Source organism: Podarcis cretensis, assembly GCF_951804945.1.
Source record: "Podarcis cretensis genome assembly, chromosome: 9".
NCBI classification, from domain to species: domain Eukaryota; kingdom Metazoa; phylum Chordata; class Lepidosauria; order Squamata; family Lacertidae; genus Podarcis; species Podarcis cretensis.
Window position 1 is genome coordinate 36935012 of NC_137178.1, and position 133689 is coordinate 37068700.

Here is a 133689-nt window from a genome sequence, read left to right on the forward strand (position 1 = left end):
GAGCTGATTATGATCACACAGTCCATTTGGGAGGGCTTTAGTTATGAAGGAAACTGGGTTGCTTTGCGTCACTGCATCTCTTACATCAAAGGGCTGCTGTGAAGATAAAGTTAAAGAATTCCAGTTCCGTTACCTGAGCAACTGGTTAGGGAAAAATGGGATCAAATAAATAAAGATTAAAAAAAACCCCTGCTGTAATAGGACTTTAAAGGTATGTAGTTTTGGCAATACAACTATGTTTTTTTTTTGTTTTTTTTTAAAAAGGTGTATTGGTAATCTACTGTACAATAAATTAACATGTGGTATTTACAGTGCAATCCTATGGGTTTTTATACCCTAGAATGTGCGGACAGGACTGCATCCTTATTTGTTTAAGCTATTGAAAGTATTTTTATTTACAAAGGGTCTGTTGGTAATATATTATCAGTATTTCCAAAAAAATAAGATTTAATGAGATTTAAAGTAACATTATCCCCTCTCCTACTACACTGTATTAGGAAGGAGATTACATTTTATAGTTGACAGTTTTGCTGCTGCCACTAGATGGCCTTGTTTCCATGTAGCATTCAAGATTTCCATATTTTCAAAGAAGTGTTTCTTTCTTATTCTCTTCCCACTGCATCTTTATGAATATCTACATAAAAAGAAATGAGAATTTGTCAACATTTATGGAATACTGAAAACATTTATCTTGGTTTGTTTGCTTATAATATCTTTACATAATTCGCAGTTGTTTCCTCCAAATCTCTCAGTAAGATATTCTGTAGGTAGGAAAATGTCAAATTTTACAGACTAATCAGTATTAACTATTCTGTCTGAAGATGTTGCCAAAAAAAAAAAAAGAACACCACCAGAAGAATTAACAGTAAAGACAAAGCTTTGGAAGTGCTTTGGAAGTCGTTTTCCAGCTATATGGCATATGGAATTTTTTTAAATGGAAAGCACACAAGCATCTCCCTTTTATGAAATCTTCCATTTACAAATTCAGAATGTTACTGAATGGGAAAACAGGAAAATTCTAAAATGTCTCCACACTTCTAAACTCATTAATTGCAAAGGCTCTTCCCCTACACGACATAAAAGGCCTTCTTGCAAACCATTGCGCTTGGACTTACATATGAGAGTGCTTAAAGAGCAATTCTAAGTAGGGTAGATGGGAGGGAACTGAACTGGCAGATGTTATGCTATTTCCAAAGCTGTGATGGCTTATGCTGTTTAGAGAAACTGGTGGTGATGTTTTTTCTTTTTTTCATACGACTTTTTAATTTGCTAAATTCACCCCATTGGTTTTGATTGGTGCAGGTGGGGGGAATGAACTATGTTCAATTAGGAAGAGATGGCTGCATGGGCGTAGCCAGGATTTGGGGGGGCAGGCCTTTTGTTAGGGGGCACAGAACCTCAGTTTGCTATGTATTTTTATTGATTTAGGGGGGTAAGCTTCCTCTCCATGCCCCCCCCCTTGGCTATACCCATGGATGGCTGCTGTGATGGCTTCAGACTCTTTCAGTTGCTGTCAATGGGCTGCCCTGTGCAGTTGCTTGCTGAATAGTTGGGTTTTCAAGGCCTTCAGCAGGTGGGGTGATGCAACCTACCTGCAGAGTCCCAGCTGCTCCTCCCCTCTATGTACCCAGCAACAGGGACTTTACTTTCGTCTCTTCAATCCCTGCTCAATATGAGCAGTTCAAAGAAACCTATGCCACCTCCATGTTTGCACAGTTAATGGGCGCAATCCTGGGTTTCTTGGGGGAATTGAGGGTCTTTGGATCTCATGATCCCTAGGCTGCCTCTGACACAACACTGTCCCTAGAATGCTCCATTTCAGAGCCTACCAACTGTGGAAACACCACTGACAGTAAGTTATAAATGCTGAATTATCTGTAGTTGTACTGAGGGTTTGCAGGCACAGATGCCTCGTCATCGGAGCTCCTCTCCCCCGGCAGACGGGTATTTTTGCTCCACCTTAACCCCTTCCAACCAACAGATCTGAGGTTAGGAGTACTCTGTTAATTATCTTTTGACTAGTTCTTTATTCCTACATGCTTACCTCACTCAGTAACAACCACGTAGCAGAACTAGAATGGATGGATAAACGAAGAGCTTTTATATTTCCTAAGCTTGGGTTGACGATGCCATCTGCTATTCCATTTTTGAATGTGCCTATATGTGAATGAAAACATTATTTTTGGTATATGTTGTAATAAACCTATTTTCCCAGAATAGTAATAAATAAATAAATAAAAATCTTATTTTATATTACCTTAAATAAGGTACAAAGTTAAATAAATGAATATTGATTTTTTTTTTTACGTCTCAATGAGACATCACTGAAGTGGGCATACTATCATATTAAAACCTTGGTGCATATCTTTGTGATGTTAAAACTGTGCAATGAAAACCTGTGACTTTTGTTTCCAATTCATGATCCTGCATAGCGGTTTGTAAAAAGGTGTTATTTCCTTGCTCTAGGTTGTAGCCAATGGTGGCTTTGACTTTGTGGAAAGCGCTTTGGCGCATGCAATTTTCAACAATTGGGACATCCAAGTTTCAACAATCCCCTCAACCCAAGTGGGCTCTTTGCATCCCTGCTCCTCAGCAAAGCTACTCTTGAGGGTGGAGGGACCTTCCAGAACAGAATGATATTAGACACAGAACAGAAGGTTACAGGGTGGAGCAGGTATCAGAGAAAATCAGATACCCCTAATTTATGCTGCCACAATCTCTTTCGACGAAGGCAAAAGTCACAACTAGATGCAATTTTCAGTCCCCCAATGATAGCCTTTTACAGGCTGGGATGAGGCCACACCCTTTCTTTGATAAGACAATGTTCTTTACCATAGGTGCAGCCTACAGCCAGACATGCTAAGGACACTGATAGGAGAACAGACCATTAAGGTTAGAAGTCAGACTGAAGCGATGTGCACGCTTGCACAATAATGCACACTGGACATGACTTTGTCAGGCAGACCAGAGTTGGCTATGCAAAAAGTGAGCTGAAATTCTGTCTCTGCCATGCAGTCACTGGGTGGCAGGGCAGTACCAATCATAAATCAAGCCCCTCCAATGTTCCAACACTAAACACAATCTTGCTACCCCTTTCTTCTCTCTTGTGTTGTGTTGCTTTCTTGAGACATCCAACCTTTTATATCCCCTGTCCGTCCCTCCCTCCCTTCCTTCCTTCCTTATCTCCATGTCTTTCCCCCATTTCTTCTTCCTGTCTTCCTGCTCTGGTGGGCTGTTTTTTGTGTCCACCCTTAGCCCTACCCCCCCAGCTGCTAATACCTCTTTATTGAATGGGGTCATGTGGTTTTGGCTACATAAACACAATCATATTCTAATCGGTATTAAAATAAATGATTTCAACTTTCTCATGCAACGTTGTCATGAAAGGAGTACAACTTTTGGATCCCACCCCCTAAATTATTGCAAAACTTTAAGCTGTGCTGCAGTTTAGAAGAATATAAAAACCAAGCTGAAACCATCTTAGAAGATATATATATATATTACCTATTTGAAAATATCCATCCTGAGTTTTTACGATTTTAAAATTCCCTGAATTGCCTCCTGCAGACTGTATGTCTATCTCCTGTAACAAATAAAAAGAAAGAAAATCCTAACTAGTTTTCCAAGAGGAAAGCCGAGCCTTATTGTGCACATTTCCCTTTTGCAAATCTCTCCAGCCAATAGTGCTAACCATGTGATAACCCATGATATCCAACTAATCAATTCCAGTTTTAAATTCGTTTGTAACAACTATGTATGCTGTTAACATATTTTAACTTTCCCTGGGCAAAGTTATTCACTATATACTGTCACATACTCTTTTCAGTGTTTTCCTTCTCTCAGTTTTTACATGTTTAAGGACAAGTTTCAAATCAGAGAAATTGATGGTATTCCAATAATGAATCAAGGGATTCTTAGTTGCATAAAAGTTTTGGCTGACAGCTTACCTTCCCATATTCATTTCTACTATGCCAGTATGTTCACTATTGTTTCAAAGCACAATGTACTAAACCCAGAGATTTGCTTTTCTTCCAAGCTCTGGTGAGTACATTTCTGGCAACCGTCAGTAAATTGCCTATCAATTTGCAATATGTTGCATAAGCTGGGTTCTCAGTTGTGTACAAAGCAACAGAACCACTGAACACTTCATGGGCCAATTACCTCAGTTGACTACAACAGTATAGGCAACATGTGGTCTTCCAAACATTTCTGGGCCACCACTCCCATCATCCCTGAGCATTGGTCATGCTACTTGAGGCTGACAGGAGTTAGGAATGTAGGAAGCAGCAAGTGGTCCATCTAGCTCAATAGTGTCTACACGGACTGTAATTGCCTCTCCATGATTTCAGGCAGGAATATCTCCCAACCCTGCCTGGAGATGCCATCAGGGGTTGAACCAGGAACCTTCTGCTTGCAAGGCAAGCGCTTTATCACTGAGCTATGGCTCTTCCCCAGGTTGGAGTCCAACAGCACCTGCAGGGTCACAAGTCCCCCATCCCTGGGTTACAACAAATATAGTGGTACCTTGGGTTACATACGCTTCAGGTTGCATACGCTTCAGGTTACAGACTCCGCTAACCCAGAAATAGTACTGTCAGGGGCTCAGGAGCAGAGGCACAGGGAAGAGAGGAGATGGAGAGCGAAGGGGAAGAATCCGAGGGGAGCGTAGGAGAAGAGGACAGTGGACCGAGGGATTCCATGAGCCTCTCCAGCGAATCGGAAGATTCACAGAAGGGGGCGCCAGTGGCCAGGGGTAGGGGGTTCCCAAGGGGAATGCCCCAGGAGCAAGGGGGCAGCAGGGACTCCCAGAGCAGTAGCTGGAAATCAGGACCAGCTTCCCCACCAGAGCAGAGTGGGGGGGGAGAGTCCCAAGGATCGGGGCCAGTGCATTCCCCACCAGGGAGAGAAGATAAGGCAGGGCTGACCACGCCTCCATCAGAAAGTCGGACAACGGAGGAGAGGTCAGATCCGGCCAGTGTCCCGGAAGAGGGAAGCAGTGACCGAAGTACTGTAACGGTTAGGAGAAAGGTCACTGGGCTGGCGCGAGAGGCAAGTTCAAATGTACAGGAGCGCGGGACAGCAGAGAATGAGGATTGGGAACCGGGTCCTAAAGCCCGCCGGAGGGAGGGGGAGGAGCTAAGCGACTCAGCGTCGGAAGAATCCAGAAAGGGCAATGCCCCAGCGGGCAGGAGGACCCAGAGGAGGAGAGAGCAGCATAAAAGGTGGAGCAGGGCTAGGATCTTAAACTGGTGTCATAGGGGAGGAGACTCAGACGGGACTTCGCCGATCTAGGGTTTAAGACGTAGGGCTGCACGCTGTGGCTTTGAAATGGAAACTGAACTTCAATAAAGACTTTTGTACATTACTACAGCCTAGCGTTGGTCCTCTGTGAGCTGGGACCTAGAGGCAGCTCTGACAAGTACATTGGGTTAAGAACTTTGCTTCAGGATGAGAACAGAAATCGTGCTCTGGCGGTGTGGCGGCAGCAGGAGGCCCCATTAGCTAAAGTGGTGCTTCAGGTTAAGAACAGTTTCAGGTTAAGAATGGACCTCCAGAACAAATTAAGTACTTAACCCGAGGTACCACTGTAAAAGATTGCTAGTCAAAAGATCTGCAGGAGAAAATTTTACAAGGCAGGCCCAACTTCCGTTTCTCTCCCCCCCCCTTTTTTTTTAGCTGATCAAACACACAAGGTGCTATCAGAGCAATATACCAATATATAGAAGAGAATTTATTAAAATATAAGTGCCTGCGCCTGTAAGACATATACTACTGGTCCTCAAAGACTGCTCTCTGTTCCAATAACAGATTGACTTTTTTAATTATTATTTTGCACTATGGCAGCCATGGTTTGCAGTCAAAGTTGACTTCTGCAGTGCTGCCAAAGGCCAAGGCAATCAAACACATTCTGCCACCACATGCTGAAGTCAGATCAGAAGCAGTGCCTGGATGAGATAAAACTGGAGAGATGCTTATCTCTGAGCAGAATTTTGACAAAACTGTCCCGTATGAGGTTGAGATGGTAACATCCTGACAGGTTATGACTGCTGGCCAGGAATATTAAGAAAAGAGCAAGACTTCTCCCTAATATTAATAATAAGATTTGAAATGCTTTATATCTATGTGAGAACTGAGATACTTACAGCATTGGGTAAAACTTCTACAGTAGCATCAACTATTATATCTCCTGGATGTTCAGCATTTCCGCTTTTAAAAAGGTACCTGCAAAACACATTATTGGGGCAAATTTAATAATGCATTAAATATTTAACTTATAGTTATTTTATGACAGGTCTTCCATTTAATGTTCTCTGGGAATATTTTACAGATGGAAGAAAGAGCATAAACAGACTGAGGGTGAAATTCATGGCAGATAACACTCTGCCAATGCATCGTATTCTTCTTTAAAATTACAAATAGGGTACAGAGAGCTGTAAATTCAATCAGAGGAGTGATGGGCTACAGTGCCTACTTCTTTCTCCATCAAAGATGTTCTTCTCAAATAGGGATGGTTGAATGAGTCAATTTCAGGTTCTCAGACTTAAGTTCAGTTCTCCACATTTCCACATCAGCTTGCTTTTTAAATTTTGTTTTAATCCTCATGAAAATGTATCAACATTGGAGTGCAAATTTCTCCTAATAGACACATTTCAATGCATTTTTTGCATAATATACACATTTTGCAAGCAACTCCAACTAATACAATGATTTTTTGTATATTATCTTCTTTTCTTTTTTATTATTATTTATACCCCGCCCATCTGGCTTTCACTATCTGGTTTTCACTAGTAAATGCATCATTATGCACACTTTACCTACAATATGTATTTTTTTACTCATTATTTGGTTCAATAAATTCATTGCAAAATTCAGAAAAATGCAAATTTCAAAGGATAAGTGTGTCTTGGTTTGCATATTGTTTCAGGAAATGCAGAATAGGTAGATTAGACTGTAAATGCAAACTGAGCTGAATTTGTCCCCCATCCCAATGTCCAGCTTTTTCACCCATGGGAGAGATTAAATAGCTTGGAGAGGGCAATTTGGATGAGAAATAAATTGGAGTAAATGTTCCTACATCATAATACCTACCTTTCTATTTTTATTGGCTGCCAAAAGCTGAACAGAATATAATCTCCAGCCACAGGAGCAAAAGCCCAGAAAAATTCTATTCCTTTATAAGCTTTTTCTAGGGTAAAGTGCTGGAATACTTTTAGACTTGTAGTCACTTCTGCAGCTGGGTTGACATGTGCTGTAAGTAATGGATTTTTGCCGAAATCTCTATCCTGTAAGACATAAATGTATATTTTTATATAAAGTTATCAACAAAATGAATGGCAAAGACAAACCATAATCTTTATACTTTAAATGTGCTGTAAATTATAGTCATGGATGCATCACTGAACATTTTGCAAATAAAATCAGTGGCAGTCATTGATGAGGTATAAACTATAACTCTTTTCAAACAACCAGTGCAAGAATAGGGTATTCATGTAGGAGAGGAGTAAGATCCAGGTATCAACATACAGTGGTACCTCGGGTTAAGTACTTAATTCATTCCGGAGGTCCGTTCTTAACCTGAAACTGTTCTTAACCTGAAGCCCCACTTTAGCTAATGGGGCCTCCTGCCACCGCTGTGCTGCGGCTGTGCAATTTCTGTTCTCATCCTGAAGCAAAGTTCTTAACCCAAGGTACTATTTCTGGGTTAGTGGAGTCTGTAACCTGAAGCGTATGTAACCTGAAGTGTATGTAACCTGAGGTACCACTGTACATGCATTTACTAGACTGCGATGGTGAACCTCAGGCGCAGAAAGAAAGCCACATGTCCTATTTCATATGGGGCAGTCCTTTATTTAAAGGCTGTCTGGATAGTTTTCTATCTGAATGAACACCTAGTGCAAATCGGTTATAAAAATATAGAACCATAAGAAGACAGAGCAGAAGCCATAGAGCTGTCCATCAACAGTTAGCAGACTGGGCAGGTGTACAAGCATGGCTCTCGCAGTGGAATGGAATGTGCTACCACAGCCTAACTGAAAAAAGTTACGCTGAGTGTTGCAGAGCCAACCCTACCATCTGGCAAAGTGAGATGGCTACCTCGGGCAGCTGATTTGGGGAGTATGAAAGAGCAGCTAATTCCAAGTTACTTAATTTATTGTTGTAATTTTGTTCCAAAAGAGGAGGTGCATGTGAGATTTTTTTGCCTCCAGTTCCAAAATAACATAGCCACTCTTGATTATTATGCACCTCGACTTTGGACAAATGTGGTGCTCCAACTCAAGAAGCAAAATGTTTTGGGCCAGCCCTGAGAACGAAACCTGCTGCTATGATCTCACTCCCATTCCGTGCATGTTACACATACATAGATCATCTAAGCAAATCTTTACATTTTATGCACCATTTTTGGAAAGAAACTTTGCCAGCGTGCAGATGAGCCCAAAATTTCAGCCACTTTGCAGGGTGGGGTATAAAAACAAGAGGTATTCATTCATCTCTAAAGAGGAAACAGTGACCCATAGGTCTACGGCCATTAAGGACAGGCAAACTGCACTCAGCTGCTTAGCCCTAAAATTAATTGAGCTTCTCAGGTTGAACAATCAACCATTCAATTATATATATATATTAAATTTCCAAACCATCTTTCGTCTAGATGGATTCCCAGGCAGTGTACAACACCCTCTAGGGAGGGTGTTCCATGGTTGTGGTGCTACCACAGGAAAGTCAAAATCTTGAACACTTGAGTAGCAAAATTCCTCCCTACCCTCCCTACCAATTTCATCTACCCCACTTCCTCCGGAAAATAATTCTTACCTTGGGCAAGGCAGGACAATGGGTGGGAGAGACAGAAGGCTGGGGCAGCCAGTTCAGAGCAAACTCTCAAACTATAAAACACATGCAGCTATTGATTGTTGGGCCAGACCCATAATCCCCTGCTGAAAATGTCAGCTCTGTGTAGCTCTGAAAATACCCTGTAAGGCTACTTTTTGGCTGCATGGAGCTGTCACTTGCAGCTGGGGGTCAAGGAGCTGGTAAGCCCCACATTCTTCAGCTGTAAGCTAAAGAGGGGCGAGGTAACATCCAAGCAGGTGTATTTGCATTCTTGAGCACTCCCACTATGAATAATCACCCAATCACTAATGGCTATTGGGGACTGTGATTTGTTTTGCTAGCAGACACCATGCAGGGCAGGGGACTAGTCTTGGCCTCTGTGCAGTGCTTCCACAATGTCTCTAGCACTTTATTTGCCTTCTCTTTGAACTCGGTGACGGTTGTATTTCTACACTATTGACACCGTGATGTTGAGAAAGAAGCAAATGACTAATAGAACTTACCTTCAATTTCTGTATTTTCCCAGTCAAAGAAGAATGAATTCCCACATGCTGAAAGAGAGATGGCCTATAACGCATGCGCAAATAGGTCTTTTGCCGTTCACAGTGTCTCTGAAAACGAAACCATTTCATGTAAAACAACAACAGAAGGAGGCAACCACATTCAGCTGCATTTCAGTTTCTCTATATATTTATAACTTTCTGTTGCAAATATATTCCTTCACAGGTGAACAAACCACCTATACTTTGTTATGCTTGTGGTGCTGAACTGACTGTGGACACTGCCTATTTTTTTTGGGGGGGGGTCTCACAATACCAACTCAGCAAGGTCATTGTCCCTCTGTTTGTGTTGCTTGCTGCATTTGCACAGTGTTCACACTTAAGAGGGGGACAGGGATGTCTTCACTCAACATGTAGATGAGACAAGGAACTGAAGCAAGTAGAGACTAGTGAGAGAGGGGCTCTGAAGAAATGTCACAGTGCCTAAAACCTGTTTTACTGGAAGTGCTGCAACCCTAAGGAAGCAATCAGAGCTAAGACACAGTAGCCAGGGGGTGGGATGGGATAAACATTAAAGAAATATCATACATATATCAATTTAAACTAACCACCCAACTCTTTGGTTGTAGGCTTCTAGTTAACTTTAAAGGTATTTGTTGAAAAAGACTACACACAAACTCAATTCAGGTTTGGTATTTATGAGCCAACAATGAATAAGGGAAAGAGTAAGATTTTTTTAAAATGTAGGATTAACTGTTTAATTGCAGATCAACTCAACTGATCAACTTCAAAATTAGGTCCAATATTCCAGCAGATATGGTTCCAGCAGATATGGTTTTAGTAGGATTCAGTATGCCATAGTGCTTTAAGTGTTGGATTAAGATCTGGGAAACCAGAGTTCAGATTCCCACTCAGCTATGAAGCTCTCTGGGCAATATTGGGCCAGTCACTACCTCTCAATCTAACCTGCTTCAGAGGGTTGTTGTGGGGATTAAATGAGGGGGGAAATAGAGTATTATACCTTGAGTTTAATGAAGGAAAAGCCTAGATCTACATGTAAGAAATAAACAAACAAACAAACAAACAAACAAACCACATCTTATTAAAATATATAAAGCAATAGCGGTCTTGAAAATGACAGAATAATATATAAACTCAAATGTATAATTCTAATGGAATATCACATGCAAATAGTTGTGCACAAATCTAGCTTGTATCAACTTACTGTGTTACTTATAAACTGGTTTTAAAATAAAATACCCACAACATATCTAAAATGACTAACCATAATTGAAAACCAATTAAAAAACCACAATAATATCAACAGATAAAATGCAAATGATCAACTGCTTAAATTAGATTTATTAAATTATTTTGTACATAACAGCATTTTTTTGTATTTTAATTGTGTTCATCATTTCTGTTTCTGTCATGTTACAGTATATTACATTCAAACTTACAGAATAATGGAATATGCATTTTTTCATAGTGAGGTGACATGATTGCACTGAAATTTATGGAATTTGGTTGAGTTAATAATTGTGAACTCATGCTGTCCATTTGCCCCAATGGTTGTTTGGAAATTCCAGTTGTGTAAGCAATCAGCAACAATTTCCTTCTCTTTTTGTTCTAAAATGTAATTGTATTGTCAGTGTTTGCCCATCTGCCCCAACCCCATGCAACTTACTTTTGTTAATAATTGTAGTACTTACTGCATCTTTCTCTGGATTGCAAACTTTAACCCAAAGTAAGTGGTCTAGAAGCCAGTCAACTGGCTTATCTTTGTAGAACATTAACAAAAATTCAACTATCAGCGGCAAGTCTCTGCATCGGAATAATTTTCCTGAAAATGATGTTTTCAAAAAGGGAGAGGTAAATCACAACTTTCCATACTGCACAGTAAAGCACAAAAGAATGCATTTGTGCATGTTGTTTCCATGATTATATGCAGTTTTATGCACACTTTACGCTAGTGTATGCATTTTTTGTACATATCATTTGACCAGAGAACTACACTGCAAAATTTAGAGATGTACCAATTTTGAAGGATGGTTTTGTTTCAGTTTGTATCTTGTATGAATTGGGCACGTTCGCCTTTAAACACTAACTGAATTGAATTTATCACCTATCCCTAGGTGGTAGTACTTCATGGTCCAGTGATGACCTCTTCAGGAGGGGTGGCACCACCTACTTTCTCAAGGTAGTGAGCATCTTTCCCTCTCACAGCAAGGCATGTACCACTTGCTGGACCCATCCAGTCAATCCTTTTCTGCCAGATTCTAACAAGGCAGGCAAGGTTGAGAGGACAAACAATTGGTCTAATCCATGTAAACATTCAGGCTTCAAAAACTGCAAATGATCCTATAAATATAACCAGATTGTGCTCTAGTAAACTCCACAGGACCTGCAACAACTGGCCTCAAGTTCAGAGTGGATACAAGTAGGGATGGAAAGATCTGTTCATTTTAGTTCTCTCAGTTTCTCATTTTCCCCATCTTAAATTCTGTTCTTCATATATCTGCTGCAATCTGTGTGGATTTTTTTTTAAAGAATCCTCATGAAAATTCATCAGAATTTTGGTGCAAATTTCTTCTAATGTACACATTTTTGCGTACAGCTGTGGCTAATGTACACATTTTTGCAAGCACTTTCTCCTAACATAATGGATATTTGTATGTTATATTTTCTAATGTATGGAATTTTATGCACACTTCCACCTAATATATGCTTTTTTGTAAATGTTGGCTGGTTGGAGAACAGCACTGCAAAATTCAGATGAGCGCAAATTTTGAAGGTGGCTATATTTCAGTTCTCATATTGTTTTATGAAGCACAGCCAGATTTAGGGCACAACCCAGCCCAAGCTCTTCTGAGTCCCATTGATTTCAGTGCTTAGCATTCAAACAAAATCCAAGTGGGGCATGAAAGATTTAGGGCACAATCCAGCACAAGTCAAGCTCTTCTGAGTCCCATTGAATTCAATGCTTAGCATTCAAACAAAATCCAAGTGGGGCATGAAAGATTTAGGGCACAAACCAGCCAAGTCAAGCTCTTAGGAGTCCCATTGAACCCAATGCTTAGCATTCAAACAAAATCAAAGTGGGGCATGAAAGCATTCAACTATGAATGAACAGCATACACGGTTAAAAAACAATGCCCCTTACAACCTGTAATACTGCCTTAACCAGATAGGATGAACCCTGAAGGAAGAACAAAACATGCAGAACTAGTTGATGTTTTTCCAACAGTTGCTTACGCAGTATTTTGCATTGTTTCTAAATGCAAGTTCTGGAGATTATAATCTAAGTACCTGCTAATTTACTTGGGCCATGTTTTGCTTTCTTTGATCAAGGTGATTTATTAATGGAAGAACTTAAAAACCTGCACAGTACAGATACTCTATTTTGGTTCCGTTACAGGTTAATTCCACTCATTGTTCCTTGGATCTGCCTCATAGGTTTATAAATCATTATGCTGTCATAAGGTTGTGTTCAACATTTCCTTGTTCCAACCTGTCAACTATTTCCCATAAATTAATAAGAAAAGAAACTGCATCCAATGATTGTCCAAGGGGAGGAGAAGTTTGGTTAAATTCTCAAGTGAGGTTTTTGTTCCACCTATATTACTTTAGAAGTAGCTGAAGGGTTTTGTGAGCATCTTTTCCAGCACATCCCTCCTTCAGTTCAGCCTACTAACATGAATGAATGAAAAATTCATTCTTAATTCAGGAGCAAAGTTGTTGCTGATAATAGGCACACACTTCCTCTCTTGCTGAGGCTGCTCCTTTGCAGTCTTGGATAATGTTGCTTTGTTGTTGTTGTTGTTTAGTCGGTTAGTCATGTCCGACTCTTCGTGACCCCATGGACCAGAGCATGCCAGGCACTTCTGTCTTCCACTGCCTCCTGCAGTTTGGTCAAACTCATGCTGGTAGCTTCGAGAACACTGTCCAACCATCTCGTCCTCTGTCGTCCCCTTCTCCCTGTGCCCACAATCTTTCCCAACATCAGGGTCTTTTCCAGGGAGTCTTCTCTTCTCATGAGGTGGCCAAAGTATTGGAGCCTCAGCTTCACGATCTGTCCTTCCAGTGAGCATTCAGGGCTGATTTCCTTAAGAATGGATAGGTTTGATCTTCTTGCAGTCCATGGGACTCTCAAGAGTCTCCTCCAGCACCATAATTCAAAAGCATCAATTCTTCGGCAATCAGCCTTCTTTATGGTTCAGTTCTCACTACCATACATCACTACTGGGAAAACCATAGCTTTTACTATACGGACCTTTGTTGGCAAGGTGATGTCTCTACTTTTTAAGATGCTGTCTAGGTTTACTTTACTTTACTTTACTTACCAATAAACCCAAGCTGAGAAAATTCAAGAAACATCCACTCCTTTGAGTCCTGTAGCACAACAAACTCACTGATTGTTTGTATATATGATGGTTTGGCTATAATATCATCTTCTAGCTGAAAAAAGAAATCAACTTTTTTTCAATTGCAGCCATAGATCTAGAGACCCTTTACAGATAATGTAATTTTGTTGCTTCCAGAGAAATAAATGAAATAAGCAAAAGGAAAAGAAATGGCAACAGGGTATCAATATAAATATAAGTCACTTCTGTACTCCATAGCAGATTAGCAGAAATGGAGGCATAGACGAGGCACTGCTATATCCTAGGAAATGGGTTTGCAGGATGAACACAAAACTGGATAATCCTTTGGGTGGCATGTAAACAGTGTTTTTTTTTCTGGGGGTACGCAGGGGTACGCATACCCTTAAGCATTTTGTGAATCTAAGTTTGTGGGGAAGTATTTCAATATGAGTAGGAAAATGAGAATACCCCCTAAACATTTTTTTTTTTAGAAAAAAAGCACTACATATAAGCATCACAGCGGTAGAGTGAGAAGGTGGAGAGTCAGAATCACTAGTAGGCTGATTAAAAAGTAGCAAAGATTGTAAAAAAACATATTAACTACATATGAGAAGTGCTGTTTAACGACTTGAATCGAGAAGTTTAAATTTGGCGCAGTAGAAATAATAAGATGTCTTCTGAGGAGATTCAAATGTGGAAACTGGATAATCGAAGCCAAAGGTTGTTTAAACATTAGCATTTTCCCTCATCAAACAGTAGGTAAATTGATATGCCTTATTGTATAGTTTTCTCACTGGAACTGCTTCTTTTTTACTTTAACAACTTGATCTGTCTCTTCAATGAAAAACCTGCTATATATATATATATATATATATATATATATATATGCTACAAATAAGAACATCATCTTGTGAAAAGCTGTGGGTGCCAAGAGTGCTGCTGAAGTGAAACAGTACTCCCAATAAATGTTCCTGACTTTTTTTTTCTGGCATGAGTTCTGAATCAAGCTGCTAAAAGCTGCTGTAGTTTTTAATGTTTTCATTTCATCTCCCTTGAGTGTTAATAAAAAGCACTTTCTAACAACTCCTGAAACAGAGCTTCTCAAAGATGCTTTCAGCTTTGGAAATGCCTAATTATCTCAGGATGAAGCGGACCTAAATGGACACAGAGAATAATTACAATTCACCCCAGGTGAAGAGGGATTTGGCTGCCTGTTCTTATGGCTCCTGTACAGCCATTATCTGTTCCCAGGCATGACTAAAAGTCTCTCAAGGGACCCTCGTGGACTTCAGAAATTATGAACGATTGCACTGAAAATATTGACACAATTTTATCTAAACCTCCCTCAACCTTTTATTGATTTACAGAGACGCTGGCCTTAAAAAAAAGAAATGAAATTTATAGCTTACATAAGGAAAAAGAGGAAGCTGCAGATAAGAGGGTTTATTTCCTTAAACTGCCTTGAAAATGTTGCTAATTTCTACACAACTACAAAGGACAGAAGAAAAACTAATTTAATCAGTGCAGCAATTTATGTAGCATGTGAACCTACCTGTAAATAGAATGTTCCCCTTGGTTGGGCATACATCATTAAGAAGCTATAATCCAAATTCTGTTTTGTTCTCCATCTAAACAGAGGCAACAAATTATTTTTAAAGAGGAGCTTACTTTTATACTATACTTTTTTAGACAGACACAAGCAAACTGTTATCTATAACTACAGTAATTCAATCTAGTTTTCTGCATGGTACTGAGGATTGAAACTGCCTTGGTGACCCTGGCTAATAATCTACACTGGCAGAGTGACAACAGGGACTGTAACTTTGTTGTTTCCCTGGGACTTATCAGCAGCTTTCAGTACATAAACCAGAGTTTCTTCTGCACTATCTACATAGGCTGCAAGTTGGAAGCCCTCAGTTACTCTGCTCCTACTTTACTGGGAAGTTTCGGAAGGTGGTGTTAGAAGACTTCTGTTTGTTTGTTTGTTTGTTTGTTTGTTTGTGTTTGTTTGTTTAAAAGAAATCCAAACTAATTGCTTTACATTTTTAAACAAACAGAATAATAACCATAAGTAATTATCCTGTGCGGGGTTCTGCAGAAATTTATTGTTTCTACCATGATTTTAAACTTCTGCATGAAACTTTAGGAAAGATTGTCTGGAGGTTTGGAGAGAGTTGCCAACAATACACAAGTGACATCCAGCTCTTATTTCTCTTTTCCATTTCAACAAGGTGTGAAGATGTCAGCTTAAAATATTTGCCTGAAATCAGCAACGGACTGAATAACAACAAATGTTTTTGCGTAAACCTCAGACAAGAGGTTTATGGATATACAGTACTTCACCTGGGTGGGGTCATATTCCCCAGAAAGAAACTATTGCGCTCCTGGATCTAGGCCTTATTGATCAGTTCTTCCCAGGACTACCTCTTACTAAAAGTAGTAACAGCTCATAGGTATTTTAAATTTATTTATTTAAGTAACTGATATACCTCTTTTCAGACGGACCTCAAAAAAAGTTTGCATAAGATTTTTGTGAGCATAACTATCATTTTTAATAATAATAATAATAATAATAATAATAATAATGTAATCATATTACATTAAAATGAAAAAATGCAAATTCTTTGCTTGGAAGAATATGTTCTCACTTCCCTCAGGGCAAGAAGTCTCTGTGGTTACAGTTGAAGGAGGCAGGGGCTACATTGGGGGCTGGATGTTGATGATTCCTCAAGCTTCTGTCTCCTCTACTCCCCCCAGGGCAAGATGGTCCTGTGGCGGCAGCTGGGGAAGGGAGGGGTCACAATGGGAGCTGGATGCTGCCAACATTGACAGGTATTGGGGAGAGGGGAGCATCTGAGTGTGCTCAATGATGCTGACAGAAGCACTCTTGCCAGTCTACACTCCACCACAGGTGGGGAGGCTGCACTGATTCTCCAGCAAGAGCGGTGTGGGTGTCCTTCCGTGAGTCTCTGCTGGAAACGGATGCACCTGGGTGCCCTCAGGTTTACTTGGGAGTCAGTTGGATGCTGCCATTGGGCCCAAGACTAGGGCTGCTGGTGGGGAAGGGTGCTGTCCCCATGCTCCAGAGACCAAGCAGAGCTTAGAGGCCAAGCAGGTCTCTGGGGCCTCCTCTAAGCTGCAGCTGCCGACTCTGCTCCACCCTGGGGTGAACTATTTACCTTATATTTGCAGTTGTGGCACTTGTTGGCTGAACCATGCCTTGTAGTTTCAAGATACTGAGAGCTGCTTTGGGAACAAAGCTTTAAAACCAAGATATTCACTTTGAAATAAATAAAACAACCCTCTTTTTAAAACGCTTATTAACGTGCTGTCTGAAATCCTCACACGCCGCCTTTCATACCTTACTCTCTCACTTGAATCCCCTAATGATGCCTTGAGATTGGAGAACTTGGGATAATAGGAAGCAGGGGGAGAGACAACCTCCAGGACTCCAGAAAGTGCCTCCTTTGGGAAGCTAAGAAAAGAAGAAAAGAAAAACAGTATTCTCTCCCGGTGAACTTCTGTTTAGAGGTACAAACTGCATACAGGATCAAGGGCTTATTCATGTTTGTTTATGCTTGAGGGAGGACATTTGCACATTTTATTATAAAAAAACATTTATTTTTCCTGTGTATGTGTATTGCAGACTTGGGTAAAGCGATCCTCTGTTACAATTGCTCTGTGGCTTGAGATATGCCACCGCTACATTCAGGGGTTGCCTGTCCTGTTTTGCCACCTGAGGTGAATTGGGCATTTGTGCCTCCTGCCCCTCTTTGACTCTCAACTTGGTGGGAGATGGGGGACTCTTCAAAGCGTTGCTGCTTGGCTTCTCTGCCTGGGACCAGGGAAGACAAACAGCAGGGCCATATGCCAGAAGGCCTCCTTCTTGTTGGTGGAAGCAGTGGGGCAGGCAGAGTGCCGCCTCTTGCACTTGCACCGCCTGAGGCAGACGCTGCAAGGAAACAGAGGGAGTCAACCCATTCAGCAAGTCTGGAGGCAAGACCTCCCTCCCCAACCCACAGCACAGCGCAGTACCCCTAGCATGAGAGCCCTATTAGCACAGGAAGCAAACATATAGTTCGCCAGACTCTAGGCAGCCCTGGAGGAAGGGTTGTGACACCTCAAATATGCATCTGCACATGAACGCTTTAGCCTCAGGAACCAACTAGCACAGGAAGCAAACATATAGTTCGCCAGACTCTAGGCAGCCCTGGAGGAAGGGTTGTGACACCTCAAATATGCATCTGCACATGAACGCTTTAGCCTCCTGTGCTCCTTGGAAACCTATGGGACCAACTTCTAAAAACCATATTTTCCATACCTTTGACATCACAAAGGCACTCTTTACATTTTAATACATTAAAGTAGGATCTTATTTTGAAAGCAGACAAAAAAACACCTAGAACAGGGTAGAAGAATTGCTACTCCAAATGTCTAGATACTAGTAAAGATTTCTGATTACTTCATAGAATGTAAGTAATTGAATTCAATATTGTATACACACAAGGGTACTTTGGGCTGGCATAGTTAAATTATGTGGAAAGTAGTCTCCAGTTCACTTATTTAAAGATTATAAATGCAAAGTAGTGTCATAGAGAAAGAGAGAACTAAAGGATTTAGCTAAACTTTGCAATACTATTATTTTACTGTCTTCCTTAGTGCTGTAAGTGTTAATATCTAGTTTAGTATATGCTACAGTAATCCATGTTACTGATAAGTAAACTTTTATTGATGCGGTATTTTTAATGGCATAATATTACTTATTTTTAGTAGCCATAAACAGACATATTATAAAAATCTTACCGGCTTCTGATGCTTTCTGCAATGCTGTTAACATATTTTAAATCCACCTAAAAATTTACAAAAAAATAATAATCAACATTTCTGCTATTTTCTGAAAACAGAAGTTGTGCTAATCATACAGGAAACCATATGTGCATTCATTTTATTCTATTTTACGGTCACCATCGCTTAGCAATGGACACAGCAAAATTAATTTTATTATATGAATATTAAAAATTAAATAGAAAGAAGTTGCTGCACACTTGTTTACATTATATAGAAGGATTAAGATGTACTTCTCCTCATAATTATATGCAGAAGTATTGCTTTTAGAAAAATCTATCACTCTTACCTTGCAGCAATGAACTATACCCTCCTGATTTGTTCTCAATAATGGAAATGCAGCTGAGTTAATCACAAACTCTCACACACCCCAAACCTTTGGTGAGAAAATTCACCCAAGCAGTTTCCTTGCCTCAGGACATCCATTACAGAGAACTTCCAATAGTTTATTCCAAGTGTTTCCAAACTGTTGCATTTATATGTGAAATTGTAGCAACCAAGTTACAGCACATTCCCACAACATAACCAGACAGGGTTTTTTTTGATGGCATTGCTCTAGGAGTTCTAAAGCTTGCTATGAACACATTCTACATCTCTGGTACATTTATGCATTAATGCATGAGTAGGCAAAATAAGGCCCGGGGGCAGGATCCGGCCCAATCGCCTTCTAAATCCGGCCTGCAGATGGTCCGGGAAACAGCGTGTTTTTACATGAGTAGAATGTGTGCTTTTATTTAAAATGCATCTCTGGGTTATTTGTGGGGCATAGGAATTCGTTCATTCCCCCCCCCCAAAAAAAAATATAGTCCGCCCCCCCCCCCCAAGGTCTAAGGGACAGTGGACTGGCCCCCTGCTGAAAAAGTTTGCTGACCCCTGTTAATGCCATCAGGAATACCCATAAAATATTCAAATATTAAAGTCATGATAATGCACAATTGTGAGAAATATTGAACTCTAGTATGCAGTATTTGATCTTTTAGAGCAATCACACAATATGTCCACAGTATAAAGGTAAAGGACCCCTGGATGGTTAGGTCCAGTCAAAGGCAACTATGGGGTTGCGGTGCTCATCTCGCTTTCAGGCCGAGGGAGCCGGCGTTTGTTCACAGATAGTTTTCCGGGTCATGTGGCCAGCATGACTAAACTGCTTCTGGCTCATGGAAGACCGTGACGCATGCCAGAGCACATGGAAATGCCGTTTACCTTCCCACCACAGCGGTACCTATTTATCTGCTTGCACTGGCGTGCTTTCAAACTGCTAGGTTGGCAGGAGCTGGGACAGAGCAACGATAGCTCACCCCATCGCGGGGATTTGAACCGCCAACCTTCCGATCAGCAAGCCCACAGTATCTTGTGCTGTATATGCGGTAAGACTACTTATGTAGTTTTGGAAAGATTACCACCATAGGTTTGCAAAATTAATATATGTGAGAACGTGTCCTTTGTTTGCAGGTGCTGCCTAAGAAAACCATCATTTCGGCAGACTCGGCCTGGGCTTTATCTCCATCTCCATTATACACTGATTAAAGACTATCAGCATAATGTTGTTCCAGAAACTACAAGGTTTCTTCCCTCTTCAAGCTCCTACCTATTGCATTGTCCATTTAAAGCCATTGAGCTTTTGCTACTTTAGAACTCTGCATTGTAAACCAGAACTGCGGGATTAGCAAGTCAGAGCTCTAGCACTGAAACCTGCATTATTTGGGTGCTTTCTGCTTTTTGCTATTTTAAAAAAGGGATATCCACAGGCCAGTTATTGCATAGTAGCTCACAGTAGATGACCCTCAGTATGAAACATGGCAGGAAACAGCAATGCATTGGGAAATAAGAGACGGGAGATAAATCTATTCTAAAAGACCTAAATGTAAGGATGAGAACCCGTGGCCCTCCATGGTTTGTGGCCTCCAGCTCTCAGGCATTATGACCAATGGACAAGGATGAGGGGGGCTGTGGTCTGCAATATCTGGAGAACCACAGAACCACAATATCTGGAGAACCACAGATTCTACATCTTTGGTCTACCACAAATGACTTCTGATGTGACCTATCTAGGTTTAGATGGTAAATGTGGAGCAGGCAGGATTTGAACTCTCTCACTCCAGAAAGCAGCACCCTAACCACACAGCTCCTTGAATACAGGCTCATGATGGGTCATTTAATATTGCCTAGACCATGACACATGCCTTTACCCATGCATCATATCCAGAAATCCCTCCCAATGTGGAGCCTTATCTCAGTGCAACAGTCCAGGTTCAACAGACCCAACTGTTGAAGTTTTTTTAATGTTACATAAAATGGTGTATAATTGTAATGGTGTTGCATTTTAAGTTGCTGTGAAAAACGTGTGGACACATGGTGAAGGCTTGCATTGTTCCATTGCAAAGATAGGGTGGACTAGGTTTTATGACTGAGTCATGGGTTTCTGGATGGAATTTTTGAATGTTTACTTATGTTAATGAACAGGGGCGCTGAGTACAGGGGGTGCAAGGGGCTTCAACTCCCCTCAATATTTTGAAGCAGGGGCCCCAGTCCTCTCAGTATTGAGGGGGCTGACATCTCTCACCGCTGGGTGCCCTCTGCATGCCCCAGCCCCTGCCCCTGTTCAGCCCCCTCTTTACCCTTGGTTCTTTATTGTTTTCCACTGTGAAGTGCTCCTTTGCATCAACTTGCTCATCAACAGAATTTCATTCAGGGCTAGTGCAAGGCATTTTCCCACCTGAGCCAAGATGGATGAGCTGTCACTGCTTCCCCATGCACTGATCTCCTATTGCTGCTTCTTTACTTATTTGCTGTCACAATAGCAGCAAGGGTGGTCCTTTGGCCTTCTGTGTAGTAAACTGTGAAACTTTAAACAAGTGCGTGTGTTCACAACATCTTTATTAGGAGCACCTATGTGGCTTCTAGCTTCCTAAGGAACAGGTGCTGAGCCAGAGGTCATGGCTGGTTGGTTGGTGGTGGTGGTGGTTGCAGGGCAGCAGCAGTAACCAGCCAAACATTGGTGGGTGGGTAGAGACCAGAAGTCTCAGAAGGCAGGCCAAAGGACCCTGGTCTACCACCATGCCACCTGAGACAAGGGACTCACGTTGACTAATGGGTAGATTCACCCTGATTGCTTCTAACGTGCCCACAGATCTCCACATGAAGAAGAGTGTTGCAGCCCCACAGCTGGCTCCTGAATTAATCAAAGCAGTGGCTTTGTTTCCTCCTTGGGTCAAGACCTAGCTGTTTTCTCTGGTCTTTATGGGTAATGCTCAATATAGTGATCTGCTTGCTGACTTTAGTTTGCCATTGCTTAGAATGATAGAATCTTGACATGCGGTCTCCCATCCAATTTGAAACCATACCAGTCCCTGCTTAGCTTTCCAAATGTGCTAGCAGTTTTATTGCTGATGTTCATTGTAGTTCAATATATATCTAACAAATCGTCATTTTAGATTAAATGTATCTACCCCTTGAGATCAGCTGGCAGAGTGCAAGTTGAAAATAAATAAATAAATAACATTCTCTAATGTAGCAAAGGGGTAGAAGGGATTCTGGACCGTGGATCCCAACATACGTGTGCCAGGAGTGATGAGAGTTGGTGCTCCACGACATCTGCAGGGCCACAGATTCCCCACCTCTGTCTTATAGACAAATACAGACTGCTGCATTTTCTTTCCGTAAACACAAATCATTTCAAGCAAACTTACCTCTGCTACAAATATAATTATCATACAATGCTTCTTCTGATCTTCAGACATTCCACTTAAAAGGGATTGCAGTGTGTCCATCAAATAGCTCTCCTTTTCTCTTCGCACTGTTGGAACACCTATTACCATGGCCACTAATGTCAAAAAATGGGGACTTAGTTGGACAATTTTTTAAATCAGTACAAGAAAAAATCATTTTCATTTTCATAATGACACAACTACAGATATTACTAACGTGATACTGTTAGCATCCTTAGGTGCAGAAATCAGCACTGAGTTTAAACCAGTAAGAATAGAAATGCATATTCTACGTTGGTCATAATCCAATACTAAATTAGATTTACTAACTGTGTGTTAGAGTGTGGTTTTAAGTTTTGAATCCAGGTCCTCCTTATTTTGGGAATGTTTTGCATTCTCCACTAGTGGTCCATTTTATTAAGCTAGTTCCCTTAATTTTTTACTTCCCTTTAATTCGGACAAATTAACCCCCTTCATAAGGAGGATCTGTCATATTTTATAGATAGCAGCAGTAACTCATATGCTGGTGGTGGAAGCATCACAGCAAAAACATAAGGACAGCCTGCTATATCAGGCCAATGGCCCATCTAGTCCAGCTTCCAGTTCTCACAGTGACCACCCAAATACCTGTGGGAAACCCACAAGCAGACACTGAGCACAAGACCACTGTGCCCTCCTGTGGTTCCCTGCAAGTGGTATTTAGAAGCATACAGCCTCTGACTAATGTTAGGAACATAGGAAGCTGCCTCATGCTGAGTCAGACCATTCACCCATCTAGCTCAGTATTTCTATACTGAGCGGCAGTGGCACTGCAGGGTTTCAGGCAGAAATCTCTCCCAGTCCTACCTGGAGATGCTGGGGATTGACCCTGGGTTCTTCTGCATGCAAGGCAGGTGTTCTACTACTGGGATACGGCCCTTCACCTACTACTCCACTAACATCTGGGCAGAATTTTAAAGCAGCTTTGTGCAGAGCTGTCAAATACAAGCTTTTTACAAAGTATAGCACAGAGCAGACTCCCTGGAAAAGACCCTGATGTTGGGAAAGATTGAGGGCACAAGGAGAAGGGGACAACAGAGGATGAGATGGTTGGACAGTGTTCTCGAAGCTACCAACATGAGTTTGACCAAACTGCGGGAGGCAGTGGAAGACAGGAGTGCCTGGTGTGCTCTGGTCCATGGAGTCACGAAGAGTAGGACATGACTAAACAACAACAACAACAACAACAACAAGCACAGAGCAGGAGAATTACTGTGAGGGCAAAATGAGATAACAATGCACAAAAGGTGCATGTGAGAGAGACTTGAAGCCTGAGAAGATAGACCAAAAGAGGGGCCTATCTTCTGTATACTAAACAGAAGCAGCAAGAGAAAAATGCAATAGTCAAAAAGTTGCCTATTGTGCTTTCCTCCTCCTGCCAAGGTTTTACAAAGCTCTTCATCTGGGAAATTCCGCAACTACTCCTTGGACAAACCTTGGATAACTTGTAAAAAGTGGCACTTTTACATTGTCCTTCTTCTCATTCTCTTTCCACCCCAATCTCCAAGCAGTGTGATGGTCTAGGGGTCCAGACACTTACACAGGGTTCCTGTTTCCTTTAGAAATGAGGCTCAGCAGAGGATGTGGAGTTCTTTATGATATGTAGTTTATTTACACATATGTAAATAAAACTATGATGGAGGGGTTCAAAGCATTACACTCCAAGAAGGTCCCATCTCTCCAGGGGCATATTGTTGGTCTTTCAAATTTCAGCAGTGCCCTGTGCAAGGCCAATATTTGGTGTGTGTCCCCCAGCTCTCGCCTTCTGTTCTGCTCAAGACACTACTTCATAGTTGCAAAGCTCTGCAGCGCCCCCTAGGGACAGCTCCCAGAGCAAGAGAACCAATCATGCTGCCCTAAATCCGCCTCTGGTCTCTCCACTACTGCAGCCTCTGATTCAAAACAGGCTGCCCACATTGTGCTCTGCCCCCACTCTCTAGCTTGATGTGTTTAACAGACAGCAACCTCTTTTTCCTAAGTCATATCATCACCACTCAAATCCTAAATTTAACGCTGCTTTTTCTTTGCTCACCATCACTCTGTGGAAGGAGGGGCTCCACACCTTTGCTGTCTGGCACAGCCTATGCATTCCTTATGGCTTTCTTAACGGCGCTTCCCTTTCCCTTTATCCTTTTTCCCTGAGCCCAGAAAACTGGTTTGGCCTCTATTTATTGACACTGGTAAAATCGACATCTGACAGCCCATCTTAATTCTCCAAATAAATTCCAACACCCACTAGACTTGGGAATTTAAGGGAGGATCTGGCACCCAGGAATTTAGGAGCAATGAGGCGCCCGCAAACTCATAACAAATATGATTCTAGGAATATATTACAAAAACTGTATACACCCTGACTTCCCTGGTGAAAGGGCATGATATAAACATAATTATAACCACTGGTCTGGATCCAGCCTCATCCTTTCATGAACAGAAGCATTTATTCTGTTTGCAGATGGTCCAGTGGAGGCTCCTGCTAGAGCAGCCTTTCTCAACCTGTGGGTCCCCAGATGTTGTTGAACTACAACTCCCATCACCCCTAGCTAGCAAGGCCAGAGCTCAGGGATGATGGGAGTTGTAGTCCAACAACATCTGGGGACCCACAGGTTGATAACCGCTATGTTAGAGGAAGGGGAAAGGTGATACCCCTGTCTCCCTGCACACCCATCATCACCTCTTATGAAGTTCAGGAGCAGCTACAGGAGGAAGGAGGATTTGGCAAAAATTGTGTGCACCCCTTCTTCCACTTGGTGTATCATGTGTGCAGAGTTTTCTGCTCACTAGAAATCTGGATACAACCCACTGTTTCCCACAAATGCTAATCACTATGCAACAGCACAGCAAAGCAAGCTATGTGATTGGCACACAGTTGGCTATGTGGCAGATCTAACACCACACTTAAAGCTCTGCAAGTTTGCATTAGCAGGGCAAAAAGTAAGTGTGTGTGTGTGTGTGTGTGTGTAGTTTTGCTGAGGGTTGCAGCCCAGCAGATCACTACAGTTTCATCCCCCCACCATCGAAAGCAGTAGTGGAGGAATTTGCTATGGTGGGGCAGAGCCCCATTTGCCCATATGGACCAGCCACCACTGGCAGAGGGAGGCAGATAGGCACACCCACCATATCCTAACTCTTTCCAGAAGGCAGTTCTAATCTGGAGTTTAGGGTTGCTCTCTAAATACAAACAAACAACAAAATAAAAACAAACAAACATATTCTCACCCCCAGTCCTTCCTTGTCCAATTACAACATTTGGATAAATACCATCTTCATGCTCCTGGAGATGAGGCAGATAGTAATGGATATTTGAAAGATGTATAGGGAGCTTGTTGGCGAGACTCAACACGTTCAACTTCGTAGAGTCTTAAAGCGAAAGGAAAAAAGAGCTTTGGAACTCAAAATCGAAACACTTAAATAACTGCCTAAAATGCCAGCATGCTCAGAGTACTGAGATAACATCATGGCTGATAGCATACCAATAGGTCCAAACTGCACACTTTAAAAGCATGCAGCTTTATGGTGTAGCATTATGGCATAAGGCCACTATTGTGAAGCAGGGCTCTCCCACCCACCCCCTCCAATGTTAAGCTTAAGAATGTCATGCACCTTCTGCTCACATCTCATGCATTGGCTATTGACTGGAGCTTACAATTGGGTCTCCCAGGCTATGGGCTTATATCACATATACATATTACTCATACAGTGGTACCTCGGGTTACAGACACTTCAGGTTACAGATGCTTCAGGTTACAGACTCCGCTAACCCAGAAATAGTACCTCGGGTTAAGAACTTTGCTTCAGGATGAGAACAGAAATCGCGCAGCGGTGGCGCGGCGGCAGCAGGAGGCCTCATTAGCTAAAGTGGTGCTTCAGGTTAAGAACAGTTTCAGGTTAAGAATGGACCTCCAGAACGAATTAAGTTCTTAACCCAAGGTACCACTGTACTGTGAAACAACTCATTTTGCAGTATGATAAAGATTTTACCAGGGACACAGAGTAAATATCATTGAACTCTGTGAGGTTTACTTCTGAGTGTACAGGCATAGGATTGCTTTGTAAATTATTTCATGAGTTAGATATGACATTTATTTTTAAAGTCAGAGCATGGGCGTAGCCAGGGTGGCAGAGGGCAACTGCCTCCTCCTAAATCAAGCAAATCAATAAAAATACTTAACTAACTGAGGTTCTGCCCCCCCAACATGAAGCCGGCCCCCCAACATAAATCCTGACTACATCCATGAGTCAGTGAGTGTTGCCTTTCATCCAGTCATTGCAAAATAATGCACAAAACAATATATAGTGTCTCTCCCTAGGTTCTTCCTGAGATAAATTCTGGTGTCAAAGCTTGACTAAAGGGGAAACACATTAAGGGAGCTTTGCACAATGTAAGTTATAGGTGGCAAGAAGGTTCCATGCTCCTGAGTCCTTGTTCCTGCTTTTGCAGCTTAATTCAGACTTCTCTGTCCCAAAATCATTTTTAATGTCATTTTGGCAATTCTCTGTGAGAGAGTCAGTGTGGTGTAGTAGCTGAACGGTTGAACAAGGGAGACCAGGGTTAAAATCCGCACTCAGCCATGAAGCTGAGTGCCTTTGGGGCAGTCACTGCCTCTCCTCAACTTAACCTATGCAACAATAACCGATGCAATCAAATAAAAACAAACAAACAGATAGTACTGCCTATTAAAGTTAGGAAAGGACTCACCGGCAAGAAATCTAGTAAAATTCCCTTACTGAGTTCTGATGATGAATTGCTGGTTAAAACACAGGACAGAATTGACCAACGATATGCATTGACCTAAGGCTGATATTTATTGCATGTGGGTTCATTGTGACAACCCAGCTACTGGAGGTTGTGCCATTTTAAAGATAGAAAGCCTGGAACCAGGCCTGTGCAGAGCTTCTCTGAGGCCTGGGGTGGGAGTCTTGTTAGAATGAGGTTATAAACTGAAACAAAAAAGCAGCCAGTCCCTGGCAGAGACCCCCAGCCAGCTTAGCCCTCTGAGTCCTGGGGCAAGTGTACCTGGCTGCCCCCGCCTCTGCATGGGTCTGCCTGGAACACTTAATATTTTTTAAGATACGGGTTAGGTCAGAATAGAGTCAGAGGTACTGCCAGACACTCCCCTAATGTAGCTGATGACAAAATTAACAGGTACATCCCTTAGGGAGGGAGCTGGATCTTTCTTAGACTTCAGAATGGGGCAAAAGTAGAGCTTCCACAACATCAACTAAGGGTGATGTATAATCTGGTTCTGTCTGTGTGGTTGAAATGGGAAAGTGAGACAGATTGGCAAGACACAGAGAAACACTGAGAGCTGATCTGATCTGATCTGGGGCAGTGGATCTGGCTGTCTTCTGGAGACTTCACTTATTCTCAACCTGTATATTTGTAAATAAACTCCTAGTTTTAAAACGCCGTAAGCCTTTAGAAACTTCTTTCCAAAGTAAACTGGTAAGCGCTGCACTCTAGAATGTCTCGTGGCTCTGAAAAATTCAGGCAAGCATTACAGTATCTACAACCTTTGTATAAACCCTTATATAAAATTTTGTGAAGGCAACAAATATTTTTTCAGACTTTGAGGGGGGAAAGACACTTTGCTGGGTGGGGTGGGGGTAGATCACTGCGTTCTATTTCCCAATCATACCCAAATAATTTATAAGAGGCTATCATTTAATTGAAGGGACGCAGGTGGCGCTGTGGGTTAAAGCCTCAGCGCCTAGGGCTTGCCGATCGAAAGGTCGGCGGTTCGAATCCCTGCGGCGGGGTGCGCTCCCGCTGCTCGGTCCCAGCGCCTGCCAACCTAGCAGTTCGAAAGCACCTCCGGGTGCAAGTAGATAAATAGGGACCGCTTACCAGCGGGAAGGTAAACGGCGTTTCTGTGTGCAGCTCTGGCTCGCCAGAGCAGCGATGTCACGCTGGCCACGTGACCCGGAAGTGTCTCCGGACAGCGCTGGCCCCTGGCCTCTTAAGTGAGATGGGCGCACAACCCCAGAGTCTGTCAAGACTGGCCCGTACGGGCAGGGGTACCTTTACCTTTACTTATCATTTAATTGAAAATTAGAGAGCTGGTTTTGACCTATAAAGCTTTAAGCAGCTCAAGACTGCAGGACCTCAAGGCCCACTTCTCTCCATAAGGACCTACGCAGACCCTGAGATCACCCTCTGAGGCCCTTCTTTGTGTGCCTCCTCCACAAGAGGTCCGGAGTGTGGCAACACGAGAGTGGGCCTTTTCTGCAGTGCCTCCCTGTTTGTGGAATGCTCTCCCCGGAGAGGTTCAGCTGGCGCCTTCATTATGCACATTTGGACACCAAGCGAAAATGTTCTTCTTCAACCAGGTTAACATCCAACACCCTTTTAAATGTGCTATGGGAGGGGGTGAGGTGGGATTATTAGTTTGTTTTTATTATATATTTTGTGTTCTTTTAATCTTGTATTTTTATGTTGTGAACCACCCTGAGTTCTATGGATGAAGGGTGGCATACAAATTTAATAAATAATATCTATCTTGTAGTTTCTTCTAAAATACTGCATTTTGATGTGTCTCCTCCACAAACCAGCTTTGATCAGAAATGAGAAAAAGAATTATTGAGCTGTGTTTTCAGTTGGTGTGTACACAGCCTTATTCTCTGCTTTCTTGGATTTCCCTTATGCCTTCTGTTCCCCACCTCTGTGTCTTTCTGACTTCCCACTGCCCAGCATCGCATCACATGCTCCCATTAAAATCCATAGACCTCCATTAAGATCCATGTTTCCTTTCTGAGAAAGTAATGACTTCACAAGTTGTTAAAAACCCCCCAAAAAACCCTCAACACAAACCTGTAAAATTTCCGGAAGTGCTGGCTAGCTCACCAATGAATTGCTTGATTTCATTTAGGACACTGTTCAGCTCTTGGGATCTTTTTTTGTTTTCCTTTTCAGCAAAGAAGAGTCTTTGGCGAAGTTCCAAAAGCTGTCTTTGGTTCAAATCTAAAATGCTTCCTGCAATTGTAAAGGCAAATTATCTTCTTCGGAAGGAAGTAATTCATTTCCTTAAGTAAAAGAAGGGTTAAACACTTTCAGACTGATCATTCATTCACAGAAGGAAAAGTGGAAAATACACACCCTTTTTTAAATCCTTTGTGTATGGATTTATACATAAATGCACTTATTATTTTAAGCAATGTGTAAACATAAACTAATCTTCACAAAGCTCACTCCTCCTCTCCAACCTCCCATAAATCTGGATTATTGACCATGCCTTTCCTCACCAACACATAGTCAGACTATAGATGAATGAGTCTATTGTGATTTATGCCTCCCACAAGTGCCTTACAATGAACCTGTTAAACACTGCTATTACAAAAGCCTGCTGATCATTGAACAACATGTAGCTGAATTCCATGCAGGTTTTGACCTGAAGAAACTTAACTAACTGGTAGTGGAATTTCTAATTTACAGCAGTAGAATGAGGTCGAATTCAGAGCCTGCTTTTCAGTAGCGCTAACGGAACAGTATACACACATCCAAAACAGCCTGTCTTCCAGGGGTGGCTTTTAAATATTGTATAGCACTTATTGAATTAATGTATAATTAATGCGCTGTATAAGTGTTTACTAATCGAAGCAAGTCCCTGATCTGCCCATGTCCCCATGGTTACCACAGCCATCAAGCAAGTAGAAAATAGTGACAGGGCGCTACTTTTAGGGTGCACATTGTTGCTTCTTCAGCCCCAGTGACTGAACACCCTCAGTCAACAATATATTTTACATAGCTCTTTGGCAATAATGACACTTCCTGTTTCTTTCCCACTTCTGACACCCCCATATCAACAAGAGGGATAAGAAGCAGCTGTTCCACTTGCCACAAGTGAGCAAGAGTTATTATCCAAATGAGAAAGGAACTCAGGAGAAGTGGAATTTTTAAAGGGGGTGTGTGGATATCCAACATAGTGTCTTGTTCCAACTCAAACAGTGTTATCAAAAGTACTTCCTTCTACCGAGCTAGCATTGAACTATGTAAAACAGGTGAGCTACCCAGCTCAGTGGCACTTGATTTCTGCTTACGTAACCATTTTACAATCTTGTGTGCATTTACAATGAGCGATAGGTCCACCTCCATTTATTACTGCTCATGTGTGCAAAATTACTGTCTGCATCACCTTATATAATAAAAGCTTGTTAAGGACTATGCCTCCAGTTGTTTCCCTGTTCAGATGGAAATTTGACATATGCAAAGTGTACAGACGTCTGGCCTTTGATTTTATTATCAAATCTGAAGGTGGAGGCTGTACATAAAAATACTAGGTGAGGCCTTTGGGCAACAACATCATTATGTGAAGCTCCTGCAGCTGTGGGAATATTGTTGTTGTGTTAATAGTTCTTGTATATACATGGAGAGAGAAAAATATGCACCTATGTTCTATATATAGATCTACTAATGGCTAACAGCAATTCTCTGTTGGAGAAATGCAATTTTAAGGACGGATATAATCAGACATATTTCGAAAGAAAAATCTTACAATGTTTTGGACAATCTTCCTGAGCATTTATGTCAAAAAGATGTTTTATCACACACACACAAAATAATAAAACCACTCAGTGTAGAAAAAAATCACCCCTGCACACATGGGAAGTATGAGAAGTGCTGCAGAACACTCAGCATCGATAACCTTCTACAGCTGTGTTCTACACAGTGCTTTTCTCCTCAGGAGCTGAGGAAGTCCCTATTCAAAACAAATCTCCCGGCCATGATGAAAAAATTGATGACAGTTTAAATGTGAGAGGTATACAACTAGGCAGGGGCACCAGACAGCAGTTGAGAAAGGCCAGAACATCACAGTCGAAAATTCAAGTGTAAAAGACAGAGGCAGAGTATTTATACACTAATACTAGAAGCCTCTGAGTCAAGATGGGTGAACTGGAGTGCTTGGCCTTAGAGGACAAGATTGATACAGTATAACAGAAACCTGGTAGAATGGAGAGAGCCTGTAGGACTCTGCTTATAGATTTTAATGTTACCTATGTTGGTTGATTCCACTGAGGGGATCAGACCCTGTGTGAGCAGAATGCTGTCCAGTCTGGACACCGTACCATGGCGTCCAGATTGGAATGTATGGCTGGTGTCTCCTGGGTTTTGCTCACCCCAAATGTCGTAGAGACCCCTGTTTTTTAGCATTTTTAGTAACTTGTAAGAGTCCCTAGTTGTTGGGGGTTTCCTTCGGAGGAAGGTTGCCCATCGAATTGTAGGGTGAATGTCTTTCAGAGATATACCTTTCATATTTAGGTTGAGGTCCCCTCCTAGGATTGCTTCCCCTTCAGAGAAGGAGAGGAACTTGTTTAGTGTCTTCTGGAAGAATTCTAGTTGTTTCGAGTTTGGGGCATATATGGAGCCAATTGTCAGTTTAATTTTGCCATCTAGTGTCCCTTTAGCGAAAATGAATCTGCCTTTTTTGTCCTTTAGGACTGTTGTGGCAGTGAAGTTCAGGTCTCTACTGAGTATTATAGCTTGTGCAGCCCATTGTTGACAGAAGCGGGGGTCACTCAGGAGTTTGCTCCCTTTGGGTGGGTTGTGTATTTCTTGTAAGAAGGCGATGTGTGGTTTCATGGTGTTTATGTATGAGGTGGTGCGTTTTCTTTTTATGGGGTTTCCCAGCCCCCTCACATTTAATGTAATTGCTTTTAGGTTAGCCATCTTGCTTATCTATTATGTAGGGTGATTCCTTGCCAACTTGTCCAGGTTGTCCTGTGTCTCTCACTTTGTGTTGTTTAACAAACCAGTGGGGTTGTGCTGACCTAGCGTGTGGTGGGTGGGGGATTAGTGGGATTAGGATCAGATTTGGGTTAAAGAGTGGGGGATAGATTATAGAGAGTATCCTATATGTAGTCATATAGGTGTTAATCACCAGTCCTTCAGTTTGAGGTGTTTTCTGGGTGCTTCATTCAGCTGTGGTTGTTGTTGTAGGGTCGTCCATCTGTGATGTGTTGGTTTGGTTGATCCTGGTCTGTTGTCTTGTGCTGCGTGTTTGGCGGGATGCTTCTGTGCGTGGTGGTGGTTGCCTGTGCTGGTTAGCATTGTTGTGTCACTTCTGTTGCTTCTTTTTCCTCTTTACTGTCATCCAGTTGTTTGATGTTGTTGTTGTTTCATCGTGGTGGTCATGACTGTCACTCGGTGGGTCTGTTGGTTGCCATTCCAGTGGAGGGTTGAGTTCAAGGTTCTTCAGTAGTTGCAGGGCTTCAGGTATGTTGGCAGCCATGTGTTGTGTTGTGTTGGTTGTTACTATAAGGCAGAAGGGGAAGCCCCATCGGTACTTGATCCCTGTTTGTTGGAGACGCTGGGTGCATGGGCGTAGGTTTTCCTCCGATTTAGGGTGTCCTGAGATAAATCCTGTAAGGCCAATATGGGGTTGTCTCCATATCAAAGGCTTGTTGTTGAGTTTCTGAGGTTGTTCCATACCTCTTCTTTCTTTTTGTAGCGTGTGAAGCATACAATAATGTCTCGTGGGGGGGGGGGCGTTGGGTTTCGGCATAGGTTTTAGGGCTCTGTGAGCCCTCTCCAGGTTGTTTACCTCAAGTGTCAGGTTTGGGATTGTATTTTTCAGCCAGGGTACAATTAGGTCTGCTGGGCTTTTCTCCTCCACTTTTTCAGAAAAGTTGCGGGAGTGGATGTTGCAGCGTCTACTACGGTCTTTAAGGTCTGCCTGTTTGATTTTCATGGCTGTATTTTCCATTTCTATTGTTTCCAGGTGGCTTTCCAGTTTAGCCAATTCATTATTGACACGTGTGTTCTCCTCTCGGTACTTCTCTATTATTCTTTCTTGTATTTGGTTCTTGTTTTCTAGAGTTTCCACTTTGGAAGTCATGTCACTGAATGCTTTCAATAGTTCTGTTAGTCTCATTTTCACTTCCTTCGGTTCTTCTTTTGTTGCTGGGTCGTTGTCATCTTGGGGTGTGTGTGTGTTGTGTTCTTGGTGCTGTTTGCCATCTCCCTGGTTGTTGTCATCACAGTCTCGTTGGTGTTTTTGGTTTCAAATCTGCTTGGTATCCTCTTGGAGCAGGGCGTGTTGTGGTTAGGAGTTGCGCTGGTGGTGGTGGTTCCTGGGTGTTGCTGAGCTGTTAAGCTGAACAGGCATTGTTGACTGGTGGCTTTTACAGAGTGTCTGGATTAGGCGGTGATTAGTGTCCCATCTGGGCTGTGCTTTAAAGGCTTCTCTGGGGTTCCCGCAGTCTCCTCAGCAGTGTTGCCGGGGTGGGGTGGGGCAGCCGAGTAGACAGATGAGTAAGCCAACAGACAGATGGTTCACGTAAAGGGGTTGGTAGGCAGGGGTATGAGAGATTGGTGGGATGGGGTCAGAGGGAGAGTGTATGTTTGGGGGGGTTATTTGTGGGTGCACCTGTGTGTACACGTCTGTGCACAGGTACTCACAAGAGGAGTATTGGGGTCCAGTCGAGGGTGGAGGTAGGGGTTAGGGGTTTGTAGTAAAGAATTAGGAATTTAAGGTTGGCAAGGATGTGTTCAGGAGCAGAACCCAACAAAGACATTGTTGAAGGTGAAAAAGGAGGGGAGGAAAGGGGGAGAAGCAGGGGAGGGGAGGGATGGAAGTCAGAGTAAAGTAAAGAAGGGAGAGAGGAAAGGAGGGAGGGAGATAAGAAAGAAAGAAAGAAAGAAAGAAAGAAAGAAAGAAAGAAAGAAAGAAGTAAAAGGGGGGAAGAGACAAAGAAAGATGAAAATGCTTGGTTGCAGTGGTGGTTCTAGTTATAGTATGAGGTAAAAGACCCCTGGGGAGGGGGGATTACTAATGAAAGTGTGTGGGAAGGTATGTATGTGTATGTAGATTTTAGGGTTAGGAGGGTAAGATGGACTAGAAAAGCAGACTAAATCAAAGAGGGAAAGCAGGGGGGTGGGGAGGGGAGATGAAAGATCTGAAGATGTCGAAGTTGTGATGCCTGGCAGTAGTATTTGTATATCAAATGCCAAGGGTAAAAATAATGTAGAAATGAAAATATATAGAAAGCCCTCTTGAGAGGGGCAGATATAATATAATAGTGTGTGTGTGTGTGTTCGTGTATGTATGTGCTCTTTTAAAGAGAAGGAGGGTGGAAAGGGGGAAGGAGGAAAGGAAAAGAAAGGAAAAGAAAAAGGGAGGGGGAAGGGTACTAGTGGCAATAGCACTGATATGGGGGGAAATATTTTTATTTTATTTTATTTTATTTTTTAGAGGGGATGGTAATAGTTGCAGGACAATGGGGGAAGGTAAGGCTCCCCCCTCAAAAACAGACAAACGAAGAAACTAAAGGGGGACTAAAAGGAAAAGAGGAATAATAATGATAGTAATAATAATAAAAAGGAATTTTGTTTGGGGAAAAAAGGTAATAATAATGATAAAAAATAGTAATTGAAAAAATGTTTCCTCCTTTTTTCAAAGAATAGAAATGAGGGCAGAGAATGGGATAAAAATAAAACAAATACAGAAAATAGGGAAAATATGTTAGAGAGGGGTAGATTGGTAAAAATAAAGTAAAAAATATTGGGAAGGAAGGAAAGGGGACAGCAGCAGCAGCAGGAACAACAAAAGCCCCCCCCCCCTTTTTGGGAGGGGATGGAAAATGTGTTTTTAAGTAATATATGGATGTATTTTTAAAATGGTAGTAATAATAATTTAATGAAAGGGCTGAAGACTTGGGGAAGGGGAAAGGGAAAAAGGGGGGGTTTTAAATATATGAAAGGGGGGCAAGTTTTATGTTTTTTTAAAAATTAGAGGATAGAGTTAATGATAATAATATAATATAAAAAGTTGATATATATATGTTTTTAAAAATAGAAGGGAAAAAATAGTAAAACACACATGCACACAAAAAGGAAATAAAAAATTGAAAATTGAAAAAGGCGAGGTCTTTTCCCAGCGGGTTTCCCTCTGGGCTTCAGCCTGCTTCTGGTGCGCTAGATGTCTGGATGGATGGCTGGGCGTCCCTCGACAGAGGTTTGCGCAGCCTTCCTCTTGCTTCCTCTGCCTGCTTTTTGGTCAATCCTTTTCAAACTAAATATCCTGTAATGATACCATATTAGAAGACTGCCTTTCTAGATAATCAGCTCTTCAACATGCAATTTCATTTTGTTTTCCCCCTCTCAAATCACCCTATTCAGTTTCACATAAGACTCTTAAGAGTAGCTCAAGATTATGTTTGTAGAAGATCTACTTTCACAAGGAGAAAAGCCGTAATAAAACATGTATTGTGTTTTGTGAATGCCTCATGTAGCACTTGTCAATTATTATGGATTTATTTGGGAGACTCATGAATTAGTTTAGTTTCCACACTGGCTCACTGCCATTCTATGGGGACAGATTCACCACTTGGAACATCAACCTAAACTTGACGTGAGGGAGGCTGGATAAGAGACTGCTACCCAATGCTTTAGCTGTCTGTCTTGTTAGGCATTCTTGTGTACCACTTTTCAATACTACCCCAATTCTAAGCACATTTATGTGGAAGAAAAGCTAGTATGTTTCAATCTTATCAGTCTGATTTGCTTGTACGTCTACTTGGGACACACTGCAAACTGTGGTTTGAGTGGTATGTACAGATGGGGATTATATTTATTAAGAAGTCAGGAAGGCAAGCAGGAACAAAAAGCAACACACAAAGAAAGAACATGCAGTCTTTTTGTCTCATGTTTGTTTAAAATGCCTATGTCAACTTGACCCAAAATGTCACACGCAAGCTAGTTGGCCAGTGCTCCACAGTTAAGTATTTGTATTTATATCTCCATTTGTTCTGCCTTCTATCTGCCTGGCACCCTCCTACTTTTCAACTGAATTTCTGCTAGTTGTGTATGACAGAACTGCCTCTTGTTCATAATCTAAGGATTGGATGCCCCAATTTCTAAGAAATCCTACAATAATGGAACAGCTTTGCATTACTCTGGAACCAAAGAGACCCCACCATTCTGTCACTGGAACAGACACCATCTCCAACACATCCTTGGACTGGAAGGAAAGGGGAGGGGAACACACAACCAGAAAAAAATAAAATAAAAATGGTGCTGCAAGCCCTGTCAATAACCATCAAGCAGTGACTATGCCCACATACAGAGCATACTGCCCACATACAGAGGTACCCAATGAACACACAATGAAATCCACGTACTGCTAGCACATGCATCCCTGCATTGCCGCATAAATAACACACATGATAATGCCACAGTGCCTCTGCTCTACCAGTACCATTGGCACAACCAGCCAAGACCCCACTACTGCAAGTCCCAGGAATCCCTACAGGCAACCTCCCTTAGGCTCCTGAGGAGAGGAGAGCCTATACAACATAATACACACATAGCTCCCTGGGCAGAGAGCCTGGAGAGATTGCATACAGAGCTCCTGAGATAAGGATTCAAGACCCACCCTGGGAAGAAAATACTCTTTCCAGAAGCAGTCAAGGGGAGCTGCCAGGGCATGCAAGTGCAGCCACAGACACACTGAGAGCAGCAGCCTTCAGTGCCCCACTTACAGGGCATAGGATTGGCAAGCAGGAGATATCCCTACTCAACCCTGTGAAGGAACAGCAAGGAGCATCCTGGGCCCTGCTTGTCATGGGATTAACACAGAACATGGTGTGGGATGGATCCTGTATTTGTGGGAGAATGACCTGTGTAAGGACAGGGAAACAGGGAAAGAATAATGAGCAATTGTCAGTAGCTGGAACACACAGTCCTTGAACCTAGATGCACAGTGGATGTTTGTGAGGCAGTGAGGGAGAAGGTGGATTGGTGCCACCTGGGTGCTCAGCCAGTGTTCATGCCACAGTCTCCTTCCTGTGGAGGGAGACACTGTAGTGATTATATATGTACTTCCTTTTTTATGGTTGTAGTGAAACACTCTTTGTAACAGCTCTTTAATTTGCTCCATGCACCCAAGCTGTGATATTGCAAGGCAGACGCACTTGTGAGTGTTTAGCCAGCAGTGGCAATGGGTGCAATGGAGAGTCTGGCTTTTGGCAGCAGAGAACTTACCTACATGAGCCTACATGGGCAAAAAGTGCTTCCCCTGTGTGATGAAGACAAAGCTCCCCACTTCTGGGTTGGAAAGAGTATTAAAGCAAAATATTTTAGTCTAGACACAGATTCCCAGCTTTCACTGTTAAAACAACTGGGGTGGGGGGAGTTTCAAGCATTTGTAGAACCTAAGATACAAGGCAAAATGTACAGGCACTATTTTCCTCGTGTGAAAGTAACTAGCCTGATTCCACCTTTCAGTGATTTAGTCTCTCCCCCCCCCCCAAAAAAAAAAAAATAATTAAGAAGTCTGCAGGTTGGTATGGAATTTTGTATTGGATGTCTGTGTCTTGATTCCAAGGTGAGGTATCAATTAAGGTTATAGCGGAGAAATGTTAGCAATGTGCTCAATTTCCCACATGTGTTCCATGTGCAGGTAGTTTTGTGTCCTTTCTCCTTGTAAAGTTCAATGAGACTTAATCCCATGTATATATATGACTGAATGTCCTAGAGTCACAAGTACAGTACCACAAGATTAGTCAATTTAAATCTCAGGGGCAAGAAATATATCGACTTTCACTTTGCAGTTAAGCCAATAATGTTAAAATCAAATAGAACTCTTTATCTCTCATTTACATAGAGTAGGACATAACATATTAGATAGAACCTAACAATGATCTCATAAATCATGCTCACATACTTGATGACTACTGATATTCTCCAAATTTATCTATTTAACTAAATTAAAAGCAGCATAACATAAGAAAACATTCATACAATGGCTTGGATCCTAAGATAAGTTAACTTTAGGAAGTTCATGGAAACAATATTTCCCACCCCTTCCCTCCCCAGTGGCCACTTATGCCTCCGAAAAGTCTCTCCAGACAGTGGGGGCCCTCCTGAGCAATGTGGAATGGAGGCAGGAGAAGCTTCCTTCCATGAACTTCCTTAACTTACTTATCATAGAATCCAAGCCATACTATATATATCATTTCCTTCCTTCCTCCCTCCCTCCCTCCCTCCCTCCCTCCCTCCTTCCCTCTCCCTCTCTCTCTCTCTCTCTCTCACACACACACACACACACACACACCCTCAGCTTTCACCTGGTAGCGACCATTCCAGGAAGCTTCCTCAGTGGGAGAGATGGGAAACCTGGCTCATTCCATCAGCTCTGGTGAAGGACCAGCTCTATCAGGTATCTCCTGTCCCTGAACCATTTTCATTCCAGCTGATCATTATAAGAACTATTTAACTTTAAGAACTCAGTGGCGTAGCGTGGGTTGTCAGCACCCAGGGCAAGGCAAGTAATTTGCGCCCCCTAACCCCCAGATGTTGCGCCCGGTGCGGCTGGCCCCCCTGCACCCCCCACGCTACGCCACTGTAAGAACTGGCCCCCAAATTTGCTTCCCTGCCTCTTTCCTCCCCATCCTCTTTTCCGTTTGTGTTCTGTCTCTTAGACTGTAAGCCTGCAGACACCATCTTGTTTTAATTGATAACATGCAAGCTGCTCTGAGAGCCTTTTTGGCTGAAGAGTGGGGTACAAGTGCTTGTTGTTGGCATCCATCTGTCTCAAGGGACAATGGAGTGCACATCTGGGGTGAAGTCAAACTGCTGTGTTAGCAGCACTGAAGTGACCTCCTTGGGGCACAAGCCTGGGCAGTGTGTATGGAGATCCTGAGCTGCCCAGATGACAAGACAGCAATATCAAAAGCAATTACAATGTGAAAAACTGAAGTCTCTGAAAGTCTTTGGAAGTCCTTCAGTTTGTTAGTTTTGATGTTTTGAATTAGTCCATAAAGTTTTTCACATTGTAATTGTTTCTGGCCATCGTGTTGCTTTTGATATTGCTGACTCATATTTGATATTGCTGACTCATATTGTGCAACACAGGGGTTTGTTTGTTTACCCATGCATGGTCCAGAAGGAGGCATAAAAGGCACCATCCAACTGTCTGAGGGACTCCACTGCATATTTGTGTAGGGTTACTTCTTAGGCTTTTTTCTTCTCCCAAAGATATCCCACAAGGCAGCAGAGCTTTAGGATCAGAGATGGGCTACCTTCCCAGAATGATGAGCCCCATCTGCCCCTCACTTCCCTCTACAGCATGTGCAAAAACTGCCTTCTTCTACTTAACCATTGGACCCACTATTGGTCTTGTGCTCTCAATCCTTTACAGTCTGTCTTCACATGCAGGGGACGTCTTTAACTCACCAAGGGTTTGAGACCCATCAGCTACCCTCACCCGGTTTAGCCCACCAGTCAAAGCCATTTCCTGGTGTGCGGATACTGTTGCATGTTGACAGCTTCTAGGTGCCACAGGTGAGAGCTGAGTGCAGGGTGGGGATCAAAGTGTTGAATTTGCAGTGTCCCGTGCACAGCGGAATGATGAGGAATACGTGCACATACTCTAAATTGCTTTATTTACATTTCAAAGCTGGTAGATTACAGAAAAACATCTTGCCTCTGCCGGAGCAGAGAAAGCATCCTCTCTCCTCTGAAGCACGGAGAGAAAAAAACGCTGTGTGAACAGTGAAAAACAGGAAACCAGTGTACGTCACATCCAGTCTCCTTTCCCATGAGAAACTCCAACAGCAACTCTGACTGGAATGTAAACATTGTCTTGTGACAAGCATTTCGCTGCACAGTGAAGAGAGCAGAAACCAACATCCTCCCCCTTTCTGTGAACATCACTGGGCAGCGTGTTCGTACAATTTCAGTACAAACCCAACTTCTGCACATAGGTACAGTGTTGATCCCTTGATACAATCTTGGACAATACATCAGCAGGAATTTCATTACCTGGCATATAGGACACCGTTACGAGTCCCTTCTGAATACGTTCCCTAGCATGTTGCAACTTCAGTTGCAAGTGCTTCGTGCTTTGCTTACAACCTTCAGAATTCAGCAAAGCCAAACATGCTTTGTTGTCCTGGTAAACCTGGATTGGACATTTGACAGGAATTTTCATGTCTTTGCACAATTGTAACAACCATTCACAATCTTTGAGTGAATAAGACAGTGCATTCAGTTCAGCTTCACAAGTACTTAAGCTAACTGTTGTTTGCTTCTTGCATGACCAATCAAATAGACCCTGATTGTACATATAGCAAACTCCAGACGTGCTTTTCCTGTCTGTAGTGTCACTTCCAAAACTTGCATCTGCAAATATCTCAAGACCACCAGACTTCTGATTGTTAAATCTCAGTCTGTAATGCATAGTGCCTTTCAAATACCGCGCTATGCGTTTCAGAGCTTTCCAATCCTTAACAGTAGGATTGTTGACTTGTCTGCTTAGCAAATTACAGCTAACAGCAATGTCTGGTCTTGAACATCTGGCAATGAAGTTTAGCTTGCCTAGCACACTTCTGTACAGTGTAGTGTCAGAAAATGCTTCTTCAGTGTCATCTACCTGATAACCTGTTGTCATCGGTGTGTCTACAGGGTTAGCATCCATCAGGTTTAGTTTGCTTAACACATCAGCAATTTTCTGTGACTGGTGTACTAGAATGTTACCAGCTTGATCTCTCTCTATTTCAAGAGATAGGTAGTTGTTTACCTCACCAAGATCTTTCATGTCAAAGTGTTCTTTCAGTTGAGCTAGGGCGTTATTGTACATTGTGACATCCTTCCAAAAGAATAAAAGATCATCAACATAAAACAAGCAATACAGTTTCTTTTGCCCCTCCTCTTTGACAAATACACATGGATCAGCTTTCCCTTGCATAAAACCTAGAGAAAACAATACTTCAGTGAGTTTTGCGTGCCAACACCGTGCACCCCACAAATCCCACAAGCACTCTAATTTTAAAATATTTCTATAGAAGAGCCAATTTGAGTGATTATTCTGGGCATCAACCATCACTGTGCATGTAGCCAATGCAATGTCTCAACAATTAGTAATTAGCAGGAAAAGCTATTTGGCACTTCACTGTTCAGCCCCATTAGGGTGGCTTTAGTGGCATGCTAGTCGTTTTTGTGTCTGCGATACATTCATTATTCTGGGCCACTACAACTTTCTGAATTTGGGTAGGGAGTAAAAAACACACCCACGCATTCATAGCTGTCAACGTTTCCCTTTTTTTAAAAGGGGAAATTCCCTTATTCCGAATAGGATTCCTCGCAAGAAAAGGGAAAAGTTGACAGCTATGCACATTGCATCAAGTGTGATTAGTGACTGACACGCATTTAAACAGCTGCGTTGTTGTCACAGCATTCAACGAAGGGGTTGTCCGCACAGGGTGTTTAGCTGAAGACATCAATTCAGCACATCAAAACCCACAAACCATGCAGTAAAGTTATGCAGCTCTCCGTGCTAATCTTACTTCGTCCATACGGCAGAGAACATCGCTGGGACTCCGCAGATGGCACAACCCACAAAAGGAGTTCAGGACCTATAAGAGGCAAACGCCGTCCAGACGAACCCCCGGAGCCCGGAGAGCAGCGCCCGGCCGATCAGAGCCAAGCGGGACCTGGGCTGCTGCTGGCGAGGAGCGCGCACAGCCGTCGCCCGCGCAGGTGGCGGTTAGCGGGAGTTGGGAGCCGTGGCCCGGAGGCTGCGGAGCGCGCGGTCCCGCGGGGAGCCTGCAGGCTGCAGGTGCGCCTCCTCAGCCGCTTGCCCTGGGAGAAGCGAGGCGCAGCCGTGCCGCCCGTCTCCTCCGAAGGGGGCCATCTTCCCTCGTCTCTTTCCCGCCAACCAGCCAAGCCCTCCTCCTCCTGCCCCAGGCCGGGCCGGGGCGCGCGCCAGCAGCAGACTTTCCTCCGCCCGCCTTTTCCCGCTTCTCACCTCCGCTCCCGCTCCGGGCGGCGTACCAGGCGAAGGAGAAGAGCGCGCTGAGGCACACAAACGTCAAGGCGCTGGTCAGACGGAGCCTCATTTCTCGGCCCCCCGGCGAGGCTGCTCGAGGTCCTCGGCGGCAGCGGCGCCTCGAAGCGCTGCTCTGCCCGTCGCCTCACCGCCTTTGTTTGGCTTCGTGCAGCTGCGTCTCGCTGTCCCGCTCGCCCGCCGTGTTTTGCTTGACGCCCTGAGGCGGCGGCGGCGGCTGTGTGTGTGTGTGTGTGTGTGTTGTGTTTGTTTGTTCCCCTCACGCCTCGTTGCCCCTCTGGGAAGAGTTATTATCTGCCGAAAGGCGCCTGGCCAAGTTCACAGGTGCGGGGATCCGATTCCGCACTTCTCTCTCTCAGCCTTGGCTGCTGCTCCAGCAACGCGGGTCCAGCTCCTCCTCAGCTCTTCCTCGCGTTTGCAGGAACTTGTGGCGCAAGGCATCGACCATCTCTCTCACACCCAAGAGCGAGCGACTGAAATGTTTCTGGCGCTTCCCCGGAGGGAATCGCTGGAGCCGCGAGCCCAATCAGGGAAGAGTCGCCGCCGCCGCCGCCGCCGCCCCTCCCTCCCGCTTTAATGTATAAGTCAACAACCTGTGCAACCTGCTTCGCTTTCTCGGAAACATTTGAATTGCAGACCCTGTGGGCAAGTGGCCAAAGTGAGAGGTTGGAGAGGGATAGGTCTGGCGCCTGGATTTTAAAAGGCAGCGATACCCGCCCTCATTCTTAGGTGCAGTCGCGAGAACTTCGGCACATTTCTGTTCGAACGCGCGGAGTATTGTGACGTAGCAATTCCAGGGGTTTGCATGTTGAACCGGGCAACTGAAACTTGCCCCCAAAACTGCTGCAGCTCTAGTTATGGCACTTCTTTGGCCCAGTAAAGCATATCTTCTTGCGTCAGTGTTGTTATTTTTTTTTAAAGCGACTCTTTACAAGTTTGAATGGAAAAGAATCCCTTGTTCACTGATGCAACTTTTTCAGATATCTGTACTGCTGTTTGAATGTGGTTTCTATATCTTAAGTATTTTCAGTATTGCTTTATGAAAATTGAGCAAGTCCTTCTTCACGGTAAGGTCAAGGTACAAAAGCCATAGAGAAATTAAAATCAGCATTGTAACCTTTCAGTCTCGGTGAAGGACCCAGAATTCTGCAAAGCCGAAAGAAGCAGAGTGCTCTATTTGTTTGATGAAATGAGCATTTTGAGGTTTAAAAGTCAATATTCTTTTTCTTTGATTTTCACATAAGTTCTCAATGTGTCAATTGCACTTGCTTGCAGATTCTTTTTAATCATTCATTCCAGTTCTAGCCAAAACATGTAGTGTTTATCCTAAATACAAACATGAATTGCATTTCCATCTTGAAAGTTCAATATGCTCTCAGGCTGACACATTGGCAAGTCTCCAGGGAAAGTTGTAGAGCAGCAACTAAAAATGCTTATGTGTTCTTCCCGCATGGTGGCAGGAATGCAATAAATAAATGCACCATTCTTAGACAACTGAGATTGTGACAGGATACAGAGGAGGAAACTGTTTCCTTGATATTTTAGATTCTGGTGAAAGTATCTTCTGCAAAGGGTACTTTGTAGCAGGAGCACTTTTAAGCTATACATTAAGCTACTTAACTTTCATCAGTGTGACCTTCCTTTATTTAGCAGTTTACAAGGACAGTTTTACTGCCCCTCTTAATAGTCATTATAAATCATAAATGATTATTATTTGTTCATGGTACCCATGAGTGTACTAGAGTCTGTAATGAGCAACATAAATAGATAGTCTGCCCTATAGAGCTTGCAGTGTGATTTCTGGAATAAAAAAAACCCCACTGAAAGTGAACAGAGAATGGGAACAAAGGAATTCTAAACAGTTACCGTATTTGATGGCTCTGGCATATATAGTAAGACCCATCTCTTTATTATTAGCACATAATTATCATTGTAGCCAATTAAGTATGTAAGCTGTGCATTATTCACATTGTAGAACATGATTGTAAGGTGTGGTTCAGTTTTATAAACTAACTACACAACTGAATATTGTACAATAAGTCTTTTTTCTGAATAACTAAATCAAAGTGATTCAGTTTTCAAATTTTAGGCAGGCTCCTGAAGTAAAGGCAATGGTAATATTTGACAAAAGACAAGTATATTAAAGTATATCCTATATATGTTGTGCCTATTTCTTTCAGATGAATGAGTGCTAGGCAACATCTAAGTATAGATAAAAAATTTCACTGATCCATGAAAAATCAGACTGGTATTGGACCCCAAAGCTGTGTATTTGAATGTACATTTTACTATGTACATTTAGTTGCCAAGGATCACAAGCAAGTATGATGCAAATAGATGTCATTATCCTTGTAGAATAACCCGTGTAGAAGGCATGGTCAAAGGTCAGGATGAAATATTGATGAGTATAAGTGAAGTTCTCTGAAACCACTGACACCAGCTTATTTAGATTTAGAGTAGCTAGTTTCAATACCAAAAATAAAGGCTCATTGCAAATTGATTCTGCATTATCCTAAAGTATGTTCATTTGAAAACAAATGTAAACAGATTAAAGCAGTTGTGGCAATGTGGGTTGTATCCACATCTGCCAAATGCCATTGTCGGTATATGTACATCAGGGTCAGCAAACTTTTTCAGCACTGTCCCTCAGACCTTGCGGGGGTGAACTATATTTTTTTTGGGGGGGGGGAATGAACGAATTCCTATGCCCCACAAATAATCCAGAGATGCATTTTAAATAAAAGGACACATTCTACTCATGTAAAAACATGCTGATTCCCGGACCATCTGCAGGCCAGATTTAGAAGGCGATTGGGCCAGATCCGGCCCCCGGGCCTTAGTTTGCCTACTCATGGTACACACAATCACAACTTCCTTCTTCATTCACTGGAGCATGTGCAGGGTGGAAAAAGGTGTGGATAACCTAGGGACAGCCTGTCCCATTTTGTCACCAAGCAAAACGGGAAGGTGCCCTCTGCCCCCGTGGCTGCCCCTCCACTGAAGCCTTGCTTATTGAGGTTGTGTGGCTTTGGCTTCCTGGTTCTGGTGAGATCTTGTGAGAGGTCTGCGATATTTTGGCAGAACCTGGAAGCTGCAGCCACTTCTCCTGTGACAGTGGCAGTGTGCAAGACACCTTAATTAAAGAGACCCTCACAGTCAAGAGGAATGTATTTGATACTTGAATGGGCTTCTTGTGGGAAAGCCACTGATTGCAGCCAGGCAGAGATATGGAGGGTGATGTAAACCTGCCATAGCTTTTGAGTTACAGTCCACCATGTAGTGGGAAATGTGGATTTGCTGCTTAACCAATCAACAGACTTTGTGATGGAAAACTTGTGGCAGCTCTCTCTTGTCATCTAGCTGGTGATGAAGAAGGAAAAAAACTTTCCCCCAAAAGGAAATGCTATTTGTACCACGAAGAAAGCAGGAATTTACACTACTGATAGTCTGAAAGGCAGCAGGAGGGGGTGATCAGTAAGAATGATGGTAGTGGAGGTGAACTGGGTGGAAATACAGGACTAGTGTACACACAATAGTAGATAGCATGATGAGTAGCATAAGTATCAAAATGAATGTGGTGTCCAAAATAGATGACAATCTTTTTCCTGCAACAACAGTTGGTTCTAATATTAGAAGCTGGTGAATAGACAGAAAGCAGAGACACCACAAATGGCAATGAATCAATCAGAAATTATGCCATAGTCATAGAAACAGGATGTTGACCCAACTCAGTGTGCCCAACATTAGGCAATCTGTCTCATCATTTAGTGTGCTGAACATCTTTGTTTAAGTTTCTACAACAAATAATAACAATGACATAAAATATAATAATATACAATTAAAACACACATAATTCAAAGCAATTCCATTTATAAGCAGTACCAAACAGCCAAGAGGGAGGGGGAAAAGATAGTCTCCAAAGGGTTTGTGAGAACAAATGGGTTTTCACCAGCCAAGAAAAAGCCATTAATGTTGTCACCATTTGTGCTTCCAAAGGGAAGGAGTTCCATAAATAAGTAAGAATGCAGACTGGAAACATCTAAAGTATCCATCAGGTTCTGCCTAATAAGAATGGATGAGAAAACATTCTCTCACTTGGTGATTCCAGTGCCTATGGGATGTTTGCTCCAAATTTTGTTATGTTTAGGGAAGCTTTTAATGTTTAACAGACTATCGTATTTTAATATTTTGTTGGAAGCTGCCCCGAGTGGCTGGGGAAACCCAGCCAGATGGGCAGGGTATAAATAATAAATTAATTAATTTATTATTATTATTATTATTATTATTATTATTATTATTATTATTATTATTACTTTTGATTGCTGAATGCTTCTCCACCTATGATTCTCCCCCTCCTGATTTCCTGGAGATAAAATGGGGTTGTCCTCCCTCTGTTCTTTGCCATTCACCTTCCTATTCACCTCCTTATTTTAGAAAAGGTGTGTGACAAGCATTCCACCTTGCATGGTTGTTGGAGAGATTCCTCATTTAACAACCTTGCATCTATATGAGCCAACTAAAATAGCTGGACACTCTTTAGAGGCAAATGTGTATAAAGCATATTACAGTAATCCTACTTAGATATTATCAGGGTATGGATAATGACCAAAATAACTTCTATAAACTCACAGCTGGCTTACCAGCCAAAACTATGTCAATAATACAATCCTATGCATGTATTTTTGGATGCATGTCTTCACTGGCCTGGTTCACACATAACACTAAGCCATGGTTTATTATCCAAAATTCAAATTGTTCTCAAGGCTTGACTGATCATGCTAATGCTTTCAACTCTGCCTGGCAGCAGGCTCTTTTCTTACCCCTGAAATTATGTACAGAAAGTGCTTTCCAGCTTTGACTCATTGTGTGCTGCAAGGGTAAAGGAGTTTTAAAGATCCTGTGGGGAAACAATTAATTGGGGGAGACTGCAGGAAATGCAGGTGCGAGCTTTGGTGGGGTGGGGTGGGAATCACATTTTTGAGAAAAATGTGGAAAAGAAAACAAACAGTTTGTGAAATGTGAAGATGGAGGGGAGACAGGAAAGAATGCTTCTATTCAGCATGGTCTAACTTCCAGTGTAGCATAGTGCACACAAGGAGTTAATGCTCTTTCTGTATGGTTTCTCCTTTAATAGGGGACAGTGCAGGAAAGAGGGATCATGACTGGCTTGGTAGTTGTTAGTGATCAATAGCAAGCAGGCTGTTGAAGTGGGACATACTGTATGGTGAAGCATTATTGCCAGTGCAAGGTCTCCATTGTGTGAAGGTACTTTGTTCAAACCTCCACCATAGTTTAAAACCACAATTTCCCTCTCAGTTATCTCATTTCTGCCTTACTCAAACACCAACTGCTATTTTAAACTACCACTTTTTGCATCAGTGCTGCTCCTTCCTCATTCCCATACCATGGCTGCAAACCTGCCTTCATTTTTGCTCTGCTATCTTGCCCTGACTTCATACAAATCCAGGATTGTGATGCAGCACTACAATCCTCCAATGGGGGCTACAGGATTATAATCTTCCATTTTTATGTATATAGGAAAATATGATGTGTAAGTATGTATTACAAGTGATAGTCTCCAACTGAAGTAAGCTAAGCTGTATTAGAACAGAGCCTACTTCCCCCTGCCCTATCACTGGAACCAATGTCAAATTCAGCTATTAAACAGCAAAAGTTCACTTGAAAACCAATCACATGGTTATCAATAAGACTGTATCTGACTCAGGATGCTCACCTATGTGAACTGCAACATCTCTCTTTACACAAATGTCAGAAAACCACAAAAAACAAACCTTTATAAAGACACCCTAAAATGTGCTGCTGTATCCTATGCACTCAGAAACAATACTACAAAGGATTACAATCCTACTTGGAAATAAGTACCACTAACTTGGAAGTTAGAGGGCTTTGCTTTCAAGCAATAGAGCTGAAATCTATTATAGAAGCCACCAAGCATCTACAGCGACAAATGTTTTATACAAGATAGAGCACTGCATGGGTTAATGTTATTTCATCATCTTGTTTTTTATTTTAGAAAGGGACTACTGTATAACTGTATTTCAGGCCGAGACCACAGTGCTGTTGATACAGCAAGACAAGTACCTTACATGGAAAAGGTCCAGCTGCACTCCCCGGCATTTTCAGCGTATTAAAAAAGAGAGAGGATATTATAGCAGGAGATGGGGAAAGACCTCTGCCTGAGACCCATCTGCATTCGTTACAGACCACACTGGGCTAGTCTTGAACAGACAGGCAGCTATGGATATTTTGTTGTGGAAAGTCCTGGGATTCCGATTGGTTGAAAGGCGGCGTGTAAATCAGTTAAAATAACACGGAACATAAACCAAGTAGGACGTGTCGCCGGAAGCGGTGCCTGGCGCACGAGACCCAACCTGCACCATCTCCTTTTTCCTCCTCTCCCTTCGGCCTCTACAAACCTTGCGAACACCTGAACGCGGGAGAAGCCGCGACGGAGCGACCTGGTGGCCACAAGACGCAAAGCCAGCAGGAGACGCCTCCGCCTCTCCTTTGCGCCCGCGAGCTCCAGCCGGCCGCCTCGTTTCCCCCTATTTCGAACCCAACTTAATTGATGGTTATTATGGGATAATACATTATTCATAAGAATTGGCCAATGTGTATCATTTCCATGCTGGTTTACTGGCACTAATTAAATTTTATATATATATATATATAAGGAGTTGGGAATGGTTTGCTATATATATCTCTCTCTTAACCGGCTTGTATTATAATAATGATGATGACTGTGTTCCATTTGCTTTCCTAAAGTCCTAGTAAAATTATTTATTATTAATTGAGGAACGGCAAGTGTGTACGTGAGTCTTTTCTGGCTCCTTTCGGGGCACGCGCAGCGACCGTTGTGTCTCTCAATTCTTCTCCTCGTTTCACATTAACCCCACTGCTTTCAAAAAATAAAATCTTCAGAACCCCACGGCCCAATTTTCATTTGGCATCATTTTTATACTTCTTTATTGCCAAAACAAACCCCTCCCCCCCAAGCGGTTTCTCCTCAGAAGAAAGCAAGCCGCTTCCTTCCCTGTCCCAGCCTTCCCTCAGGAGCCTTCACGCTTTATAGGATGCCTGAGGAAGGGTCAGCAAGCGACTGCGCCGCCCGCCCGCTCTCCGAAACCCTTTTTAAGGTTTAGAAACTAGCCGCCGGGCAACCATACCTGTCAACTGTTCCCTTTTTTAAAGGGAAATTCCCTTATTCCGAATAGGATTCCTCGCAAGAAAAGGGAAAAGTTGACAGCTAGGCGCCCAACCGGCGTCTGCCTCCCAACTGTCAGAGCGGCGCCTAGGCACGCAGGAGACAAGGCAGCGACGCCCCGCCCTCTTTGGCCGTCGCGAGCGTCTGTTGCCCCGGTAACGGTGGCGACCGCCAGCACGCTTTCGACGCCGGGCCGCCGCTGTGGGCAGCCCCGCCCACCCGTTCGGCGTCGTTAAACGGACATAACGGAAGACCCGCCCATCCCCCCGCTCCGTCCTTTTCGGCCCTCACGGGCCGGTCTGCGTTCGCCTGGTGGGCACCATGGAAGCCCCCGCGGACACGGACGCTCATGTCATTTCTAAGGAGGTGGGGAAAGGAGTTGGGAATGGTTTGCTAAGGGACGTGTTTCTCTGACAGGACGGTTATAAACAGCCAACCCAACCCCTCCCCCATCTTGGGCCACATCACTCACTTCCGGGTCTGTGGGGGAGGCAACTTCCTTTTATGGTGGGCCGTGGGAGGGAGCTGCTGGCGTGAAGGTGAAGTGAGGCCGCTGCCCGGCCTGCTGCGCTCTCGCTTGGGATGGTGTGACCAGAGTTTGGTACCGTTTAAGGGCGGGGAGGTGGGGGCGGGGGTGGAGCGTGCAGGGGAGGGGACGGCGAGAGGACCCTGGAAAATGGGGGCGGCGGGGACAATGCCGCCTATAGGCTCGTCCCCTTTCAAACCAGCTGCTCTTCTCTAGTCCGATCTTCGCTTCCGGGATCAGGTTCAATAGGGAGCCGGTGGGCGGGAGGACTTGTTTGTGACTGCGTACACTAAGACGGGATCTTTTTGTATGCTGCAGTGGCCTCTTGAAACAGAACCTCCATATATATATATATATATATATATATGTATGTATGTATATGAATGAATCCCTGCAGGTTTTGCAGTACAGTACAAACATATTTGCAAATGTTTAGGTCCTGTGGAGATAACCTAGAGAAGATGCTGGCCAGAATCAAGCCAGTAAAAGCTGGCGCTTGAGTATTCCGTTTTTTTATGAGCTCGGGAAGAAGCAGCAAGACAGCAGTGAGCTCACAATCATAAGAGTAACTCACGTGCAATAAAATTGCCTTTTAAAACTACCGTTCTGTTACGATTTCTGCAATCATTGCTTCTGATACCTTTGCTGCTAGCGGAGGTGAAGGGATTAGGATGTTCTTAAATGTTTATATAGTGTGTTTATATGTTTACCCTTTAATGGTTAAGAGTTTAACCAGATGTTTTCTGGAATGGTAAACGACTGTAAAATCAGCATGAAGTCAAACCAAGCACTGAATGGACAGTAAGCCCAGCAACTAAAACTCAAAACTTAGAAAGTTTGGGAGAATAAGGACTTTGTCTGCAATACAGATGTGAAGACAAAACGGGGGGGATGGAAAAATGGGGAAAACTATCCCTCTCCCTAAATGCCCCCCCCCCCGCCTTCATGTCTCTAGTCTGCAAGAAAATGAGAGCAGGAGCAGTTTTTAAAAAGCAAGAAAACCCCAGTTTGAGGCATTCTATTGAGACATCAATGGGGCATGCTCCCAAGTAACTGATACAAATGCAACCCTAATTTTGTTGGTTTCAAATGCTTAAGTACAGTGCAGGCTCTGTATATCTCTAGTCAGAAGTAAACTCCATTGAATTCAATTAGATTTTTTTTGTTGTCATTTAGTCATGTCCGACTCTTTGTGACCCCATGGACCAGAGCACGCCAGGCACTCCTGTCTTACTCCCAAGTAATTGAATTTAGGATTCCAGCATTATTTAGTTTTGGGTGAAGTGCCCCAATAGTTTAATAGCTTGAAGCAGCTAGTACTGGAATATAAGGTTTGCATTTAATTCTGGGCACACTTACGTGACTTACTTGGGAGTATGTTCCATTAGGCTGCATGGGCCTTCTAAATTAACATAGTACAGAATTTTGGAGTATTTGTTATACTCGGTCACTATTTGTGATTTTTTTTTTTTTGGGTGTTGTAGAAAATGATTGCACACTTATGGAGCTATTTGTATAGAAATATCTTTCGATTTTGGCTAAAATGGATCTTGAGACAGTTGACTGGAAAATGTGAACTGCAGCGTATCTGTGATGGCTCAATGAAAAGAGCAGAAAGGACACTACGGATAGGTAATATATTTGAAATATACAAGCTTATACATAAATTGTTATGTTCAATCTCCAAAGTTAGTTTGACAACCACAGAACAAGAGAGAATTTCAAGTTTTTCACCTTCCATAAATATTTACCTTCCTTTTATGTCCTTAATTTTGGGTGGCTAAAATTCATGTAGATAAGGCTATTGATTCAACAGAGGAGACAGCTGACAATATACACAATGTAGTTTATTGTGGTTTTGCCTTTTGCAGTGTGTTCCCTGTTCAGTATGTAAGCTGGTACAGTAGCTGTAAAATAAAGTCCTATAGGCAAATAGTTATTTCAAATTAAAATACTGGTTCCTTGCCTTTTCAGTTGCTCCAGCCATTCTCATCCCATTTCTTTCTTCAGGCCTTTTCTTTTCATTCCTTTGGACCTCCGATCTTTCATTCTCAAGCTTAATTTTCTGATTCACTCCCTTGGTCTGCTGCCTCTTGAAATCCTGGCGCCTGCATTTATAGCCTCCTGGTTCTTCTAGTCATTGTTGTCTTTCCTGCATCTCTCTTGGAGATTAGTAACTCCACATGAATCTCCTCCCCTCCCCCTTTTTTTTTGCTGCAAAAGTCTAAGGGTGTGTTTACACTTGTGACTTAAAACACAGCCAGGTCATTTTCCCCTGCTGCATTTCATGCCTTATTTGCATAGAAATGTTCAAATCAGAGAGGGGATAGGGATGCTTTCACCTTATGTGTGTGACATTTTTGTTTCCCTGCCCCTGTAATCCTCCTGGAACTCCTATTCATTTTACTGTCATAAGTGCTTGTGGAGTCATCTGCAATTGCATGCTAGCTGTTGAAGTATGTTTATATTACCGCATCAGTGGTTAGCATGCTTCAACAGTACATTGGGAGGTCTGTTCCTTACAGTGTAGAAATTGGACCTTTATTGTGGTGGTGCCTTCCAATTTGAACTCCCATCTGCTCCATATCAGACAGGCACTGTCTTTACTGTATTTTTGGTGTCTGTTGAAAACCAACACCAACAAGCCTTTTACACTGAGATTTTTATTCTAGTTTTTAACTCTCTTAGATTATAAATTTTATATATAGTTGTTTTTATTGTTAAATCACTTATAGATGTATTATGGGAAGCAATTAATACATGAAATAAATAAAATAGAGGTATTAAACCATGGTTACAATTATGCTTATTCATTTGTCTTGTGTAATTTTAGAAATCAGAATCTAGGGTCTATGAATTTCTTTAAAAACATGCATGTTTTTATCTTAATGCAGAACATTCGTTGGAATCATCAAAGTGTAAGGTAGGTTAACTTTATATTACACCCAGCATGTAAAGGCAAGCCCAATTCCCTCCCCACCTTTGAGTAGAAAACCTCCATAGTTACATTCATGAAAGGCACTATGTAAGAAACACAGCTCTAAAGCAAACAGAACTACGTTTTCTGATCTTTGGATCCTTATCATTTTTCTAAAAAAAGTGGGCCAATATTATAATTTGCATCTGGTTGGGCTTCTTCTGAGTAAATGTGCACAAGATTGGCTTTATCATTGCTGTAGCAATGATATGCCAACCAAGGCTAGTCAAGAACTAGATTGGAAGCAAACTAGATCAAGTCTGATTTATGAGCCTGCTTAGTTTACATTATCTGCAGTTATAACAACACTGCTGTGGTACAGTTTTTGGCTTGCTGTTAATGAAACTGTGTATTCATACACCATTGCTGAGAAACCTCTGGTCCTTAGGTCTGATTAAATGTGCTTGGCCTTCCCATCTGGCCCAGACCCCTATGGCCAAACCACACCCACCTGTCCTATGCCTAACATGTAAGGTGTGTGGCAGGGTAAAGATGTGGCAGAGTCAGAAGAAGTTTGCAGACATTGCAGTCAGCTGTTTGGTGGTATCTTTAAAGCGCTGTGCACTGAACTTCACAAGCCCCACCAGCCAGCTTATTCCCACACTTCCAAACTGTGAACTTGATCCTTTTGAGGGAGTATGACTCCATCCAGACCAGGTTGTGGAGTCCCTGCTCATAGTAATCTTCTCCTGAAATGTAAGTAACTGCTATTAAAACAGATGATATTTTGTGTCAGAAGATTGATGTTTTACTTGTATTTATCAGGCTTTACAAAGGGCTGTGTATTCTTCTAAAGATGACGTGGAAAAATGTGTGGCACTCATCATAGAACAAAAGAAGATTAATACACAAAAGGATGCAGTGTAAGCCTATTATTGTTCTAAAGATACCTTGTTTGGAACTTTATCTTTGAGGTCATTGAAAATGTGTTTTGTTCAAATAGACACTGAGAATTAGTAATTCATTCAAATTAGTCTTCATAAAATGCATTTAGTTAATCTTGTAATTCATACATAGTAATGTGATTCTTAAGAGATTTGCTTGAAAACTATTTTTAAAAGTGTGTTAAGCAATAATCTGAGTCTGACTTCATTGAAATCAGCAGTTTTGCTGTGGACTTCAGTGAAGATAGAATGATACACAGTAACATTCGTTATCTAAAATACATGATTCTGAGAACCTAAGGAAATACCGGCCAGTTGCCAACTTCCCTTTTGGGGGCAACGTTCTTGAGCAGGTGGTCACTGAGCAGATCCAGGTGCTCTTGGAGGAGACTGGTTTTCTAGATCCATTTCAATTGGGATTTCAGCTTGGCTTTGGCACAGAAACTGCCCTGATTACCTTATAATGACCTCTGTCGGGAGAAACACTTTGGCAATGTGCCCGCCTTTTGATACCATTTGCCATTGTATACTCCTGTAGAGGCTATTTGAATTGGGGGTGGGCAGCACTGCTTTGCAGTGGTTCTGGTCCTACTCGGTCATCTTTAGCGAGTGATGCTTGAAAAGTGTTTTTCGGCAACATTGGGGTTTCATTGTGTTGTTGCTGAGGGCTCAATTCTATCTCCCATGTTGTTTAATATCTATATGAAGCTGCTGAGTGGAGTCACCTGGAGTTTCAGAGTCTGTTGTCAGCAATATGCGGGCGACACACAGCTCTATTTCTCCTTTACATTTACAGGCATGGCAACAGATGTGCTAGACTTGCCTTGGTAGTGGACTGGATGAGAGCCAATAAACTGAAGTTCAATCCAGATAAGACAAAGGCATTGTTAGTGGGTGGTTCCCTAGACTGGATGGATGGGAGACTTCCTGCTCTTGAGGAGGGTACAATCCCTCTTAAGGAGCAGGTATGTAGCTTGATGGTGTTCCTGGATCCATTATTGTTGCTTGAGACCCAGGTGGCCTTGGTGGAGCAGAGTGCCTTCTGTCAGTTTTGGCTGGTGGTCCAGCCACACTCCTATCTGGACAGGGATACCCTAACTTCTGTGGCCTATTTGTCATAGTTTAGAATGGTAAGCAAGGTGGTCTGGGAAATGAAGGTTATATGATTTTCAACTGGTACTAACAGCTGTGCTCTTTTATTGCAGCTGTTAATTATAATTCTCTCTGTGTTTTCCTATATTATAGGTTTGCTTCAAAGCTGCAATTAAGTTTGCTCCAGATATCAGGATGTAAGAAACTTTATTTGGCTGTAGAAGAGCTGAGAAAACAGCCATATAACTCTGATAATAATAAACATGAAGAGCAACTAATGGAGGTAAAAAAATTAGGTTTTGTGCCCTTATGGCATATTTAATGTCCAATTTGTGATGTTACAAACAAGCATCAATTATGAACTCAGTCTACTGAAGTTACAGTTGCCTGGCTAATGTAGTAAGGCCACTAGATCAGCAACTCTTATCTGCAATAGAAGTTCATGCAGTTATGAGTGATGTGAAGAAAGGGATTGGTGAAAGTTGTGTCTCATAATAATACTAAAACACAAGGCCGTCCAATGAAATTGATTTAGCATTAAGTTTTGAAAAGGCAAAAGGAAGTATTTCACACAGCATATTTAATTTACGGAATTCATTGCCACAGGCAGGATACAATGATAGCTACTTGTTTAAATAGCTTTAAAAAGGAATTAAACAGATTAGGAGAGGTGGTTAGAAAAATAATTGGTGCTTTTCCAGGTTTGTTAAAAATTGCAATCTGATTTTTAATAGTAGTATGACTCTAGTTACTGAGGCCTAGAACACCTGGGATAGCTCAGATACAAAATGCTGGACTGGAGGGTATAATTTAACAGCCATTCTTTAGTGAGCTGCTAGACAACACCTGCAAAGCAAGTGTGACTTTGGTGGGTTGCAGTTTTATATTTGTTGATTGTGAGTCCATATGCTTTAGTACAAGTTCATTCAGTCTGGTGCCTATGTGGAGTTCTGGACTAACTGCTACATTGAATTCAATAGGAGGAGGAAAACTGTGTTCATAGATCCGCTGAAATGAGCAGGGAGTCCTATGTGCACAGGAGAGCTTCATGCCCAAAGCAGATTGCCATGAAAGCTCTTTATCGCTTGCCACACTGAAAAAAAAAAAAGCTTCCTTGTTAATACATTTCTTTGCATCCTGTGTTTCAGGATGCTTATGCCATTTTGCCATTTTGTGTGGCATCCAGTTTCATTAATGATACCTATTTGTATTTAGAATGAGTTGGGGGAAATACTGATAATTCTGTTAACAGTAGCATATTTATACAGCTTTGGAATTTGTTGATGCCCCATGAAAAACTGAAGGCTAGAATCACGAAGCAGTGGTGTGACATTGGTTTCCAAGGTGATGACCCTAAAACAGACTTCAGAGGAATGGGCATGCTGGGATTAACTAATCTTCTGTAAGTCAAAAATATTATGTAACAGTGGGTATTCTTTTGCTGATGTAAATGGGTATTAAAAAGAGGGTATTGGATTCAGTCTTCAACAACCTGCCAATCTAGTTATTAATCTATCTTATTTCAAAAGCTATTGTCCTACTATTCATGAATTTATTAACACCATTAATTATACTGTAGAGCAATTGACTTTGCAAGGCAGTGGTTATAATGTGAATGTTTAGAAAGGTAATTTTTAATCACTGCTAGTATAAGCAGTCTCTTGCAAACATAGTTACTTTGTGTGTACATATATTTTCAGATATTTTAGTAAACACTATCCCCGTGAAGCTCGTCAAATCCTTTCTCGCTCAAATAATCCAAAACTGGGGTAAGCTACTTTTTAATAAAATTGCTGTCATAATTGACTCTTAAACCTGAAAAAACAAAGCTATCATTATTACTTTAGTTTCTAATAAATAATCTGAAAGTATATTTATCTTCTGCACCTCCTCTTCTATAATATTTGTGAGAGTAATCCAGTAATTTCTAGGGATCCCATAAGCGAAAATATTTTTTCATTGCATGTTAGCCTTATGCCTGTCCTATCTCACTTTTCCTCTGTACCTCTGTTGTGTGTGGTTAGATTGTCCTGTTGATGTCTTCACACAAAAGACCCTAGTAACTTTTTCTCTCTTGCTCCTCTACTGTATATGTATAACCTTAAGGATTTTTCCATTAGGATGAACCTGTCCAAGCATCTTATCAACATTTTTGGGCTTTAATAACTGAAACTCATACAGTAAAATTGAACTAGACACCTCCATTAAAGGAACTGCATTAAATGTTGCTTTGTAGTTTTGAACAAACACAATCAGTGTCTTCCATCCACATGATTTAGGCATGTGAGCAAATGGGAAGCATGTCAGGTTGGAGGCTGTCCTGTTTTTCAGGATCAGTAAGCATATCAGATTGCCTGGTTGCAGTCCTTAATAGTGCTCTACCCACATAAAATCCTAAAAGTAAAGCCAAATGAAATAATGCTGTCTTCAACAATACTGCCATTTAAACTTAATTTTAAAATATTTGCTGCAGTGTGAATTGGTACTTGAAGCTTAAGATACTGTTTCTCTCACTATCATTATTAGATAAAGCCTATTTTATAAATGTTTTTTAATTTTTAATTTATTTTTTCCATGTCATAAGAGACGTTCCCCAACCAGGTGCCCTCCAAATGTTTGAACTAGTGTGGTGTAGTGGTTAAGAGCGGTAGTCTTGTAATCTGGGGAACCGGGTTCGTATCTCCGCTCCTCCACATGCAGCTGCTGGGTGACCTTGGGCTAGTCACACTTCTCTGAAGTCTCTCAGCCCCACTCACCTCACAGAGTGTTTGTTGTGGGGGAGGAAGGGAAAGGAGAATGTTAGCCGCTTTGAGACTCCTTCCGGTAGTGATAAAGCGGGATATCAAATCCAAACTCTTCTTCTTCTCTTCTTGAACTACAACTCCCATTATCTCTGACTGTTGACCATGCTAGCTGGAAATGATGGTGGTTGTAGTTCAAAACCGGAGACTGCCAAGTTGGGGAAGCTTGTTTCAGGTGAGGGATAATAACACACATTTTTAAATGGCTGTCATTCTACACCACATACCCCGTAGATACAAATAGCTTCTTGCCCCATCCTATCATTAGCAGAAAATGAGTACATGCTGCAAAATGGTCAAATAAAGGCAAATTGCTTAATTTGTATAATATGAACACATTACATAATTTGAATTACCTTAGTGTAGTTTTAGTGGTGTTTTTAAGTATCTTATATTCACTTCTCTTAGTAATTTGAAAATTGTGTTTGGACATGGGAGTTGTGTTTAACTTTGGTAACACCAGGGCCCAGTGAATGGTCTTGGAACAGTAGGCAGACATTGCAGTATTGCTGAACTTAGGAGGTTATGCATAGAATGAATAAATTTATATTTTTTAAAAAAATGTTAACACTGAAGATGTCTCAAGACTTCTAAAATAATCATAAAGGTAATAATTTGCCTTCGGTTATCCTTGACATTTATACTGCTTAAAATGCAGAAATCAAAAAGTATAGTGATTATAATGTCTGTGTATTGCAGATATTCTTATGCAATAGTTGGGATCAATTTGACAGAAATGGCTTACAATTTATTGAAGAATGGACATTTAAGAACTCACTTCTACAACTTGGTTCCTGGTGAACCACAAATGAAAGACTTCCATCAGTTTTATTGTGAGTATCTTCAACTAGCTTTTATATATGGATAACAACTTCAGTGGTTTGGAAGCTGCTGTTTCTGAATTTAGTTAGAGGCAGAATGTTCTCACTAGTTCGTTAACATGTTCAACCATAACGTTTGCAGAGATCTTTTTTAAAAAAAGAATCTGCTGTGTTTTCTGGAAAGCATTTTGAATCCTACCATGATCCTGTCAATGCTATCGCATCTCAAAGGCGCAAGGATGGGGTATCAACATGCTTTCAGGAAAAATAATGCTTCTCTATATTTAAATGAAAGATGAATTTCAAAGGCCTTATGCACACATTACACTACTGGAGAAGAAATAAATGTAATCAAGCGTCTATCACGTGTATTTGTCTCCAGAAGAGTGGAGCCATATACACCATTCTAAACTTTGACTTTTTTGGCAAAAGCAGCCTCCATATTCTGACTGAAGGTGCTCTTCCTTGAATAGACAAGAGAAAAGCTGGAGAAAAACTTCTGGCTGTGACTCCTTGTATTAACCTATTCACCTCTGCAAATTAATATAGTGTAGGGTTGATTACACATATTGCATGTGTTCCAAAAATAATCTATTTGCTTAATAACCCAAGATAGGAGTGAGCCCTATGGCTTTGTATTTAGCCCTTTCAAGTGAGCAAACCAACCAGGAAGTCTTCCATTTACCATGGTCCCCCATTTTGTCTGTTTTGGGAATCTATGGTTAACTGCTTCGTAACAGGTTATTAAGCTGAGAGAGATGGTCATATGAACAAATATATAAATTATATGAGCAAGCCATAATCTACGGGTATAGAATGTTGTACTACTACAACTAATAATAATAATGGGAAATGAAACAAATGACTGCTAAATTCTTTTGTAGTATTCCCCGAAGCTTAGTATGCTGTTGTATGTGTCCTCTTCTTTGTTGCATACGTACAGTATATGGAAATACAAGATTATTGATTTTCCTTATAAGTGCATATTTTATGCAAAGCATACCAAATTTGAAACTGTAATTTCAAAAGTAATTTGATATAGCTTCTCCTCTTCTACATTTCAAAAATAGTGCCAGTGTCCAAGCTTTTGATTGTATGTGCCCAAAGTAGCTCTCTTTGGTGGTATTCAGCTAAGATTTACTCAAGTAGATATACTGAAATTAATGGCTCTTAACTTAGTCATGTTCATTAATTTTAATGGGTTTTCTAGTCATTTTTGAAAAGCTGCTTAGAGGCAAACACATGTGTTGTCTCAATACACTTTCTATGTTTTGGTCTTTACAGGTTATTTGGCTTACGAATTTGACAAATTTTGGTTTGAAGAAAAGCCTGAAAGTATTATGTACTTCAACCAGTATAGAGAGAAGTTTCATGAAAAAGTCAAAAAACATCTTCTGGATTACGATGTAGTCCTTGCCTTAAGAAACGAAATATAGTAATGTGCGTTCCTTTGGATTCTGTCTATAAAAAATATGCACTTGACTGGGATTCTCATATTTAACCAAAAACTTCACTTAGTGATCACAAAGTTTTATACATCTATTTTTTTTATTAAAAAAAAGTGGTTGAGAGAGCTTGGACAATCAACACTTACTTAGGTCTGTATACTATTTGCTGAAGGTAAGAACTTTTTAGAGACAAAGATCCTTTCTGTACCACAGATCCTCATAATTTTTGTATACCTAGCAGATGAAACAGGTTCTTGTGCTACATTTTGTCTAGCAATAGCTTCTTTTCCATATTTGACTGGTGCTAGCTTACAACCAGAGATGTTGCAATACTTCTTGAACAGAAATAGCTTTTGTTTTAAATGTATTAGGTTGTATTTTCTCTCTCTTCTAACCAGGAACACATGGTCTTTTATTATTACACTACTGGGGGGGGGGACCCACTAACAGGTTAAATGATTTGGGTGTATGAGAAAAAGCTTCACTTCTGTTTATGGAAGACTATTTGTTCGATTTTCTCATGGCAGCATGCTTAAACATTGCCAGAGTTAAAACTTTTGTTTTTAAATAGGTCTTTGCATTTTATCATAAATATATTAAGTTAAATATGTTTTCCTGTACTAGACTATTTTTATTTAAGATGTTGTAACTGCTTTCACATATCAACCATTGCTCTATTTCCCCCTTTCTTTTGTCACTTAAGTTCACAGCTAAAGCTTAAGAATACCAGAGCTCCAAATATTCAGTAGAAGATAATTGGGCAGTTAAGTAAATTTTTTAAATATACTGCTATTTTGTCTTGATGAAAGCAACTCAGATGGCATATTCCGAGACAATCTAAAGATTCTTCAACTATTGAATAAGCATGTTTAAAATGCTTCTAATCAAACTTTAGTTGCAGGTAGCCTTGCTTTAGGGATAGGGTAATTAGTTCAAAGATTAATCTTTTTAAAGTGCCTTGTACTTATTTCATGTGCGCTTCATATCTGAAGCTGAGACTGAGTTGTTGCTGGTCAGTTCCTAAAACATGCTGGCTTTGTTGTAAGAATTGATATTGGAATTGAGCAAATTCCTATTTCATCTTACTAACTGATAATCGACTAATTAGACCGCTGATAAGGAAAAAGAGGGCAGCAGGAAGCCATGGGAAGAACATATGATGCCACATGGCAACATTGTAGGCATTACATATGCTGGAAGTATTATCTAAAACCTGTGACATCTAAGAGTAATAATTTATCTAGAACAGTAAAAAAAAGGACAAAGCAAAATTGATGATATCTAACTTATGGGAAATAAAATGCTTATCAAAGTTCCTTTCTACCAGAGCAATAGAGCCCTGACAGAGAGATGGAGTGGATCACAGAAGGCTTTTCAGTATCTACATCTATTTTTAGAGATGTTTTATCACTTTTGTGCAATACAAGAAATCTTTCAAGAGAAATTTGATATCTGCAAAATGCATTGGGGCACAATCAAAAAAGTCCATATGAGCTCTCTCTGTATAGGGACAGCCCTATTTTCTCCCGTTAGTTGGAGATTTGTCTTCACAGAGAAGTGTGTATATATGAGCACTGGATCTAGTGGTTCATGGTATCAGAATGTATACAAAAATCATTCCTGGCTGAAACTGTTGTAAATGTATTTTCCTTTTCTGTATGCTATAAGGTACATTTATTGCACGCTTGATTCCATTTGAGTTTTTCTTTGAAATGGTTTAATTGACAACCTTTTTTAATTTAAGAAATTTCATTTATTTTACTTAAAAGAAACCTTGATCTTCTATACTAAATGCTTTAAATATAGTGGCAATAGAAAATTCTAGAAAATATACCAGAAAAGATTTTAAGGTATATATTCGTATATAGTTGTCACATTACTTGTTTACTACATTAGTATTAAATAAGAATCAATGGCTCTGCAAAAAATAAAGCTGATGCAACATTGTGCATGTGAACGGTAGCATCTACATTGTTCCTGTGATTTCATTAATTTGGACCTGTAGGGATTTGGTAGGCTGAGTCTACCTGAGCCCTTCCAATCTTTTCCTGTCAGATGATAAACCTAAGGAAGACGGATAGATTATAAACTTTGTCAACTCCCTAATGCTAGTGATGAGTGGAACCATAGTTCCACTCCAGCAATGTTTGAGTTGTGATTCTACCAAAACTCTGGGCTAGATTATGCAACAATTAAAACATAAACCAGCAAACCGACTAGTTTTAGGGTTTTATTTTATTTTTGTAAAAACTAACATATTAAATGAAAATGATTATCAACAGAGCACAAAGTGATACAATGCTAACATACCCAGTTTCAGGCAGTATAAATATTCTTTTCAATGGTGCTAACAATCATAGTTGACAATTTTTAGGAAAGAGGTTTCTAAAGTTTTGAAGCCATCATTGTGTTGTAAACATTTTGAAATTCTCATTCCTTACTGGAACAAATTTGTATCTTCCTTCTTTAAATATATTGTTGATTTTTTGTAAAGCTGTGTTCCTTAATTACAGATAGTGATGTAGCTATCCTATATGGATGTAATGTTTAGGTATAATAACTAAACTTAATAAGGCCATTCTTCATTAGATTTTAAATACATTGGTCTCATTCAGCTATAACGATCCCGGTCTGGTAGAGAAACAAACCATCTGCCCTCTTGCCCTGCCCCTCATGTGTTCAGTTTGGCAAAGTTTTCTTGATTTCTTAAACTACCGCCTTCTTGGACATTCAGATTACCTCCAAAAAAGAATTTGAAGCTAACTTGGAAGGTAGCCCTTAAGCCACAGTTTGCATGTGCAGACATTCTGGGAAACATTTAAAGAAAGTAGGCAAGCTTTATTGAAGATGGCTATTAGGGGAAAGGGGAAACTGCATGAGCCAGCAGCTCCTGGTCAAATACCTATGATTTATCAGACAAATGGCTATAACTGAACTGGGCCAATGTATTCCAGTAGCTGTTTAGCTTGTATATATATTTGCCCATTTCTTTTTGAGAATAATTAATTCTAGACTTGTAGTTGAACCACTTAATCTAGTTTTGAGCTGTGAAAACCTAAAGAGACTGGTGGTAGATAGAAATATGTTGTAAAACAGGGTTTTTCATTAAATATTGCATTGTGACAATCGTAAGACAATATACTAGTATATCTGCACTGTTTCTTTAGAAAGAAACAAATACACATTGAAATACACACAAGCAGCCATTTATTTTTTTCAACCAGCTGTTCACATTGTTTTTCTCTATGTGGTGTGAGGTGAGAAGGCTACATGGAAAAACATGTAGACATGTATGTGTATCACTTTCACTATTAACGTTTCTCCAAAAGCTTTTGAACCTGTGACTGTATGATACATTGTGGGAAGGCAGATCCATCTGCTCACATAAAAGTTCCTTTTACAGACTTGAAACCAGAGGCGACTTGGATTTCCACCTGCTCAAGGCAGTCCTACTGAATTCTCCCACTTTCTCATTCTAATCACTGCTTTCCCTGCCCTATCCATTCCAGATGGTTCCTTGACCTTTGTAGTTGCTTTTGGGGAGCAGCGCTGGGGGATGAGCCAGTAGAGACCCATTATGGGAGAAGAGTTCTGCTCATCTATCTGGATCTAACCCACAACGTTTCAAATTGCATTCTCTCAAAAATGGCTACTAGCTGGAAAAAAATATTGATCTCCAAATTAAGCTCTATGGCACAACCAAATAACACTTAAAGTTTGGCTTATAGAAAAAATGGGATTTCATAAAAATCTTGGGCACTTGAGTGCATATTACTGGACTCAACTAGGAAATGAAGCAAGCATTAAAATATCTTAATAAGACAAACAAGTAGTAAACAGCTTCCTTAAAGGGAGCAAATTACAAAAATCACTTATAACAGTATGAGCTACAATATTTGTTGAATGCCTGCAAATGAAAAGCTCTAGGAAAAAGGGTATACTTTTAAACTTGTAGTGGAGCTTCAATCTGGAATTGCCAACTATCACAGACACTATTCATAAACTAGAGATGCCATATTATTGGTTGTGCTGTATTTAGGTGTCCGGGTTAATTGGATTATTTACCATAGCCACAGATGCACTAAAAGATCATGTAAAAATATCCAAGAGGCAGAAATAGAGACCACAGAATCCTCTTCTATAACAACCTGCTTTTTAGCTTTCCAAATGTATGTCAAAAGTGTCATAATTACAGTTGCGTTAGTAAGGTTCTGTAGCCTGTACTGATAACTTACTGTTTCTTGTCCTTATGATGTGCACTCGTACCGGTTACTTCTGTGGTGCTCAGGCTGGTGACAGTTTTTTCTGTTGCTGCCCTTTTCCACTGTGAGGAACACATATGGAAACCTTTGTGGCGCAAGAGCATTGCCCATTACTAACTGTGTGTAGTTTGGAAGCAATAAAATGTGATTCTTGTTTGGGTGTGGAATGACTGCTAGTAAATAAAGATCAAGTTGATCAGAAGCTTTGTTTTGCTCAGGAATGTTGTATTTATTGTTTTCACAGTCCCCTTTGTAGGTTCCAATGTTGCTACAAGAGTACTTGTGTTACAAGAGTACTACTTGCTAAGTCTGTTTGTGGAACACAGGGATGAGAGGAGTTTTGAGTTCAGCAACAACTGCAAGGGCCACAAGTTCCCCAGGCCTGATCTATATGATGGGACCTGGGACTGCATCACCTGGATGTAGAGGGACTGCATGTTGGCTACCCCTGTTGTAGAGAAAGTCTTACTCCCCAGCAATAATTCTGATTTCTCTGCTACTTAACTCAGTAGAAGTCAAGCTAGAAGAGTTACACCATGAAAGACAGTTGCAATTTTCCATCTGATAATAGTTTAATATCTTTTTCAAAAAAGAAAAAAGAGCCTTGGTTACATTTACCTACTGTGGCTAAAACCACGTCAGACAGTTCATTATCTTAAATAAGAATTAAAGCAATAGCTTTGGCTAAAAAAAAAAAAAAAAACACCTGGAAAAGTTACATGATCATAATATACAATATATAAAAAACAAAAAGGAGGTGGAAATATTTTTTGAAGGCAGCAAATATAGTTCAGGCATGTAAGAATGATTTGGACCTAATCACCTAAGAAATTTAAAAAATATTAGGCACAATCCAGTCCTATCACAGGCACATTCAGAGGATTCCCATAGTATCAACAGAGCTTTGCCCCACCCCCGGACACGGGCATGCGTACAGATAGTGTGTTTGAGGTTGGCCGGGGGGGACGGGGGGGAGATGGGTCTCTTTGAGCCTCTTGGAACCCTCTGAGCAAAGGAAATATGTGCACCATGGAAGTGAGTTGTGCCGCCATTTAATGTTTTGGAAAAAGAAGCAAAGATTCAAAGTGCAGGTGCTCCATTTGTCATTCAACGTATCATTCAGTAAATTACATTATACATTATTCATCTATAATAAAGTGACAGTGTTTTCATTAAGACTTTCAAACATTCAGTTACATTTCCTTGCAGATCCCCCCCCATTACATTCCTGCTAATAACTGTTTTAAAATGAAGACTTAAGCTATGAATTCTTAATCTACCATACACTAGGTTTAAAATGTTCAACAACATACAATTATCTACAGAATTTTATTAAAAACCCTCTCATTTTTAAAAGGGGTACTATGAATTGTTTAGGTCAGGATGTTGGCATGTGTCAAGGCAAGTCCATGGCGGTATCCCTGAAGAATGTATTTTAAAAAGTATTAGGAATCACTGGCCTCTCTTTAAAAAAAAAAAAAAATTATATCAAGAGACATCCACCAGGGATGCTGCACAGAACTTACTTTCGAGTCCTAAACAAGTTGACAGCATCCCTTTCTATTTTTAGCGCAGCCTACTAATCTCGTAACAGGCATCAGGTTCCAGTGCACACATGGTGCTCCCTGCCTGCAGCAGCTTCTGCTTCCCTATTCACGGCAGTGAGGGAAGCAGCTCTGCGTGAGCCAAAGGCATGTGAACATTGTGCTACCTCCCTCAAGGGGAATGGCAAAGACAAAGGAACTCCATATGCACGCTGCAGCACACAATGCTTCTGCCACTTTTAAGTTCTTCCAGTTTCTTCCTTACCAGGATTTCAGGCCCGTTTTTAAAACATACACAAACTTTGTTCATTTCTAGACTTAAAATTGTACTAATTGTCACCATTTATCCATGGATAGCAATACTAATAACATACCCACCACTGACAATGATGCCCTCCCCCCCCTATATATTGACGATAAGACGAGCATTCTGATAATGTTTCCCACAGCGAGAGAAAGTTCAATATAACATGTTCACATAAGCAAGAACTACCACCTTTTGAAAACACCAGGACCTGTGCCAGGCAGTAATAAATATGTAATAAAAACCAAAAAATAGTTTTTTAAAAACCCTCCCTACCTGGGCCCACTTAGCCTGACATAGCAGAGATTTCGTAGTCACTTGCAGATATTATGGGTTTGCCCATCATCCGCACATTCTTGGCATTTGTAATCCTTGCCATCATGCAGACTGGCTTGTCAAAATACCGCACCAGGGCAGGTTCAGTCAAGAGGGAAGCCAGAAACTGCTCAAAGGTGATAGCCCAGTCTCTGTCGATGCTCATGCTTCTGGGTAGAGAAGGGTTGCTGCTTCGCACTAAAACCGTGTCCTCGCCGATGTCTTCACAATGCAACTTGTCTTCCTCATGAGAGCCTGCACTTAGGACGGAATAGGAAGACATGGAGCTGTCGTCTTTAGTATCGTCATCTGAAATAAGCATGGAAGAACCAGCTCCATTGTCTCTAGGAGAAGAATCTTCCAGCTTGATGTCCTCCATCTGTGTGCCATCACCACAAATATTCTCTTCCTCATCTGCAAGGAAGCCATCTTGAAAAGGGTCACGTTGTCCAAGGTGATACTGCTGGCTTCCCTTCTTCTGAAGAAGTGCGTTCTGAATGGCTTTGCTGCTACTCTCCGCCTCCTTAAGAGGCTGCGCACTAAATAACTTACCAACTTCTCCAATCTCCAAAAGCAAACTTGTCACAGCTGCAGTAGCGTGGTAAAGATCCTGCTCATTGGGGTCTTCACTAAACATGTTATACATTGTCTTGCACAATTCAATAAACTGCCCCTAGATGCAAGAGAGAGGAACAAGGTTTTGTTTCTTAAATATCTATTATACTTTTGTATGGGGCTCCAAATTGTCTCCCATTCTAGATCATGACCATGTCCACATTTGCTTAGCTTCAGCAGTAACATGTATTAGGTGCTCCCAGTTAACTGACTGAGATGCAAGAGAATTAATGGGAAAAGGAAAATGAGAAAGACACAATTGTTCTCTGTATATTCCTGGACATGTAATACCAAATTAACAATTACCAACATATATTTAAACTTGACAAAATCAGTTCATTTAAAAAAAAAATCATATGAGTGTTACTAGCATCTGGTGCTTATGCCAATCAAGCAAACTTTTCTGAGGCAGATTATGGCAACAGATTCCTGCAGATTCTTACCCAAAAGAATGCATGCGCCAGCCTAAGCTGCCCTCCTTAAGCTATGTAGAAAAAGATTAAAAGTTAGGCATTTATTAATCACAGGACTTAATCTCAAAAAAGTATGTGTATACGAGGGGAAACTGTGTGTAACTATAGGTGACAACCGAGCCATCCCTAGGGGGGTGAAATAATGATGCAAATCATGTTCTTTGGGTGCACTGTATTACACAGGGAAAATCTGCCTCTGAAATTTGAACCAGAAGGCAGAGAGCCTAGACTCCCAGGTCTTTGAAGAAAATGTCTAGATTAGAAGAACTCTGAATGCTTTTAACAGGTGACAGGGATTGACTCGGAAACTATATACGTACAAAACATGCTTCTAACCCCCTGTAAGTGCCTCTTGAACTTGCCTAGGCCAGCAAAAAACTTTAAGACATTTGGGATTCAATTATACCAGTTGTTTTACTTAGGATTCCCATCCTGCTAAAAAACAGAAAAGAGCAGAGTACACTCTAGAAATTACCTTCATTGTTAACTAAATTCAGAGTGCAGGCTTTTTCTTTAGGGTTACTTACAACATTCTTTGGCTTTAAGCAATTAAGCATTAAGTGAACTAACGGACTTCAGGATTTGCCCCACATTCCTGCAGTTGAATGTGAATGTGTTGAGAAAACAAAACTACCAATCTCTCTCTCATCCACATACATGTGCCTTTTTCAGAGGGAGGGACTTTGCTTTTTGAAATAGGGGAGGGGGGGGGAAATAAGCGGTGCCACCAGCTGACTTTTGAATGCAGGCACACCCCTCTTCCCATGCCTGCTTTTCTGGGAGCTGTAAAAGGGGATCCAGGTGAAGGAGGGGTGCTGCCCAATCACTGGCCAGTGTTACTTAGCATTTGGGGCCTGTTCCCAAATGAGGCTGCCTCCACGTAAAGGTGTGGAACCCCTGAAAGTGCAGGGCCCAGAGTGGTCACCCTGATCCCCTACTGTGTAGGACAACTCTGGATGACTAATTAAACAATCTATGAGGAGGAGATCCAACCTTGCAAACTTCCCTGTTGTGGGCACATAAACCACCACCACTCTGCCATCTGTGATAGCAGTAACAGCAAAATAAAAGGGGGTTTCAGTGAGATCACAGGCGTCTTTGGATCTGCTAGGTCAGGCTTCCTCAACCTCGGCCCTCCAGATGTTTTGAGTCTACAATTCCCATCATCCCTGACCACTGGCTAGCTAGGGATCATGGGAGTTGTAGGCCAAAAACATCTGGAGGGCCAAGGCTGAGGAAGCCTGTGCTAGATCTAAACAACTCTCCTAGTCCCTGACATGTCCCCAGAACAGACTAGAAAGTGCACCAGCCCTGGAGCTGGAGTTATTGATTTTGAAAGCTACTGGGACTAATGGGAGAGGAAACTCTGAAAGAAAGAAAACCACTGGTCAAAAAAGAAGAAAACACTCTCAACACAAGCAAGGCTTTGGATTTGGTGGTGTCTTGACTTTATATTCATATTCTTTCCCTTCCCTCTTATCTCTCCCTCTCACACAAACCTCTGCCAATCTTCATTTCATTATGCACCTGAAATTTAAACAACTTTTTGCAAAGGATTGTGCATGCAAACAAATTGTGCATTTTTCTCTTCTATATGAATGAACTTCAAATACATCAACAATATTCTATCAACATCCCTCTTCAAATCTTGCTAATAAAATAAAGGTGATTCACTGTTTAAAAGTCTTACATTTTTGTTCAAAAATGACTAAAGGATTTGATCCACAGATCATTGTATGGGTTGCTGCATGCATTCACCTGTTGAAAAAATGGCTTATGCTGCCAGCTTTATCACTGATTGCCAGCTGGGGGGAAGTGGGAAAGGGGCTCCTTTATTTGCATTTAGACGTGCAGACTCAACAACCTACACTATGCTTAGTTGCTGGATACAGGGACTGAGACCTTACGCACCTTTTTGTTTTTTAACAAAGCTTACCTGATTGAGTTTGGGCAAGTCCTTTGCACTCTTTGCTTTGGCTTTATTCTCTTGGCTCCACATTCTAAGGTAGTTTCTATTATCTTGAGAGTTCTTCTTACCTAACACAAATGTTTTGCCAAAAAGCAAGATTATTTTTTTGGGAAGAAGTTGGATAACGAAAAATTATTTCCCCATCCCCTCCAATTTAGCTTCATACCTTTTTCAGTTTTCACACTCACATTAACGAAACCCTCATCTGCTCCATGTTTGTTCCTGCCATCTACGCCAACAACTAATGCACAGGAAGAACAAAATTAATGCACTTTGAGACACCTCTGTATTTACACATTTGGTTACATTAGTTAAGCACAAGACCAGGAAAGCTGGTATCAGCCAGGCCTTCTCAGGGTGTTTCCAGACATGTAGCAATTCATCGCTCCCTTTTTTTCCAACACAGCTGATGAGTATCACACTTTTGGTATGTGGGCATCCTGCTGCAATCTCTCCACACAAGAAGGCATGACATACCATAGACGATGGCACAATTCAACTGAGTACCATCTTTTTTAAAAAGCGTCTCAAATTTAAAAAAAAGCAAGCTAATTTCTGCTGCCACTATACGCCATTCTGTGCCTACTCACCCTCAACTGGGAACCCAGCCTGAGCCACAACCTCAGAGAAGGTGATCGGATATGCCCTTCCCTCTCCACATCAAGTAAATTTCTGTGACCTTTGTTCACAGAGGGGGTACACCAAAAGGATCCAACACCTTTCTGGTCTCCTGAAACTCCCCTCTACCCCAGAAACTTAAACTACTCCAACCTTGAAGCTGATGTGGTTTTTTTCCCTTCCAGAAGGCCAGAGAGAAGAGGATGGTTTATTAAATCCACAGTCCTGATATTCAGAGAGAAAACTGTAGCTGGTTTCTGTTTTATTTTGGGTGCAAGAACCTTTGAGTTTATATTTGAAGGGGAAATTGGGAAATTGATGCAGTCATGAAAGTGGAAAGATCTGAGGTAAAGTCCAGTACCATGTGTACACTCTGGTGTGATGTCTTCAAAGAAGTACTGTGTTGCTTCAAAAGCAGAATCCGGCTCTTCTTGATCAGAGGATGGGTCTGCGCATAGAAGCATCAAGCATCATCATACATGGACAGATCAACCAACCCATTTGTACATATCAAAAATGCCAGACCCCTCCCACTACCAATATATATTACATATTTTTTTAAAAAAGCAATCTATTTCAGGGCAATAATAAATTACTAATGGATAGGTTTATGAAACAGCATTTCCTATATAGAAATGCTTCTTAAATGTCTGATATAAAAGTCTTGGACACAGATGTCCCTACATGTGCCAATTTAGATGAACAAAGGCTTAATTATGATCTTTGTTGAAACATGCAGGTTCTCGGAAGCCCAGTGCTGGGCATCACAAGGCAAACACATAAATGTCGGGGCAATTTGTGGATGGGCCCTAGACATCAATGGCACATGTTTTAATAATAATGGAAACAACAAATTATTGCATACCTGTAGCTTCCAGATCCTGCTGGATTACAACTCCCATCATCCCTAACCATTGGCCATGCTGGCTGGGGCTGATGGGACTGGGGAGTCCAAAAAAGATCCAAAAAAACAGTCTCCACCTGTTATTTATAGTAACTAAATGCTATGTGTTTATTTTTGGTCTATATGTTTATTTCATTTAGCACTGCCGTGCATATCTTTTCGATGAAAACAGAGTTATGGCTATGCCTCAGAGCACAGCTACCCCTCCTATTTAGTATGCGCAAATAGAAATCCAATACTGGTTGGTGGGTGAGTTACAGCAAATGTCCCATCAACAGATGCAATCCTATGCATGTCTACTCAGAAGTATGGCCCACCGAGTTCAGTGGGTCTTACTCTCATGATAAGGAGGTCAAGAATGGCACCGTTAGTGGAATCTTTAGGTATCTGGAATGGCCCTCTGCTTACTTACCAGGCAAAACATGCATTTTATACAGTAGCTTCAGCTTCTCTGTAAGATCTCCATGGCATGCTGCACCTAGAAGAAGTCACATTTGCTGCATCAGAATTACTAATTATATTTTAATGCGGCACACACAATCTCCCAGACATTTAGAAATTAGTTATCTATCTTAAATAAGGAATTATACCTTATTCATATGTAACCTCCACAAACATACATAGCAAGTGCAGGGGGAGGGGAAGGATTTACCTGCTTCTTTTGCTATATATAGAGAAAACAAGGGTTATAATGTAGTAATCCATCCAATGTGGCCACATCGATACAATTTAGACTCCATGTCTGAAGACATAAACTCATGTATTCCAAATTAACTACTGAAGAGGGATAAAACAGTTAAATACTGGACTTTAGCTTTATTTTGGGGATTGTAAACTGTGTGCACATCCAATATGCATTTCAATTGTTTAGGAATATATTTGCATAATTACAGTTTACTGTTTCTTTGTTTGAATCCACCCACCACCATTGCCTTAATCTGAAAAAAAAATGTTGCCATATTATCTCACAGCAGAGTACATGCTGAGGAAAACTTTGACTATATGAGAATTCCACATGCATCAGATAAACTGGACTTTTGTTAGAAAAGACAATATGCCATGAGCAAACGTTACTGGCATACAATGTACCTCTTTAAAATTCTTAATCACAAGATATTGAGGCATTAATGTGCTGAGCGCAATTCAGATGTTGCTTGGCTTTTGGGATGACAAATTCTTTACACACTTCAAGCGTTCCAATGTGTTTAGATTGTGGCTTATTATGTAATTACTACACAATAAATATATATTTTAATGGCAGAATCCAAATCCAAATAAAAACTGCAGGTTAACAGGTATAGGTTCTGATATTTCCCTTCTATTACATTCAAAAATATATAATTGAATGGGGTTTTTTTTGGGGGGGGAGGAGAGAATAGTAATTGCTCCTATTGTTTTAAAATGACTGCTAGTGATATAAACATATCCAGGTTATGAGAGCACATGTGCATATAGCCTTTTAAAATGCAATTATATCACATAAGGCTGCATACCAAGCCAATGATTTCACAGTTAATGCAACTGGGAGAGACAGGCCTCAGGTTTAGTAAAGCAGTTAAATACATGCATTCTTCTTACTTAGTCCAGAGACAAATTCCCGAAAGTTGATTAAGGAATCTCCATTTTCATCCAACAATCTGAACAAGCGTGCCGCCAAAACATCAGAGTGAGTACCACAGGCCCAAGGAAAGAGGAGAGCAAACATGCCCTTGAATTGTTCAAAGTCAATGCGGTACTGTTCTAAATAAGGCAAGCTTGGGTCATGGCGGTCAGTGGCATTGCTGGTGCCTCCCCAGTAGCAGCTAGTGAGATGCTCTGCCTGAAGAAAAGCAAGGCACACGACATTGGCATTATTAGGACAATATTCACATCTCTTCTGGCAGCAGCATCTGCCATCATGATTTATGCTACTTTTGAACAAATGCAATTGCTGACAAATTTCACCTGACCTAGAGTTGGCACACAGAGTGCTTAACATTACAGGACTATTACTGCTATACCAGGACAGAGGTGCCAACTTGAGTAAAATATTGGGAGGGGACCCAGGTAAGCCCCACCCTGCATAATCGATCACATGACATGGCACACTATTTGAATGGCAATGCCCATCAACTGGGAGGGGGAGGAATGGCCCCCTCAAATATTGGAGTGGCTGAAGGAATCTCAGCCCCTAGGAGTGGCGCCTATGTACCAGGATGACCCATTCTCCATAGAGCACAACCGTAACACAGAACCTAATTATACCATCTACATTTTGTAGTCACAGAATCTTTTCTATTATGAAAAGTTAACAGGTGCTATGGAAACACTGGTTATACACCCCCTCTCCACACATGTGAGTAACGATCAGGGACATGACTGTCAACCATGGAAAAGAAGAGTCCAGCTTGCCCGGTTCAAATCTTGCATCTATGTAAAAGCGTTTTATTGATTGACTGATTTCATTACATTTATAACCTGCTTTTCTTGTCTGAAACTCAAGATTTATTAACCTGTGCAGGCAGAAAAGGATGCTATCCAGACTTTGCCTTCTGCAGACAGAAAGGCTCCTTCCATTCATGGAAGGCTTTTGATCAAGTGCAGGGATCCCACTAGTAATGTGGTGGTGACAGAAGGAGTGCCACTTCTCCTCTTACACAGTTCCAGAGGATCCCCAACCCTCAATAACAGTATGGGAGTTGATGTTGAGGGTTTGAGTCAGTTTCTTCCACCCTCTGCCAGTGGGGCTGTCCCTCAAGTTGAACTCCACACAGATGATGCTCCCGCCCATTGGAGTGAAGTTCAGATTCGGCCATATGTACTGATATACATCTCAGCTTCCATTATACCATGGCTATGGGAACCTTGCTCTAGTAATTGACATAAACGGCCTTGGCCCATTATACCTGAAGGAACGTCTCCACCCCCTTCATTCAGCCCGGACACTGAGGTCTAGCTCCGAGGGCCTTCTGGTGGTTCCCTCACTGCGAGAAGTGAGGTTACAGGGAACCTGGCAGAGGGCCTTCTCAGTAGTGGTACCTGCCCTGCGGAACGCCCTCCTATCAGATGTCAAGGAAATAAACAACTATCTGACTTTCAGAAGACATCTGAAAGTAGCCCTGTTTGGGGAAGTTTTTAATGTTTGATCTTTTATCATGTTTTTAGTATTCTGTTGGAAGCTGCCTAGAGTGGCTGGGGAAACCCAGCCAGATGGGAAGAGTATGTACGTATGTATGTATGTATGTATGTATGCATGCATGCATGTATGTATAAATAATAAAACAACAACAACAACAATAACAAGTGTCATGGATCTGAGCTCTCTGGGTTGCTACTGAGTTCCTTTTTCTATAAATACTGCAATGGTGTTTTTGCAAAAAGTCACTGGGTTTTTAAAACAACAACCACAAGAAAAACAATTACTGCTTGTGATTACCAGTGTGAAAGAGCATCTACATGACAATTATATGGTTGGTTTCATTTCCCAATCTACATTTACTTTAATTAAAATATTCCATCCACATAGTTACCATCAAAGTGGAAGTGAAATAGTTGCTTCTGCATTATGGGTTGAACTCAAACACAGCTTATGGCTTTTTCCTTCTTCAAACTGTTTTGACAATCAACTGAAATTTCACTGAAATCAGTGAAAGGGTACACAGGCAACACTTATAGAAGGGTACACAGGAAACCTACATAATGCTACTAAACAATGAATGAACTAGACAGCTATTTCAAATTTACCTTGAAAAGAGCATAGAGTTCCTCCAGCTCATCTATTGTAAAAGAGGTTTCTGTCACTATGGTTCGTACCTTTCAAAATGTGTAAGCAGAAAGAGTTAAGGCGCATGTGAGGCATTAGAAATCAAAACTCAAGAGACAGTTGATTAAAATAGAAATCAAAACTCAAGAGACAATTGATTAAAATAGCACTCCAAGAACCTACCACATTGCGTTTGGTCGTGTCTTCTAGAGTCTGGATCACCTTCAATCTCTGTTTGAATCTCATTTGTTCAATCAAATCTGCCCGTATGCTTCCAAATTTCTAAAGGGAAAAATTATCACTCAGCTTTCCTGTAAACCTAGACAGTCATATCTGTAACTGGTTAAAGAATAGGAAGCAAAGAGCAGGAATAAATGGGACTGTTCTCAAAATGGAGGGACGGGAGAAGTAGAATCCCTGAAGCATCAATATTGGGACCTGCACTTTTTAATATACTCATACATGACCTGGAGTTAGAACAGTGTGGAGCCTAACATGTTGCTTGTTTTTGTGTTTGTTTCCTCACATTTTTACATTTAATCGCTGATTATTATTTTTTGTCAAATCACCTCATAGGAAGTTCCGATGAGCCTGAAGATATCCACCTCAGGATAAGGCCCTACATCGTCACTGAGCAGTGAGTGAAGGTGAGGAATTGGTGGCAGAGTGCTGTCCTTATTGGTCACACTGTCCAAATACCTACAGGTGGGAAAAGAAATCAGATGGAAGCACTGTAAGGTATGTCTTTGCGTGTAAAATTAATCCAAGCTTAAAAGCACCGTACATTCCATTTCTCCCCCAAAGTTTATTTAAAATACTCACACCCACCAAGTTCGGGTTTGTAACAGTGCTTAGTATGGGCATCTTCAGGTAAGGGCTGGAAATGCCCCCTGCCTGAAGCCCTCGAAAGCCACTGCCAGTCAGGGTAGACAATACTGAGCTACATGGACCAATGGTCTGAGGGAATAAAGGCAGCTTCCAATGTTCCTAAACAGCTCAGAATGAACTCCAAATGATTGCAGATTATAGCATCAACCCTGTAAAGGAGACCATTACTAAACAACTTTGTGTTTGTGATGGAGACTGGGAGATAATGGCTCAGCTAAGGCTATTCAGCTGCTCCCTTCCAGTTAGCTAAACGAAAATAATAATGTTGGCAGAGTTTGTTGATGGAAGTCAAGCAGTAGGATGTCTGGCTTTTGGATAGTCACAGAAAATCGTGTGGAAGAAAACGCTTCCCAGAGAACAGCATAACCTGCGACTAAACTCTGAATAAGACAGACCTGAATTTAAGCACCAGCCTAGTAGCCATAGGCCAGGCATAGGCAAACTCGGCCCTCCAGATGTTTTGGGACTACAACTCCCATGATCCCTAGCTAACAGGAACAGTGGTCAGGGATGATGGGAATTGAAGTCCCAAAACATCTGGAGTGCCAAATTTGCCTATGCCTGCCATAGGCTATCAGGAATGCCATGAAGGGTGAATGTTGTGGGCTAGCGGAGGATGGACTGAGTGCGACATCCCTCCTCTCAACCCAGCATGAAAACCAAGTGGGCTGCTAGAGGAGGAAAGTCCCATTTTCTGCACCCAGCATGCAAATACAGCTGCCATTCCAACAGGCTAGTAAAATCATTTGAGGCTAGTAAATTCTATGGGCTTGCTTGGACTGTTGTTCAGTCTGTATCAAGAGACTGCGCCATATAACTGAGTTGCAATGCATATGCTCTGCATGCATGAGATCCCTGGGTGATTTCTCAGTATGAGCCCTTAGTAACAGAGCTGGGAAATACTTTGCTTTGGGTGCTGTTGCCAGTTCAGCACTGTCAGTACTATGTGGCACTGAATCATGTTAGTGGCTCCTCTAAGGCAGCTCTTTCTAATGAAATCAAATCATAGTGCCAGAGATGGGGGGCGGGGGGGGGGGGGAGAACAGACTCAAGCAAAGCTGCTCCAATGCTAGCGAGTGGCTAATTAGGGAGACAGAACACGATGAGTCAAAGTTATTCATTTAATTGCTATGCTTTCCCTTTATTACATGGAAAGCCCTTTTGGCAATGCAAAATTACTGATTTAAATGGGGGAGTGGTGTGTTGCAAGAGCATTATGTACGACGGTCACAACTGCAAGATATTTTAAGCTTAGTTTATGTATATGCTGCTTTTCCATATGGAACTGTGCTGAAAGTAGCTCACACCAAACACCTACTTACTGTCAACATATATAACAATTGGAATAAGTAAAAGCAAATTTGTTATAAGACATTATAAATTCAAGCAAAGCAAAAAAAACAGTTCAATACGTATCTTATAAATTCAGCATTAGAATGAAATAGTCTAGACTTAATGCATAACAATTACAGTGCTGGGAAGAAGCTGTGGGGAGATATTTAAATATTTAACCATCCTAGTTAACAGTAAAACTGCTAGCACATTTGCAAAAAGCTAAGCAGGGTCTGTATGGTTTCAAATTGGATTGGGGGGGGGCGCTGCATGTTGAGATTTCTGCATTGCAGGGAGTTGGACTAGATGAGATTCCCAAAGGCAAAACTTACCTTCCAAGCACTGTCATCGCTTCCCCGTCATCTTTACAATTCAGCAACTTGTCAACATTTGCATCTAGCACAGCCAGTGCCAACTGGAATATCACCTTTATGCCTTCATAGAAGAAACAGTCCACAACAACCACGGCACTTTCAAAGGGCATTACACTGAGGAAGAGTGTGAGGAACCAGGAAAGGGATATAGTGGAGATGACCCCCAAGTCCTGCATACAGTCATATAATTGTGGAACATAATCTCGAGCTAACTCTTCAAAGACACCTTGATCCACCAGAGCTCCTGCAAGACATAATCAGTATTTGACGCATATGAAATGCTGATTCATAGAATGTGCATTTAAGCCTATCTAGAAAAGCAGTGTGGAATCATTTTGCAATTAGCTTACACTGAACTACATTACAATATCTTGCTACTCAGGAATCATCCTTTCATCATTAATTTACTTTTTGTGTTTATGTATTGAAAAGAATCTGCTTCATGCAACTGACAAACATTACAAAAACCCATTACTCTGGGTCCTATTGCTCTAATTGGATCATCATAATAACATAAGGTCTTGATTGATTTTGACTTTTGCAGACTAAAAACAAAACAAAAAAAAATTTATAGACTAGAAACAAAATACGGAATGACTATGTTTGGACATGATGTGAAACAAGATATAAAAGGCAGTTCTCCAAAACACAAGGCAGAAGCCCAGCCACTCAAATGTCATTCAGCATCAATGAATTCAAGTATCCCTCCCCCATTGGCAGACCAAACCTCACTTTCCGGCAGCTTAAGAATTAGGTCTGAAATTCACGATGATTATGCTCTTACAAGTCTCCTTTGACATACCAACAACTCTCGTGTTGTAGTAATCTGGCAGCATGCGCTCACACAAAGCCACAAGCAGCCAGAATGCTTCCTCTTCCTTTGCATACAAAAGCAGTACCGATGTAACAATATTCATGGCCTAGAAAAAAGTACATTCAAAAGTACATATACTAGATGTTAAATGGTCTAGATAACAGAGACAATCAACAACAGCCCTAGTTTGGGCCTAGTTTCAGAAAGTAGCAAGTGATTCCACAAAGTATTTTTCGAAGATGTTGAACCATGCAGCCTGGCCAACGTCAACAAGTTATCATACACTGACACTCTCTCTCTCTCAGTCTCCCTCATTTCCCATTCCCTTGGAAATGTGCAGAGGCAAAAGCCACTCTTTTCAAAGTCCGAGATATGTGACTAAAAATGGAGAAGTAGTCTACTGTGTTACTACATAACAGCAGTTTTAAATCAGTCACCAGTTTTAAATCAAAGTCACTCCCTTTAATGGCAAACCAGGTGGTGGATGCTGGTGGTTCTGTAGTAGCCACAAGATGGATGTATCAGCATGCTAAGGGATCCCTGAGGTTTGCAGAAGTTCTACCCCACCCCAAAAATCTTAAAGACAAAATCTTAAACATCCAGATGCACACAAGCCCAATGACCATCTGAGTATATTCAGCAGTGTCAGTTGGAAATGAAAACCAGAAAAGACCCAAGTGTGGGGGGGAGGAGAGAAGAGTTGAATGTCCTGCTTGGCTGGACCTTGCAAAGGAGAATTCCTGTTATAAGGGATCATATATTGCACCATTTTGCTGCAAGTCCCACTTGTTAAATTCCAGGAAGATTTAAAATTTCCAACCTACTCTACTAGATCAAAATTTACCATAAGTGCACGGAAGGTTTGGCCTCTGTGTGCAACAATAAATAGAGGGATGGGTGAAGGAATTTGGGTTCTTCAAAATGAAATGAGTTTGAATTACCTGGCAGTATCCTATGTTTGGATTTCTAAATGCATAAGCAGTTAGTACTCTCCTCAGAGCAGCAATACCCATTTCATTCTGGAATGCAGGATGCTCTGGGAGAGAGCGGTGCAAATCCCTCTCAATCTCTTCTGTGGCGAGATTGTATTTCCCCATAGACTTCTCCACCAAGTCTTCATAATAGCCAGCGTGGGTGGCCATTTCATTAATAGCTCCTAAAAATGCAACAGAGCAAAATTGACAAAAGAGAAAGTAGGTTACAGATATAGGCCAGGATCCAAAACAACTGCACAGTGAGTTGTGCATGCCCCCCCTCACCCGCAATGTTAATTGGCAAATCATTTTTGAAGCTAAGAAGCTTTTCACAAAGTCTGTGATATGGCATAAGGGTTTGCTGTTAAAATAATAAAAAAACTCTCTCACCATTCAAATGTGCCTGAAGTGATTCTTTGGATTTCAGCCACTGAGTACAATAATCAGGTCCTATTCTTACAAAACCTCCCACGCTCAAGTTAACTGTCATAGACCTTTGGTTTACCACAGTGAGTTAACACACCTGCCTCCTCTTCTATGAAAAGTTTTGCAGACTTAGTGGCAAGCCTACTGTGAGGGATCCAAGATATTCTGTATACAACCCCAAATACAGTCATACTAACAAGTGTGTTTGTGTTTCTGTGTACATACACACACACACACACACACACACACACAGAGAGAGAGAGAGAGAGAGAGAGGAAGAGGGAGAGAGAGGGAAATGTTCATTCAAATAAGATAGCAGAATGCAGTTTTATGTTCTGTGGTAAGCTACTTATAAATAGGTCATAAGAAATTTGCAATCCCCTTAATAGTTTCTCACGCCTATTATGTAAGTCCACAAAAAGCCTGCTTTGAGTTATAAGTCCCACTGCTGGCTCCATGATTTGGGGGCACTTCAGCAAGGCATCCTCAGCTGACCCCAGATTGTCTGCACAAACTGAGAATTCTATCGTTCCGTCTCTCTCTGTCTTGGTGCTGCATATAAAGCAAAAACGGTAGGGCATTGGAAGTGTCTGTTCAGGTGCATGGACAAAGCTCTCACTGCTCCTTTTTTCAACCCAGGAGAACAGATTTTACTGGTAAGTTCATTTCTCTCTAATTTAAAAAAAGCCAATCCCTAGCAATTTAATGAAGTACAAATTAGTCCACTTGCCTGCTGTTAACTAAATTCCTTGTGGAACTTGACACCTATGCCTACATCACAGAGGCGAAGTGTGAAGGGCCCTTTTATATGCTTTGCTGTACACTTCTTCTGAAGCAAAATTATTTTGGGCTACCAGGCAGACACTATTGATTGGCCCAAAAGAAAAATAGTTTCCTGCAGTGAATAGCAAGCCAAGAAGTTGAACTTCCAAATCTCTTATTTCGTTTTCACTGGTTGGTAAAATATACCTCACCAATTTAGGCCACAATCCTAAACACAATTACCAGCAAGTAAATTCCCCAGAGAGACTTTCTTCTAAGTAAACAAACTTAGGAGTGCAATTGTCAATCTCCATTTATCTGCAGCCAACATGTCCACTAGGGCAGTGTTTCCCAACCTTGGGCCTCCAGCTGTTTTTTGGACTACAACTCCCATCATCCCTAGCTAGCAAGACCAGTGGTCAGGGATGATGGGAATTGTAGTTCAAAAACAGCTGGAGGCCCAAGGTTGGGAAACACTGCACTAGGGCACTGACATAATGAACTCCACAGAAGGAAAAAGATCATATGGGAAACTGTTGACTTACCATTAATGAAACAATGTTATCTACTGATACCCACCTGACAGGAGTAGCCAGAGTTCCCCTCTCATGCTTTCCGGAATACCTTTCAGCACAAGGTCTCTTGTTTTCTCAGTCCGATACATACAGATGCCTTGGCCATATTCTGCGAAATGAATCTTCCAAGCTTGTTCTTTCAAAAATTCTTTTGCCTTAAAAATAACGTACAGACGTATTTGCAAAAAAGCTACAAGCACTAACTATTATGACATGATGATTTCAAAATACACTAAAATGACATGCAGACGAGGAACATTTTCCACCCAAAAGCCACATTCGCTTCTGGGAAAACTTCTGCGGGCTACATACCCATGGCGGGCATGGCTAGCGGCAAGAGTGGGTACAGCAAGGTGTGCAAATTACCTTTGTACAGTAGTAGGTGAGTTTCCTACACAAAAACACATCCATTTCTCAGCCCTTTTTGCTTTCCTGGATGGAGAATAACGAGAGTTCAAGGACACATTTCAGCCAGGCAAAAACACTCAAGGAGAATGTTGCTGCGGGGGGGGGGGGGACACACCTTTAGAGAGATCCAAGGGCCAGCAAGAGGCCTCGAGGGCTGCATTTAGTCTCTGGGCCTGAGGCTCCCCCACCCTTGGGATCCCCATCAATCTCTCCCTCCACCTTGTTGACAACAGAATCCATAAGGAAAATTAATAGGTCTAAGTCAGTGGGGAGGAACCTCAGGCCCAGCGGCCAAATGCAGCCTTTTAGGCATCTCTTTTTGGCCCCACTCCGTCCCAAACACCACATGAGTGCTTTTGCCTGGGTACAATGTGCCCTTGAGCTGCTATGACGCCTTTCGCCTGCCTGGATGGAAGATGACTGATGTGTGTAACAACCTGGGACACTTTGGCAGGGCTGGAGTGTAACCTGCTGTGTCAAGGTAAGAGTCACCTTGCTCTGCCCACTCCTGCATCTGTTCCTGCCCACTGCTGGTATGAGGAAGGTATAGTTCACATCTGTTAACAATTAATGCAGTAATCTAAATGAGAGCTAAAAAAAAAAGGAAAGAAGGCAGCATGACCTACTAATTTAGGGTTGAATTCTTCAGGTGAACGCCTCCGGTACATGGTCATTAGTGCCTGGGTTACAGTTGGGATGCTGTTGCCATTCAGGTTGAACTGCCGCTCTCCATCTGCTTCGGAACTAAGGCTTCTCTGAGGGCTTGAGGAGAGAATGCTACTTGTCCTTGAATATACCTGAATGGAGGAGGGGGGAAATCCCCACAATTTTATGAACTGTTCAGGTGTGGGAAGGAAAAGGGCAAGGATCAGTTTGTTTCCACCATGCTAGAGTAGTGGTACCCACCGAGTTGCGAATTGCAGATGCACACAAGGGCTTTCTGAGTTTTTAAATAGCTACATGTCAGGAAGCAGTTTGGCCCACACCTCTTCTCCTGTAACACTGCCTACCCTTCTCCACTGCCAGCCTTTGTGCTGAGCTCGAGTAATTGGAACTACAGAGGGTGGGAAAGGAAAGGGCAGCCAGACTGCAGCACTGCAGCAGACAATCCACTTTGGCCAAATGTATTCTGCCATGAAGCCTCAAAGGCATGGCCCACCCCCACCCACAGCACTCGAGTCTGAAGCCTGAACCCCTTCAAATTAGAAGCCTGCACCATGGTTGTTTGCAATGCTGAGTTCCTGTTAAAATCATAAAGAAACTGCAGTGGATTTCAGGACCGACATTCGGACAACAGAAACAAGCTCCAAGGAGCACAAATGCATCCAAGCAGTAAAGCATTCAATCCTTCCATAAAATATTTTTAAAACATTTTCTATAGTATCCCACACCCCAATGCCGAACCACATTATTTGAAGGTTTTCAATGAGCAACATAATATATTTATGAACTTCCACTGGCAAGGTTATTAAAAATATGTACCTAGGAGCAATCTAAGAGCTGATTTAGAAGAGCAATAAAATTATGCTAGTTCTGAAGGATATTGTGGTCCACAAAGCCAGAGCAGCTATTTGCCAGAAGACATTTGCACCTTCGGAGTTTATTATTATTATTATTAAAGAGGAGCTTTGTATAAATAACAGCTCCCAGAAACTTAATTGGTAAAAGCGCTGGGCAAACTAAATGTGCAACAGCTCTCTTATCAGAGATGCTCGGCTTGTTGGGGGAAGCAATATTGCAGTGGGCCTCTTGTGGCCCTCCTGTAATCATATCCTCCAGTTAGTAGTCTGGCAATTCAATGGATGCAGCGCCATGCATATCTGTCAGACTGTGTCGCTGGGACAGTAGCCGTATTCATATGCTGCACTAATCTGTGGTTTAGCTCTAAGTGGATGAGCCAGAATGAGTCTGAGTGAACCTGGGACCCTGGTTTTAAAAAATGAAACAAAAATCAAAGGCAACAAACCTCTGGTTAGTTTAACTGGTCAGCTTAATAACCCAGGATCCCTTGGAAGGGTAGCATGCTGGGTCTCATCCAGGTAGTGGTAAACCATGGTTCTGCGCTACTAGCAATTGTGGACAGTGTGAAAGTGATCACCTTAATAACATAAAAGATGGAAGCCAAACTGCAACCAGATTCGTCTGGGAGGTAATATAGGGGAAGCAGAAACGAGAAAGGCTCTCCAAGCAAGAATGGTGAACAGCTTTTCAACACTGCCGTTTTAAGTTAAATTGATTTTAATGACTTTTTTAAAAAGTGTTTAAAGAGACAGAGAAGTCTCTATCTTTTCAATGCCCTTATGTATCCCCTCTGACTTCCTAGTTCCAGGCGGAAGCTTACTGTGCATGAAGTCTACTGCCATCCATGCCTGGAGGATTGTGTTTAATGTGGGGAAAACAACAAACCATCTTGTGGTATCTTAGAGACTAGTTCATTTATTATAGCATAAACCAAACAATGGAACTCCAATGGGAAATTTCAAGGTAGGGTAAAAGCTGCTGAAGTAGCACTTTCAAGATGTTCAATCTATCACCTGTGGCTTTAATTGAAATAACAGGTTCTACTCCCACTACAGGTGTTGAATTAATTTATCAATGCCAGGATGCTTCTGTTATCAACAGTGTTTCATGAATATCTAAGTAATTATTTTGCACACACTGGAGCATTAACACAAATCATCACTGTCTTAGTTGCTTTTCCCTGTCTGTGGGTAAAGCCTTTACCATGATACATGTGTTAGTCTTTAAAGTACCACAAAATTCTGCTGTTTTGGCTGCAACAACCTAACACGACTACCCCTTTGGGAACTTGGCTTGGTGTATCACAAGTTGTTTGGGCCCACAGCTGAAAGAAGCCCCATGACCATGTTGAGCCGAAAGCAGGAACTGAGGGACCATTGACTGCTTACTGACCTTTCCAAGACTATGAAAGTATTTATACTTCCAGCCATTATTAAATCAGTCATGCTCAAAAATAGCACATGTCAAAAGACAAATACAGTTAACTAAATCATCTGATTCAAAGAGGTGAACTTTTAAATGGCTTGTTGCCACTTTTTTTAAAAAAAAAATCCGACCATAATTTTATGATTTGACAAGCTAGCCACTATGTCTTAAAATCTTCAGTCTTGGTCATTTGGTCATTTCTCCAAGCTCATTAGAATCCATTTGTAATATAAACAAATTACTTTTATAATTAATTACTGCAATTTTATGTACACTCCATCATGCTACTTTCTGCTGGGTTTTTACTGCCTTGAATTTCATTTCCAAGTTGGCATACATTCAGCAGTCAATAGCTGGCATTTTGCTGACACCAGCATTAGGCAACTTTCCAGACAAGAGGATATCTTCTGAATATGGGTAAATATTTCCTCTCCCCTTCCCAACATTTAACCTTAAAAGCAGATAACCTCTTTTAATAGAGGATACTTGGTTTTTCTGAAACCAAGGTTCTGGGATGCAGAGTTAACAGTTGCTGATGAGATTACTCAGTCTCCATGTGCCAGACTGTGTCTTTGTCTAATTCAAATATACACATAGATGTGGTTTATGATGCAACATCAAACCACAGGTTGTAGTTAGGCACCCGAGTATTTGGCCCATGTGTTTTTTGGTTCCCACACACCCAAGCAAACTTATAATTGAGGGAACCAAAGTTTGCAAAGCACTAATGGTCCGTATGGTGAGGCTGAGCCATAGAGCCACCCACCCAACACTGGCCTTGCTACAGCTTACCTTGGCATGGTTAGGTAAGGTTGGGGCTGTTCAGATGCAGCACCAGGAGTGCTAAATTAGTTGCACCGTTGCAAACCTGAGCAGGCCATCATCCTGCCCCTAGCCCTGTCCAGGTAAGCTATAGTGCCACCACTCCCATCACCACTGCTATGAACTTGAAGCTCCATGATTTGGCCAATGTGATCCATGATTTGGCCAATGTGATCAGCTAAGCAGTCTTTTTCTTCTTTTTTGAGGGGGGGGGAATATTAAGACATGCTAAAACAGGCTGTCCCCATATTGCTGACATAGCCCTTCAGCACTACATGAGAAGTGCAGAAACAAATATTCAACCCCAGTTGATCAATCCTGATATCTGTTTCAGATTTCAAGAAAATGTGAAACAACAGGATAGTGCCTCTAATTATGGGCAAAGATCTTCTTTTCATTACTTGAACGTAGCCACAGCTCCTCTCCAAACCCTCTTGTATTAGGGAACAGGGGTTCTGAGTCAAAGCATAACTTTAGGAGCCCTGTCACCACTCATTTATAAGTTTTGTGGTTTGGAAAAGGTTTTTGATGCAGTGAACGGGCACCTCTGATACATGCAAGTCACAGGGCAACTGTGTGGCAAGTAGATAACATGGTGTAAAGACTTTTTTCTGTGTAGACTATGTCCTCTATCATATGGACTAGCATATATTTCTATAGATATCCCCATAATTGCTTTGTGGATGCAGCTATCGGAGGTGCCATTATGCTATCAGAGGGCATTTATTATGTCCAAGCAGCTTTCTTTCCCACAAAACCTTGATCATATATGTTATTAAAAGCCAACGTAAGATTTTCAGGGAAGTACATGATACACAATTTTATACCCTACACTATCAGAATGCAGCAGCAGCCTTCTGCCCAATGTGCAATTTTTACATGTCCAGGAAAACACTGATATGAAAGCATTTCCAAACAGTCAATGGTTGATGTGCGTTCTCAGATGGAAGATGGGCATGAGAGGGTTTAACCATATGCCAACCTAAATGCTTGGCTCAGCAATTTATTAAGAAGATCAAAACAACCTCATGTCAATGGAGTTCTGCAAAAAGGAATCTTTACACTGAATTTATTACTTGGGAGCAGCTACTTGAAATTACATAATTTTACTAATCTGAAATTAACTGAATACTTCCTGACATTGGCGTCATCTACTCACCTCATCATCTGAGCTGTTGTAACTGCCAGAAATCTCTTTTTCAGAGTATATTTTGGAAGTAGTTTGCTGGAGAAAATCAGAAATTCTCTGAACCAGGAAGTCTCTGTCTTTTAAATTGGCAAAGAGAAATGTCATTCGATTTTTGGTGCTAATAGACAATGGGCTAGGTAATACACTAGAGCTGTCAGCCTTTTCTACAATAGTCACCTAAGGGAGAGGAGGGCAAAAGAAAATACACACATACAATTGGTCATATTCCAACCAACATCTGGCAATGGCACAATCTTAAATACAATTGGATTATCTAATCATTTTCTAAGGCACCCTCACAGCAGTGAAGCTGAATATCTTACTGCCTTTTCATGTATCCATTTCTGCACACTTCTGGAGCTGCACAGGGATCACAGTCTTATGATATAAGACTAAATAATCTATGAGATCTATCAGTCTGAGCAGGTCTACCAGAGGCACCTAAGGATGAGGGCTTAAGGGAAGAGGTACAATTTTCTTCCAGGAACTCTGAGAGATATAACATTTTGTTACTCAGCAAAGAAGTGAGTAAATATCCCTCGAAAGGAGCACTACTGCGATTTAGCAATTCAGCTCTTGCAAGGATGATGTTTCAGACATTTAGGAAATCTGCATTTCAGAAGAAAACTGGCCAGAGCAAAAGCAAGGTACAAGGTGGTAGCAGAAACCTGAGTAGTATGGAGACAGGTTGTCTCATTTAGTGACAGTCTCGTGCCCCAAACTGTGCTAATGCCAGGAATATAGAAAACTGCCTAATACCGGGTCAGAGAATTTCTCTCTCTAAACCAATATTGCCTATCCTGAATGGCAATGATTCTACACGGTCTCTCGTTATCATCTGCTGCTTGAACACTTTTAACTAGAGATGAGAGGGACTGAACCAAGGACCTTCTGTTTGTGAAATATGGTTCTATTTCTGATATATGGTCCTGCTCCTATGTCTTAACATTGGCTCATATACAATTAACTGTGTAACTCTCTCTCTCTCTCTCTCTCTCTCTCTCTGTGTGTGTGTGTGTGTGTAGTTGTGAGATTTTCATTTCAGGAACAGTGCATTAGTTAGAAATGAAAACAGTATGCTCAAAGACCCTTCTGAAGACCATGAAGAAAAGTTTTAAAAAGCTTTAAACCACTGCTTCCAGATAGCTTATCAGAAGCAATAAAAATCGCATTAGGCATTTCAGGATAATAGGAGTTTCAATGTACAGAGGCTTTAGTTTCAGTTTGCAGGGTTTTTTATTTTAATGATCTATGGCCAAGCATTATTACAGAGTTTTAATGTTTCATTAGCAGAAAGGGTAATTTGTTGCCATCCTCCCTTTCATTTAACATATCCTATTAAATTGTATTGAAATATCAGCAGCTATGTCTCAGTTACTTAAATGATATTGTCTTAATACTTCTCCCAGCCAGGTTCTTACTTCCTTTATATAAGCTATAGATCTGTTCATAATGCAAGAGAGCCACATTAACAATGCATATTTCCAATTAAAAGGGAAAGTGTTTTAATAGTCCTTCCTAAGAACATGAAAGTAGCCCTTAATCAGGCCAATGACCCATCTAGTCCAGCATCCTGTTCTTACAGTGACCAGCCAGATGTCTATGGGAAGTTCACAAACAGGACCTGAACACAACAACACTCTCCCCACTTGCAATTCCCAGCAAACTTCCCAACAGGTCCTTTTTATGTATGACTTATACTACTACTATTACTACTACTACTAATAATAATAATAACAGGACCAGAAATGGAGGGATCCTAATGCAGAGACAGTGCCAGTTTGTTGTAAATTATACTAAACAAGCAATGGAGTTCATTGCTGAGATGCTCCCTGGAAGCTAAGGAGCCCGTGAACTTGACTTAGGTAAGGTAAAGGGACTCCTGACCATTAGGTCCAGTCGTGGCCGACTCTGGGGTTGCGGCGCTCGTCTCGCTTTATTGGCCGAGGGAGCCGGCGTACAGCTTCCGGGTCATGCGGCCAGCATGACTAAGCCACTTCTGGCGAACCAGAGCAGCGCACGGAAACGCCGTTTACCTTCCCACCGGAGCAGTACCTATTTATCTACTTGCACTTTCAGGTGCTTTCAAACTGCTAGGTTGGCAGGAGCAGGGACCAAGCAATGGGAGCTCACCCCATCGTGGGGATTCAAACCGCCAACCTGATCGGCAAGTCCTAGGCTCTGTGGTTTAACCCACAGCACCATCCGTGTCCCGAACTTGACTTACATGGTATAATAAAAATGGCCGGACTTGATACCCACCTCTCGTAGAGGGATGATGAGGCTGCACAGGTTTTCTTCCTTGCTAGTGAAACAGATGTAATTTGTAGACACAAACATCTGACCCAAGATGTGCATTTTGTTAAATGGAGTCCAGAGGGTACAATCGGTATGTCCATCTAACTTTTCGTCCTTCGGAAGCCGGAACAAAGCACGGTACCGTTCACTCTTTGCTCTGGCATCAAGATCCCTGAAGTGAGCAGTTTAAAGTTTCATTGTTCATATTAAAATTCAATGTGCATGCGTATGTCTTCAACAGATTAGATAAATGTACACTGTAAATTAATTCTGCACAAGCACAAATAAAAACCAGGAAATGATATTCTATGGGAGAAATCTGTCATAGCAGTGCTGATGTTTGTATGCTTCATTTATATTCATGCTTTCTGACAGCCTTATAAATTACACCACTAAAGTCACTAGGCTGCAATATTTGTCTGCTTTTTACTTATAAGAGGACAGCTGGCTCTCTTTATTTACCCTTATGAGTAAAAAGAAGGCTAATAAAAAATGTTGCAACACAGCAGGTTGGTGGAGGAAGAACAGAGCATTCCCTGCATTCCTCCTTCTACTCCTCCTCCTCATTTATTGAGCCAATGCACTTCCATGCAGGATGAAGCTTTGCCTCCTGTGCATATAAACAAAGAAGACTGCCATTGGTCGGAAGGCCTGCTCCTTCTCTCCACCCACAAGACCTTTTCTTTTCTATACTGGATGCACAGGAAGAGGCCAGCATGGAAATGTAAGAAGTCACTGGATGAAGGCTGAAGCCTTCCATTCTTCCTCCAGAAGCCCACTGGTTTTCTTTGCTGGGTGAGGAGGGCTTTCCCCAGCTTCAATCAAGTTCAGGAGGTGTGTAAAACACCTGGAAGGTTTTCATCCGGTAACAAAAAGCTTGTAGTGTCAAGCACCTGACATGCCTCTTTCTGGGGAGAGCATTCTAAAGTCAGGGTGCAACCGTAGAAAAAGGCCCTTACCTTCTGCACCAGTCCTTAGTCTCCATTTCAAACAGCTTCAGTCTTTACATGCTTAATTCTAACTACATTCTACTAAGGTCAAAGGGCCTATAACAGTCCATTGTAGAATGTTGTTATTTTGACAGGGCTATTATTGTATACAGAGCTTTGAAATACAGGGATATATGTGAATACAGTGACTTTGAAACCTACCGTTTTAGTGCAGATACTTTTTTGGGGGACTTCTTTTTAAGTCTGGGCAATGACCTGTCTTGCTCAAAGCCTTCATTGTCCAAGAGCTGTCTCATGGCTATGTTGGCAAGTTGTTCCATTAGCTTAAAAGTTTCATTGATGTTGAGGAAGACTGAAAAGAAATGCTGACTGGACCTTGTGCTAACTTTGATCACATCAGGTAAAAGCAGAGTCGCATTCTTCTCAAGCTGGGTGATGTCAACCCACCGGATGACTAGCTTGGCTAATGAAAAGAAATCAAGAGTAAGCAGAGAACAAGACCACTCAACATTTTCAAATCCAAAAACCACTGGTGATAAAACAGCAAGCTTTTCAACAACAATATGCACTCATACCATTATCTTGTTTCAGGACTCTACAGTGCATGTATATGCAGAAGTAAGTTTCACTACTTTCAGTGGGTTTTTTCCATTTTAATTGTGTTTAGGACTGTAGCCTCAGTACAGTGCTGCACTTGGCGCTAGTGGGTCCATTTTGTCAGAAACACAACAATAATTAAGAATTCTGCCATGCATACTTTCAGTTTCAAATAATCTCATATTTGCTTTTTTTAAGCAAAATTCTACACAACCAATGTTTAGTTTGCAAACAAGCCAACTTCCAAGTTATGGATGATCAAACAGGATTGTTCAACTAGCTTGTACAACTAACCAGCTTTGGTTGGTTCACACATCATTCTAAAGGCTGAGATCCTTTGAAAATGGAAGTCAGCTTAGCAATTCCTCCTTCCAGGGAGGATAAGAGGGAGAGAGCAAGAGCCTGCTGCTTTGTTTGGGCTTGCTGTGCTTCACCCCATATAAAAGTGAACTAGCCCAAGCTCAAAGAAGATCAGACTCTCTACAATTAATAGTCAATATAGTTAACTGGAACCAAGTACAACAGCATTATAACCACTGAATGCCAGGTTGCTGTGCACAAGCAACAGGAACTGGCTATCCCATTCATGCCTTGCTTGTAAGCTTCCTGGAGGCATCTGTCTGGACTACAGAAAGAGCAGTATGTGCTTATGTTCTCATATCAGCCAGCTGTCCCTACACTCAATGTACACGAGAATGAAACCTCCTTCTAATCAGTCCAGAGTGTTGGAACAGGAAAAACAAGTATGAAACATACAATAAATTAGTACTAGGGCTCCATGCAGTAACTTAATCCACTATAGGCAAAAACACCACAGCACACTATAGGACAGGAATGGGGAACCTGAGGCCCTCCAGGCGTGTATGGACTCCAACTCCCATCATCCCTGACCACTTGGCATGCTGTCTGCGGCTGGGAATTTTGAATCAAACAACATGTTAAGTCCACAGGTTCCCCACTGCTGTGAATCTCATGATGGATTCAGGAAGTAAGAATGTCTGTAATTATCCTGGCAGTAGGATGTTGATGAGCCGACTGCTCGTCAGGCAAGGTGCCATTAATCAGATAGCTCTGCAGTTTAAAGCTGTAAACATCTTAGAGAGAGTGACCACACAAATGCTGAAGGTTCTGTGAATGTGTGTGTGCCTGAGTTATCACCAACTGCCCTGAGGCAGTAACTAAAATTGTTTATGAACAAATTCAATTGTATACAATTTAGCGCTTTTGTCCGTAATCACTGCTTATATATTGCTTCCACTCCTTGACAAATACATCACCCAGTGTCTGTTTCTTAAACCCGAGCAATGAAAACTCATTCAAATAAGGATTAAGCACAGCCACTTCAGACCATCAGGCCACTTTTCCCTCTGCTCAACATCCATGAGGATGTGACAGCAGGCTTTCTTCAACATGATCAGCTTTTGGAAGGGACACTTTGCCCCCTTGCCATACTTCTGGGGCATCATATATTGCCACCGTAACACTAAGCCTAAAGCCAGAATGTTTCAGGTCTCCATGTAAGTGACACTTAAAATTAATGGGCAACTCTAACTAGAAGGATAAAACATAATTTAGTGGTCCATGTGCTATTGCCAGTTCCTGCACTACATCAAGTCCACCAACAATGACTATGTGTATCGTTCTAAACCACCAACTTCAAAACACACACACAAAGATCAATAGAAACAGAAGTCTCTCATTCATACCTTCCCGTCCCATGAGGAAGGAATAAAAGCAGAGGTGGTTAATGCTGAGATACATCCAGCCCTGACGAGGCACCTTCCCTTTCCAGTAACTGCAGGAGTAGTAATTCACCAGCTTCTCTTCCTCCGGCATCCCAAACAGTTTGTGGAATTTCACTATGGCTTCCTTAAATTTTTCAGTGTCGTCATCCTCCTTGATACCATTAATTTTGTTAAATTCTGCAATGATGCCCTGAAGCAGAAGATCAGACAGGACAGTTTGGCTTCCTCCAAAAATATAAGTGTGCTATGGAGTTCAAAATTCCAGCATTTAAAAAAAGAAAAGGTTTGGGGAGAGGAAGAGAACACATTTTGAGTATGCAACCCAACTGGCATACTGCAGTGACATGGGGCTGTAGTCAAATTAGCAGAATGACAAGATGAGTCTGCATCAGGGTTGGGGAATCCATAGCTGTTCAGATATTGTTGGGCTGGAAATCCCATAGGCCCCAGCCAGCATGGCTAATGGTCAAGGATAATGAGAGCAGAAGATAGAGGTGGATTTAGGAAAGCGTGACCAGTTTGCCTGCAATGGGCGCTGAGCCGAGAGGATACCACAACAATGGTGTAAAACAGTAAGCAAGAGGTGGGGGGGCGCGCACCGAATTTTGGCATTGCACAGGGTGCTGCTGAAATTTGAAAGCCCAAAGTCTGCCACTGCTGTAGTCCAGCAATTTCTGAAAGGCCACACCCCTGGTCCGTATGTTCCATTGGAGTCTTTCTGGCTGTTGTTGGACTACAACTCTCATCAGGCCAGTGGTGAGGGGTGATGGCAGTCCAAGAAAGTCTGGGGGCCCAAGGTTGGGAAAGGCTGTTCTATTGCCTTCAGAAACCACAGGATGCACATAAATCACACTAACAATTTCCAGAGGAGTGGCCATGCTAGTTTGTTGCAACAAAAACAGTAACTCTGGTGGCATATTAAAGACAAACAAAAGCTTTTGTCATTTCAGCTGTGTTGTTGTGTTATCGATTTTAGCCTTTAAGACGTCACAAGACTCTTTGCTATTCTAAGTTACCAAAGCAACATAGAGGAGAGTGCTGCAAGACAAAACTTTAATTGTTAAATCTAACCTACACAGGGCATCTCTCAAGAGATTAGATCTTGGCCATATGGATTTCCCAAACTACCAAACAAACTAGATATTCTCTGCTAAGAAAGGACCAGATAAAAATTCTGAAATTCCACGTGGCTAGCATAAGTCCCTTGCCAAACCTGAAGATAGTTATGTGATATCACCCTTATCTATGCAACTTGATAATACCAATGTGTCTGTTTACACTGATGCCTGCTTCCTCAAACTAGATAATGAAGCTGACTGGAATCTGCGCTTACTAAAACAGAGAAGTACACAAACCAGCAAATCAAGTATAAAGGACAAGCTTGCACAATAGTTTTTTCCTGGTCATGGGGATAATTAACTGTGCTGACAATATATATACACTACCTGTATTTTTCCTTTGACAAATGTGTTTATGTCATTTTCATTTTCAAAGATTGAAAGAGTTTGTAGTAAATTCTGTTCAAGCCATTCCCAGTGCTCAGTTATTTCTTTCCTTGAACAACCTAAGACAAGAACAGGATAAATTGCTAGATCATGTCTGTAATTTGATCATCATAAAGCAAAAAATAAATAAATATATTTATGGACAGGTGTGCAACAGTATGTTTATTGGATAACCAAAACAAAACTAAACTAAACAAACCCAATAAAGAGAATACTGTGCATTTTAAAGCAAACCAGCACAGAAGAGTAATTTAATTCAACAGAACACCATGGCCCACTTCAGTTGTAACAAGAAGCCATGGTATCCTGCCATATGAACATGACATAGTTCTTAGGGCAGCGGGTGGCACTGTGGTCTAATCCACTGAGCCTCTTGGGTTTGCTGATCAGAATGTCAGCGGTTTGAATCTCTGCGACGAGGTGAGCTCCCATTGCTCTGCCCCAGCTCCTGCCAATCTAGCAGTTTGAAAAAGCATACTTGTGCAAATAGATAAATAAGTACTGCTGGGGCAGGAAGGAAAATGGCATTTCTGTGCGCTCTGGCTTCCGTCATGTCATAACCCCATATTCGCCTTTGACTGGACTTAACTGTCCATTCCCTCCCCTCCTTAGCATGCCTTGCTAAGTTTTCATTTCCCATCTTAAACAAACCACAGTTCCTCATGAGGTCTGAACTTGAGGATGTGCAGTTTGCCTATACTTTCCAAACAAGGCAGGAAATGAAACCATAGTGTGATCCTGGCTTGTTCTTACTACTCATAGTTCAAAACAAACCAGAGTTATATGAACTTGGATAACATGGGAAACTGTGGTTTGTTTGAAACAGGAAGTGAAAGCTTGTGAGTTTCCTTCCAGGAGCATGAAAGTGTAGGAGAGATGAGAGCAGCATTCAGGGGCCAAATGATCTTAACAACTGGGCCTACATGATCTGTGGACTGAATAGACTTTACTAGACTGGCAGTTTTCTGCAAACTAATTTTTCTGCTTATCCTTGAGTCCTTGGTTTTCTCCTAGAATGGTAATAATTTAGAGTCACTTCTAAATGGCATTATAAAAGCTAGAATATTATTGTTGAAGTAACTTGGCAGCACTGTCTCTTCCCCCTGACCCCAAAGTAGAAACAAGGACAGACCTCTATGCTCTCTCTTCTAGTTTTGGAAATAATTGCCCTGCAAATACGTTCTGTAAATAGGGTAAAATTCAATCAGATACATTTACGTGTGTACCTCACTTAGTCTTGCATTTAAGTACTTGCCTGCTAGCTCTGGCAGACAATGAATTTCATGCAGGTGAGTGCTCCATCCCTCATTTAAACCCAGCATAGAAACCATGGAGCATGTCAGAAAATAGAATCCCCATCCTCTGTGTCCAAGGTAAAATACAGTGTACTGCTAGGGGTGGAAGAAAGCTCATAGTCCATCCTCTGCTAGCCCCCCAAAGGCTAAAATAATTTGTGGACTTACTAAGAAGGTGGGCTTAACTCCCTCCTATTATAATCAATGGGATTTAAGTGATTCATGTCAACAGAATTATGCCCATAGATTACACTGAACTCCTGAATGAATAGAAGTTATACAGTACATATTATATAAATCACTCAAAGAGCTTGCTACAACAGTGCCAGGAAGGCATAGGTATGTGCAAATCAATTATTTCCTAGCCACAAAATTAGAAAGCTAACACAGTAGTGACATGATTTCCTGGGAATTGCAAGCATAAGCTTATCTCCAGCCCAGCTCGGTTGATGAGGAATGAGATCATTCTCTGCAGCTTCCAGGGAGGCCTGGCATTTCTGCTCTGCCTTTTCAACACAAATCATTTCTGAGAGCCTACATAATTTAAACAGCGGCAGCAAAGGCCCAGATGTGATCATCATGTTGGGCTTTGCTTGCAATTACTGCATGAAATTGTATTGTTATAACTCCGGATGTGGCTTTAAAGACCGAGTTATTCTTTCCATAGCTTTTTACACACCTACAAAAGAGCCATAACACAACATATAGGTAATGCACTTAAAATCGCCAGAGAGATGCAAAATGATGATGTCTTGCCTCCTGTGGAGCAATAAAACGCAGAGTTACCATGCCATTACCATCACAGTATCTGTTCTGCAGTCATTGTCTGAATTATTTTTTATATATGGATTATTATAGCTGAGGTTACTATTCACTATTTCTAAATATGGATATAACTGCCGTCACACTTCAAAACTTTTTGTTGTTGCTGTTGTTGTTCCTGCTTGCTATTCTCAGGAATTTAATTTATTCTGAAACAGGAATGTATTTTTTTTTCTCAAGAAAGAAAAATACTAATATTTCTCAGCTTTGTTCCCTTCTTTCCACTAGCAATTCTGTTACGGGAAAGACAATTGGGGCACTCAAATATATTTTCATAAAAGGAATGTAAGAGACACATTATTTAATGAAAAGTGTGGCCCACCTGTACCTGCACACAGGGGACGTAGGAAGGGGGGCGGTGGGAGCAGTCTGGGGGGCGACAAAATCTCCCTGGGTGGATCGCTGCCTTGCCCCCCTGGACACTGATCACCACACCAATGGTCCCCAATGGGTGCTGATCGCCATGCTGATCACCCCCAATGGGCGCTGATCGTTACATAAAACTGCAACAATGTCAAAATAGCTAATACTAGCCAGAGTTTATTAGCCTTGTCATAATCAATGCTTACAAGGAAAGGGAGCAAAAAATTCCACATAAGAGAGGAAATGTGGGAACAGTATCTGTACACAGTTTGGTATCCTGCTCTTAAGTGTCTTAAGAGTTTGACAGTATTACATCTACAATAGACCACAGCCATTGCTCAATATAATCTCACTAGATTACAACAGGCTACAATGCAACACAATGGGTTGGATCCAGACTCAGCCGTGCTTTGAGTACACTTATACAAATCAATGGGGTTTAGTCACGACTAATTTGTACCATTTGCCTTTGGTGTATCTTCATCGTAAAATATTCCTGTTTCTCCAACCCGTCGGCTTCTTTTGCAGAGGTCACTTAAATTAGCAGACTTCACTCCCCTTCTTCACTTGAAATATGTGCATTTGCTTCTTTTGTAATTAATTATTCCAAATTGCTCCAGCTAGTGCTCAATCAGAGACAGCGTCCAGGAGAGCCGAGGTCCACCGGGGGCATTCTTCCTAGGGCCCTCACCCCCTTCTTTCGAATTAGGGGGCGATTTATGGGCACAGCAGGCAAGGACAGTGTTCCCCATTTCCTTGGGGCAACAAGGGAGGCTGCCTACTCCCATAACAGCCTCTTAATTACCCCGTGTGGGTCGGAGAGATGGTATTGTCCGCCATCTTCCAATGCGCCCCCTAGTGGCCCCCTGTACCCACTACTTTCAATTGGTCTAATCTAAGCATGAGTAAATTTGGATAAAATCCAGTAACAGCAATGTCATATTATAGACAAAGGTTTGATGGGGTTAATCACCCAGTCTGATAGTTACAGAAGATTAAATGGGAAATAACTTTTTAGCATTTCAGAGCCTGGATCTCATAAATGACCTGCTACTCAAGTACGATATCATCACACAGTATAGTGGTACCTCAGGTTACAGACGCTTCAGGTTACAGACTCCGCTAACCCAGAAATAGTATCTCGGGTTAAGAACTTTGCTTCAGGATGAGAACAGAAATTGTGCTCTAGTGGCGCAGCAGCAGCAGGAGGCCCCATTAGCTAAAGTGGTACCTCAGGTTAAGAACAGTTTCAGGTTAAGAACGGACCTCCAGAACGAATTAAGTTCTTAACCCGAGGTACCACTGTACAGGCAACCCCCTCATTTACACGTCTTCCACTTACAGAAGATGTTTATATGGGTCACTGCAAAATAAATAAATAAATTGGTCTTCCTTCCTGGAAAGGATGGAAGGCGCACCATTCAGGGCTCTGATCAAGAGAAGGCTTGGGACAGGCCAGGTAGCAGCCTTTAGCGACTTCCAGGCAACAGCCCCAGCGGCACACATGAATCTCTTTCTTTCTTTCTCTCTCTCCTCCCTGCGGACCCTCCCTATTAAAGTGGGGTGCTCCCCACTTTATGTCATTTCACTTATTCATGTGGGGGCCCCATGTAAGTGAGGGCATGCCTGTCATCAAGACAGTATGCAAGTCAGTACTCCTATGAGCTATATGGAACTTCCAGTCCTCTAAGAAACTGGTAATTTTAGCCACTGTTAAAATACTTACCACAGGCAATAGTCCAATATATCATAGAGTCTGGAGCCTGGTAAAGAATTCGATATGGCGCTACCCTTGCACTTGAATCCAGCACAACATCAAGAGTTCCCACAAGAAGACCTAGAGGGGGAAAAGGAATTCAGTGGTGAACAGTACTGCTGGATACATGAACTTAACAGAACATTCCAGCCCAGATTTTTAAAAAAACCCAAACAGATAAGAAAGATATATTTAATATCTGAGAGCCTGAAGATATAGTCACTAGATGGTCGGCCTTAGATTGGGTGATGTGAAACTAAAGTGCTAATCTGAGCAATTTGAAAGAGACAAAATTAACAAGAGAATCAGCATGAATGGCAAGTTTATATAGGTAACCAGGTCACTGACTGAATGAACTCTTCTCCTAGTGCTTAAACAAGTGCTTAACAGCAGTGGTAGCTAACTTACTTCTTCTATTCACCATTCTTTAGATCCACCCTACTGACTAAAATGAGTTCTTCTAGAACTTTACTGCTTGGCTTTTTGTTTGATCTGTCACAATTTTACCCAGTCATCACAAAACCTTTTGGGCCATGCACAATCTGAACGGTTAACTAGTCACAGGTTATTTCTCAGCCTTCTAATTTGGGAGATAGCCATGCCTTGCCACATCCTGGTTCACATTTGGGATTTTCCTTATAGCTCAAAATAATGTTTTTAAACACCGCCACCAACACAGAGACATAGCCACATTCCAGTTACTACAGAGTGCAAACCAGCATTAGAAATTTCTCCACATAATTAAAATGAAACATTTAGTAGGCACTCGGTTGATCTCTCTCCTCTGGAAATGCTCATAGTCCTTTGGCCAGGAGTAAGTAATCTCTCCACTCCTCTATTCATACCCATTAGCCCTCTACCCCCTTTTGTTTTTAGCCTCAGTCAATAAGAGGGAGGTGTAGTCTGTGTGGCGTTAACATATTGAACTACACTCTGTTCGTATAAGAGCACAGTGTAGTAAATAATTGAGCATAATTTGAGACATTGACCTTGCTTGTCCCTTCTTCAGCCTTTGCTGTGCATGAAGAAAATGCTTCAGTGAGCACTTTCCCAAACATTTTCTTGTCAAGCTGAAAATGTATTCAAGAACCAGCTCTTCCTCTGATGCATATTCTCTGCAGAGCAATGAGCATCAGAGGCAGCCTTAGCACAGTTGGGTACAGGACAAGGGATGGACGTTTCAACTCAGGACTGTCTGAGACCTTTGCAATGTGCCTTTATAGACATCGTCTTGGAAGAGGGAGAGGAAGGAGAAGCAGGTGCGGCAGCTATCTGACACGCCACAGCAAGGAATACCATTTTAGGGGGTGAAACTTAATTATTGCAAATTTCTTCCATGAGAGGGCCTTAAAAATGTGGGTTTCTTTTGGTGTGAGAAATTCAAATCTGCTTCTGTTTCAAGGCCTTCGCCACCTATTTCCAGGACCCTGCTTTACTTGGATAATACATCCCCTAAATATTTCATCCCCCCCACCCCCAGTGATGCCTGGTTAACCTTTATGAATGAAACATACCTTACCATGAAATATGTCTGATTACATGGATCCAAAACATGTAAACGTATGACATCAGAGATTTAATATACTAGCTTCAACTGGAAATACACAATTTACTCCAAACACTACTATATTGGTGCTTAGGTAAACACATTTAAAGTTTTGAAAACCATATCACATGCAGTTGCATGCTAGGAACAGTCAGGTTTTTCTATTCATCATATGGCACCATTGCAAGGCATCACAGTTGCCATGGAATTCTTGGCATAGGGCAATGCATAACTTACAGTGGAACTGATGAAAGTTCAAAACAGAATGAGATTTTTAAAACAGTATTATTTCATGATTTGAGTATAATAGTTTGCAAACTTTCTCATTTTGAGGAAAATGGGTTGTGGATCACAGAAGTCTGATATTCCCTCATTTTTTGTCGCTTTTAGACTGACTGAAGAACTATTCAGCTACATATATTGCTACATTCAAGAGTAAAATCCAGTCATATACAGTATTATGCTTCCTGGAAAACTGGTCATACTTCCCACCATAATGTGTCAGCTTTGGAGTCAAGTCTCTGTCAGGTGATAATTCATAGGAGGTCAGTAGAACCAACAAGAGCAACAACAAAATCCACAATGGTTTATGTTGTGGTTCTTATGACTTTTACTCAAGTGACTTTAATCTAGGGAGTCCCTATTTCTTTCAACCAAGGCTACTGTAGCTAGGCAAACCAAAAGCACATGTACAGTTATGTGCTAGTGATGCATAGGTTTATTGCACAAGCGTGTAATTCAAGTCTTAATGACTTGAAGACTTAATGATTCTTTCGAACTAACAGCCCCCCAACCCGCAACGAACAATTTTTTAAAAAAGACTCCCATTGCAACAGTGGAAAGTGGAAAGTGCTCCGAAGGCTAGGGACGTTACAATTTCATGCAATAAGGTTAATCACAACTGGGAACTTCAATAATGAGGATGCAACTTTTAGCTTGTTGGTAATCTTCTCAAGTAACAGCTCTCCAAAGAGACAATGCTCAACACGTTGTAATTAGTTACGAATTGCCTTGAATACTAGCCAAATTCCAAAAGTGAAGATTTCTTCATTAACAGCCTGATCCGCCACAGCAGAAACCCAACTGTTTCCTTTCACACTGAGAATGAAAGCAAGGCTTGGACTACAAATCTGCTAGACTTTAGAAAAAGCTATCAAGACTTGAGCCTTTAAATATTACATCATACTTCTTTCCCAGGTGACATTTTAACAATACTTAACAGAAACAACTGCTTTCTCTCCCCCTGTCGTGCAATTTTATTTTATTTCTTTAACCAGCGACCTGGCATGCCCCAGCAGAGTAAATTACAAAATGGCAGCTGGGAGGCAGAAATAGAACCAGCAAGAAAATGGCAACCCAAGGGCAGACACAGCCTTAATTACCAGCTGCATCCCATGAACCATAGTCACTAAATTTAATGGGCATTACTCACAAATCAGTGTGTATAAGATTGGAGTAGGCATTTTCAGGAGACCACACTTTTCTCCCAGTCCTATACATGTTTACTACTACCAACTAATGCATTTACTTTTTCAGATTTAAACAAGGTAGTTAGTAGTTTATTGCACAATCGTGTGATTTAGTTACTAAACCTGTTTTCTTTTCATTTATTGCTAAAATAGTAGCGGGCATTTGCCCTCAGCTGCCATCAAGACTGGGGAATGAGAAAATCTGCCAGAAAGTCACCCGCCCCCCCAGCAATGGATTAAAAAGATCAGCTCTCTCAGTTTTTAACCTGTTTGTAGGTTTGTCAGGAATACATTTTAATTTTTTAAAAAACATACTTGATTAATACAGCTTGGCTTGAGTTTTATTCTCTATACTGAAGAGACTGAATACAGCTTTCTTTCACAAAACTCCTGAAGCATAAAACTATTCCTTGTAAGCGAAATCTGAATCTGCAAAAAGCACTGTAAATCCTCACAAGTTCCATGCCATCATGCAATATGATCCCTATCAAAATACAACTAGAAATCATAGGAAATGTATAGTAAATTTTCCTTTCCGTCCCAAGAAAATGGCCCATTTTACAGATGAGACTATCCCAGGGGTCATCAGTGAGTCAATGGGAGAGAGAGAACTCATGGCATATGCAAAACAGAAAATAAATAAATGAAGTGAGCTAAGACAAAGACTCTGTGTTCACATATGCAGGATAATTAATCCCCTTTTATAGCTTGGCCATCTGGAGGCTGATAGAGAACAACAAAACTCAGTGCATCTCTTTCTCTACTTAAAATGTCATCTAATAAGAAATATCAGTGGAAAACCTATTTGTGGACTGTACCACTTTTTAAAATGCTCTTCCATAAATAATAATTATCAATAATCAGAAGACAAATCCCTGCACATAGAAGCTAGTTTGTAGTGGAAGGAGGCTAGAACCATTATCTCCAGCATTTAGGGCAGGGGGGTCCAATACATGGCACCCAAGAGCCACATGTAGCCCCCAAGGCCCTTTTTAGCAGGCCTTGGCAACATTTGAAACCCGCCCCAACCCTTCAGCTCTTGGCTCTGCCTTCCCAAAGCCAGGTAAGCTATGCTTATTCTATCTGCCCTGTTTAGATACACAACTGAAGGGGTCTATTATTTTATCTATTTTAGAAGACATCTGAAGGCAGCCCTGTTTAAGGAAGCTTTTAATGTTTGATGTACTACAGTATTTTAATATTTTTCTGGAAGCCGCCCAGAGTGGCTGAGGAAGCCCAGCCAGATGGGCAGGGTATAAATAATAAATTATTATTATTATTATTAAATTATTATTGTTCAACAGAACACAGCACACAGGTGAGTGGATCTAGTTAAACTCAAAGTTCTGTGTTCCATATGATTCCCCCCCCCCCCAGCCCAGTTTGTATTAGGTAGCAAAGTAGCCACAGTGATACAGCTAAGGGAAAGGAGATTCATCTCTCATCTGCACATACATTCAGCTATAAAAAGGAGAACAATTTCCAACCCCACCTTTGATTTCTATTAATTTTATGCTATATTTAGATCTCCCATCAGCCAAAGTTCTCTGGCCAGTTTTTATAGTCAGTAAAATGTACAGGTAAATACAACAATCCTGTATTGCTGTGCACTGCTGCTCTGTGCTGCTGTTTTGTTGTTGTTGTTGTTTTGTTTCATTTTTTTTGTTTGATTTATTTTAATGTGGGGTTGGTGTGTGGTTTTTTTTTTTTTTTTTGGGTGAATGGTAGACTTGAAGTACAAACAAACAACAAATAAAATCGCCCAAATGCAAACACCATAAAATCTCAAATTAAAGCAAAAACATTACTAAAATGACATTAAAAACACACTGGCATAAAATGGAATACAAAAGCCAACCTAAAAAAGAAAAAGAAAAAGAGAATGAAGTTCTGGGATGCAATTCTGTGTAAAAGTTTAAGGAAGTAAGTCCCACTGAACAAGGTAGGCCTCATTCCTAAGCAAATATGAACAGAAATGACTCCACACACATTTAGGGAGTAGATTGCTTTTTGCTATAGGCAGGTAACTCCAACATAAGCACACAAAACACAGACACAGACACAGACACAGACACAGACACAGACACAGACACAGACACAGCACAACACAACACAACACAACACAACACACAGAGCACTACAATACTCTGATTAAACCACACAGTTATATACACCTATTCTGTTTCCATTTTACATGTACACATACAAATGAGACAAGACTCTTCTACCTTTTTCTGTTTCCTTTCTCACACAGACCCACATCACACCACTAACCAGTTTTATTGCTATACTGATACAGTAAATTCAACTTTAGCTAGAGCAGTGCCTTTCCCTGATATCAGTACAACACGGGCGACAGAACATTTTAATAGTAAACAAGCAAAGGAACAGATCACTGCTGAGCTGTGCTCACCATTGTGAGAGCTTATGATGATGATGATGCTTCCCCAGCTGTTGTCATTGGCTGTGGACTGCCTGTGATGTCACAAAGCACATGGCATCTGAGTGGATACATAAAGGTAAACGAAGGGGAAAACCAAGGCAAAAGTAGTTTTACTTCCCAAAGAGAACACAGTGGGAAATAGCTGTGGTGTTCAGCACTGGGTGGTCTCCTTCCACGCCAAGGCAAGCTAGCAGCTGGAACAAACTAATCATCCAGCAGCATCATGATGTGGATCAATAAGAAGGCAAGTTTTTGTGGCTTGAAACCAGATGATATCCATAGCCAGAAGCTGTCTGCTGTCTGGTGATGAACCTAGCAGAAGCTGACAGATGTTGGTGGGTGGAAGCTGGTGGAGTTCGTATTTGGATGTTGGTGGATGCTGCAAGTCTGAAGCAGGCTGATATTTGTGGGTATAAACTGGCTGAAATTCACCTTTGGAAGACCAACAGAAACTATGTGGCTATTTGTGGATAGAAGCTGGGGTGTATATGTGAATGAATAGAGAATGGCCAATTAATGAATGTGTCTGTGCAAATGTCAAGCTTTGAATGTGTTTGAAACAAATGGTGTGTGTCTGGGTAAATTCAGAGGCGGCATAGGTCACCCTCTGGATGTGGTGTGCCTGGGAATTACGCATTCAAGAGGTTGCTCTCCAGCTGAAGGGTGCATGCGTGAACCAGTCAACATTCACGGGTGGAAGCCAGTGGAAGTTGGGCGGCTGAAGTCAGGGATGAAATTGGCAGAAGCTAGTGGAAATGCCTGGGTGATGCTGCTGGATGGTAGCCATCCCTCTCACTGTGTTTGTGCCTTTCACAGTTGTCAGAAGCTGGCAAACTTTTTCCATAGACAACTCATGAAAGTAATGAAGAGAGCAGTAGGCCTTAAGAAACCCAGCTTCTATTTCTAAATAAATGGCTTTCTAAATACATCTAGATGGGACGCGGGTGGCGCTGTGGGTTAAACCACAGAGCCTAGGGCTTGCTGATCAGAATGTTGGCGGTTCAAAACCCCGCAACGGGGTAAGCTCCCGTAGCTCGGTCCCAGCTCCTGCCAACCTAGCAGTTTGAAAGCACCTCAAAGTGCAAGTAGATAAATAGGGACCGCTCCTGCGGGAAGGTAAACGGCGTTTCCGTGCACTGCTCTGGTTTGCCAGAAGTGGTTTAGTCATGCTGGCCACAGGACCCAGAAGCTGTACGCTGGCTCCCTCGGCCAGTAAAGTGAGATGAGCACCGCAACCCCAGAGTCGTCCACGACTGGACCTAATGGTCAGGAGTCCCTTTATCTTTAAAAATATCTAAGTAGTGTTCGATACACCCCCCCCCCAAGACAGATAATAGAAAGCTGTGCAGATCGTTCCCCAGCTGTTGCCATTGGGTTCAGACTCCCTGTGACGTCACAAATGGACCCAGTGGCTGAGGAGAAAGAGGCAGCTACTAGTGGAAAGGAAGGAGGGGAGGAGGACCAGCAGAAGGAAAAGGTGGTGGCTGGGGGGTTGGGGTTGGGCATGCAGGGCTAGCTGGAGATGCAGAAGGGAAATCTGGGTTGACTCCTTCCTGTCTAACTGAGGTGCCAACATTTTGCTCTCTCAAGGCTCCTCTGTGTGTCTTGCAATGCCCACATAGGGGTAAAAGGAAATAAAACCATGACTGATTTTGTCACGAAGAATCCTCCAGCACTTATAAGGTTCCCTGGGGGTTGAAAAGCCTTTTTAGCTGAACTCTGCTGTGTTTGGCAAGGTGTTTCCCTCAGGGTCAACTGCTTCAAACTTTTAGAAGAGAGAGACTCGGTGCAATGTTAGAGGCTCAGCACGCGAACTATGATGAGCCTCAGAGAACCTGAAAGTCCAGACAGATAGGTTTTCAAACACAAAAGCACAGAACAAAAAAAATATGCATACCCAGCATTCTGAGATGGTCCTCTGAGTGCTTTGCATCATGTGGTCTGCAAGTGAGCCCCATGCACCTAATGCACTCATTTAGCATTCCGAGAATATCAGCTTTCATTGTAAAAAGTAATTTTCTAGCTTTTGTGGTTGCAATTTGATCTCGGTACATAATGGGGGTGGGGAGGGAATCTGATGTAATTCACTATATTTGATAAGCTGCCCACCCTGTCTTATAGGAACATGCTTAGTGAACATGTCCACTGATATAGGGCTTCGTGGAAAGGCAAAGCAATGTTGTGGTGAACTTGGCTATCTGCCCAGGAATGTAAAATCCCAGTGCATAAGATTTTTTAAAGTGCCTCAATCAGCCATAGGGGAGAGGAAGCCTGGGGGCTAAGTACCCCATACATTTAAAGCACATTTCCCCTCACCTAAAGAATCCTAGGAACTGTAGTTTACCTGACATACAATTCCCAGCACCCTTAAACTACAGTTCCCATGATTCTTTGCTGGGGGGCGTGTGCTTTAAATGTATGATGTGTACTCAACGAAAGCGAGTAATCATATCACTGGCTGAGCACATTTACTCATCAGGAAGCATGAGCTCAGCAAACTCTCTTATACTTGAATGATCCTTTGCGTGGTGAGTACCCGCCCCCACCAGAATAAATAAAGACACGAGACACCATAATTTAAGCTTAATTGGGCAAATTAGGCCACAACTTTATTGAATTCAGGAATGAGAGGCATTGGCTTAGGCATTGGTCCTATCGACTATCCGGCTCCAGCCCATTTGCTGGAGACACGGGGAAGGGTTAACACTATATTGGGGGAGTCTCCTGCCGAGGCACATCGACTAGGAGCTCCCCCAGGTCACCGTTCGGGGGCGTGCCTTTGGCCCACACCTCCATAGGCTTCGGACAGAGCCACGCCTCCCGGAGTCCTTTAACAGACCACCCTTCGCTCACTGGGGGGAGGTGATGGTGTTCCTCCCCCCCCCACATCCTCTTAACCCCTTCTTACCAATGCCTACCGCCACACGAGCGATCGCTCGCCGCCAATACTCTCATGCCTGAAGCCAATCCCTTATCCCCTTAGCTATATCCTGCAGCCAAACATCATTTCCAGCATCCGAAAGATGCACGCCATCAAACCGGTAGAGGGCCTCACAGTTGAAACGAATGCCCGGGTGTCCAATGACCTTCCCATCCCGGGCTGCCACTCTACGCGCCACTGCCCGATCCAGGGCTTACCTAGCCCTATTCATAGCTATCGGGCACCTGCAATCTCTCCAGACCCGCCTCTCCATCAAAGAGGCCCAAATAATTGTGACGTTCGGGTATGAGGTCTTAAGTTCCTCAAAGTCACTAAATATGTGCCACTGCAAATCAACTGCCTTTCTGTAAGCTAGGTCGTTTTCCCCTAATTGTATCAGTAAAGCATCTTGGGGGCCATCCGTTGCTGCTCTGGTCTTAAATGCGGGCAACATCTCTGCCCAGCAAAACATGCCAAGAAGCAGCTATGGGTGTTTCAAGATTTCAGGTTCCCAAGTGAGAATTGACAACCTGGAAGGAGAGTGGGAAGTATCTCATATTGCATATCAAAATCATAAACAGTTGTGTTGGTCCATTAGGGTAGATGTATAATTTATTGCTGGAATGGCATACAAAAGATGAACAAGTGAAACCTGTAATGATTGAATGGGCCAGGGATGTGGGGCACAATATCATGATTGTGGATTGGGAGAGAGAAATTGTGGAAAAAAGGAATCAAATTTACAGCTTGTAATGTATTAAGAGAAAATTTGATGAAAATGATGTACAGATGGTATTTAACACCAGTGAAGTTAGCAAAAATGTATCATACTCATGATAATAAATGCTGGAAATGTAAAGAAAAAGAAGGAACCTTTTACCACATGTGGTGGACGTGCCCCAAGGTAAAAGACTTCTGGGAAAGGATTTATAATGAATTGAAAATGAAGTATTTATAATGAACTGAAATGAAGTGTTGAAAAACACATTTATTAAGAAGCCAGAAGCCTTTTTACTTGGTATAGTAGGTGATGAAATCCCCAAAAAGGATATTACTTTTTTTCTGTATGCCACAACAGCTGCGAGCGAAGAATTGGAAGAAACAAGATTTACCAACTATCGAAGAATGGCAGATGAAGATGATGGACTATATTGAACTTGCCAAACTCACCGGGAGACTCCGAGACCAGAGAGAAGAGACGGTGGGAAAAGATTGGAATAAGTTTAAGGAATACTTGAAAAAATATGTTAATATTTAAGAATATATTTGGAAGTGGATATAGATTGTGGGGTTAGAAGTAGAAGATAGTGTATTTTAAAATAGTATTATTTGTAAGTGATAAAATGTGAAGTTTTTTATGGTTAAAGTAAGTGTGATTAAAAAAAAAGATGGTTAGAAATTATGATATATGTAAACTGCTAAAGATGAAGTAAAATGAAAATCAGATAGGTGGGACTTGGGGAAGCCCACCTAACAATGTTTAGAAAAATAAGGATAAGAAAAGAATCTGTTTGTATTGTTTGTTTTTCTGTTTGTGTTCTTTATTTGTGTTATAAAATGAATAAAAAAATGGGGGGGTGGGGAGAGAGAATTCAAAAGCCACAGTAGGGCAGCTTGGACAAGTTTGCAAATACTCCAGGATGCAAACAAAAACCAACCAACAAACAAAAGACCCTGCAGGCTTTAGAATTTGAACATTGTGTCCTGTTTTCCCCTCTAACCCACCACTTACTTTTGCTGCAGTTAAGATATAATCTCTGACCAAAAATTGTAGAAAAATTGTGGAGTTTGTGTGAATCTTCTCCCCAACTCCCATGTTGTCCGTTAGTGCACTTGAACAAGAAGTAATCAGCAGGGAAATTAGGGCCTGACTCAAGACGATTCAGCATGCTGGCACTTCGAGCCTGCCAGTCTCTTACAACTGCAGGATAATTACTGGAAAGGAGCACAGCCAGGAAATGGCAGTACAGAGCTATGCCCAAGAACAGCTGCAAATGACTGCCAAAAAAGTTGCCAAGTGTTCTTCACCTATTGATTCCTACTGTTTGGACGAGATAACCCTTTGGGTCCCTTCCAACTCTATAAAGTGTTTCTATAGATTTCTATCTACTGGGAGGAAAGGACAGATGTCCTTAATAACACTGGAAGTTATAAATGCAGGAGGGAAGAAAGAATTATTCAGCAGCATCCTGGACTGGTTATTTTAGATGTGGTTGGGAAAAAGTGAAAATAACAACACAAGAAAGAGCTCTGCTGGATCAGACCAAAGGCTTGTTAAGTCCAGCATCCTGTATCCCCAGTGTTCAACCAGAGGTCTGAGGGATGCTCACAAGCAGGACATAAGCATAACAGCATCATCCCCATTTGAATCCCCTAGCAACCAGTATTCAGAGACACACTGCCCCAAATACAGCAGTATGGAATCTTCTAATTAATTATGTTCGCTTACACGCTCTTAAGTATTCCCCAGGCTTTTATTTATGCTCATGCCTGCAAGCAGGAAAGGCAACACCTAGGTAACCAGTGAAGTTGCTCCCAACAATGGATTTGGGGGTGGACAAGGAGAAGAAGAGTCCGAAGGAGTTTATTCAGAAGGGGAAATTCTGAAAGTAAAGATGTTGCTATTTGTTAATATTGATTCGTTAGTCTCTTTTTACTAAGTGACTTAACCAGAGAAAAATACCACAAATAAAAACAATTAAAACCAGAAAATGTAAAACAATCAATACAAAAATACATTAAATGCTCATCCAAGCTGGTGCTGCTTGCATGTTGCAATGTAGCTGAAGTCCACACCTCTGACATTTGACACATTTAAACAGGATGACTAAGAGGAGACTTAACAACAGCAAAGATTTACATCTGTATACTGAAAACAGCAGTTTCTCATGCCTTAAGAGTTGCCCCAACAGTACAGCAACCTCCAGGTAGAAAACCAGTCAGTTCTGAACCTAACAAGTCCCTTATTACAGTATTATCTTGCTGAAATCAAACCAAGGCGATTAGGCAATTCTGTCCAGCACCAAAGGTTATTTTTGGAGCACTTTCAAAACTCTGTGGCTCCATTCAATCTGCATATTTTATATGCACATAATTAACTATAATTGCATAAATCCTTTCTGGTGCCAGGTCATGCCTGCTGCTGCTAAACATGTCTTCACTTGCCTATCAACATATTTTGATGGTTTTGCTTTTCGTTTCAGCAATTTGTTCCTGACCTGGCAAGTTCGCCAAGTATTCCATCAAGGGAAAATGACAAAGGACCATGGGATATTCAATGATATACATGAGCTCTTCTTCTTTGTCTTATACAGAACCAGTACATTGTCCTGGCTCTCACCCTTGGATGAAGAACTCCGACTCTATGCTTTGGAAATCCCCAAATTATTAGTGAAATTAGCACATGGTCTCAGCACCAACTCAGAGTACAGGTTACATAGCTCAAAATGTACATTGACAAGGGATGGGATACATGGCTAGGAATAAGCAAAGACTTGACACATCCCTCCTGCTCTCCTTGTAAAGCAGAGGGATTTAGCAATTTTCTGAGCCCATCAGATATGCTATTCTTGCATTTTCAAACTTTTCTTTTAGCACAGGGAGATTGAAATCTATTCCACACCAAGGAATCTTATGCATCAAGAAAACTAAAAAGAAATAGACAAACAAATCACAACAGCTGTTTCCTTTTGGCTGTATTATGGTTGCTAATTTTCCCTTCATTTCACAAGACAAGCCATATGGTCAATAGGCGTACTCATTTAAATAGTAATAATAATAACAGGAAGTGTCTTCCACATGACTTAGTGTCAAAAAAAGCCATATGGTCAATAGTCTTACTCATTTAAATAGTAATAATAATAACAGGAAGAGTCTTCCACATGACTTAGTGTCAAAAATTTACAATTGTTGATGGCACGAGGAAAAAATGGGTATAACAAGTTAATTCCTGAGGCAAGTACTCTTTGGTGAGAAAACACCAACAGATTTAAAATCACAAAATATGCAGCAAAGTAAAACATAGAAATATAGGCTGTTAGATTTTTTAACATATCCCCTTATGAGTTCCAAAACTTCCCTCTTCCTTTAGCATAAAAGGCCACACATTTGGTCTAAAAAAAGGATAAGTAATAACTACTTTGTAAAATGGATAACTCTCCTGAGATATCCCACTGCTGAAAAAAAGATAATTTATTACCAAAATGCAGCCCCTCAAATCCAAGGATAAAATGTTGGTGTTGCATGGATGTGAAAGACAACACTATCTGATGTTTGAAAGCAAATGCTGCACTATGTCTTATTTAACAAGAAAGAGTAACTTGTTCAAAGCCACCTAGGCTAATAATAATAATAATAATAATAATAATAATAATAATAATAATAGTTTTTGTACCCTGTCCATCTGACTGGGTTGCCCCAGCCACTTGAGTGGCTTCCAACAGAATATACCAAAACACATCAGAACATCACACATTTAAATCTTCCCATAGTAAATGTTACTATGAAGGCCACAGTAGCATTTCTATATATGTGAATCCTGCAAAGATGCTGATGAAAAGTTCCTTTGTTAATCTATCCTTACTTATTCGCAGTGAGGATCAAAAGCAGTAAACCCTGCCTCTACAAAGATACTGCTGTACTGCACAACAACAAATTAAAAGTCAATTAAAAACAAGGAGATTGCAAAGTGCAATGAATTCAAAACATTTTCATAATACCATGATTAATTGACTTTTAGCCATTCATTTAACCTTGAACATAAGCAAGTAATTCAAGCCAAGTACTTATGGCACTAAAATTGAACATGTCATTGCTATAGCTTCTGTTCATGATTTTGTTACTTTTGAAACATTAAACAAAGTTTTTAATCTTTGTCAGTTTGGTTCCTAATAACCCTATAAAGTAGATACCACAGTGCCTATTTTCTCTAATTTAGTTGGTCTGGTGTTCCAAACATGCCCTTAGAAATACTAAATATAGTACCAATTTGCCTGAAGATTTAATGAGTTTCCCTTTACTTTTGCTACACAAATTTTTAAAGATTCAAGAAAAGGTAACTTCAATAACTTACAAGAAAAGTTTTGTAAAATTTCACAAATGATAGAGATTGAGTTTCAGGTGTTTACAAAATCATATGAAGAAAATAATTTGTGGTAAGATATATGAAATTCTGTTACCATGAAGGATGCACTACTGCTTTATTTTAAACTACACAGAACAGTAATTAGGCTATTGGGTGAAAAGGCAAGAATGTACTCAGAAAATGGTCCCCCCCATTTCAGTAGATTTATGAAGCCAGTAGTTTCAGTGACCTTGGGATGAAAGTACTTCACAACATTTTTTGATTTGAGGATGAGGGCAGGATGCATTTAAAGGAGCAGACCGTTTTTGCACATTGCCAACTTAAGAGTTTGTGGGTATATACTTTTTGCCTACTATGGGCACAAGAAGGTTCAAAATAACTGAAAGAGTGCAAAAACATAAATGAAACTATGGAAGTTTCGTGAATTTTTCTTTCTTAGAGTCCACTTGTGGATGAAAATATTTATGGAGCTGAGGCATCTAATCATAAGCCTGAATTTTTATTAAAGCTTATATGTTTAATCAGGGCTTGTATTTTAAAAATGAGCTTAAAGATCTTCAAATGTTTCATGCCAGGCAGAAGACCAGCTGCCTAAGAACCTTGGCAATGTTTTTACTCCTAGACAAGGGGCCCCCCTGATTTATAGCAGAAAACAATTCTCAAAGTCGTAAAAAGGGAATTACAGGCTGAGAGCCAAGGTTACACTGACCCTACAAATTAAGGGTGGATAAATAGTAAAATGAGCCATATCTTCTTCCTAAGGTTAAAAAGGTCAAGAGCAGTGAAAAAGCAACTGGTCTGGCTGGCAGAAACAGAACATTTTTGGGAAGTCTTTTCTAAAGCTGTTTCTTTCTTAAACTAAGATCCTTTTAAGATTTCTTTTCCTTTTAAAAGGTTATTTATGTATTAAATATATTAGTTTAAATATAATTATGCAAAGGATTTAAGAAATGCTAGATTCTTATTTCATATAGTTGTAAGAGTTGTAACTATCCTGAAATTAAGTCAGCCACCAGCCCCCCTTGCCAGACAGGAGACGCCATCGAGCACTCCTGATAAATGGTTGTCAGGCCTTTTGTTTAGAAACCTTCAAATGAAGGAGATCTCTCAATGTTGATGTGAACTCAAAATCCTTGACATATGCTTAAGATAAAAATTCAAGATTAACCATCTGTTTTGGAAGGCAATAGGGCAAGGAGGGCAAGAGGTGAGCTGGTAATTAAGATTCCTTGTTGAGACACATGTAAGATATATTACTACTTATTTGTCATTTATAGATAGAAGAATATATAGCTTTTTGATTCCCATAAAAGGACAAGAGGAAATGGGTGTATCTTTTGTGATTGGTTCTAGCAAATAGCCAATAGGAATTTCAACCAGGCTGATTGGACAGAGGCAGCCACAGGAGGAGCAAGGGGGCTGGATTAAGGAAATATAAGTGCTGGCCAGAATGGCAAGAGGCCAGGCCAGAGCTTGGTAACCATATACCACTGTGCCTCATATTTATTTGTCTGACAAATAAATTACTATTTTAATTTCTCTATTGCTGCGTTGAATATTTCATTCCAGCTAAGCGTTAACCACAAGCAGGGTGCTACAGAGCCCCAAATTCTGGTTCATCTTTTGCAGATTTTAATTTCCCTGATATACAGCACAATTCTACAGTGCCTACTCAAAACTATGTCCCATCGAGTTTAATGGGGTTTACTCCATGGAAACTAGATATAGGTGTGCAGACTACATCCACAATTCTATATGAACTAACGTGGGAGTAAGTCTCATGAACTCTTCTCTACTTCAGAGAAAACAGTATTAATTTATTATTTCATCCCATTTGTTAATTGTTTCCAATGAAACATCTTGAAGTGATTTAACAAGGAATACATATATAAAACTACTTTATGCACACAAATCAATTAAAATGTTTTATTGCTACATCTTTTTAAAGACGTGTATATGACTGAACTGCATTGATGTAATATCCCCAGGGCCCAGTTTCTTAACAATCCTTATTAGCTGCTATAACAAAGAGGTAGGAACCTTAAAGACTTAAAGTTTAGCATCAGCACAGAGAATTTGTAGTTTTAGTGAATTATGAAATGCTTTGTCAATCCCTTAAGAGTTTACTGAGAAAATGTCTCAACTCAGCAAGAAATATTTAGGTGCACTGAAGGGGAAAATAATCATTTCATTAAAGAATTTAACAGCATAATCCTATGCATGCCTTTTCAGAAGTAAGCCCCTTTGAGTTCAGTGAAGCTTTTCCTGAGTTAACAGCACAGAGGATTGCAGCCCAAGGCTGTATTCTGAGAGCATGCCCCAAAGAACTCTGTGAGACTTAGAAGTAGATATGCACACGATTAAGCTGTAAGTTCCTTGTATACCAAATATTTCATACTATATGTGAAAATGACATTGTTTTAAAAAATAGTGCTGGTGATCTATTACTGCCAACCTATCACACTGAACTAGTGTCAGATAGATAAATTGTTTCTATATAATGGTGAGAGAAGACAATTCCCACCACAGTTTCTGTGAGCATTTTATTCCCCCGGTAGTCAGCGGATAGCCATCTGCCAGCCACCTAAACAAATGTGTTAGAAATATATTTGGCACCATTTCATGAACTTAAAACTACTGTTACATGCCCAGGCTGCAGTAAACAGCTCCACAGTCCACAATGCTGTGATCCAACTGCTACCATAAAAACTGCATTTATAAAAATACTAATTTTGTAGAAATGTAACTTGTAAACACAGAGAGAGCATATCTTGTTTCCCTGAGAGGTCCAAATGGAGGACGCCACTAAAAACCCATTTGTGTAGGTATTCTGCAGACTGCACCTGAAAGCAGCTATAGAACCATAAACAATAGCAGAGAGTAAGGCCTGGGAACTAGGAGTGCATGTCAAGTTCTAATGCTAATCTGCAAGGACTCTCATAGTTGCTTCTCTGAAAGCCAGTTGCTGCCGTACATGATCTAAAGTGTGCATTGCAAGAAGGAAATGCACAATAGAGTGGAGCACACTTACAGCATCTATGCACATCATGGGTGGACACTCATAAATTTGGAAAACCAATTCCATGCTAATGGAGCACACAGTGATTAATTTAAACTTTCAAGTGTTATGACAGGTTTCAGCACTGAATGACTTAAAAGCAAATTGTGCTGTGCAGCAGAGGCAGCCAACAGGATGCCCTCCAAATGTTGTTGGACTCCAATTCCCATTGGGCACAACCAGCATGGTCCACGATCAGGGATAATGTGAGAAACATCTGAAGGCTTCTCATTCCTTGCCTAGCTTGAATGGAAGTCACTCTTATTAGTTACGGATTTTTCACTATTTTGTTACACAGTACTGTAATTAGAATTGTCAGAGACTGGACCTGGGACCTTTTACATGCAAAGCATGTACTCTGTGATTCCTCCTCCCAATCTAATCAACTGCTTTCATATTTTAATAGGAAATTACATGCAGCTGACCGTGCTCTAGCCAAACCCTTTACATTTGCAAAATCTGTTTAATCTGAAATACTGCTGACTTCCAAGGCCAAATAATCTCTTCCTGGCAAACTGAGTCTTCCTTTAGATCTATTTTTGTTTGCACTTCTTCTTGCAAATTGCCATGATTTGCATAGATAGCCAATGCACAAAAGGCCACACAGACTATATGCCTGCTCTAAAAGGGCTGTCTTTGAGCCTTTAGGCAAACACCTTCAACAATAAATGTATTCTGTTACCATTTTTTGTTGCATGTAGGCAAGGTCACATTTTTCTAAACCTTTATTTCATGTAGTAACAGCCACTGATGGAATGAATTATTGGCATGCATAAAATATATTGCTTTCAACAAAATCATAAAATTAGTATACAGATCCAGCATGATTTGGTGGCTGAAGTGCTTGACTTAGGAAGCTTACATCTGAACCATTTATCATTGGTGAATTTTCTAGGTGGCCAAGAAACGAGTGATTGAGGTGTTACAGTTTTTCCAAGTTATATACGGGATAAACTCCAGTAGCTACTTGAATCAAGACACGCTTACAGTGACTCAAGATTTGCCAGACCCTACTTTACAGTAGCTAGCCCAACGTTACAATGAGGAAAGGGATGTTTTTGAAAAAGTGTGCCATTTCACCGATGTCACTCAACTTTATACAATTAAATATCAATACAGATTAGGAAGCAGAAGAAAACAAGCTGAAAACAAGCAGAAGTTGAGAATGTATTTTTGACTCATTCCTGTGATTTCCATTTAGGTAACTGTCCTTGGGAAGTACAGCACAACTGACATGCACAATAGTGGCTAATGGAAGAGCCTTGCTGCAAAAGCTTTCTAGGACACTTGAATCAAAATATCCTAAAAATAACCTTAGACTAGGAGAGAGAGAGATGCACAACAATTTTTAGGAACGATGGAATTGTTAACGCTGTAGTGCTACAGGATTAAAATTCCTTTAGGATCTTCCCCACCCTCATCCTGGTTTTATATTCCTTTAGTGCCAATCAAGACATTATGTTTTGCAGTTACCATCAGAGCCTTGCAGCCAGTATTGTAATTCAATCCAAATTGCAGCCAAGGATAGCCATATAACGCACAGTGACAATGCACATGTAAAACAAAATTTTAAAAAGCTGAATCCTGGTTGTCTTGCCTGATCTTCACTATTTCCAGATGATCAATGCTAGCAACAAAAAACATACATGGCTAATAGACATCACAACCAGGACACTTAAAACATTCAAACTGTCATATTAAATTGTAAGGAGTTCTCTAGAATGGCAAGTCCAGTTCATCTCAATTTCAGCTTTGGACTGGTTGGTTGGCTCTAACCAAGCTAGGTGTAGGTGAGGAACTGATTCACTAAAATAGTGAAGTGTAAAAGGAGATGAGGAAATGAGACTCATCATGTTACACATTTACTGGTGTAGGCCACAGAAACTGACATGCCCTAAATCAGTGCTTCCCAAACTTTCAGTCCCACAGACCACTGAGTCTTGGCAGATCACTTAATGAGTTCATGCCTGTTGCAGCAATTCTACTATGATGTGATAGGTGCTGGTTTTGAAATTGTATTTTTATTGCTTCTTTTGTATTTCACCTGAATGAAGCTTGTGATCTACAGACTATAGCTTGTGACACACTGCCGTAAACTATTCTAGATCTTTTGAGCCAGATGGCTCAGAATTAATTTTTTTCTTGATGCAAGACAGAAGCAATGTGCTCCTGTGAATGAATTATTTCACTTGGGATTCCTGCGTTCCTGATAAGTCCCAAACTCACTGTGAGACCTCGCTGTATTTCACTCCCAGTATAGCATATCTAAAATAACAATTGAGTGCCCTTCACAGAATTTCTTTGAAGTTAAGTTACAAAAGCACTCTATTAATCTACCTCCGCTCTATGCATGGCTGATTAGAAGTAAGTCTCACAGAGTCCAATGGGACTTACTTGCAAGAAATTGTGCAAGGACTGCAGCCTAAAACTTCTCCGTGTGTGCTATTAGTAATCTTCCTTCCTGCAATTTTCAAAGGACTCTGGGATGCCACTCTAAGTCTTCTGCACAAGGATGTAGGAAACAGTAATCAGTAGAGACTCTGCCAACCCCAGCAGTACTGACATGCAGGTGAATATAGCCATCCATACACAATAATAAAAGCCTAAGCAAGCCAATATGGATACATGAAGAAAAACTGGCATCCTGGATTTCCAAACACACAAACAGTATACCTTCAAGTGAAATGCACACACCTGTTGCAAATGCAGACCCCGCATCAAGATACCAGGCGTGGACATGGCATGTAAATAAACGCACCAAAGAATAGCAGTAGCAGCATCCCCCACCCCAAAAGATCCAAACTGAGCAATTCTGCCCCTTATTTCTCCCCCTCCCGCCTCGGAGCCCTCTTCGCCCCCTTACCAGCTAGCCCTCCGCTGCCTCCATCTCCTCCGTGCCCCTTTCTTCTCTGCAGGATGAAGTAAGGGTTGGCCCTCTCCGTGATCCACAGGGCGTTTGCCAGCAGCACCTCCTCCGGGTTCACCCACATGCTCCCGGCCAAAGACAAAGGCAGCCTGGACGGGATTCGCTTCAGATTCGCTTTTAAATCATGCGGAGCCCAGGACGATGCTGCGAGCCCCGGTTCGCTTCAAGCGCCCTGCCCAGCCCAGCCCAGGTAGGAGCCCGCAACGCCCCGGCCAGAGGAAGGAACATCGGGGTTAGAACGGGGAAGAAAAAGCAGCACCATCCCCACCGCGACTCTCCAGCCCCGGATCAGCCCCTTCTCCAAGCCCAGAACAGCAGCGGCAGCAGCAGCTAGGCGAGAAGACTCGCTCGGTGGCGGACGCGGGGATGAGCCGAGCGGGTGACCTCAGAGAGCATCAGCTGCGACGGCTGGGCCCGCCCAGCAGCCTCGCCGCCTCCCAGCCTCCTCCCTGCATTCGAGCTCCGGGAAGGAGCCGCTTGCGGAACGGCGCCCCCACTCGGAAAAACGCGAGCTTAGCAGCTGCTCTCCTTCCGGCACAAGAGCTCGGGAGGTCCGCTCCGCTGCATAGACGAAAAATGCAAACACAAAAACACCCGAAACCCTCGCAATGTCTGATGCTAACGAGTAAAGCCAAGCCTATCTATCAGTAGGGGGCGATTGCAGGGAGCGAGATCCACCGTTCGGCATCTGTGATATGGCCACGGGGAAATCACAACAGGTAACCCTGGCGAGAACGCGCCCGCGCGCATACACACACACACCTCCGGATTGGTACTGCCGAGAGCCGCCCAGCGCACCACGGATCTTTGAAGATCACCTCCCTAGCCACCCCACCCCCGCTAGGTTTAAAGCACGCGCACAGCCTAACAAGATCTCAGCTCGCGCGCACATGGGTCTAAAAAGCCTGCCAGGGAGCAACACAGATCTATCCGAGATCACTGCAAAATCGTCCGCATTACGGTCTGACAAGTGGTCGCTTATGGCAGCTAAGGAGATGGGCACCCGCAGGGCGATCAGCTGCCAGTAACTGCCACCGCTCGGAGCAGGATGCACAGAGCGAATAAATCTAACCACCCTGCCATCGCTCGGTTGCTACGGATGGCTTGCTCGTACTGTCCATTTCTGCTCAGTGAAAAGGGGAACGGGAGGGGGGCCTGGAACGTCACCAGCTCCCGTTCCGCCGAACGCTTTCTATGCGCAAGCGCGCGACCTTACGACTAGCGCGCCGCCAGGTTCCGAAAAAGGCGTGGCCAGCGCCAGCAGCACAACCTGCGCAACATTGTTTGTTTTCCTCCTTCCTGCACTTCCAGGAGCAAATCCCGCGTCCTGTCTGCCCTTGCTCCTGTCCTGTGCGGGTCTCGGCAGAGGCTCCACCCCGGTTAGAACCGGCGCAGGAATCCCCTGCAGAGCTCTGGCAGCGAGCTGATTTTCAGGGAGGGCGTGGGAGAAGAGCCATTCCTATCTCACCTGATCTCCCAAGTCAGAATTCCTAAGCAAAATTTCAAAGAGGCGAAGCTCCAGCAAATGTTGACGAACTAAATAGGACATGGGAGTAGCCAGGATTTATGGGGGGGGGGTTGGCTTCGGGCTGCAGAACCTCAGTTAAGTATTTTTATTGATTTTCTTGTGAAAATAGGAGCAGCAAATTCCAATCCTTTCTGTTTGAATTTAATTGAAAGAGTCAATTTTTCCCCAATGAAGGGATTACATTAGCATAGCTAGAAAGATAAAATTATCAGCCATGATTACTACTGTTGTGTTAGCCATCATTTTATCTCCCAGAAATGGCGCAAACCTACACACACACAATTACCTCCTATTCCTTCATGTAATTTTATGGAATTTTTGCCTCACTACGCATTTTCCTCCTCTATATCTGTCAATTTAGAACACCACATACCGGTATATTTGACAAAATAGTCTCAGGTCCTCAAAAGCTTGTTCCATCAAAGATGTCATAAGATTTGCTTTTCAAGAACCAATGCCCCTTTTAGTATACTGTGGCAGTCTAATTATGGCAGGGGTGGCTAGCCTTCAGTTTAGGGGCTAGAGTGATCGCCCACAAGGCAATTATGTCCTCCCCCATTTCAACATCATCATCATCAACAACAAAATATGCAAGTGACCTGCCCATGGTTATCAGATTGGTGTTTGATGAGTGGAAAGGAGGCAGCCTAGCTCATCTACACAGATCAGCAGAAGGGTGGGGGCTTGCCAACTGTTTGAACTAGTCCTTAGCAGCAGTTTGATCTGCAGTAATTAGCAGGTGGTAATGTTATACTAGAGGGACATAGGTGGCGCTGTGGCCTAAACCATTGAGCCTAGGGCTTGCCGATCGGAAGGTTGGTGGTTCAAATCCCCGCGACGGGGTGAGCTCCCGTTGCTCGGTCCCTGCTGCTGCCAACCTAGCAGTTCAAAAGCATGTCAAAGTGCAAGTAGATAAATAGGTAAGGAAGGCGGGAAGGTAAACGGCGTTTCCGTGTGCTGCTCTGGTTCACCAGAAGTGGCTTAGTCCTGCTGGCCACATGACCCGGAAGCTGTATGCCGGCTGCCTCAGCCAATAAAGCGAGATGAGTGCCGCAACCTCAGAGTCAGCCATGACTGGACCTAATGGTCAGGGGTCCCTTTATCTTTACCTAATGTTATACCTCACTGCTTCCCCTGCCAATTCCTGCCTATCAACCTGTTACAACTGTGGTAGCCATGTGGGAAAGCTAAAGAAACAGCTCAACACAGCCATACAGTTACCCTAGGACTCCAGCAGCAACAAAAGTGTCCACTCTACTTGCCATCCACAACTCTCCTTCATCTTTCCAGGTCCATCATCAGGAACTTAACAGCTCATCCTGGAAGATGCAGGTCTGTTATTTCTACCTGGAAGTTTCCCCACAATGGATGAGTGAAGGGTGTGGTCTGAGGGGAAGTGTGGGTTGCGCCACCTGGCTTGGAGAGAGTCTGGAGTGCTAGCATGTGACTGATTCCCACCTAAAAATAGGGAAAGTCTGGAAGTGCCTATAGTGTGCCTAGTAATGGCGGAACTTGGTTGTGTGAGTGTTTAAGGATAATCAGCTTCTTTATGGCTCCGATTTGCTCCTGTGCCTAATCTGCAGGTAGTAGGAGGGAATTATGTGTTTCTTCTATGCCAGGAAAAGTTTCCCCTGCTGGTTCCTTCTTATCAAGCTGCCGTGAAAAGATTAAGAGCAGGCCACATTTTTCTGGTCCATTGGCAACCCAGAACACAAGCCCCCTCTTGGATATTTGTATAATGATTCTGTTGTTAGCAACTGCACTTTCCCTCGAATCCTACCCTCTGCCAACCTCCCATTGTGTTATGAACTATGATTTTCCTTGAGTTGGGGAGCGGGGAAAGGCCAATCATGTTTAAGCTGCTTTGGTAGCCCAAAGGATTGTCTTGCAATATAGGAAGTCCCTTTAGTGGGCCTTTGGTTCAACAATATGCTGAGCCTTTGAGATAAGGAAAATATCACTTCTAATTGGCAGGGTATGTCTTGACACCTGCAAAGTTATATGCTATGCTTGGTTGTTGTTTTTTTAATCCCTGTTGCTTGGATTCCTCTGTGGAAGCCTTATGATTTTCCTTTCCCCCCTCTACTATACTGAATTCTCTTTTCTTTTCCCCCTGTATTTTACCATTTTCTATAATTAGATCATCCCTGTTTGGGTTTTCTTTAAAATGTTTCTGATAAAAAAACAGTGTAAATCTCACTAAAGGCCACATTCAGACATTTAAAGCACTTTAATACCACTTTAAATAGTCATGGCCTCTCCCAAAGAGTTCCTAGAGCTGTTTTGTTAAGGGCCCTGAGAGTTATTATGAGATCCCTGACAGCTGCAATTCCCAGCATGGTATAATAGTCAATCCTTTTGCACAGGAAACCATGGGAGCTGAAGCTTTGGGAGGAGAACGGGGATGGTCTAAGAACTCTCACCACCCTTAGTAAATTACAGTTCCCAGAATTTTCTCCTTTTGGGGAGAAAAGTGCTATCACAGTACTTTAAATGTGTGGTGTGAATGTGACCGAAGCAATTGGGAACAATGCTACCCATTATTCCATTCCTACAGCTGTGTCCTTGATTTTCCTTCTTTGAGAAAAATTACAGTGCGACACCCAGCACAGCACCACAACAGACACATCCCACCTACTCCAGAAATTGAAGCTGCAACTACACAGGCAGATAGAAGGGACCTCTAGTAATAACCCGTAGGCCTTTAAATAAGCTGTTGACATCTGTTTTCCCAGCATGAAGTTGCTGACAAACATTGGGATTAATAGTGTTTGCTGATGTCTCTCTGTTAGGTATAAGAAAACCACAACTAGCACAAGACCCTTCTTGAGAGAGAAGTACTTTGTTACTCAGCTAAGGCTGCTTCCCTTAAAAGTTGAACCCTGGAATGAAGAAGGCTATGAAGTAGTTCCAAAGTAGTTACCTTATAAAAAGATACAAAACCAAGGTAGTTTTCACATCCTTGAAAGAAATGAGGAAGGATGTTGGAGGCAGCAAACCAACAGCTTTTGCTTCCTCATCAAGTTGACTGTTGACCAGAATGGAAAGGCAAATAACATAGCAAAACCAGACTGTTAACTTTGTAGACATAGTTATCAGTGGTATTTACAACATGAGGATTTCTGTTTGTGGAGAAATATCACATCTAAGGAAATATCAAACTGCATATCTGTGAGTTAGCAAGTAGTGAGTATGTTAGCATGGTCTCTCTGAACTCTAGTTGTTGATCAGGTCGGTTTCCAAATTCATCCTGATAAATTTAGCGTTTTAAAACATACTACTGATTGCATCAAACTCACTTGACTACATTTGCAAAATCTTTTGGGCTTGTTTTCTTTGGATCTGCAGTGGCTAATCTTTCAGATAGTGCAAAGACACATGTTTAAACCAGAAACTGGCCTGCCATTTGAATGTTAACAATGCACAACTGCATCTGTGTTTTCAAGTCAATATATCTACCTTCGTGGTATTTTGTGCTACCTGCAGAAGCCAATCTAAAAGTGAGACATAGAGCATGAGTCTGTACATGGTCGTAGCCAGGATTTTTGTTAGGGAGGGCAAGCCTTTTGTTAGGGGGGAAAGAACCTCAGTTTTCTATATATTTTTATTGATTTTTATTGATGGAAGGGCAGCTGTCCCTCCCTGCCAGGACTGTCTTACCTATAGGTGCTAGGGGTGCAGGGCATCCAGGCACTGGGGTCTCAGGGGCACCAGGCCGAGAGTCTGGGGTCCGAGAGTTGAGTCCGGGGAAGAGCCCGCCCATTGGTCAGAGCACTGTGGTGAGCTCTTCTGCTGTGGGCGGCTCTGCGCCGTGAGTTGCGAACTATGCCCCAGGATGCGAACGGAAATCGCGCACCAGGAGACCCCATTAGCGAAAGTGCACCTCAGGATAAGAACAGTTTCAGCTTAAGAACTGACCTCCGGAACAAATTAAGTTTGTAACCAGAGGTACCACTGTAATTAGTTTCTTACATTTATATGCCAACTTTCTTCTGTCATGGGACCATCCTATCCAGGCACTGACCGGACCCAGAACTGCTTGGCTTCAGCAAGGTGGTGCCTTTAGACCACACCCTGGGATGTCTGCTCTGTTGGCTAAAAAAATTCTGCTTCTCCCAGCCCACTGAGTCTGGGGGAAAAGCTAGCCTGAGCTGCAACTAAGTGTGATGATGGATGGCATCAGGACTTGGTATATTGGGACCTTTGCCAGGGCCTATGTGTCCTGGCAGGGCCTACTGAGATTTTGCCTTGGCATTCTGCCCCACTGCCTGCAAGCAGCTGTTGAGGCAGCAGCCACCAGTCTCCTCCTCCGGCTAACAAAGGAGCTTACCTGGCGGCAGCACTGTAAGGAGCAGACACTTGGCTCCAATCAGCACCTGGCAGCCACCTTATCTTATCTTCCACAGTGCTGTAAGATGCAGCAAGCGTCACATGGCTCCTGGCCCATTGCAGTGCTGTTGCCCACAGGTAAGCCTGTGTGCTTGCAGCCAGTCATGTAAGCCAGCAGATGCAGCAGGGAGACAACGGGTGGAGGTGGGAGGGTGTCAACTGCCAGAAACCTGCCCTAGGCCTCCCAAACCTGGACCCAATACAGTGGTTAACATATACAGTGGTACCTTGGGTTAAGTACTTAATTCGTTCCGGAGGTCCGTTCTTAACCTGAAACTGTTCTTAACCTGAAGCACCACTTTAGCTAATGGGGCCTCCTGCTGCTGCCGCGCTGCCGGAGCACGATTTCTGTTCTCATCCTGAAGCAAAGTTCTTAACCCGAGGTAATATTTCTGGGTTAGCGGAGTCTGTAACCTGAAGCGTATGTATGTAACCTGAAGTGTATGTAACCCGAGGTACCACTGTACAGTGGTACCTTGGGTTACAGACGCTTCAGGTTACAGACTCCGCTACCCATAAATAGTACCTTGGGTTAAGAACTTTGCTTCAGGATGAGAACAGAAATCATGCAGCAGCAGCGGGAGGCCCCATTAGCTGAAGTGGTACCTCAGGTTAAGAACAGTTTCAGGTTAAGAACGGACCTCCAGAACTAATTAAGTTCTTAACCCGAGGTACCACTGTATATGTTAACTTTAGCTCTTCCCCTCCTTGTTTTTTAAAGATACATTTATTTAGTTTCTGGAATGGTGAAAGGGGGCAGGGAGGGGAGAAAAGAAACGGCAGCATTTTCTAGAAGATAACCTTCTGAATTCTAAGCGGCAGGGGAGATGGGAAAGGGGGCAGATGTTCAGGAGAGGCCCCCTTGCACAGTCGGAGGTATTTTTCTCCTCATGTTTCAGGATTCAGGTGCAGGCATCATTACAAATTAAGCCTGGGGTGGATAAGGAAAGAACAGGCAGAGAAGGTAGAATTGTTCTTGTGAAGAGTTGCTGTAAGGAAAGCAAGGGAAAAACAAGAAACAAATTTTGTTTAAAAATTTTTTATGGTAATGTCATACAGTGATATGGAAAGGAAAGTACTCATACACATGCATATAAAAAAATAAGGTGAAAAGAATTAAATCATTTAATACAACAAGGAGCATATAAATTCACAGTAAAGGGAGGGAAATCCACATTTTCAAGACTCAGTTGTTAGTACAGTTTTTCTAGAGGTTTATACAATTCTGAACTTGTCAAGAGAGAAAATCGTCCAAAAACATCTTTCCATAGTGAAACATGAGTCAGTGGTAAGCTCCATCCATGTTTTCTTTGGGCCACATGGACCATAAAAAAATATCCATTTACATAGAATGTGTTTTTATTTGTTGAGTCTTTTTTCTTTGTCATATTTGTTGGGTTAGTTTCTCCATTAAGGTGACTGTCCAAATCTGTTTAGTCCTTTCTTCCATCAAATTAGTCAAGTTGTTTTCAATGTTTTGCTGCCGCCTTGGGCAGAGCCACATCATACATACAAAGCCTATCCTATGGGCATATATAACACGCGAGTTCCCCCCAAAGAAGTGTCGTTCCCCTTCCTAGAGCTTCAATTCACAGCACCCTTAAGAAACTACAGCACAGACATATTGGGGCAAGGGATGTAGCTCAGTGCTTGCATGCCAAAAGTCCCAGATTCCATCTTGGATGTCTGCAGGTAAGGCTGGGAGGACTGCTGCCTGAAACCCTGAAGAGCTGCTGCTGGTCTGTATCAACCGCATTGAGCCAGATGGACCAGTGGTCAGACTCAGGTATCGGACGGCTTAAGGATCAAAGCTTCTCACAAGGAATCCAGGGATTTGTAGGTAGGTGAGGTAATACAGCTCCCTGTCCCCTTCTCACATAATAACAGTTCCCACAGGTCACTTCAGGAGTGGGATTAATAGTTAATCTGATTTAAGTCTGTGGTGTGGATCTGACCACAGACATTTCTGTGATGTATTCTGGCATGTAGTCAGTGTTATTACTTCATGCAAAAGGGAACGGTTTGTCCTCTTTTTGGAAACAAACAGGTTGCATGGTTTGCTGTGCTGGTGTTTTGCAATTTACACACACAATTTTAGGTCATGTGGTTTCCCCAGATGTGTTAAGAAGCTAGAACCATCATTAGTAACCAGCTTGCGCCTCTGGCTCACCTGACGTCTTCCTTGCTATTTTTAGGGGATGACTCAGTCGCTCTGTATTACAGCCACTGAGAATCTCTGCAGACTAATAGCAAAAGCTTTATGCCAAGTGCTGCTGAAGCCCAGCAGAATACTGGAGCACGTAGATAAAACCAATTGGCACTGTTGCTAGGAAGACACAGAGGCTTTGTTTGCCTTTCTTTTCCCAGAGAAAGAGCTCAAATAGGCAAAGGGAATATCAAACAGGAATAAAACCCTTATGATGAAGAGAATAAAGGCAGAGCCAGTGGCATTTCGCTAGGGGCTTCTTAATACCAACATGACTGTTGTGCAAACAGACAGACATGTATTTGAATGTCATTTTGCTTTCGGACAGGAAAAAAGTATAACATTCCAGGTCTTTTGTTTGTTTTAAATTAGCTTTATTACATGCACCAGTTGGCAAATAATGCTGCCTTGCCCAACTTCTTCCACTGTCTTGTGGCACATTCATTCCTGCTCTTTCTGTATGAGGCTCTGATTTCTCTGTCCTCTCACCTTTCTCTCCAATGTGGCTTGCCAAGAGCCAGTTCTTATGGAGCAGAGGTGATGTCCCACACCAGTTCTGCCTCCTCTCCTGTAATCTCTTGTGTTCAGACATTTCACACTTAGTGGTGCCATGTGCTCCCAAGGGCCACCGGGTGCCCACTAAGTCCAGGCAGGGCCTTTAGCGTGGTGGCACCTGGCCCTTTGGAATGCACTCCCAATGAAACCAGTCAGGTACCTGCAGCATTTGTTTTTAGCTGCCTGCTTAAAATTTCTCTGTTCATCTGGGTTTTTACTGAAGGGTGGTCTAGGAATTGTAGAAAATGGATTTCAAGTTCTGATTTCTTGTAAAGAGTTCCCTTTCCACCACACATTTGCTGGGCTGGTGGTATGAAAGAGAACAAGAAATGTAGCAGCTGAATAAAGTTTCACGGTCATGGTATGAGAACAGATTAACACAATGCAATGTGCTAGCTAGGGCCAGGGCAGGGCCATCTACTTATAGGGGAGATGGGAAGAAAGAGACCAATAAATGCTAATGAGCCAAAACATGGTTGAAGGGACATTGCATTTTTGCTAGCCCTGAACTAAAAATCACTGCCCACAATCTGGCACCCTATTTGGGGGTGGCCAATCCAGTGCCCGGTTTCAGGAACTGTGATCTCACTCTGAAATACTTTTGGGGGGCTGGCATGAGGAAGATTGCTTACCCAAAATTACTGGAGAAACACTGCAAACATAACACCGCTTAGCAAGGAAGCTGTATGTTTTGCTTATACTGGAGGCAGACCTGCGACTGGCCATTGCTGCTTTGTGCCAGAATCCAAGCTGTAACCTGATACCTGCAGCTCCTAACTGCAAAGACTAATTAAATCAGTCCACAGTCTCCCTGTTGAGATGTAAAGCGCTACCCTGACTTGCTATCTTCGGGTGGGATTCAATCATATACCTGCAAATTCAGGTTGTGCAATTAAACGTGATTTGGAGCTCTAACTCAAGACCCCACTCACTCCACAGATTTTATTTATTTATTTATTTATTTATTTATTTATTTTTTGCTGTAAGGAAAGTGACAGAAAAATGCACCGGAAAAGTGGGATAACAATTGGTTGGTGCAATGTCTTCTTACACCCCCACAGACAAATCAGAATGATTCAAAGGGGAAAGGCCTGCCACTGCCATATTAAGCCCACACCCCTCCCAGCAGGACAAAGCAACCTGTGCCTTCAGTACACCCATAGGCCTTTCATGACCCCTGCTCCTGGACAAACCACAGAGAAAGGTGTGCAGCCCTGGTGCATATACCAGCTGAGACCGGTGTGGAGGGGTTTCTTCTAAGACCTCCTGGACAGTAGTGTTGCTAGGGGGGCAGAGTACCCTGGGTGGCACTTACCTTGGGGTAGCCTGCCAGAGCCCAAGGTGATGTACTGAGAGGGACATGGTTCCGGCAATGCCCCCTGCCCCAGCTCGCCCTGCCCCTATGGACTGCTCGCCCTGCCCCTACCGCCCCAGCAGCTTGCTCTGCCACTGCTCCTGGAGAGATTTGGAATGTGACAGGGAAATGCATTGAGAACTGTGAGATAAAGGAAAGATTAATGAGGAAGCATGTAAACGCCCTGCAAGCAAATCAGGATGAATGCTCATTGTCATATAAACCGCCCTGTAAGCAAATGAGAAAAGATGCTCCATCATGACCGGGTATAGCCTAAAAACGCAATAAGCTTTGCCCAAGCACATCATGATGACTGCTCAATGAACAGGTCCTGTGAAGGGGATGTAGAGCAACCAGTGGCAAGGACAGCAGTTCCCAGAGCTCAGTGGTAGAGCATCTCTTTTGCATACAGTAGGTCCCGGGTTCGTTCCATGACATCTCTAGGTAGGGTTGTAAAAGACCCTTGCCCCAAATCCTGGAGAGCGACTGCTGAGTACAGTGGTACCTCGGGTTACAGGCGCTTCAGGTTACAGACTCTGCTAACCCAGAAATAGAACCTCGGGTTAAGAAGAAGAAGAAGAGTTTGGATTTGATATCCCGCTTTATCACTACCTGAAGAAGTCTCAAAGCGGCTAACATTCTCCTTTCCCTTCCTCCCCCACAACAAACACTCTGTGAGGTGAGTGGGGCTGAGAGACTTCAGAGAAGTGTGACTGGCCCAAGGTCACCCAGCAGCTGCATGTGGAGGAGCGGAGACGCGAACCTGGTTCACCAGATTATGAGTCCACCGCTCTTAACCACTACACTAGTTAAGAACTTTGCTTCAGGATGAGAACAGAAATTGTATGGAGGCGGCGCGGCGGCGGCAGTGGGAGGCCCCATTAGTTAAAGTGGTACCTCAGGTTAAGAACTGTTTCAGGTTAAGAATGGACCTCCAGAATGAATAACCCGAGGTACCACTGTAATTGAAAGACAGTACTGAACTTGATAAGCACTTCTAAACATAGAGACACTTACCTGAGAATAAACATGCACAGTATTATGATGCATGAGGAGCAATTGTTTATAGAGCACCTATGATATAGTTAATAATAATAATAAATAGTAGCCTGCCCATCTGACTGAGTTGCCCCAGCCACTGTTTTGAGATGCAAAGAATAAAACAGATTTGATAAATTATTTGCATCAGCCACTAGATGGCACTAGCAAACCTGAATAAACTCAAGTGATACAATGGCGAATTGTGACTTCTTGTGAGATAAGTAACAGCAACTTGTTCCAGGTCATCCAGTGGGCTTCTGGGCCAGGTGGAGATTTGAATTAGGGTCTCCCTGGGCTAACACTACACCATACTTGGTTTGTACAGCCTTCGGCACAGTGCAACATAGGCCCAAGTGAAAAGTGGCGGGGTCACTAACCTTGGTAATAAGACTCATTAGCTGCTAACCATAGGTGTATTTTTCAGGCAATGTCTTACTCATGATGCTGATCAACTATAGTAAAGGTAAAGGTACCCCTGACCGTAGTGGACAGCAAATAAATAGACCTGGTCTGAACCTGGATAATACACCCTCATTAGAGAAGATGTAATTTGTGTGGCTGGTTAGGTATACACTAGGTATTCAACTAAGTTTTACTCAGAGTAGTTACATTTTAATTAATGAACCTAATTTAGTCATGTCCATTAATGTCAATGGGTCTACTCTGAGTAAATCTTAGTTGAATAGCACTCTATGCTTCTACGGAGCAAATTTATTCTGCGCTTGAGGCAAGCTCCTTCTACAAAACAAGCATCTAATCCTGGCTTTAATCAGCTAATTAATTGAATCTGTTTAGGTGGAAAGGGAAATGTTTAGGATATTGCCTAAATAATTTAAAGTGGATGCTTTGTAACTCAGAATGATGATGGTGGGGATAGATTGGAAAGGCAATCGAATTTGGTTTACCATACTGAATTTTCTTCTAGTTCTGCGTGTTTCTTGCTCATCTTTCTTAATAATGATGGAAAGGCTCTCAGTGGAATATAAATCATTGTGTGTCTGTGTTCACTAAAGCAATTTTGAATCTCTACCATAAGCTTTGTTCCCCTGGGCCATACTTCATGCCGCAGTGATCATGCTTGACTGAGATTAACTTCTTCTTTGTCTATATTCCTTGTATCAATTTGAAATCCACATGAATCTGCTTTCCTTTTGAGTGTGGCTTGACTATTTAACATACATTTCAGGAAAATCCTACCATTATCTGAAAGGTATGAATGCCCCCTACTGGTAATTTTAATAATACAGCTGGATTGCAAACCTATACCCTGTCCATTGAATTCAAATGAACCCCAAATCTCAAGGCAAATTGGGGCATCTTTGAGAGACTTGGGGCTTGACTAAGGTGAAGTGGGCTCTCTACAAATCAGGCCACACAAATCAAAATGTTTTGTGGCATGTTGGCAACCAATACATGAAAAATACTATAGACAAGTATCTGCTAAAAGTAAAATAAATGTCTCTAAGTTTACATAATACCAGGAGTGGCTCGGGGGGGGGGGGGGGAGGAAGAACAAACACTAGAGCCCAGTAGGGGGAGAGAGAATATTCTCTTGGGTCTGACAGGTCAAACTTCTAGTCAGATAGGACAATTTTATCTACAGAGTGAATCCTTTTTTAGTTCTTGCCTTCCCAAAATAAACTTTAAGGGTGACTAGCACAAAAGCCTCTGAACGAATTTGTTTGCAGTTTGCCAGGGTTGTTACTCAGGGGGCACCTCTCTCATACATACAAATATCAGACTAATTTCAGGCAAAATGCTAGCGGAGATTAAGCGATTCCTTTTATTTCCCTTTGTGGGAAAACAACTGCTGTCATCTTTCTGAAATTTGGCAGGATTCATCCTCTCAGAAGAGATAAACTTCCCTGCAAATTTCATCAAATTCCACACCCAAATAATAAGAAATATATTGTCAGGAGCGAGCTGGCAGTAATTCACTGTTCAAATAGGAGTTAACTTTATTAGCAAGATGGTTATCTGCAGACTTGGTGGAGTGTCATGCCTAATGAGCCCAGCAGCTCATCCCTGGTAGATCTTGCCTCATGAATTAGTTGCAGGGACCAATAGTCCCTGACTTCCCACAGCTGTCTAAAGTCCCCTCATTTCCAGGGCTTTCCCCAAGCAATTGTAGACTACACCTGCATGAAGCCACCCTCTCCTCTGCTCTTTTCATGCCTCTTCTGGTTCTGGGACACTGGGAGGGGGAGTCTTGTTGCAGCAGGAGGGGGAGAAACCTGTGACTCTCCACCAGCCTGACTCCTCTCTGCTTCTTGGCCTGTCTATTCCCACTCTCTGATTCTGGGGTAGATACCTGCTCTTTTCTGATGATAATTAGGCCTGCATAGCATGAAAGGGGCCAATTTAAACTTGAAACCTGCATGAATGTTGTGTAGATAAGTATTTCTGTTGACCAAAGGATAATATATTTTAGGGAAATGAAGTATTTAAATTTTATGGAATTCAAATTGCAATACAAAAAGTACAGTATAAGAAATAAAAGGAACAATAAAAACACAATTAAGAATCAATATTAACATGTAATGCAGGCAGACTGTGGACCACTTGAATGAAGTTCATGGACCACTGATGGTCTGTGGACCACAGTTTGGGAACGCAAAATCTAGATGCAGCATTGTGAAAAAGAGTGTAACTTTTAGATGTTCCTTCAGAGACAAAGTCCAGGAGAAATTCCTATTCAGGCATCACAGTGTTTTGTGTATTTGACTTGCTTGGCTGCTTTTGCATTTAGAACCATCTGGTTTCATGCATTTTTAACCAAAATGGCGTTTGCTTCACCATATTCCACCAAGCCTTGGTGCTGGGCTGTTTTCATCTATTGAACTGTTGGAGGGCTTATCAGTTGCTTACAAAAACAACCTGTGTACTAGGTTCTGTTTCATTTGCTATTGTTGGTTTAGGATTAAAAAACCTAACTGAGCAAAGTGCACCAGACTACGCTTGCGTTAAAGTCTATGCATGTTTACAGAGAGACTGTTCAAGTGTGTTTTAAGGATGGGGCAGCCAGTTGAAAAAAACATCAATGCTGCTTCTGTTCCATGGATAACTAGATGAGGACATTTCAACAGATGCAGCTTGCAATGCAAACTACACCTGCTGAAAATCCCTATTTTATGCAACTATTAAAGGTATAGGAGCAGCCCTGCCTTCTTTTTTCACCTGGCCAACCCTTTTGCTTAGGGTTGCAGCTGTTCAAATGTCTCTCTGTATACACGGCTCTGCATATGGAAAGTTCAGACATGAAGAGCAAACCTCTGCTTACATATCATTTTACACAATTGCAATAAGCTATATTGTTCCTGGATTCCCAGCCAATGGGGGGCTCTCACTCTTGGTTTCTCAAACCCAGATAGCAGTGCCAATATGCTTTCACCATCTGAACAGTTTTAAAAATACAGCTAGCATGAATCGCGGGTGGCGCTGTGGGTAAAACCTCAGCACCTAGGACTTAATGATCGCATGGTTGGCGGTTCGAATCCCCGCGACAGGGTGAGCTCCCGTCGTTCGGTCCCAGCACCTGCCAACCTAGCAGTTCGAAAGCACCCCGGGTGCAAGTAGATAAATAGGGACTGCTTACCAGCGGGAAGGTAAATGGCGTTCTGTGTGCTGCGCTGGCTTGCGAGATGCAGCTTGTCACGCTGGCCACATGACCCAGAAGTGTCTGCGGACAGCACTGGCTCCTGGCCTATAGAGTGAGATGAGCACACAACCCTAGAGTCTGGCAAGACTGGCCCAAACGGACCTTTACCTTTTACTAACATGAATCAGTGAGTGGGAGAACTTCTTGAAGTCCTGAACCAGAATCTCTCTCCGCAGCCAGCAGCAGATATTTTAATAGGTTAGTGTCAGGCTCTTTACATCAAAATGAGACACTCATATTGACATGAACAGAGCTGAGCTTCAATAAATTAAAGTAAGGATTGTATCATTTCCCCACATTGAGTCTTTATCCCCAAACTGCCAGAGCTTTCCCGTAGAAGCTGAGCAGGGGTAGTTTAATTCTCAAAAAGCTGTTACTTCATTCTGGACTTGGCAGTTCCTCCTTTTGTATTTATTTATAGATAACTAATGCCATTCTTTCTCGCCCCCTCCCAATGCTGCTCCCCCCCAGCTTCAAAATGTACTCTTCAGATATTTGAGACCGTTCCCTCCCTTAAGATCTATAATATCAATGACAGCTGTGTTGTGTGTGTAGATCACATAGCAACTTGGTCCAGCTGCCTGCCAGAAACTCTGGTGCTGGCTTCTCCCATGACCGTATTTTAAATGTATGCGAAGAACAAAAGGCAATGAGGAGAGAGGAAAGGGAAGCTGGAGGAACAACTGCAAGAACAGGGCATGGCTTATAATACTCAAGTGACTTATTTCTTTTGAAAAAGCCAGACAACTCTAGGGTTTATTTCCGTGGCGACTTGCTTCCATTCTTGGAACCAAAATGCTAAGGAGGGGAAGCCTCTTGTATCACCAAGTGGCTGACACGTTTTTAGGGCTATTGGGAGACGTCCCAGCATCATTGGCAGAAACATCTGGAAATGTGTGTGTTTCCTGTTTCTGATTCAGTGTGCTTCCCAGTCACATAAAGAATAACTGTAGCTGAATTGCCTTTTACGTCAGGCTGTGGCTGGTCACAAGACTTAGCTTGGTCCTGACTCTGACTAGGAGTGAGGAACCTTTTTCCTATTGAGGCCCCCATAAACTCCAGGAGACTGAGTTTGTTGCACGTAGTCTACCCAGTTTTCTGCCTTTCACACGATGCAGAAGAGGATGTGATCCCCAGATGTTGTGGGTCCACCCTGGAGATCAAGAGTGAGCCCACAACATCCAGAGCACGGCCTGTTCCCACCACTGTTCTAAGGAAAGGCAAACATTCATCTTGTGGCATTTTCACTTTTTGCAGACTTAAGAACATAACAAGGACCTGCTGGATCAGGCCAATGGCCCTTCTAGTCACGCATCCTGTTCTCACAATGGCCAACCTGTGGGGAAATTTCATGGCACAGAAGTGACTGTCCATTTGCATTGCCCCAGGGGGGATATTAAGTTGCTAAGCTCTAATACAATAACAAATGTAGAAAATATAATTGTTCAGTCCCCTTTCCTTGCTACCACATTAATGCCTCTTCTGGCAGATTCATAGATACTCTTAATTTGAGACAGAGGAACATCAAATATTCCTGCACATCGGTGAATGAGAGCACCTACGCTTGGAAATTCAACTAAAAGTCTTGCGGCTGAATCGTGTCAGGTTGGAACCCATCTTTCCCTGTGAATAATATATTTTCTATGTGGGGGGAAAATAATTTTGTACATGTATTTTTTTTAAAAAAAGGCTGAAATCTTGCAATCTGTGTTAAATAAGAGAGACTGAGGAGTAATAAGCACCAAATGGCACTGCTTCTAGCTACGGAGCCAAAGAATTTCAAGATTCCAGAAATGGGAATGTAGGGTATGCAAGAAATTGTGCTCATTTTGCAATGCTATTTGTATTGTTAAAGATTACAGTGGCATTCATTTAATTTTCTTTCTTTCTACAATGCTACCACGAGGGATATTGACAATGGAACAGAGAACTTTGGGGGCTGCCTTTCTCCAGGGCATTTCTAAGAGGCAAGCTAGGGTTGCGTTGAAACCTGTCCTCCAATTCCTGTTTTTTCTTTACCTGTGAAAGAGGCTTCTGTTTTTCTGCCTTACATGAGACACTTGAAAATTTCTTTATGATTTTGATGGGTGTGC

At 41.9% G+C, this 133689-nt stretch overlaps 3 protein-coding genes across 8 annotated transcripts; 1 reads left to right on the forward strand and 2 right to left on the reverse strand.

The window, feature by feature from the left end:
- Positions 1–420: 420 nt before the first annotated feature.
- Positions 421–42220, reverse strand: MGAT4D (MGAT4 family member D). 2 transcript variants are annotated; one of them, XM_079989500.1, is made up of 15 exons: positions 42021–42220; positions 29090–29251; positions 25498–25638; positions 22225–22358; positions 18494–18540; positions 17052–17165; positions 15243–15318; positions 13670–13784; positions 11039–11169; positions 9330–9437; positions 7090–7283; positions 6144–6222; positions 3505–3610; positions 2045–2157; positions 421–634 (listed from the first exon to the last, which is right to left on the reverse strand). In XM_079989500.1, exons 1-15 carry the CDS (start codon positions 42109–42111, stop codon positions 584–586), a joined length of 1662 nt encoding a protein of 553 aa, XP_079845626.1. In that variant the 5' UTR covers positions 42112–42220; the 3' UTR covers positions 421–583. The 2 variants fall into 2 exon arrangements, with proteins under 2 accessions (XP_079845626.1, XP_079845627.1); XM_079989501.1 differs by having other exon boundaries at positions 3505–3583; positions 42021–42219.
- Positions 42221–49487: 7267 nt separating this feature from the next.
- ELMOD2 (ELMO domain containing 2) lies at positions 49488–64297 on the forward strand. 4 transcript variants are annotated; one of them, XM_079989509.1, is made up of 9 exons: positions 49488–49650; positions 51295–51442; positions 52705–52733; positions 53553–53650; positions 54917–55046; positions 56032–56165; positions 56464–56532; positions 58264–58397; positions 59670–64297. In XM_079989509.1, exons 1-9 carry the CDS (start codon positions 49606–49608, stop codon positions 59819–59821), a joined length of 939 nt encoding a protein of 312 aa, XP_079845635.1. In that variant the 5' UTR covers positions 49488–49605; the 3' UTR covers positions 59822–64297. The 4 variants fall into 4 exon arrangements, with proteins under 4 accessions (XP_079845635.1, XP_079845636.1, XP_079845638.1 ...); XM_079989510.1 differs by lacking the exon at positions 49488–49650 and adding an exon at positions 49782–49869; XM_079989512.1 differs by lacking the exon at positions 49488–49650 and adding an exon at positions 49800–49823.
- TBC1D9 (TBC1 domain family member 9) lies at positions 59941–118046 on the reverse strand. Of its 2 annotated transcripts, none has more exons than XM_079989470.1 (21): positions 116803–118046; positions 97391–97501; positions 93125–93243; positions 91641–91869; positions 89539–89800; positions 88352–88559; positions 86060–86266; positions 81759–81968; positions 80729–80879; positions 78929–79143; positions 77976–78093; positions 77132–77417; positions 75149–75278; positions 74763–74861; positions 74561–74629; positions 72416–72656; positions 71250–71315; positions 70295–70381; positions 69482–69556; positions 69283–69383; positions 59941–66931 (listed from the first exon to the last, which is right to left on the reverse strand). In XM_079989470.1, exons 1-21 carry the CDS (start codon positions 116927–116929, stop codon positions 66230–66232), a joined length of 3813 nt encoding a protein of 1270 aa, XP_079845596.1. In that variant the 5' UTR covers positions 116930–118046; the 3' UTR covers positions 59941–66229. The 2 variants fall into 2 exon arrangements, with proteins under 2 accessions (XP_079845596.1, XP_079845597.1); XM_079989471.1 differs by having other exon boundaries at positions 81759–81929; positions 116803–118045.
- Positions 118047–133689: the final 15643 nt, after the last annotated feature.

Coding starts and splice junctions, on each gene's coding strand:
- MGAT4D (XM_079989500.1), bottom strand. CDS start 42,111: ATGAGGCTCCGTCTGACCAGCGCCTTGACGTTTGTGTGCCTCAGCGCG. Junction 29,252..42,020: donor CGCCCGGAGCGGGAGCGGAG/GTGAGAAGCGGG, acceptor TTACAATTGCAG/GAAGCATTTTAGATTTGAAC. Junction 22,359..25,497: donor TGGACAAGGAAGGACTGGGG/GTGAGAATATGT, acceptor TTTTGACATTAG/TGGCCATGGTAATAGGTGTT.
- ELMOD2 (XM_079989509.1), top strand. CDS start 49,606: ATGGAAGCCCCCGCGGACACGGACGCTCATGTCATTTCTAAGGAG. Junction 56,533..58,263: donor TCAAATAATCCAAAACTGGG/GTAAGCTACTTT, acceptor TGTGTATTGCAG/ATATTCTTATGCAATAGTTG. Junction 58,398..59,669: donor AGACTTCCATCAGTTTTATT/GTGAGTATCTTC, acceptor TGGTCTTTACAG/GTTATTTGGCTTACGAATTT.
- TBC1D9 (XM_079989470.1), bottom strand. CDS start 116,929: ATGTGGGTGAACCCGGAGGAGGTGCTGCTGGCAAACGCCCTGTGGATC. Junction 75,279..77,131: donor GCGATGACAGTGCTTGGAAG/GTAAGTTTTGCC, acceptor TCCCACCTGTAG/GTATTTGGACAGTGTGACCA. Junction 74,862..75,148: donor TCATCGGAACTTCCTATGAG/GTGATTTGACAA, acceptor TTTTCCCTTTAG/AAATTTGGAAGCATACGGGC.